Raw genomic sequence first — 123,832 nt, forward strand, 5'->3', positions numbered from 1 at the left:
GCATATCGCACTTTTTAATTGGATGTCTCCAGATAGAAAATCAAGGGTGTTACTAATGGAGCAGACATCACAGATAAGCAGTTGGTGGACAAACTCCCATTGACTTCAATGAGAGTTGGCTCAGGCCCTCAGTCTTAAAGCAGAGTTTTTAATAGATAATTTCAGGGACATGTAATTCTAATCCTATTTACAAAAAAGTAATCTGCCAAAATCCAACTGGAGAAGTGGACCATCACTGAAGGTATCCTCCACTATAATTTACATAAAGTTTCTCTGTGAACAAAAAGACAATAGAAAATTGAAGCATATAAACCAGGGGTCGGCAACCTTTCAGAAGTGCTGTGCCGAGTCTTCATTTATTCACTTTAACTGAAGGTTTTGCATGCCAGTAATACATTAACATTTTTAGAAGGTCTCTTTCTATAAGTCTAATATATAGAACTAAACTATTGTTGTATAGAAAGTAAATAAGGTTTTTAAAATGTTTAAGAAGTTTCATTTAAAATTAAATTAAAATGCAGAGCCCCCTGGACCTGTGGCCAGGACCTGGGCAGTGAGAGTGCCACTGAAAAATCAGCTCGTGTGCAGCCTTCGGCACGCATGCCATAGGTTGCCTACCCCAATATAAACACTAAACATTCACCCAAATATTTTGAAACCTTCCAATCATAAATTTACTAACAAAACCCTAAATATTAGAAAGTCTGGGAATGCACAAACAATACTTCCAGCCAACCCCCACCTGTGGTATGTCAGTTATATTACCCCAAATAATTGTAGGCATCTAAATAGCCATTTTAACCTAAATTCTAAAGCCAAATTTTAAATAAAATTAGACGCTTAAGCAAAGACTATGCCTCAAATTTCAGCCTCAGATAATTATTCAGAAAAGCATTAGCATGTGAAAATTGGAAGTTGTAACAAACTATTCTGAAACCTGCATTATAATGGGTGTTAAGTGCCTGTTAAAATTAACTATAGAAATGCTAGGATAGAGATGCAAATTTTTCCTGTTACTTTCTTTGAATTTTAAGTAGTTCACCAAGGAAAAACCGAATTTTAGTTTTATGATAAAGTACCATTAGCTATGAAGTTGGAATGTTTGTCAAGATCACTTCATCACCTGAATGTGGTCATTCTCTGTTAGTCTTTGGATAAAATTTCTCTTGATGTATAAGTGAACAGATTTATGAAGTGATGAATTTTAGGATATACGTACACACACGCTCAATGAAAGTTGGGGACTTAACTCCCTTGGCCCCTTTGAAAATCCCAGCTTATATCTTTAATAAAGATGTTGACATTTGGTGAAAGGAACTATTAGTCTTAAACCATAACACCTTTAAATAAGTAGTTAGGATAATATAATTTTACTCTGTGTTCTTACTGAATTTTGCACTTGGAATTGTAAGTACAAGATAAGGAGAAATGTAGAAATTTCAAGTTTTAACTTTTGTTTTTTTATTTCAAAGTCATAAATAACAGTGGTTTCATTTTTACCCTGTATTGATTCCCCTTCCCAAACAGGGTATGAAGGTACAGTACCAGTTCCAAAAGGACTTCAAGTAAATCTTAAGATGACAACGTTAATTAAATCCTTGGCTGGCAGTTGGATCCTCTTCACTTTTTAGGAAAAGAGAAAAGCATTTAACACCCCTCCCCAATTGCTGATTATCACTCTTTTCTGCCTTTTAGCAATTTTGTCTGTTGTATTTTATAGGCTATGGGAAAGATTCTTAGCAGCATCAAACAGGACTAACCTGCTTCTTAGTCTTTTACTGTACACAAGCACAGCAGCATATTAACTCAAAATCACAAAGGGAAAAAAAACAACTCAGTGGCAGTGTGTCCACAGGGGTTTCACAAAAAAGTTTACTAATGTTTGTGTTTTCAATTCTCTGCAGATAAAATGTTTGCAAATACACCAGTAGTAGTCCACAAACATTTTAAACACTTTACACAAGGATTCAGTAAACAATCAATATAATAAATAACATTTCCTCCTTCAAAAAGTCAATTTTTGAAGAAAAATAAAACATTATATTTGGCTTGCACACAATTTTGGTGCACTTTGAAAGGGTCAGGTTGAACGTTAAAATCTTGAAAATGAGCACCTGCTCTTATCTACATGTTTTACCTAGTAAACAAATACAGACATCATGGCTTTCTATTAAAATGTTCAAATAATCTATTAAGAGCAGGAGTCCATGGTAGGAGCACTGCATTAAAAATCCATTGCCTCTGACTTTTAGCAATCTAATTCAAATTAAAATACCATGTTTTCTTTAAACTTAAATTGAACATTGTTTTGTGCTGCTGTCTTGTGAGCCCAGAAGCTTTTGCCAAAATGAACCTAATTTTTTAAGTGAATGGATGGCCTGTATTGCAATTTCAGAGTTCTTCAATCCCCTCATGATTCCTGTTGGGTCTTCTTCTGTGAGGCTTTTCCCTGAGCCATGTATTTACTGGAAAGGCTGCCTAAACAGAAACCAAAAAAGAAAGTGTCACATTATTTAATTTGTAATTAAGTAGAAAAGCAATGATCTGAACACAAAAACTTAAGTGTGCTCCACATTGCATGTTCCACTCTAGGGGGAAGAACAAACTGGACACACTTGGTCTGAGCCAGATTAGATTCAACCATGGTAAACTAAAGATTGACACCTCAACCTCTGACTTACAGAGGGTCAGGGAACACCAATTTCCCTGCTGAAAGATCATTAAGCAGCCATCTGACAAAAATCACACTGCTATGAGCTGTCAAGCTTTGGGCATGCGAAAACAAAGGCTTAACCACTACTCATTTTTAAAGCTTGGCCGTAATAGCTGATTAAATATTTTGTTTTATAAGCAAGTGAAAGGTGTGTGTAAGGGAGCAACAGTCCTATTCTGCTTCTAACAGAATACATGGATCTGGTGCAAATATAGCTCCTTTACTAGGGGATCTTTTTACCTTTCAGTCAGGCAGTGGTTTGCATTGTTTTTAAAGCTCTCTCTTGAGCTTAACTATCCTTTGTAATGACCTGACTGCTGTCTCCTACTCTGATTGGTAGTTGGTTTGTACAAAGAACCTGCTTTAATGCCATGGCCCCTAAGAAATTAATTGATCCTGTGGATTTCTAGAGGGTTATTTAGGCTCTCTTTGAGGGAGGTCTCACATATGATCCTTGAAAGGAACACTCCAAGATACATAAAAACACCCTAGTAGGCAGAAACAGGAGGACAGAAGGGAAAGGAATTGATACAAACAAAAACAGTGTTTGTATCACCACCCCCTCCCCCCCCATAAAAAGCAAACCAAATAACTATTGATTGTAAATAAAGAAATAAAACTAACCAAAGTAGGGGAGAGCTGAACGGCCTCCTGGTTCTGCTGCCAGAGGAAAAAACTTCTAGTAGACAAAGAGGCTGGGCTTAGCCCAAGGGGTGCTAGCAACAAGTCTAAACTGCCTTCAGTATCAACTCAGAAGACAGAGCTCTGTAGGTACTATGACGTCAATTAAGAAATTCAAGTTACAGTAGATTCCGCTTATCAGTGACCCCTTGGTCAACAACAAAATGTTGCCATTATCCAGCAGCTGCCAATAAGTGGAAGGTGGGTTTGCAAGGCTGCAGCTAAGGAAGTGCAGGGAAGTACATTCCCTGGCTGCAGCCCTGCAACCTGCCTGCGGGCAGGTGAGCAGCAGGGAGAGGGGGCTGCACTGTACTTCTTGCTGTGCTCTCTGGGGATCAGGACTTAGCCCATCCCACTGCTTCCTTCCCTGGCTGCACCCCCTAGCAGGCTGCAGCCTGAAGAGCACAGGGAGAGCTACCATGCAGCTCTGGCATCCAGCCACCCTCCAGCTACTGCCCTGCTCCCCCTCAGCTCGCAGCCCCTTACCTCCTGTGCAGTCCCTGTGTAAAAGGCAGGTTTGTAGGCTTGCAGCCAGAGAACGCATATCTTCCCACTTTTTCCTGTGGCTGCAGTCTTGCAAACCTGTGTGTGCTGGGTGTGCTCAGCATGTCCCTGTGCCCACTCCTCTGGCTGCAACAGTGAAAACCTGCCTGCAGCTTTCTTCTTAAAAAAATGTTCTTGACAAGCAGCATGCTGCTGCCAATATCTGAATCCACTAACATTAAAAGGTCAATGGGACAGGATTGGTCCCCAGCAAAACGTTATTCATCAGAAGTTAGTATCTGGGTTGCTGTTCAGTGGAATCTAATGTACAAACCTGTTTGGGGACTCAAGAACACTTTTCCTTTTTGTTTTTTCTTTTCCTCATGTAAAAGTATTCCCTAAAAGAGAGACGTACAGAGATAAGCAAACATATAAAATTCAACTATTAGGCAGGGAATAGTTGACTGGATTACAGATAAACAGCATTGTACCTACAAAAAAAGTGTATCGTGGTTGAAAACTGAGCCAAACTTTAGCTTACTACTATAAATGGTTTTAAGTATACTTAAGAAGAACATGATTCAGAAAAGTATGCAGTGTTTACCTGATTTAGTCTACCAGCATGTTTAACAGCACTGGGTAAAGAAGGGAATCCACACAGACTTTCTGACTTTGATCCACCTGAGAAATTAAAATAAAGTGAAAATTTACTGAAAAGGTAAACATATTACCTTTCAGTTAGAATCTCCATCAACTGATCATTATCTATATAAAGGCACTTGTATGCATGCCTCCCCCTCCCCCATCACCATAGTATCCCAGCATCTCACAATCTTTAGTGTATTTAAGCTCAACACCCTTAAGAAGCAGGGAAGAACTATTATCCTCATTTGACAGAACTTAGGCACAGATAGAGAAGTGACTTGCCCAAGATCATACAGGAAATCCAAGGGAAACCAGGGAATTGAACCTTGCCCCTTTACCACTGGATCATAGAAAACACTTTTGGGGGCCCACAGAAAACAACTTCCAGCGGAAAAAATGATTTATCAGCAGGACCACCCTCCCCCATGCACATGTAATGATAGGCAACAGCCACCTCTCTGTGATTAATGTAGTTTACATATACATTCGACAACCTCGTCACCACACTTATATGCTAGAAGTGACAACGGTCAATATACAGCAGGTCACCTGGACTGAAAAACAGCTGAAGCTGCTCCCACAGCAATGAATATACAGACATCCTGAATGCAGTCAAATATATTTTAGTCTTCACTCTCCCTACGTCACAGAGACGGGACAGTGGAAGTGAATTTTTAGAAGGAATTTGAATGAGGTACGAAGAAATTTGACCACTTGGGTTTAGGAAGTCAATTCCAAGGATAGGGCACAGTATTTAAGAGAGACATGGAGAAACATGAAATAAGGTGGCATTGGCAGAATGAGTGGGCAAGGGGAAATGTGAAAGGAGACCGTTCAGAGATGCAGAGCCTTGACGGTAAGTACAAGATGTTTACATCTGATGCACAGTGAGGTGGAAAACTAGACAAGTGACTCAGGGTCAGAAACAGGCTGCAGCACAGATATGAAACTTCATTTCAGATCCATTTGGCTAGAATCCTTGAATACATATTCTTCTTCAGCTTTAGCTGACACCCAACAGGTGATGTAAGTAATGTGGTATCTACACAGACACTGCACTGCCCTAAGTACGTGGACCTAAGAACTACGCCTCTCTCACAGCTGGAGTTGCTAGGTCGGTGTAGTGGGCAACTTACATCAGCAGGAAAAATGCTGTAGTGTAGAACAGGCCTGATTTGAGAGACTCCTCATGGAGATGATTGGTATGACAAATGCCACTTTAAATGGCCAGAAAGAAGAGGAACTTTTTTCAGTGGCTTTAAATGCTCTGGGGGCTTATGTAAAGGCTCCAAGGAGGGCATCTTACCACTCGGAAGATACTGCAATTCTCTATTCCTTCAGACACTAGTGATTAATGAGGGGGCACCCCCTCACCTTTTCTACTTTATATGAGTCCTACAAAAAGTGGAAACTAGGTCAAATTACAAAGGATGAATATAAACAAATAACACAAATATTTAGGAACAAAAATAGAAAGGCCAAGCCACTAAATAAGATTAAACTAGCTAGAGACGTAAACTGTAGATGAAAATGTTCTACAAATACATTAGAAGCAAGAGGAAGACCAAGGACGGGTTAGGCCTGTTACTCAAGGAGGGGGAACAACAACAGAAAATGTGGAATTGGCGTAAGTGCTATATGACTTTGTTTCAGGTTTTCACAAAGAAGGTTGGTGGTGATTGGACGTCTAACATAATGAATGCCAGTGAAAGTTAGGTAGGATCAGAGGCTAAAATAGGAAAAGAACAAGTTAAATATTACATAGACAAGTTACAATGAAGATTCTGGTGGCACCTTAAAGACTAACATTTATTTGGCCATTAGCTTTCATGGGTAAAAACCCACTTCTTCAGATATATCGAAAGCTTATTCCCAAATAAATCTGTTAGTCTTTAAGGTGCCACCGGAGTTCTCGTTGTTTTTGTGGATACAGACCAACACGGCTACCCTCTGAAATTAGACAAGTTAGATGTTTTCAAGTCACCAGGGCCTGAGGAAATGCATCCTAAAATACTCAAGAAGCTGACTAAGGAGATATCTGAGCCATTAACAATTATCTTTGAAAAAAGTCATGGAAGATGGGAGAGATTCCAGAGGACTGAAAAAGGGCAAATATAGTGCCCATCTATAAAAAGGGAAATATGAACCAACCAGAGAATTATAGACCAGTCAGCTTAACTTTGGTACCTGGAAAGATAATGGAGCAAATAATTAAGCAATCAATTTACAAACACCTAGAAGATAATAAGGTGATAAGTAACAGGCAGCATGGATTTGTCAACAACAAATCATGTCAAACCAACCTAATAACTTTCTCTGAGAGGGTAACAAGCCTTGTGGATTGAGGGGAAGTGGCAGTTGTGGTATATCTTGACTTTAGTAAGGCTTTTGATACTGCCTTGCATGACTGTCTCATAAAACTACGGAAACACAACCTAGATGGAACTACTATAAAGTGGGGGCCTAACTGGTTGGAAAACCACTCCCGGAGAGCAGTTATCAGTGGTTCACAGTAAACTGGAAGGGCATATTGAGTGGGGTCCTTCAGGGATGAATTCTGTTCAATATCTTCATCAACGATTTAGATAATGGCATAGAGTGTACACTTACAAAGTTTACGGACAATACCAAGCTGGAAGGGGTTGCAAGTTCTTTGGAGGATAGGATTAAAATTCAAAATGATCTGGACAAAACAGGAGAAATGGTCTGAAGTAAATAGGATGAAATTCAATAAGGACAAATGCAAAGTACTCCACTTTGAAAGGAACAATCAGTTGCACACATACAAAATGGGAAATGACTTTCTAGGAAGGAGTATTGCAGAAAGGGACCTGGGGGGTCATAGTGGATTACAAACTAAATATGAATCAACAGTGTAACACTGTTGCAAAAAAAGCAAATAATCTGGGATGTACTAGCAGGAGTGTTGTAGGCAAGACACAAAAAGTAATTCTGCTCTACTCCGCACTGACTAGGCCTCAACTGGAGTAGTGTGTCCAGATCTGGGCACCACATTTCAGGAAAGATGTGGACAAACTGGAAAAAGTCCAGAGAGGAGCAACAAAAATGATCAAAGGTCTAGAAAACATGCCCAAGAGGGAAGAATGAAACAATTGGGTTTGTTTAGTCTATAAAAGAGAAGACTAAGAGGGGGGGACATAAATGGCTGTTACAAGGAGGAGGGAGAAAAAGTATTCTCCTTAACCTTTGAGTATAGGGCAAGAAGCAATGGGCTTCAATTACAACAAGGGTAGTTTAGGTTGGACATTAGGAAAAACTTCCTAACATTCAGGGTAGTTAAGCACTGGAATAAATTGCCTAGGGAGGTTGTGGACTCTCCATCATTGGAGATTTTCAAGAGCAAGTTAGACATACACCTGTCAAGGATGGTCTAGCTAATACTTAGTCCTGCCATGAGTGCAGGGGACTGGACTAGATGACCTCTCAAAGTTCCTTATGATTCTATGATACTACATCTCAGCAGGATGAGGAGGAAAGATCTGCCTGCTCAGGAAATTGGAGAAGGGATCATCCCAGCATACCAAGACTCTTTGGCAATTGTGTCCTCCTTCAAGGAGGAACTGGCGTCATCCTAGGTGTTCCATGTCAGTCTGAAAGTCCTCCCTGAATCAGTGGTCATTGAGACAAAGTAGCATTGCCTCCATAAGACTGCTGCAGGAAATGAATCCACTCTGCCTGGCTGCTGATTTGAGCAGCTTCATTTCCATATCCTGTTGACTAGTAACCACTTTGTGCTTATTGGGAATGGTTTAAAACCATTTATAGGGGAAGCATGTGTGTCAAATTCTTAAGCTTATTCAGAATGCAGTAGTTTAAGATGATGAGAATAGCTCTGCAGTCAGCCTTCATGGACGTACAATGCACTGAAATGGAATCTAAAATTTGAAAATGGAGCTAACAGGGCTTTCTGAGGGAAGTGGAAACAGCCTCTGGAAATACGAAAACGAATTCTTCCCCAGACACAGGCCCAGATCCTCAAAGATATTTAGGCACCTACCTGCCATTGATTTCAATCTAATTTAGGAGCCTAAATACCTTTGAGGATCTGGGCTATGCAGCCTATTTTCTGGCTCTAGTGGAAATCATGTCTAGTCTTTCTAGGTGACAGGGAGTGCCCTTAAGGCAGGCAGAGGATTAAGAAGGGAAATTGGACAATTGTATCCTATCCTCTTGAAAAAGTAACATTCAGTACTATGTACGCTCACTATATTTGATGAGACATTAATCCAGACTCATTTAGTCAATCTCGTTAAATACTCCAAAAATACAGGGTCTGTTTAAGATGTTTTAGAGTGCATTTGGGTTTCATACCTGCAGCTCCTTTATACTGTGGGCACTCCTTTTTAATGTGGCCTTCTCTCCCACAGATAAAACAACGTTTTTCTCTTAAGTCCCTGTCCTCCTGCCGCTTCCACTTCTCTGCTGACTGCCTGGAAGCCTTGTCTCTTCCTGTGTCCATTGTTGCCATCCCTAGTTTGTTTTTCTGAGGTGTACATAGTATCGTTCCTTCCTTCACTGAAGTATCTTTTTCTGTAGTTTTATTTTGGATTTCTTTGTCCTCTTTGCTTCTTTTCTCGTTGTTCTCTATGTACCTTTGGTTTTTAATATCTTCATGATCATGTCGTCGTCTCAACCTGCAGAAGCAAAACAGTGACAGAAAAGCAAATAGGCTCTGTCAGTAGATGGAGACAAGAAACCTTGTGTTAAATAGTATCTTTAAGACTATTTCTGCAACATGCAACAAAAATGAATAAAAGTATCTCTCTTTTTCCTAGAAGTCTACATGGTGGGAAAACCAACAAAATATTAAGTAAATTTAGTAATATTAATTTATGTACTTAAGGAAAACTTTCTGCTGAACTCTAATGGAAAATTTGAGCAATATATAGTAAATAAGTATCATACAATCAACCATGGCTAAAAAGCAAGACATCTTTACAACCAAAGTCTCTAACTCTAGGAGTAATTTTCATGGATTTCTAATCTAGCTATACAAACTTCTTCCTGTTTATAAAACCCTGAATATAAAGTGCTCAGTCCACAATTGAATTGGATTAAATTTGCTCAAATCTGGACGGAGAGCATTATTATACAAATAAGAAAAATCATACTAAAAATTAAGAAAGAATGACATTTAGTTTAGAGCTCAGTTGAGTGCTTGCACACTATATTCAAAGTTTACTTTAATGCTAACTTGGAATCTAACCAAGAATTAATTATGCACAAATTTAATAAACATCTAAAATATTACTTAAGGTGGCAATGGCTGCTGCAGTCCATCCACTTAAGAGAAAGGCTCTAAGCAAAATGCTAAAAAGAAATTTAATGGCATTACAATTCTAACAAATGGTGGTAGTTTCAAAAATGCTTCTGTTCCAGAGTCACTTGGAGGCTTTTGAAAATATACCCAATATTCTTTATTTGTGACTTCTACTATGTTACATTTGCTTGGCACAAGATGCATGGGTTCTTAACCTAGATGTCTCAGCAATATCCATTTCACAATTCACTAATCAAATATAAAAACAATATATAGTAAAGGATACTTCAGACAGTCTCTGCTTGTGTTCCTGATTCACTAGCTGCCAAGGAAGTGTTTTGTTGCTGCTTTTTTAAAGCTTGTTGAAAGTCTTCAGGCCAATTGGTTCCCCAGAAAATAGGTTTGTTTCACGTTATTAGCATGGATAGAAATACCATTGAGTCACATTTTCCCTTCAAGGAAAGCGTTATGAAGGAGGCAATCCCTTACTGCAATAGCCCATGTCCTTGGAGTCAGTTGGTGAAGAACATTATCTGATCAACACCGGACTATTTTAGCGGTTCTGCTCAAATTTTCTAACTAGAGAGATGAACTCTGATTTCTGTTACTTTTACATTTCTAACAGTAATCCAAGTCCCTTAAACACTGGGCCAATTTTCACTCTCTCTCAAATCCAACATCTCAGAAATTTATACAAACCCCTTTGTTTTCCTCCATGGGACTCATAATACACATGCCTGGGTTTGACTTTTTTAGGCTATCTAGGCTGTAATGAACATATTTTCCATTCACCTTCAACTAAAGCTTTTATGATTTCCTTCTCGAATTTATTTGCTGCTTTTTCACCATTTTATGATTTTCCATCTTTAACTCCTTCAGTGGTGATTTCTGAATTACCCATTTAGATGGTAAACTCCCTGAGCTTGCAGCTAAAAGTCCAGGGTTCCTTGAAATATCAGTTTAGCATTTGTTTCCTGTAGTAATGACTGAACCTTGAACGTGTTTACCAAGTCCAGGAACCCTTATTTGTGTGTAAACTAGGCTCTGTTTTAGGGAGCAGATATCTAAACTCATGTTGTGGTGCCTTTTGCTTACTTTTAGGCATCAGTAATCACCACAAAAGGTACTTTGCAGGGAAGTTCTTGGATTCCATAAACAGAAGCTATTAAAACAAAACATATAGGAAGTTTTCATGCGCTCTCTCTCCAGCACAAAGCTAGTCAGCTTCACATTCAGATTCTCTCCAACTAATGCTATTGTTTTTTAAACCAGAGCGAATATCACTCCTAAGATAGCTGAATAGCACATTGGATGAAATATGTATTTCAGGATTTATGAAATAATTTTGCTGTACAAAAACACTAAAAGATATTGAGACAAGTAATAAGAGTGACAACCCAACAGAAGTTAAAACAATTCAAAGTTAAGTGAAACACTTATTCTCTGTTTAATAAGGGAAAATACTCTGCAATGTCAAATTACTATTTCTGCTCTAGAATTACTTAAGGAATCCACCTTCTAAATAAAGGTAAAGAGCCCTATCCTACCAAAAACACAGAATCCTTAAAAACGTACGTACTTTCTCCGCATGGGACAGTCTTTCATGAAGTGCCCAATTTTACCACAAATTCTGCAGCATCTATCATTTGGGGCCAGTTCTCCTTCTGTCAGGACTTCTGGGTCAAAGAAGTATTCCTAAAAGGAAAGAATGTAGTTTTGTGCACCTATTTTTTTCCCCAAGACTTGGAAACCTAAGACAGCTATGACTAGGGCTAGTGTAGACATAGCCTTTTTGTTGGTCAAGGGGGTGGGGGTGGAGGTGGGGGGGAGGAGGACAAAGTTACCACTGCTCATTCGGGGTGGATTTATTTTGCTGACAGAAGAGCTGTCTCCTGCCGGCAAAGAGCGGCTACATGGGAGACCTTTCAGTAGGTGTGCTTTGTATCACTCTGTTGTGGTGCCTACTATAGAATCAGGAAGTCCATTACCTGACCACAGCTCTACAAAGAACTCAGTTTAGCCTTCTTGACCTCCTTTGTGGCTATGAACGTTCTAGTCTGAATGAGAACAAAGTTACAGCCATGTTCCACGCTCTGCAACAGGTCTGAAATTCAGAGCTGTATAACATGGTTACAGGTGAGGGCTTGTCCTAACTGGCTCTCTGATGCACTGGCTGCTGCTTTGCTCCAAGACAGCCTGTTTAACACAACTCATTTTAGATTAAGCTGTTTGGGACAGACTACGATTTACTCTGTGATTGAACACTGGAGCCCCAACCTGGTTGATGTTACCAGGTGCTGCCACAATACAACTGTTAAAAAAAATAAAACAACCCATCAGTAACTTATAGCAAAAGCCAAAAGAACCATCACTATGGAAGCTACCACTGAAATTTGAAAGGAAACTCTCTGCTTGCCATGCATAAACTACCAGTAAGTTCTTAACAGAGTGCAATTGTTTTCATCTGAGCCATGTGTGAAGCTTCACAGTAGGTAAGGGACTTAGATACCAATGTAGAGGGTGAGTGGGTTTGTATTCCTATATTCTAAAAGACACTTACCATTTTTGAGGGATATTCTTTAGGAAATCCTTTTATTGGGGTACCAAATACCCTTCTGCCATTGATAAAAGCCTTCATTATAAAATTTGTCACTAGGAAATAAAAGAAAAAACTTAATTGTCTAAATAAACAAGACCCTCAGCAGATTTGTGCAATGCTTGTGGACCGGGTACCTTACTTTTTCTTGATAAGCCAGCTCCAAGATTGTGGTTCAAATCAAAGGGATCTGTGTGAAGAAATTTGTAGGTATTACTAAAGTTCATATGAAAGTGAACTACGAACCAAACTGATTAATATGAACACACACAATCCAATGTTGCTTTTTCTGATGTGGAATCATTACACTGCAATTGATTTCTCCATATACTGGAAGAGAATATATTCAGAAGACAGAATCTCAGCAGTCCAGCTATGAACCAACTGGACCAAAATGTTGAAAAAGAGCAATTTTAGATGGTGAGAGGAACCCCCCCCACCTATCAAAGTTAGATCAGCTAGAAAAATAATGTCTGCATTGACAAGATTTCCCACATATTGACTTCAACACAACAAAATTTCCTGCATATAGACTCTGATGCAACACAGCACTTGTATATTTGATGAGCTTAAACTAAATTTTATCTCTGAGGGATTATTCATATGCATAAAAGCTAAGCATGTATTTACATACTTTGCTGGATTAAGGTTTCGGTCTTCTAACAAAAAGGAACTGATTGAAAACATAATGCATTGCATCATTACAGCATTCTGCATAATGCTATACAAAAGCTAAGTGAAGAAATGTTTCAGCCAGTCAAACTGATTTTAATTGACAGTTAATATTTTCCAAAGAGGGGATATGATTATAAGAACTAAGTGGAGTTGGAGCTAAAAATCAAACAGATTCTGAAGAACCAGGGAAAAGATTACAGAGTGAGACAGAGAGACTATGGACTGAATTCCAGTTTTCTTAACCATTCTGATAGTCAGCCCTCAAACAAAAATGATCCTCCCTAAACAATGATCTCCAAACAAAATAAAATGTAATATTCACTTTTCAACTTTATTTCAGTTGAAAAAAAAGGGCTAACTTCCAACCCTACTGAAGTCAATGGGAGTTTTTGTGCCTAATTTCTGAAGAGTCAGGATTTCACTCAATCTATTTAGAAGGAGTAGATCCTAATCCAGCAGGATGAAAGTGAAAAACAATATGCGAGAAGAACAGATTCATTCAAATGGGTTTTTAAGCAATTCCATACATCAACAAGCTCTGTATTAACTCCTACAATACCTTCAATAACAATATATTTGGAGGTCCACTGCTTCTTGAAAGTTGTAAGCAGATTTTTTCTTCTGATGCAGATAACATGTTCTTTGAAATCAAATTCTTCTGTGTAGAAACGGAGAAGTCCCAGCCATAGCTCCCCAACAGATTCAGTGTTTGAACCATAGTCTGGCCAACAGGCTGGCTGGAAGTTAGAACAAGAAATATTTTCCTCTGCGATTCAGTGATTCAGACAGATTAAGCAAATGCACATTCATAATTTGAGAGTGTTAAATTACGCACAATTTTGGTTATACATAAATTTGGTTTAGAGATCAGAGGGGTAGCCGTGTTAGTCTGGATCTGTAAAAAGCGACAAAGAGTCCTGTGACACCTTATAGACTAAACAGAAGTATTGGAGAATAAGCTTTTGTGGGTGAATGCGTCTGATGAAGCGGGTATTCACCCACGAAAGCTTCTTTTCCAATACTTCTGTTAGTCTATAAGGTGCCGCAGGACTCTTTGTCGCTTGGTTTAGACAGTTATTCTAAATCACTTATCATCCTTTTATAGTTTGAAGGTTAATGTTCATAATCAAATTTTGCCGTTTAAATGGTTGGTGGGTATTTTTAGTGAAGATTAGCAATGTGTTTTTTAAACAACTTACTGTTTATTTTTGATAGCACGCAAAATTGATAGATGTATTGTTAATTTACATTTAAGCTGGGTGCCCCTTCAACACAAAATTATTCCACTGAAGAGTTACGTCACCTATCATCAGGTAGGGAAGAAGGCAGCAGTCTGGCACATCAGCAATTATTCTTTAACAAACCTGATATGATTAGTGTTGAATGCAAAGCATTCAGGTTTCGCAAAAATATTTATTCACAGGTGCACTGGTCTCTTGTACTGTAGACGACCAACTATGTTATGGTAGCTTGACAGTACAAAACTGAGATTTTCACACATTTCCACTATATGTCAAATAATTTTAAGTTAATGGCTTTATCCCCTATACTGCCTTGGACATCTCAGCTTCAAGTGTTTTAATAAAATCGGAGATTTATATTTTGGAAGATCTATTGTATTTTATTAGGCTAAGCCAATTAATATGAATATGTACAGTTCTACACAGAAGTTTCCTGGTGTGCCCTTTTACAAAGAAGATACTCCGCTTTCAAGTTTCATGCTTGGCTCTCTGTCTTGAGTAATGTTACTCTTTTCTCCTCCAAACAAAATATCATGTCTTAAGGCATGAGGTGTTAGAACAATATCTGGCTTCATTTAACAGCTGAAAAATATTTAGCAGATTCTTTTAAGAATATTATCAGAATAGTTTTAAATGCGTTTGGATTACTAAAACGAGGTGCTGAAGTATCGCTTCACAATTCCAACTGTAAAGGCTGACACTGCTGTGTCCAATAATAGCTGACACTTTTATATAACTAAATAAGAAATTCTCTTTTTCAGCCCATATGCAAAAATATATTACCAAATGTCATTGTTAGTAACTAGCTTTTACATTCATCTACTGCATTTTTTGAATACATGCCTTACCAGGAGTTAGCTTCACTTTACAGAGTTATTGCACAATAATGCTATGTCAGAAAAGTGAATATAAAAGACTCACCAACTCATCTATTTTGTCAAAGAAATAAACATTCCAACCATCAACTAAAATTTCAGGCTTCTTTGGGTCCTTGTAGATCTAAGAACAGAAAGTTAACTAGTCAGAGCATGGCTATTCAGACGATGTTTTTTATCCCTATTTTGGGTCAATAGTGCACACACAAAAAAAATCTAACTGGGATTAATATATTTCTTGACATACGGTACCTCTTGGAGAACAGGAATGATGGGTGGATTTCGCTGCTGAAGAAAATAAAGCACCATAAGAGTATATGCATAGGAGGACAGGCTACCTCTAGATGCATCTCCAATGTCACACATCTGGAAAGAGAAAAACTAATTATAAAACTTTTTACTGTGGGTGTTATCACTTCCAGAATGCCTGAAGTGTTACTCACCTTTGTAAAGACCTTCATTGTGTAACACAGATATTTTACTCTGGAATCAATTGCTGCATAAGAGGACAAGAGTCTTGTATTATGCAGGGCCTGTAAATAAATATGGAAGTCAAGTGTGGGAAACTGAGTGGGGTGGAAAAGGTGGTAGTTAGCTAAAGTCTCTGATCAGGGAGGCTTTGAAAATGACCTATTTACTTGAGAGGAGCACAGACCTACAATGATTCACAACCACCTGACTCGAAAATCTTGCATATGTATGAGGGCTGCCGATTAATCGCAGTTAACTAAAAAAAATTTAATCGCACTGTTAAACAATAAAATAGCAATTGAAATATATTAAATATTTTCAAATATTTTCAAGTATCAGAGGGGTAGCCATGTTAGTCTGGATCTGTAAAAGCAGCAAAGAATCCTGTGGCACCTTATAGACTAACAGACGTTTTGCAGCATGAGCTTTCGTGGGTGAATACCCACTTCGTCGGATGCAAATATTTTGTTTTCTATTACAACACAGAATACAAAGTGTACCGTGCTCACTTTAGATAATTATTTTAAATTGAATTTGCACTGTATATATGAGAAACAAAAGAAATAGTATTTTTCAATTCACCTCCTACAAATATCATCGTGAAACAAAATACAAATGTAAATTTTTTCTGTTACATAACTGCACTCAAAAACAAAATAATGTAAAACTTTACAGCCTACAAGTCCATTCAGTCCTACTTCTTGTGCAGCCAATCGCTAAGACAAACAAGTTTGTTTACATTTACGGGAGATACTCTGCCTGCTTCTTATTTACAATGCCACTTGAAAGTGAAAACAGGCGTTCACATGGTACTTTCATAGCTGGCGTTCAAAGTATTTACGTGCCAGATATGCTAAACATTCATATGCCCCTTCATGCTATGGCCACATTGCAGAGGACATGCTTCCATGCTGATGACACTTGTTAAAAAAATGTGTTGATTAAATTTGTGAGTGAACAACTTGTGGGGAGAATTGTATGTCTCCTGTTCATGTTATAGCATATGTTCGTTTTAAAAACACTTTTACAGCAGATTTGACAAAACTCAAAGAAGGTACCAATGTGAGATTTCTAAAAATAGCTACAACACTCGATCCAAGGTTTAAGAATCTGAAGTACTGTCCAAAATCTTAGAGAGATGAGGTGTGGAGAATGCTTTCAGAAGTCTTAAAAGAGCAACACTCCTATTCGGAAACTACAGAACGTGAACCACCAAAAAAGAAAATCAACCTTCTGCTGATGGCATCTGACTCAGATGATGAAAATGAACATGCGTTGGTCTGCTCTGCTTTCGATCGTTATCAAGCAGAACCCATCATCAGCATGGATGCATGTCCTCTGGAATGGTGGATGAAGCACGAGCATGAATCACAGTTGGCATGTAAATATCTTGCGACGCCAGCTACGACAGTGCCATGCGAACACCTGTTCTCACTTTCAGGTGACATTCTAAACAAGAAGCAGGCAGCATTATCTCCTGCAAATTCTAACCAGACTTATTTGTCTGAGTGATTGGCTGAAGTAGGACTGAGTGGACTTGTAGGCTCTAAAAGTTTTACATTGTTTTATTTTTGAATGCAGTTATTTTCTTGTACATAATTCTACATTTGTAAGTTCAACTTTCATGATAAAGAGATGGCACTACAGTACTTGTATTAGGTGAATTGAAAAATAGTATTTTTGTTTTCTACAGTGCAATTGTAATTGAAATCAATCTATTAGAAAATGTAGAAAACATCCAAAAATATTTATATAAATCTTATTCTATTATTAACAGCACAATTAATAAAAAAAAAATTTTAATCGCTTGACAGCCCTAATATGCATATACACGTGTGTGTGTGTGTGTGTGTGTGTGTGTTAAGTGCGCTGAATTAAAAGGCAAATGCTGCAGTAATTAGGAGTGCAGCAAAACCACTTATCTAGTTCTGCACATTAAAACCTATTTTATTCAGAAAGGAAGTGTTCATTAGAAGAGTGGGGATACCACCTGCTCACATGGGAGGAGTTATCAAGATTCTTAACGTTCATCTGTTCACAAACAATATGCAGAAGCATCCAAACATAATACCTCATAATAGTGAAGCATGAAGCTACTACGGTAGGCATGTGGTAGAGCATAAATTATGGGGCAGTTTCTAAACCCACAATCCAGATAATCTAGGGTTAAAACCCTCAGAGTTAAAAAGACTTGTGTGGCTAGATTTGAATCTGGTAAAAGGAAGATTTTTTCCAGCTAATATTTTCTGCCTTTCACCAGCCTAATTCTCCAGAACGTAGCGTGTGATGGAAAGCTACTTATTTTGTAAGAGATGAGACAGCCCTGATACCTTGACAATCCCCTCGCTGCTCAGGATGTTACTTCTTTCCCTGTAAGTCCTACAAAAGGATCACTATACTCCAAAACACTGGTGTTTGCTATTATTAAGCTAGCTAAATTTACTATCATCTTAGCAGGAAACAGCTGCTCTACCTCCCTTGACTTCACCCAGAAAGAGTCAAATGGAGGATTAAAACCTAAAAATCTAACTGGAATAGGTGATTTATAATTGTTAACTTACCAGTGTATTATATAAACTGATGTCCACTTCAAGACCACTTCTCACATGGAAAAACTTGACAATTGGCACTTTAGCAGTTGTTATTGGCAAGACATTTCTTAGACCTAGGAAGGAATTTGCGCTTTCAGTTTAATACAACGATAATGGTATCAAAACCACCACCAAGAGCTTAAAAAAATTTCACCAGATTTTTTTAAAAGCCCGTGGGCAGATATCAAAGCTATCTTTTAAGTCTGCATATATGAAAAGTATAAAAATTAATTTATATTTTAATATTGATTTTAGACACTTCATTATTCATAGCATTTCTGGCATTAGTTTTCACTTAACATTATCTGAAAACTAAACTGTTGTTTAAATAGCAAAATAGCATAAATTAAAACTTATCTGGTATAGAGTAAGTTAATTTTTAAATAATTATGAAATCCTCATAAAAAGGCATTTAAATGTGATTTACAGGAATATATTGTTACATTAATGTATAGTGTGTGCCCTCTTCAGCATTATTAATATTATTATTAATATTACTTGTCAACAAACAAGGGAGATGTAAATACAAACCTATACCCACTGTCTAAAGGGTCAAACTTGTAACTTACAACTTGTTTTCACATATGTTATTAACACAGTATCAGAGTCTAATTTAGGCCTGTTCCTATAAATCTTAGAACCCTTCAATGGGCCTAGTCATGCAATGAAGAGCTACAAATGTTCATAATCTAAATCCCCAATCCTGCTAACACTGAACTCTTTAGTGCATTAGTTATCTTAATGATATCTGCTTACTTATACCCTGAACCTTCTGACTCCATAAATAGTATACAAATTCATGTACACAAAACTACCCACTCTTATTCTCTATAAAGTTACCTGAATGTTTCTTAAGTACTCTTGCTAATTCTTCAATTATTTTTATGCAATCAAGTCCCTGAAAAGGAGAGAAAAAAAGATTTAAGTGAACTGATAATATCTTCTGCTGACCTCAAAATTCTAGAAAAGCTACATGTAATCATTACTATTAGAACGTGTCCTAGCCAAGCCATTTCAGTTGATGTGCCATTCATTGCCTGTCATTAGGCTTAAAGCCATATCATTATATATCATTTAGGTGTACACTCAGCGGCATTCATACCAGACAGTTTCAAAATGCAGAGTATGTTCAAGTCAGCACTAAAAGATATCCTAATGTTCTTAAGAGTTTATAAACATGCATTTAAAGCATTTGCTAATTTATATCAACCGAAAAGAAAGACTTGCTTCTTTCTCACCCCATCTTCTTTTTCTAGCTTACCATGCATCAACACTGTGATGCTGAACCAGATGTGCCTCATTCATTTCCATGTCAAACAATATTAACACTTCACTGAAGAATCCATGAATAAGCTCAGTGGTAAAGGAAGAAAATCTTAAATCAGATTAGCTGACATAGCAGCAAGACACTAGCCAATTTACTTTTTTTGGCAGACGTTCTATTTACATTTTCAGCTATTGTGCAAGTCCTTTTTGCAAAAGGATGTCAAGAGACAGTAGTCACAGCAACAATAGCTGTGTCTATAGAATACCAGTACAAGTTATACAAAAGAGCTCTAAGTCTACCTCAGAAGTTTCCAGTCCATCAATTGTCATACAGATATCAAGGTCACTTTGTTTGAAGCCAAAGCCATTTTTTGATGAGCCAAACAAGTTCAACCTGGTTCCTGTAAAGGACATGATACTATAACCACATCTGACATACCATCAGTCCAGTTTTAATAGCTAGGGTCTGATTTGGCCAATGTTGAACACCGCTTTTCTGTAACAATGGACTTTACAAGGAATATTTATTAAATATAGGGCATATTTCTTGATTTTCTATAGACAATAACTATACAGTTACTGGTCTAATTCACTAAATTTTAAGAGTAATAAATAAAAGGCATTTTTGTCAAAACAATGACTACATTATACAGCAAAATTTTCATCATTTTTGGCATTAAGAAAAAAGGTTTGTGAACAGTAAAAAAGCAATCTTGTTTTAAAAGGGTCACTGTCAATTTGTATTTTTGGAAGTTAACTAAGTCGAGCATCAGGTAAACCACTTTTTAAACAGTATATCCTCAAAATTTCCTCTGTCAGTTTTTTATAGAATAAGGGCTTCTCTTCTTTCTTACTGATGTTTAAAGGGCTCTTTACAGCAACAAGATACTGTGGTGGGGGAGGGGAGGAGAGAGAGAGAGCGCACGCTATAGCTATACATTAGGTGCTGAAAAATGAACAAGTGTAAATTGAAAAAATCCCTCCCCCAATATATTATTTCAGTTAATCTTAGGTGTTCTTTATAGCCAGAGTATGCACAAAATTTTCATATTTCAATTTGATTTACAAGATGACAGTATCCCTGCAACGTGTCTTTTCTGGCTTTTGTTAATTTTTGAACAACTTTAGTATCCTGCAGGGGCCTAGGGAGCAGGTGTAGTAGTGATAGATGATTTTCAGGCCCCTGTAGCGGTCTGAATAGTAATGGGGATTTGGATTGGAAAAGAGAGTCTGGAAGTAACTAAATCAGTGATTAGCATAGCCCCCCACCCCTACCCTAGATTACTGGCACGAGAATTTGAGCTAAATCCTTGAGGATCTGGGTAAGCGTTATAAGAACTCTCTTCGGGTTAAGACAAGTCTTTACAGATGCAACAATCTTTGGCCAAAGATTCCACATCCAGCCTGCATGCAAATTTGGCAACACTATGAACTGAAGCCCAGGTGGTTACCCTATATATTTCCAGAAATGGAAACCATAGCTCCAGTCTACTGAGCTTTGCTGATAGACAAGTGCTATGCCTCTGCTTTAGAATAATCAGAGAGCAAATTGCTATCCTGGGCCCACGCAAGATAAGAAGTCTTGTGGATTTTCTGATGACTGCCTATGATATACAGACAGTACATTTTTCTTTCTATACTGAGAATAAGGGCAGAAAAATAAAGCTATTTCTTAGATGAACTGAAAAGAAAAGGGATACTTTTGGCCTGATCAAAATTCCAAGATGATGTGACAGGCATTTCAGAAAGTCTTTAGCGGTCTTACAAGAATGAATACGACTGAAACAGCAAAGCTTGACTGACAAATTTGAGATGAAAATGCTAGTTATGAAAGTTTTATTATAAAATTGTGATTACTGGTTTATTAAATGGCTGTTCATTCCTGTTAATGCCATGATCTTTTCACTATTTCTCACCAACAGGACGTAAAAAAAATAAACTGACATGTTTTTGGAGCTTGTTTGTTTGTTTTAGGAAAGATCACAAGCTCAAGGAGGCAGGGCATAACGTATGTGGAGACATCACGCAGTAACAGTAAGCTGAGATTATTGCAACAGAAAAAACATTCCAATTTAATTTAAAAAGTCATAGTATAATCTTAAGCAACAGAACAGAATATTTTAAGAAGTTTAAATTAGCTAACTTTGTTCTTTATATTGGTACAATGAAATTGTTGAAAATACTAAAAAAAGTTAAATTTGAAAAAAAAAACTAAATATGAGTATGAAAAGAATCTACACAATTACCTGGAAACTCCTGTCTGATGAAGCTTTCCAGATTTTGCCGTATATGTTCACGAGCCTGATCTTCTAGAATATTTGGAGCAAAATCTTCTTTAAAAAAGCCAGAAACACACCAATTCAGGCAAAGTATGTAAAAACATTGCCACAGTTAAGTGACAGGAAGGGGGCAAAAAGGAAATTGATGTGGGAGGGGAAGAGAGAGAGGAGTAGATGGAAGAGGAGAAATACTAAGTCAAAGAAAAAAAATACATTAGGAAAACAGTACATTTTGTCTCATCAGAAGTGAAGGTTGCCATTTTGAAAGACCAAATAAATGGGGGGAAATGGTTCAAAAAATCTGAAATCAGCATATTGTTCTTTGTAGAAATTTGCTGCCTTTGTTCTTTCAAACAGCAGTTTCTGGTAATGAGATACAAAATATCATTCAAAGAACTGCACTTTTTGGAAAACGGATGCCTCATATAGGCTCTGAAGTCTGTGTGTAGATGCCTACATTTCAAGAATATCAAATATCCAGCAGCTTTCATTGACTCCATGTTTAGTTCAAGGAGTCATGAGGTCAGCCTACACACTTTTTGGATTTTTGCTCTTTGGAGGCACAATTTAGACTTATGAATACAACAAGTATCAGGTGCAATTTAGCAATTCAACAAATGTCATTACCCTATAGAATCTCACCTTTTGTACTAGTTTTGCTACTTTCAAAACCCAGCTCCACTGATGCTGGAGACCTAAGAATTCCCTAAAGTACTATTAAAATCTAGTTAACTAATTCATACTTTCCACAAACATATTGAAAGAGTGCTGTATTGGTGACTTACTGTAACACTGGATGCAAACTTGATCTAAAATATTTGAAAACTTGGGTGTCAACGCTGGCAAAGGGTCTAGCTCAATTTTTTTGAAGTCTTCTGGACAATCCCTCTTTAGGTGACCTTCTCGTTTGCACAAGCTACATACCACCATAGGAGACTGTGAATATAAAGCAAGACATTTTTTAAATCTATGGCCCTTTAATGAATCAGAACTATACTTAGATATAATATGTCCTAAACTGTTAGTAATATTTCCTGGTGGTCAGATGTCAAGAGCTTACCTTGCCCTTTGTGAAAGCAGGTTTATTAAATTCATAAAAGAGCTCAGATTCCAGAAACTGTCCTATTAGTATGCCCTCTTCACAAAGGCTTCCTTTTTCTATAAAATCCTCTTCATTCAAATCTACCCTTAGAGGTTTATCTACATTTTTTCCCAGCTCTGTCTCTTCATATTTAACAGAGATGGACAATTCTTCCTCTTCCTCAGACAGTGCATCTTCATCCCCAGATGCAGTGTAAGTATTGTCCAGCTCATCTTCAGCAGTCACAATGCCACCACATTCTGCTTGGTTTAGGATAAGACTCTGTTCTCCCTCCTCTTCCTCCCCCTCCTCATCTGAGTTATTGATTTCAGATATCTGGTCTTGTAACGAAGGTGCAAATTTGTTCAGGGAATCATCCAGTTCATCAGTCTCCTCTGTGCTCTCCTCATCCATCTCAGCTTTATCATCGAGTATTACATTGCATTCTAAACCAAACTCATCCCTCTCTGTGACTACAGTGCTCTGAACACCTTCAGTCTCTGAAATACTGTATGTTTCAACATCATGCTCACTTGCTGGAATAGGGAGATCTCCATTTTCACTGTATTCATCCAAGCTTTGATCAATAACGATCACATTTTTCTGCCATTTCTTATCTTGGTCATGTTCTTCCTCTTCCTCCTCCTCATCATTTCCACTTTCTGTCTCTACACAGCTTGGTTTAGAGTCCTCATTATCACCAGAAATCATATCTTCAATTACAAAGTCTGAATCTTCCTGGGCAATTCCCAAATGTCCTATATCATCTGCCAGTTCTTCTTCAGTCAGGCTTTTAGAGACAAACACCTTTGAAGGATCAATTGTACATGCCTCAGGCATGTCTATACTTCTATCAATAATATTAATACAATCAGTTGCTACCACTTGCCCCATTTTGTCAGCTACATTTTGCATATCAGTGGCATCATGCTTTATGGCATCCTTTTCAGGTTCTAATCTTTGTGATGTCTCCTCATTGACATTCAAAGGCTTTTTTGGGCTAGATTTTGTAGGTTTTTTGTGGGGTAAAGCAAAATATTTGTAAGTTGACCTTAAGCAGTGAAGAATATATTCATATACTAGTTGACTGTTCAGAGTTCTTGCCACATTCCTCTTTACTGAGTAAGGGTCTGAAAGAAAAAAAAAAAAAAAAAAGCCATGAGCTAACTGAAGACAGAAATCTATAACTTCACTGATGGATATAAAGCAGCAGCAAAGACAAGTTTGATTAGTCCTGTATTCTCTTACAACATTTAGATATATTGTCAGTTAATTTAATACACTGTTTTAGGAACACATTAGCAATAATGTGCTCCATACTATGTGGAGGAAACTGTACATGTATCTTAATACATTTAATAGTATCATACAGAAACATATGGCTGAAATTGTTTTTCTAACATATCTGACAGCGTACTTGCTAAGTCAGAGGGCCGATAACTCTAAATTGACAGACTTCAGGTACCTTCCACAGCAATGCGCTTTTTAGGCCAGTCCTTTGATTCACGAGACACTGCTTCTTTGAGTCGTATGCTGATGACCAGATCAGCCAAATTAAACTCCAAGGCATAGAAGCGAAGCAGTTCTACCCAAAGCTGCCCAACCGGTGCTGAACACTGGTGTCCTGAATCAAACACTAAGGGAACCTGTTAATTAGAAAGCAAAAGCTTAAACCGTCTTCAGTTTTAAGGTGTATGAAAACCCCTCTTTTGGGGGGCAGGAAAAACATTCTGCCAGTCTAAAACTTGTTTTTCACTCACAGATACTTATGTGCACGCACATGGAGTCAAGTAAAAATGCAGAGTAACAGTATAAGTTTTTAAATAAACTTATAACTTAAGTGTTAAAGTGGTGTGGAGGAAAGGTCACAATGATAATATTGTAATGAAGCCATAACAGATAATACAACGGCTAGAAATTACCTCTGCAACGAATGTTCAGGTCTCAACAATAAAAATTAATGCTCTATTCAAACAAGGGAAACTACAACATTATGAGAGTTAAATACACATTTTACAGCTACAGAAAAGGACAATTTAAAGATATTGTTATCTTAATTTACACTAACACCTCGAACACTTTTAAATCAAATTTAATAATGGTTGGACAGTGACATTTATGATTATGGCTAATATTAATCATGTTTCTGTATTTAAATAAAAATATACTTGTGCTATAATTAATATATTTCAAAGTAAGCATTTCAGATAATAAAAACCTCAATTAGGATGAAATATATAGCCTCATCAAATGCAAATCATTTTTCAGAAAGAATCACCATGTATGGTCGTTTAAATGTACAGGCACAAAATGTGCACCTCAAGCAAGACGGGGAAGTGACAAACAGCAAATTACATAGTTTAGAATGTTTCTGGATATTTATTCTGCCAACTCTGAAAGTCTGTCCTCTTTGGTTAGAGTTGTTTCTAAGGGCTAAAAATAAATAATTTGGCATGAAGCAAAAGACATTGCGGATACTGGGATTCAGTACTAGTCCATTTTGGTATTTGTCAATAATTTGTCATGTCTTTAGTGTACATTATGCTTTTCCTTAGATTAGTCCTCTTCAGGTGGTCCTAGCTTTTATGGCTATACGGTATCTTAATATACTTTGTAAGAATTTAGTTTATGTTAATTTTGTAACGGTTCATTTATAAACACAGCACAAATTATTTTTAAAGATTTAATATTTTATCTATATAAAGAATGCTTCGTATTTTAACAAATAAGATCTTTTTAGAAAAGATCATGGAGTATTTTCACTTAAAAAATTATAAATGTTAGCCACTACTGGATTAAATTTATGTAACTTCTTTATTATAGAACACTCCCATGTGCGATTAGAATGAATTTATACAGTTATGCTATTTCTAAAAAGAGCAATGTTATTAGATAAGAAAAAGAGGTAATTTAGTAGCAATTATCCTGAAACAGTAGTTTGAAATTAAGAGTTACTCGTTTGACATAGTCAAGTATGAAATAGGATTTTTTGAATTATGTTCCCTACTTTAATGGATATTATTAACCCAATACTGTGACCATGGAACCTGTTGGTGCCAACTGGCTGAGGACACAGGGGTATATGAGGTTTACAGGGATCCCCTGGATCTGGTATCTGCATACTGGTTCACTGAAGAGTGTCATGTAAGGTCTCTAATGAAAACCTGTGTCACACTGGTCATCATAATCATTGTGAGGTGTGTGTACCGATAATATGTAAGGAGTTAGGTACACATAGACACATAATTTTCAGTGTGAGTTAAGGCAGGTCACCAGAAAGGGATCAACATACTCCTGTCAGGCAAGAGAGAAGAGATGCTTATCTCTGGGTGGCTGTCAAGCGTATTATGTATTGTCTACTTCACAAATGGAAGCCTATCTACAATCTGAGCACCAGGCTAATCAAGAGATTATAAAAACTGACAAGAAAGGAGCACAGAGAAAAAAACTACTAATGGGAGGAGAGATGGGGAATCCTGTTCACAAGTTAAGACAATGGATTTTTGTACTGTAACTGTAACTGTAGAGACACAAACTGCATCCTTCACCTAGGAGACAAGCTGACAGCATGCTTCTCTTATGAGCAGAGGGTCACAGCTAACTTTGCTGCTAAAAGCTGGGACAAAGATTTTTTTGGGTGAGACAACCTTTATGAGACATGAAAAATGTGTTAGTTAAGTTTAGGCCCCGGCTTTTTTTTTTTGTTAAGTAAACTTAGATTTGTTTATAGTGAAAACAAGTATAAGTGCTGTGTGTTAAGCTGAGCTGTGGTCTAAGGAATAACTGGGAAGCTGTGGTGTACTGTCCCTTTGGGAATAGCGGGTCTGGTAATTGTGTGAGTGTCCAGTGGTTTAGGGGCTGGACACTGCCGGCATGCTTGGAGGACTTGGGTTTTGGAGTGTGCCTATCACTAACCTGGGAAGAGTGAGTGGGGCCTGTGGAGGCCTGGAGCAGAAAGTTTGTGTTGCCAGTAGCTGATGGAGTCAGAGAGTGATCCACAGTGGGCAAGTGGTGCCTTATAACCCTGGGTATCCCTGGCAAGCATCACAAATACCTTACAACTTAGAATTACTTCCTGATCTCCTACTAGTTGTCACATTTGTCTTTAAATGCTAGAATGTCACATACACAACAGAAAACCAGTCACTGAATTAGAGATAAGGTGGGTGAGGTCATAAATTTTTATCACCACCGACATAGTCTCTCTAATATCCTGGGACTGACACGGCCACAACATGGCATACAGCCACTGAATTATGAAGTTTAGCTCCGCAAAACAAACAATTTTACTTCACTTAAAATAAAAATCAGAGGTCATTGCTGAGAGATTTCTCAATTAATACTGAAGTAACTGAAATGGTTCAGACCTTGCCCCTTTTAGGAGAAGCTTCTTTTGGGGAATCAGCATCATCAACAGCAGGATTATACTCCCAGACTACGATATCATTCTCAACATCTTTAAGGTTGAAGTTCACTAATTTGTTTAAGGAGAATCCTCCAATCTGGAGAGAGCAGAGGAAAAGAGGAAAATACACCGGACATCTTTTTTATGTGAAGGATTTCAAAGCAGCCTCCTCCATAGTATTAATCATTCAGAAAAAAGTCAGTATTTTAAAGATGTACAACAATACCCATAATAAAGGCTTACTGAATTGTCATTCAATAGAGTTCTTTCTCCCCAGTTAATCTGTTTTCTGCTTAAATGTCACCAATTCACACTACAACTCATTAGCAGATTTTCAAAACGAGAAATTACATCCAATATCCATCTAGTTATGATTCATAGTTGTATCTTTACTTTGTTAAAAGTTCCATCACATGGCTTTAAATAAAATTTTATAAATAGATCGATTTTGATTCTTTAACCAAGCTCAAGAGCTGTATGTAAATGGCGGGTGTGTAAAGAACTCTGAAATATGCTAATAATAAAAGAAGTTTGAAGAAGTCTGTTCTAGGACTAGGATAAACTTTAAGTGCCTAAGTCCCATTCAAAGTTACTGAGTAGTTTTTGAAAACTTTACACGTAGGATACCACCTTAATTAATCCCCCTTGTTCATAGGCATTATGATACAGTCTTTAACTACATAACTGCATATTATTTTTTTCCCTATAGGACCCCCGCCTTATCAGTGCACAGTATGGATCTGCATTAGAGGTGAATCAGGACTGCGCAGCGAAGGAGATGGAGCCACACACTGAACAATGAGAAAACAAAAGAGCAAACAACTGCTCATTAAGTGAGCACCACTCATTCCGTGCACTGAATGAGGCTAGTATCCTGTGGAAAATAGTATGTGATTACGTAATTAAAGATGGCATCATAATGCTTGCGCACAGAGGGAGGGATTAAAATTGCTCAACTAACCTTAATTGTAGCATGTTCTTTTAATATATATTATGCACACAAAAACTATATTGATATTTTGCTGTTGGTGACTAAGTGTCTTCCTCTCCTGCACAAGGGATAGGCAAGAAACAAGCAGGTAATAATTAAGTTACAATTATAAAAGATTTAGAAAATATCACTCTCAGATTGATAATACTTAAATAGCACATACCCACAATCCCAAATAAACAGGCAGAAATGGCTCTTTCCTCTGTTGTAGAAAGAAAATGACCATTAAAGCAAACACGTAAGATGGCAAACCTCCTTCTTCAGGACGATCAGCACAACACAGCTATAAAAAAATTGAAACACATTAATATTTTTCCGCACCAGGCTTTTTATTTTTTATTATTATTTATCTATAATCATTCTCCTATTTGCAAAACCGTTAGTCAACTTAAATACTGTAATAGAGAGCGAAGATTTATATAACTCATTTGTCCCCATGTTGTGGGATGTGTTTGGTTTGAAATGACTTCATGTAGTCATTAAAATCACAACCAGTGTTCTAGTACAAGAATACTGAAATCACTTTTCTTGTATGCATTCCATTCTGATAAACTTCCAGCCATACAAGCTATTGGTTATACGCAATGATTGGGATTTTCAACGGGGATGAAGAGACATTGAGTCAATGGGATCTTGACATAATTCCCTTCAGCTTCTTGAATAAACTGCTCATTTTCAGTTTATAGAGTTATGGTATAATAAATTCAGAATTGTGACTCTTATCTTTGTACTGTAATCTTCTCAAGCTATTCCAGAAATCAAGACTTAAGGTGGCATATGTGGTATGTATACCCAGAGTACTGTCTAACATTCACAAAGATGATTGGGTTTTTTAGGACTCCAAACTTCACTATTTTAAAACGACTTGCTATATGAAATAAACATACCCTACCTTCCATCAAACACATATACTTGCATCAAATACTCAAAGATTTCACTCATTTTTCCCCACACAAACTCTTCCTAATTTATTTCCATTAACTTCCAATGTGAAATTACCTCATTTGACAAATTTTAAGAATTCTTCACAAATAATCTTCCCCTTCTATGCACTTGAGACACGTTTGCAGCTGGTACTCAGGGGCAGAGAAGTTGGGATTTCATAGGCAATTTTTTAAAAACTAACAGATAAAGATTTGCATAACAACATCTTTATAAATTGAAAGTGTTGCTATTAACGTAGTTAGACTCTCAGCAAGCACGTAACAAAAGTGTTTGTACTAAAAAAAACAACAACCATATTGTTGCTTAATGTCAAGAAATTCCAGCTAGAGTTTCACATCAACCTCTATTATTATATACAGAATGCTGCCTATGTAAAGAGATCTTTAACTAGAAAGGCAATGTGGCACAGTTGTGGTTGCTGTGTACACTATAATTTAGTGCAACTATCTACTCATATGTGCATCAGTTAGATAATCTCAGTCAGTGCATGCACATAATTGGCAAGGAAAATAATATACTGCACATAACAAATATTGTATTCCTCATAGGAGGATAACCTGTGTGTCAAATTAAAATTCAAACACATTTTTGAATTATAAAAACCTAATAAAGCAACTGAAAGTTTCTTAAAAGCATGAAATACTGTTCTATTTAGATCATTCAAGCAACTGAATAGATTCTTCTTGTAAAGTTAGAAAAAAAAAGTCACTCAATCTAAACCAGCAATTTTCAGCTTTCAGTACTGGAAGCACCTTTTCCATAGCAAGGTACACCATCTAGCTAACATAATGTAGCAATAGAAAGACAGGGCAATTGCAATCTGTTTGTGCCTGCCCACATCCCTCAACGTGGAGAACCCCGGCTCTAGATCATGCAAAATTTTAGACCAAAGAGTAACTTTTTCCCCAAGAAGAGACTTAGAGCAATCGCATTCCTAAACTACAACTGCAGATTTACTAGCATGACATTAGACTAAAAATATGAATGCCATGAAAACCAGGATGTATCTTGGTTAAACTTTTATACACTACCTACTCTCTTTTATTCAGGTGCCTGTTTTGAGAAACTCATCAGACAAGAGTTGGACAAAAAGAACTGTTTGAGACGTAAACACCCAGTTGTTTTTTTTTAATAAAAAAAACAAGACTCACCTTTGCCCAGTACCTGAAGGCAATCACTAGAGGTACAAGAGTTGGTTCTAGTTTTCCAAGAGTAGCCAAATGGTTTGTCGTCAGACAAGCATTTTCATTCCCTGCACTTACTTTACAAACAAGGCCACTACAATGACAAAGAAACAACCTGAAAATCCTGCAGGTGTTTTAAGGAAAGCTATATGTCAGATGAAATCTTACAAACTCTCTCAAAATTGAGGCTGTCATGAGAATTTTAACAGCCTCAGAAACTTAACATTTACAATTAAAGGAAGCAAACGAAACTGGTTTGTCCTGTGTATTTTTAGTTTTACAATTTAAACATTTTAAGCTTTTACAAGAGCAAAACCATTTTAAAATTCACAACAATTCACTACTCACTTTCTGGAGATTTTTTTTTAAGCAACTAAATCATTTAGTCAATTAATTAAAACATCATACACTGTCATTTACTTCCATGAATCAAAATAATTTCATTGTAATAACCCCATTAATAAAAAAAGTTCATAAATTATTTCCAAGTGCAGGAAAAAAATCACTAATGAAAGATCAAGTAGCTGCAAACAACTGGTGATAGATTCTACATCAGTAGGTAGTTACACAATATTTCATGAATCTTAAGTGGTATGTGGTAAGTGGGCAAAATAAAATGCCTCACTCCTTTTCTCATAGCACTAAAGCTATTTAAACTCCCCTTGCATTGTTTTTTAGGTTTTTTCCCATTTGATATTAAATCTGCATTGTCTAGAAGGGAAGAAAGGAAATGTTCTACTTTAGCAAATCATCCCCAGTGCAGAGGGGTGCACAGTGAAAAAAATAAAAAGGTTTTTTTTGTTTGTTTTTTAAAAGAGGGGAAGGGGGGTTGAGGAAGAAATAACCCTTACCCTCTTATTCTAGGCTAGGAATGACTTGCCCATAAGTGTTTGTGTCAAGATCCATGGAACTGTAATAATTTAGTACAGAAATGTTATTTTTTCAGGTGTGGGTATGTGTAATTTACATTGCTATATGCTATTAGAACACACAAATTGACAACGGAGACCTTTGCTTTTCTCTGCACACCACCACTGGTACTCTAGCATGGAAATCTGCATCAACATCAATAAAAGATTCTGGGAGGGAAAAAAAGAAAAAGCCACATTAAGCACACTATTAATAAAAAGCTTTGTGTTTAAGGAGAAACTCATGTAGTGCAAGGAGTAGAAATAGATTCTGGGTCTATCAGTCTGGCTATTAAAAGATTCACCTTAAATTAGAGATCTGACCAACTCAAGTATGAAAGTAGAAAGTTCAGTCTGATGGGTCAGTATTGACAGACATTGTGTTAATTTAGATTTTGAACATATGAAAGGAAAAATGCGGTCCAACTATATAAATGTTTCTAAACAAGATCACATTGTTGGTAGAGGAGGCAGCGGCTTAGCAGTTGTGTTAAAGAAAATGCTACAAGGAAAAATTAAACAACTTTCAATAGTATATACTGTAGCTATCAATAAGCATACCTGCTTAATATTGTTTTCAATGTATTCATCTAGGTTGTTGGTTTTATGGTAGACAGGTTAAGGATCCAGAATAATTTCAGTACTTTTTCAGGCAACAGATGACATTACAAAAATGATGGATGAAGGGGTGTAGGGTAATCTCAGGTAAACAGAATTAAACCATTTAAGCTAATTTTCCTCAATATCCTATTCAGACTTCTTATCTAGATATTACACCAGCCCTATTGACATCATATAAATCTGCCTTTAATAGGTCTATTTTATTGGGATCATTCTCCCTTTCTGTTTTTTCTGTCCTTTCCTCTATCAACTTTAGACAATCCAATTCTCACACCCAGTTCTTCTTATTGTTGGTCTCTTCACATTCTCATTTTTCCTTTCAAATAGGCTTCAGTCTCTTGCTTTGATAACAGTTAACTTAGTTTTTTGTTTTATATTTATGGGGTCAGCCGCTGCTCAAATAGCCAATAAACTATAGCACATCATGCCACTTCGGGGTTTTAAACTTGCTGACCAGTTCAAAACAGCTTTGAAATCAGCCAGTCAAAATGATCTAGCTCTATTGCGCTATATGCTGCCTTGCTCAGTATGTTTTCCACAGCTATAGGAAAGACAGATTAGGAGAGCTACAGTAAATGAAAATACCTACTTTCCCAGGATGAACCCCTACAGGCTTTCTTTAAAGTGGCAACCAAAACCTCTACACACACAAATACAAGTGACCTATTAGTGTAGAAGCATTCTTTGATGATGCTACAGAACAGCAAGAAATTAACTGGGAAGTGCTCCTGAGGCCATGCACAATGAAGGAAACACTTTATTCTTTATCAATTTTAGTACAAGCAACTTGTCACATAAATGTTTTCTTCCATGTTCTAATTTCCAATTAGATTTCACTGTTCCAAAGCAGAGGTTACTATTTTATACCCAGGTGTTTGTTTATTGCTGAACCAGAGTGGAAGGACAAAGTTAATCTCATTCTCCCCTAGGTTATGCAAATGACTAGTGAGGAAGGTATAAATACATTAAGATATGCAAAAAAAAGGCATAAAATCTAATTACTATATACATGTTTAATACACTTTCCTTTATAGCAATACATTTGTCCCCCTCTAAATTACAGTTATTCTATATCAGGAAATAGTTTACAACTTTTTGTTTTTTAAAGAACGATTCAGCTACTATAGATAAACTGGCCAAAGTAAACAGAGCACTACACTATTAACAAAACTGTATTTAAAGACAGTTTTAGAGTAACATGCTTTCCAACAAACATGTTAGCCAAATCTGTTTTTAAACTTCTTAGCATGTGGGAGGGCCTACGAGCATAATCTTTAAAAAAAATCCTTGACCTCTCAACTTGGGGGGGAAGGGTGGTTGGAAAGAGTGGAAAGAAGGGTAAAACCTCACACACACAAGATAAAATAGAAAAGGAGCCACCCTCCCTATCTTTTTCCTTTGTGTATGTTCTATTTAGATTGTAAAGACCCCGTTTTCAGCTGGGTTCAACCACCGATGTGCATAAATTAGGAGTGAGTGGAATTTTTTTTAGTACTTCAACATGCAGGTGATGAGTTTGCATATAAACATTCTATCTTGTGTACGAAACATCAGCACACCAAAACTATTTGTGCAGATGTGTGCACAAAATTGTATATACATCAAAGGAGGCTAGGATCTGAAAATAAGGCCTTAAGTACTTTGGGATGAAGACTAGTCTTTCAAGTAAGAAGCACCATGCACACCTATGCTGCTAGGTAAACCATCCTCACAAGCTAGCCTGTGGAAAGAGGGGCAGCACAATTTGCTTTGAGTTTGATGGCATCCCCATTCCTGATGTGAATGAGTGCACACAGCTGGAATTTCTACCAACAAAGGACATACTGGAGCTAGTATTTGAATGAAATACTAAAGAAACTAAATTCTTTAGATATTATACAAGTGATGCATTTAGTATCTACCATTATCAATCAAGGGTAAGTCATTTGTTGGAATACACATGACAAGCTGAACAGCTTGTCTGACAGCATTAGTTATGTAGTGTTGTAGCCGTGTCAGTCCTAGGATATTAGAGAGACAAGGTAGGTGATGTAATATCTTTTATTGGACCAACTTCTGTTGATGAGAGACTCTAAGGTATGTAAAGGAGCACACCTTACCCTAGGGAGATTCGCACTACATTATGGGCTAGTAGAGGAATATTACAATCAACCTCTATTTCTGTGATACCATCAGCAGTGCTCACAGAAACAGCTTGGGGATCATTATAGAATGTTACGCCTTAGAGTGTTGTGGTACACAGAATTTTAGGCTACCACCATATAATTCTATCCAAGGCACCACTCCTGCACCTGCACTAAGGCACCTGCTTAACTTCATGCACTGTGTAGTCTCATTTACTTCACATGCTTAAGTCCCTGCAAGATCATTGACCAAGTAAACATAGCAACATAAAAACGCCAACTGTTTTCCCTAGCTGTGAAGACATTTTGGAATTCAATGTACAAAATGCTCCCTCCCCCAATTATGTAAGCTTAATACCTTTACTCTTGTACCTGTCAATTTACTAGTGTATAAGAAGAATGAAACTATATACGGAGACAGACTTACGTTATTCTGTAAAAATGAAGCAAGCATTTGATTTGATGCATCTACTTAAAAAAAGTTTTGCATTCAGAGAAGTACTGTGATAATGGCAAGGGATGATTTTGAAATGAAACTGAAAGCAGTGAACAAGTATTTCTTACCACTATTCTTCAGACTTTCTTGTACAAGTAAGAGAACATCTGGTTGAGCCATCTGTGAAATGGAGTCAAATAATAGAAGTTTATTAAAAATCCATAATTAAAAATATTTTTCAAATATTTCAGTAGTTTAAATAATACTTTCATATTGAAAAGACAGAGAAGGTTCTTGTGTCTGGTGCAGGCTCACTGTGACACCTAAGGCAAGTCACAACATCTATCGCTCAGTTTCCCCATCTATAAAATGGGTATAAATATCCTGATCTGCCTCACAGCGTTGCTGGGAGGTTAGTTTTAACTCATTAGTATTTGTAAAGTGCTTTGAGTTCATTGGACTGAAGATGCTATTAGCGCAGAGTAATACCACTACTAATACTACTTTAACAACAGATTAAGATGATTTTAGTTAAGATACAGTTAACGATAGTGCCCCTCGGATCAATACATTTTTGTAAATACCACTTGGCACCTTTGTTATTACTTGCTTAAATGTTACTATAAAAGGCAATTAAGCCAATTTTACATCTATAATAAAAACCTGCTTACTTACATTGGCTGGAAACTGGACATCAATGTTTACGTCAGAAGTTTTGAAACCAAACCTGCTACAGGAGGAGCCATACAGCCTTAGCGAGCAATCTGCAAAGAAAGGAATTTTTTTGAATTTACTCAACATCTTAATCCAAATCCTGGGTTGGAGTATAGCCACTTTGCAATGTCTTGCCAGCAGATTCTAGTCCTAGAACTGGTGCAGACAGCCATTAGAGGATCACCCCAATTCTGAAGTATCTTTCAGTAGCACAACAGTTCCTACACTTTTTATCCCTACAGCTGGTGAAGGGATTGAGGTCACACCCATAAGGGCATGGCTTGAGCCTCCTCTAAGACCTGCTGATTCCCAGCAACTAAGTCAGTGGCAGTTGATGTAATTTAGAGCAACCTTCAGGCCAAAATGTTGGCACTACGTCACCAAGCAGAACATACTGGCAAAATCAAATTATATTAGTGGCACAACTTGTCAAAATCTTAGAGATGAAGATTACTCTTGTGGAGAAAGATACTTTTTCTTTTTAGTATATTTGACAATCAAACCAAATGGCAGAGTTATACCTGGCAATTTCTGGTGCAATAAATCTTCCATCGCTGTTTTAATTTTGAGTCTTTGTTCCAAATCCTCATTATTTAAGCCAAACTCTTGCACTACATTTTCAATGGCAACACCAATAGCTTGTATCTGGGAAGGTATTGGTGGAGGCAGGGTAGTCAGCAGTTCTTCTTCGTGCTTTTCCTTCAAGGACAACCATATTTTAACATATTTAAATTACTCTCTTCAATTGCTTTAATGAGGTAGGGGTGGGTACACGCAACCTACCGCCATAAACATTTCTGTCTGCCCGTCTATATTATCGAGCTAGTAAGCAGTTTTAAACAGTTGCTGCATTAGGACACAATTAAGGTCTAGAGAAACGAGGGTAGGTAGAAAGAATCATTGTATATCATTTATCTAGATAAAGAGTTAGAGACTACACAAGGTTTCAATAATTTACAAAAATCCATACACCTATATAAAAGGATAGAAAAATATCACTCTCCTTATAAGGAGTGGTATGAGATAATGAAGTTGAAGACAAAAGGGAAACCCTGTACATGCCTTTCAATTCCTTTTGTCTTCTGGGGCAAAGGTGGGGAAGGGGGGCAGGCGCAGCAGGAGTTTCTTTCAGTAATTATAAGATGTCAAGTGCTGTTATGCTGACAATAGTTTTAAATAAATATAAACATAAAGCTGTTATTTTAATTATTGATATATATTCTCTCATACTGGAGTATTCAACAACCTTTTCATTTTATCTAGGCTATTTAGAAAATGGCAATTAAAATTTTTAAATGCATTCTTACCAACTCATTTTAAATCAAATATATTATAGCTGTCAGAAGCCAGCAAATGACATATTAAGAAGAGAGCAGATACATTATACTATTACACAACTGATGAACAATAAATAAGGTTAAGTTATTGCAGCTTTTTATTACAAAACTTTAAAAGTTATGACTTACACAATAATACTGAATTATAATTAAAAGGAACTTTCATTTAATGTATAGTTATTAGGAGATATCAGTAGTATCCTAGAGGCAGTCCTGAGTTCACTCTATGCTGGAAAAAAGGTCTCAAATTACTTATTTGTTGCTTTTACCAATGTCAATGGCCATTGGTAGACATTATATAGAGAAGCACTCTATATAACACTAGCAGAATATTAAGCATGGTAAGAACAAGGCAAGACTTCAGGGCTAATATAATTGCATCATCATTAGCAAGATAACAATACTTAAACATAAAGCATGGATTTGTAAAAGTGTCATTAACTCACCTTTATGTTTTTCTTGTGCTTCTTCTCTTTAATGTGCTTATGAGCAAATGTCACCGACTCAATCAAAGCATCACACAATTTGCAGGTATATTTGGCTGTTGGGTAGTTTCGAGGACGCTAAAATTGAGATAGTTTATTGACTAAGATACAGAAAGATGTTACCTTCATTTCACACATCTGCCAAGGTTAGTTAAATTGTCCTAGGAAGTCCAAAAATACACCCTCGCTCTTTCCTAGCCCTAGGATTGCCACCTTTCTAATTGCTGGTAACCAGACCCCCAAGGCCCAGCACCTGCACCACCTCTTCCCCCAGGCCCCCATTCTCTGCCTCTGCTCCCCCAGGCCCTATCAGCATCACTCACTCCTCTCTCCTCCTCCCCATCACTTGCTGGATTGTCTCCAGGAACCTGCCTGCAGGTAGGAGGTGGCCCCAGCTGAGCAGAAGCTAGCATGGCCTGTCGCCTCCCCCCGCTCCATGGTAACTGAACTTTTGGTCTGGGTGCCATTTAGGGTTGCCAGGTCCCCTTTTCGACCAGACTTCCTGGTCAAAAATCAGGCACCTGGCAACCCTAAATGGCACCCGGACACAGACGCCAAAAAACGGATTGTCTGGGTAAAACCTGGACGAGTGGCAACCCTACCTAACCCCATTCTTAGGGCCAAGCTATTTGTATATCACATACAGAGATACTTGTAAATTCAAATACTAAATGTAGTCAAAAGCAAAAGGTACACTAATCCTCTTTTTATTCATTTCCAGCAACTGATCACCCATTTTGTTAAAATTTTATGGATTGGATCACTAATAACAGACCCTTTAGCTTAATAAAGTGGAATTCTTCAGTAAAAAGGCAAGCCTTTGATCTTCAATTCACAGATTAAAACCTATATGTGATAAAATATGCAAATACTGTATATACAAAGAGAGCTTTGTCACCTTCTTTAGTCTGTAAATGCAGTCTCTCTTTAATCGCTCTTCAGCCTGCTGCAACCCTAGTAGTTCCTTCACTGACAGCATCGACTCATCTATAACTGGGCCGTCCATATAGTCATCTTGATCATACTCCTCTTTTTCTGTCCTTCTTGCTCTCCTTGGTTTCCTATGTTTCTTCATTTCTTAAAGAGAGTTATCAGAACAAATATACTGTAACATTATTTCAGAGCATACGACAGAATGGAGAGTGACTAATACACTAAAAAAGGCAGACAAGATTACCTACTTGTCACACTTTTTCCTTTTCTGTCCTGTGCAAGTCATCTTTTCTGACAACTGCAATACCTCCCACTCCCCGGTGGTGCATATTCATACTATATCCTAAGGTATGTTTGTTTTGACTTTTACCGACTATTGGAGAATGACCTCTGAAGTATCAACCAACAGTCTGACCCACAAAAAGTCAGCAACGCTATTTAGAAATTCTTGTTTGATCCCCACTGGTTAACGCTAATGGCAACAGGTTCTATAATCAGTTTAAGACTCTCAAATTCTAAGGGATTAAGATGAGATGACATGCTATCCCTACAGAATTACTGACGCTGGATGAGTCCGCACTTCTGAACCTGAATATTTTAATATAGGAATTTTGATACTTCGGTATTCTGAAGTACCTAAGAAAATTACATGAAGGTTAGCACCTCTATACCTAAATTATACCCAGGCAGTAAACAGTGCATGAGTCATGTCATAGGCAGCTACAGAAGTATAGCTGATATGGACATTTTATTGAATCATGTATATAAGACACAGTGCAGATTTCCCCCCCAAAAGTCCCTTTACTTACTCCAACGTAAAGTATAGCCCTCATGTCAAGATACTATGGCAACATTATTTGTTTTATACCCAGAAATGAAAGCTTATTGTTCTTGTGGTGTCACCCATTGTTCAACCGTACCAGTATATTGGCTATGATTGTCTAGGTACAATTAAAATAGCAAATTAAAAACAAGACAGTGATCCTTTTTAGCAGCTCAGAAAAGGGAAGCAAACCCCCTTTTTCACCTTCATAAACGAATCCACTTGTGTAAAATAGATGTACTTATTTTAATACAACGAAGCCCTGCAAAATAGACAGTATGATAAATTTGTTGTGTTTACAGCTAAGCTTGTGGCAGAAGTCTAGGTGTAAATATGCTATCTATGCTTTGTGAGCAGCTTTATCAGCATTTTTGCAACAGTAGTTACTGGTCCAAAGTGTACAAATAAAAAACACAAGTGATCTTTGGCTCCAGCAGGAATGAGTAAGTACTGTCCAGATTTTCAAATGAGAGCCTGGATTACAGCTCACCTCTAGTTTAGGCACCTAAATAAAGTTGCCGGAACAATGGGCTCTTCCAAGTGCTTTTGAAAATCTTTCTTACTCTGAAATCCTTCCACTGGCATCAGATTTTTTTTTCCTGTATTGATTTTTAGATGCCAACTCCAACAAGCAGAAAGAGAATTCATGCTCTGATATTTAAGAAGGTTGCCCTTGAACCCCATATCTTTCAAGAGGCACTGTCAACTTTCATATTCTACTTTTTAAAAAAAATAACGTTGCTATAAAGAACCCCTAAAATTACTAGGGGTGAAAAATTGGGATTTTTTTTTCAATTTATTTGAGCATTTGATAGCACTTTGTCGAGTTAGCTTCCCATTTGTGTAGGCCATCCCCAGCAAGAGGAAAAATTAAAACAAACCCAAACATTTGATTGTGAAACCACAAAAAATAGCAGGGAGATTCAGCATATATAGTGTCTCAAACTACTTTTGATTGAAACAATGCAAACGAGATTTCAAGGTGATAAAAGGAATACTATATCAGCTTCTGTCTAGCAGTGGTCTTATGCTTTTTAACTCCTGAAAATGAAAAAATGCCAGTCTGTGTCCTCTGCAATTCCATCTCTCCCCAATAACTTCAGTCTTCCTTCAGTCTGTTGCAATAGCTGGGAAAGACAAGTCTCTGGTATTTTACTCATCTCTCAACTTTTAAGATATTCCTCCTAAGTGAATAGATCCAGTGCCTGCATCTGCTGTTCATAGCTTTCCTCCAACAGCAATATAAAAACACTCCTTTCCCTGCTGCTCATTGACAAATTAGCCCAATGGCTAATGATATGTCTACGCAGCATTTTGGATCAAGGAAAAGCAAACCTCTCAGCTCACGTTGACAGTCTTGGGCTAGCAGGACTCACACCTGTTCTAAAAACTACTTGTGTAGACAGCACTTTGAAGTTGTGGCTCAGGCTGGAGCCTGGGCTCTGAAATCCACCCTGCTCCTTAAGCTTCAGAGCCTGTGAATTCAACAGCAGCTTAGTGGCCACCTTTCTTCTCTTCCTTCTCAAAAAAACAAGCCAGTAGCTCTCTAGCTTCATTCAGTCCACTCACCTGGTCAAAATATCTATTCATTCAGTTCAAGGGAGTTTTCAAACTCTGGCTCTCAGGGTTCTGACAGACAGTCATGAAACTGATCACAGCCTTGTTAGTGTCACTCTTCTATAGCTAGGCAAAGCTACCAACAACAGAGCCCTCTACCTGCAAACTCAGGAAGATAATACTGCATCTGTTTACATCCTGGGCTAAAAACTTTTTAAAAAACTTAAAATCCTGCAGAAAGTGATGGGCGAGGGGCCAGAAGACTTTTACACATTGCTAAAGAGCATATGAATCACAGTTTGAAAATTAACAATAGTTCCAGCTACTCTAAGAATTCACCAATGTAAGATTTGTTTAGAAGCCTCTCAATAGCCAATAAATAAGTCAAAACTTGGAAACAATCTAACCACCTTCATGCCAATAGCAAGTAGGAAATATTCCTAGGAAGCAGGAGGTCTAAACCATCAGTTTCTGCTCAACTTTAAAACAATAAAATCTTAAGTTTCTAATCCTTTTGGGAGTTCTGCTTTACCACCATGTATGTAGCTTCAATGCTACTGTTCAGAACCCTGTAAGCAGCAGCGTAACTGACAAGAATAATTTAAATTTCACTCAGCTGCTATTTAGAGAAAGCTATGACCAGAGACTGCAAGTATAACTCAACACCCAAAAGCAGACCCGCACAACCCACCATTCTTTCAGCAGACAAGAGGCTGGAGTAAGGCTAGAGGAGCAGAGACCCCATCTCCATATAGCTGCAACAAGGCTGGGCAGAGTGTGCGTTTTCTCCCTACCAGCAGCAGGTTAGTGATGTGTCCTTCAAATTTATCTGGTACCTACCAGCCAGAAGCTGATAGTAAAATGAGCAAGCAGGGTCTAGGCCCAGATAGTACTCTGCTAGAAGTCCTAGTAGCAAAAAGGTAGAGAACTAAGTCTAATTGACTTTTCCCCACTTTGACTTACTCGGTGTCACCCCCTCCCTGCCATTCTTTCATACTGACTCTCTAGCTAATGGCAGTAAAACATTTCAGCTCTGCAATAGTCCTGTCATTATGCTCTTACAGAACTTTCCCTCTCCATGATCAATATCAATCCTCTGATTAATAAAATTTGGAAATCAAATAAGTGACAATGCATGGAATTCTGCTGCTCATCATAAGTTAATACTAAATTTTATGAGCATTGAAATAGCTGTTTATAAAACAACAATATGCAAAGTGAGTAAAAACTCCTATCATGACTTGATAGCTATAATATTAGTTGAGACCAATTAAATGGTAGACTAAGTATTTAAACAGAGTATAAAAAGCAACTCATCCCATGTCTTCACTGTATCATCTTTCCTTTAGTTCTTAAAAATGAAACAAGAAAGGTAATAGGTAATTAAAAAAAGGTAATAATTGGAGATATACCAATCTCCTAGAACTGGAAGGGACCTCGAAAGGTCAACGAGTCCAGCCCCCTGCCTTCACTAGCAGGACCAATTTTTGCCCCAGATCCCTAAGTGGCCTCCTCAAGGATTGAACTCACAACCCTTGGTCTGAAATGACTACTTAATGGATAGAAACTCTAATACAGTGAGTTTATCTGTATAGTCCCACTTATCCAGTATATTTAAATTTGTATACTCATTCAGTATCTGTGAAGTACAAGAGGAGACACAAATATAAGCTATGAATTTCCATAAGAGGCCACCAAAAGGCTCAGGGTACATCTACAATGCAAAAAAAAAAAAAAAAAAAAAGCGAGTCTCAAAGCCCAAGGCAACTGACAAGCTCACACTACGGAGCTAAAAAGAACAGTGTAGATGTTCTTGCTTGGCCTGGAACCCGGGTTTTGTGATCCACCGCCTTGCTGGGTTTCAGAGCCTAGGTTCCAGCCTGAATGGGAAAATCTACACTGCTATTTTTAGCCCCGTAGCAACTGCTCAGGTCAACAGACCTGGGCTCTGAGATTGCTGCCGCAGGGTTTCTTTGGCAGTACAGACATACCCTTAGTGCCCTAGATTAAGCTTCAATCTTGAAACCTGGTTCACTTATTCATTACGGGTTGCCATCAGTTCAGTTCTGCTTAACCAGCCGCAATGAGGCAAACAGCACCACCTCTAGTAAAAGACAGAGACAATGCTTGAGAAGCTACCAGATGGAACATGGGAGCCAGAGGTTCCATGGCAGTTGATTGAGTGAAGGAGTTGAAGGGATGGGGAGATGTAATAAAAACTTGTTAAGGACAACCAAGGGCTAGTCTATGTTGGAAACTTAGATCGGTGTAGCTCTCCCTCAGGAGTGTGAAAAATCCATACCCCTGGGAGATGTGGCTATGCTGACCTAACCTCTGGAGTAGACAGCAGTAGGTCAGTGGAAGAATTCTTCTCTTGACCTAGCTACTGCCTCTCAGGGAGGTGGATTAACAACAGAGATGTGAGAACCCCTCCCATTGCTGCGGCAAGTGTCTACACTGAAGTGCTGTAGCTTTGCCACTGCCACGTTTTAAGTGTAGACACAGCTAAAGTGTGCCACAGGGACTCAGAGTCAAAGCCAAGTCTACCCCAGGGTGGACTGTTGTTAACTAGTATTAAAGTTTGTATTGGTGACCCCTTTCACACAGCAAGCCTCTGACTGTGACTCCTCCCTATAAATTAAAAATGGGGGGGGGGTAATTTAATGGGAGCTCAGGGATGTCAGCCCCACTGAGCTGACAGCTCGCGACCCCCTTTTAACCACCTTTAACCCCCGGTGGGGTCACAACCCCCAGTTTGAGAACCCCTGATATGCATTTGTTTTATGGTATAAGTATGATTTTTCTTGAAATATTTGGAAGACAGTTTCAGTAAAAGGACAGAAGACAAATATCCAATTTAAATGAAAAAACAAAAATACCACCCCTTCTGCCTCCCACACACAACCTCAACAACTCAAAAAATTCTCTTTTGACCTTTTCTGTAGCAATGTTCCTAATCATCCTGTTAAATGTCAAATGGCCTTTATTTCTTCTTCACGTCTCATTTTCCTCCATATTTTCTCTCTTTAGTTCTTCCATTACTGTTCCATTTCTCTCTTACTAGTACCTCATTAAACCCTCTCAATACCTGTATTCATCATCTTTCATCTTGCTTATACTGAAGTAGTAAGTGAGGATATGAGAGAGGTCTATAAAGCCATGAATGGTGTGAAGAAAGTGAATTAGGAAGTCTTATTTACCCTTTTACATACCCCAAGAACTAGAGGTCACACGATGAAAATAAGGCAACAGGTTTAAAACAAGCATAAGGAAGTATTTCTTCTCACAACACAGTGTCAACCTGTGGAACTTGTCAGAGGACGTTGCGAAGGGCAAGAGTATAACTGGGTTCCAAAAAGAATTAGCTAAGTTCAGGGAGAATAGGTCCATCAATGGCCATTAGCGAAAATGGTCAGGGACACAACTCCAGGCTCCGGGTGTCCATAAACATCTCACTGCCAGAAGCTGGGACTGGAGGATAGGTGATGGATCGATCGCTCAATAATAGCCCTGTTCTGTTCATTCCCTCTGTAGCACCTGGTTACCGGCCACTTGTTGGAAGACAGGATCCTGGGCTAGATAGACCATTTGTTTGATCCAGTATGGCCGTTCTTATGTTCTAATATTGCCAGTCACCTCATTTATATCTCCAGAGACAAAATGCTATCATATACCAGTTTAACAAAATTCCCCTTTCATCAAGCTATTCTAGTTCTCACTCTCTAGCACTGCACAATGGCACTGCAAATCTTCACATCAAGGAAGTTTAACAAAAGACAAAGTCTAGATAGCAGCCCTCAGCATAGTTAAACTTTACAAGGTTTAGCACAAGGAAAAAAAAATACACTCCTCGCCCTTTTTGGGGCAGGGAGGGGCAGCAGGGGAAGAATAGAGACAAGTCAGTCACTCACTGTTCTTTTTAAAAAACTAAAACCTTTTTAAGCATGTGGTTTACAGTGTCTCACCATCCAATTTGGTGCTTCTCTACTTGAAGGTCACTACACTATCAGGATAACACTTTGTGCCAAGATTGGTGAATATGTCTCTACAGTATGGATCTTATTCTTCTCTCCTTACAGAGGAAAAGTTCCTATTCAAATCAGAATAAGCCCCGCCCCATGACACCTTCCTATTTTACACAATAGTGTAAGGCAGGAGTTGGCAACCTTTCAGAAGTGGCGTGCCGAGTTTTCATTTATTCACTCTAATTGAAGGTTTCACGTGCCAGTAATACATTTCAACGTTTTTAGAAGGTCTCTTTCTATAAGTCTATAATATATAACTAAACTATTGTTGTATGTAAAGTAAATAAGGTTTTTAAAAATGTTTAAGAAGCTTCATTTTAAATGAAGTTAAAATGTAGAGCGCCCTGGACCGGTGGCCAGGACCCAGGCAGTGTGAGTGCCACTGAAAATCAGCTCACATGCTGCCTTCGGCACATGTGCCATAGGTTGCCTACCCCGGTGTAAGGCTTTTATAGTTTTATTTTAAGTTACAGATTGAAACATGTATAGAAGTTACCTGCATGAGAAGATAACATATTAAGTTAGCTATTTTCCATGTTGTCTTATTCCCATTTCCTTTTCACTTTTTTTAGCTAATTTACTGAACAAGTTGTATGTAAGTTTACCATATGGTCTTGCAGCAAGTAATGTCAATCACTTGTGCAACTTCTTCAACAATGCCTATAGATTGGAGAGATTTATATCAAGTTGTATCTTGGAAAAAAGCAGAATATTAAAGTTGCAGACTGGGACATCACACTTGTTGTTATATAACTTGTCTAAAGTTTATAAAGTGATTAACCTACCAAACCAACAAGATGGTTTCATAGTACGACCAGTTTATAAAAACAATCTTTGTATCATATATTGTAACAATATTGCTTAAAATGCTGCCATTGAGTACAGTCATACTTTGCAAGATAGAAGTGTTAAGGAACAGAAATCGTTTTACTTAGTTTTTTGCATTAACAGTGAACCTTAAAGTTGTACTTTCCAGACATGCACACAGTAATCAATTTTACTTTAAAAACTATGTAAAAAAATATGTTTGTTACCAGAGTTTCCTTTCTGTGTGTCTGACATTTCTTCATTTAAGTCTTTCTGAAGCTGTCTTCTGACATTTCTGCTTCCTGCACCTTCAACCTCATGAAAAGAGTCTTTTCTTGTCCTGTTAAGCATAGGAATCCGAACTGTAGATTTGTACTCTCTCCAGCTCTCTGAATTGCCACGATGGTCATCGGATATCCATTTCTTAATTTGGTCTTTTTGGGTATCATTTATCCTAAACCCTTGGTTGTGACCCATGTTTTTAAAAGAATTTGAGCTAATCAGAATACTATGTGGTCCTTTTCTGGGACTGTTTCCACAGTGACCTTGTGTTCCCTTTTTCTTCTGAAAGCCCATATCTATTTTTTTGCCATGTCCGTAATCCTCCATGGGGTGGTAGTCGTGTTGTAAAGGGTTCCTTTTCAATTCCTCTTCATCTAAAACTCCCCTCTCCTTCGTTCTTTTGGCAAAGCAAGGTTTTGCAGCATCTCCCATTGTAATTGATTTTCAATATAATAATTTGCACCTGGAAAAAAAAAGAAGGTAGTTTTAAATAATCAACTGTTTAACAACAGATTAAAGAAGAATAAAAACGTAATAGGTTTAGGAAATGAGTAACTCATCGTTTTCCTCAGTACACCTTGCACATCGTATAAAGACTAGAGCTGAGAAATTTCTTTCCCCCAGAAAGTAGTAAATTTGCCAAAATATGAATTTATCAGGGCACCAAAACTATTTGCAAATACGGTAAATAGTTTTAACCAAAAAAGAATTTTTTTTACATGAAACATTTTATTTCAACATTCGTTTTGAAACAAAATGTTTTTTTCAAATTAGCAATCAAAACTTTTTTGTTTTGACCCATCCACTCCCCCACCCCCGGTTTGCTTTTGGTGATAAATCCACAAATAAGATCTATATCACTAAATGTCAAGCATTTTCATTTTCTTTTTACTGTATTTCTTTATTCTGTATCAAAGCAATACTACTAATTTAATTTGAAACTGAACTGTGCCGCCATCATTTCCCTCCCCATCCCACCCGGAAGCTGTAACTCAAATTCAAGACAACATTTTGAAGGGCTAAACCCAGGCATGAGTAAACGAAACATGTCACCCATCTGAAAACTATTAGGTTTAGATATAGCAGCACACACGTAGAGGAAGAAAAGGCTAGATGTACAACGGTATATATAGACACCTAAAGATGCAGACAGGCACTTTTGAAAAATCCAATGAGGCACCTAACATTATGTCTATACTGCAATAAAAAAAACCTGTGGCACTAACTCACAGAACCTAGGTCAGCTAACTCAGGCTTGCAGAGTTTAGGCTGCAGGGCTATACATTTCAGTATAGATGTCCAGGCTGGAACCTGAGCTCTGAGGCCTCCCCCTCCCGCTTGTGTACACTGCAATTTCAGACCCTTGCAGGCTGAGCTGCAAGAGCAGCTGTGGCCATGCTGTGGGTCTTTTATCACAGTGCAGATGTACCCTGAGTTAGCTTCCTAATTGGGACTTCGGTAACTAACCTGCTGAAGTGCTTTCATAAAACCTACTAGGCCCTACACCTGCATCGTTAGGTACCTAAATACCTGTGTACATCCGACACAAAGTCTTGAATTCTCTCTCGCACATATTTTATGAAATTTTGTATAAATAAAATAGGTTATTTTCAAATGAAGTGGTCTAAATCACACAGATGTTGCACTTAAAATTAAGACATAATAAATTGGGTGAATACCTAGATGGGTGTACTGGTACTAAATCCATGATTACACAGTGTTTTAGAGCTAGGGTGACCAGACAGCAAGTGTGAAAAATCGGGACGGGGGTGGGGGTAATAGCCGCCTATATAACACTAAGTCCCAAATATCGGGACTGCTCCTATAAAATCGGGGCATCTGGTCACCCTATGTAGCACTCCACAATTGATCCAGGCTACTGGCTAAAGAGCAACAAAGAGTCCTGTGGCACCGTATAGACTAACAGATGAGTCTGACGAAGTGGGTATTCACCCACAAAAGCTCATGCTCCAATACTTCTGTTAGCCTATAAGGTGCCACAGGACTCTTTGTTGCTTTTTACAGATCCAGACTAACACGGCTACCCCTCTGATACTTGGCTAAAGAGAGAGTTTTACACCCTTCAAAATAACTTTCCACACACTCCACAGATTAACAAAGAATCAACTATGCAACTATATATTAGTAACAGGTTTCAGAGTAGCTTCCTGTTAGTCTGTATTCTGTGATCTAGCAACATGTTTTATAATTGTCCCAGAAAAACCCAAATACACACCCAACGCCCAGGGGAGGTTATGAAATGCACCACGCACAGGGAGGTAGCTCAGCGTTAAGGTGCAGGAGGGATTTGCCCCACAGCAGCAGCAGGAATCACGAGGCTGAGCTGTCAAGCCGCTGCTGCCTTCCTGCCAGGGTGCGCCCGCGCTTGGGTTTACTCTCCATCCTCCCGCCCCGCGGGACCTGATGGGCTCCAGCAAGGACGGGACACGCCAGCCCCGCGCTGCGAACTGCCGACCCGTGAGGCCGCCTCACCGGGCCGCCAGCGAGGGGCCCCGCCGCCCCCGGGAGCCGGTCCCCGCAGCGCACAACTACCGGCCGCTGGGGTCGAGAGGCCGGGCGGGGGGCGAGGGGCCGGCAGGAACTCAGGGGCCCGGCCCGGGGTTCCCCCTGCAGCGCCAGGAGCCGCGGGGCAGCGAGACAGGCCGGGCCGCAGGCTGGGAGGGGGGGGGTCAGGCGCGCGCGTCCGGGAGCCCAACAGCCGCGGAGGGGTCGTGGGAGGGGCTCGAGAAGAGCCGCCGCCGCGGCCCCGGGCACGACACTCACCCTCGGCTCTTCCGGTTATTGCTCCCTCTTCATTGTGCCGACTCGCGGCGGAAGCGCCTGAAGTCCTGCACAAGCCCGTCCGGGCAGCGCTTCCGGAAACGCTCCCCCAGTCCGTCATCACGCGCCTTAACCGGCCCGGCGCGCGGCGATGACGTCACACTCCGGCCGCCATGACACTGGAGGCAAAGTAGAACGCGCTGCCTGTGCCCATGGACAACGGGAGAGGACGGGGCTGAGGGGCGGAATGGCCTCCTCGGTGGTCAGAGCCACGGTCCGGGCCGTGAGCAAGAGGAAGATACAGGCCACCCGGGCCGCCCTTACTCTGGTGAGTATCGCGGGGGGTCGCGCGGCGCCCGTTAGCCCCAGGGCCAGGTCCGTGGGGTGGCGGTGAGCGGGGCCGGTGCCCGGTGCCCGGCGGGGTGTGGGGCGCGTCTCCGGGCGATGGGTGCCCGGCCCCTGCCGTGGTGAAGAGCGGCCCCATGGCCTGTACTGAGCAGCAGTCTGGTTTACATGGGGCACTTTCCTTGTGCTGTGTGCGACTAAGGCCCCCATTGAACTGCTTGTAGTGTGTTTGCGTATGTACATACAAATGTATACGTAGGTAAGATTTATGCTTATGACCGCCGATTGCTTTTTTTCTTTTGATGCCGTGTCAGAATAGATCTCTACGGCGTGTCCTCATCTAAAAATGCAGAAATAAGGCTCGGAGAAGGGCACTGAAATGAGCAGGCGCACTTGTGAATGAGGGGGCTTCTGATACAAGGAGTGCTTTCTTTAGAAAATACAATAGTAAGAAGACCAATGATAGAAATGAAAGAGACAGAGGCCTACTTAGATGTTCTTATGTATCCTTTCCTCCACCATATACACTCAGGGTGGCACTTGATGCATTTAAAAAAAAAAAAGCAAAGTTAGGATCTAATTCTGCCCTCCATTGCCCAATCTCTCTCTCTCTCTCCTGCATGGCATCTGCAGAGCAACGTTCTATTAATACAATTGTAGGTCCATCAGCCATTTCACGGCCTCCTTGTAAGGTGAAAGATGACGACCTTCACACTAATGTCATCAAACCAGCCGCTGAACTTTGACTGTCAACCTCCCAGTCAAAAGAGCAATAAAATAAGTACACAGAAAAAAAATGTTCATTCTAAAACAGGGGTTGTATGCAGATAATTGAGTGTAGAAGTTGGCCTTCAAAATCAACAAAAGGAGTATGATTATTAAATGACATGCTTAACTTGTAGAACTCACATGCTACAGGCTATTATTGAGGGTACCTGATCAGTAAGACTTAAAATTGGACATTTGGGAAAGTATATTAAAATCTGAAGTGTTGCATCTCCAAAAATAAAGAAATACAAAATTAGTAGGGCTGGCAAGTAATTAAAAACATTAATCATGATTAATCAGATGATTTAAAAAAATCTCGATTAATTGTGCAATTAATTGCACTGTTAATAATAGAATACCATCTACATCTTCAAATATATTGATTTCATATACAACACAGAACACAAAGTGTACAGTGCTCACTTTATATTTTTGATTACTGATATTTGCGCTATAAAAACAAAAGAAATATTATTTTTCAATTCACCTCATACAAGTACTGTACTACAATCTCTTTATCATTAAAGTTGAACTTACAAATGTAGAATTATGTACAAAAAAGAAACTGCATTCATAAATAAAACAATGTAAAACTTTAGAGCCTACAAGTCCACTCAGTCCTATTTCAGCCAATCGCTCAGACAAACAAGTTTGGTTACAATTTGCAAGAGATAATACTGCCCGCTTCTTGTTTACAATGGCACCTGAAAGTGAGAACAGGTGTTCACATGGCACTGTTTTAGCCAGTGTCGCAATGTGCCAGATGTCTTAAAGATTCATATGTCCCTTCATTCTTCAACCATCATTCCAAAAGACATGCATCCATACTAATGAGGGGTTCTGCTCGATAACCATCCAAAGTAGTACAGAACGACACATGTTCACTTTCATCATCTGAGTCAGATGTCAGCTGCAGACAGTTGATTTTCTTTTTTGGTGGTTTTAATTCTGTAGTTTCCACTTCGGAGCATTGCTCTTTTAAGACTTCTGAAAGCATGCTCCACACCTCATCTCTCTCAGATTTTGGAAGGCACTTCAGGTTCTTAAACCTTGGGTCGAGTGCTGTAGCTATCGTTAAAAATCTCACATTGGTATCTTCTTTGCATTTTGTCAAATCTGCAGTGAAAGGGTTCTTAAAATGAACATGTGCTGAGTCATCATCTGAGATGCCTATAACATGAAATATATAGCACAATGCGAGTAAAACAGAGCAGGAGACATACTGTTCTCCCTAAAGAAGTTCAGTCACAAATTTAATTAATGGATTATTTTTTTAATGAGCGTCATGTCCTCTGGAATGGTGGCCAAAGCATGAAGGGGCATATGAATGTTTAGCATATCTGGCATGTAAATACCTTGCAATGATGGCTACAACAGTGCCATATATGAATGCCTGTTTTCACTTTCAGGTGACATTTTAAATAAGAAGCAGCCAGTATTATCTCCTGTAAATGTAAACAAACTTGTTTGTCTTAGAGATTGGCGGAACAAAAAGTAGGACTGAGTGGAACTTGTAGGCTCTAAAGTTTTACATTTTGTTTTTGAGTGCAGTTACATAACAAAAACAAAAATCTACATTTGTAAGTTGCACTTTCACGATAAAGAAATTGCATTATGGAATTGTATGAGGTGCATTGAAAAATACTCTTTGTTTGTTTGTTTCTCATTTTACAGTACAAATATTTGTAATAAAAATAATATTAAGTGAGCACTGGACACTTCTGTATTCTGTGTTGTAATTGAAATCAATATATTCAAAAACGTAGAAGAACCATCCAAAAACATTTAATAAATTTCAATTGGTATTTTATTGTTTAACAGTGCAATTAAAACTGCGATTAATCGTGATACTTTTTTATTGCAATTAATTTTTTTTGGTGAATCGCATGAATTAACTCTGATTAATCAACAGTCCAAAAAATTAGAGTTTACAGAAAGAGGAAGTGAGATACAAGTGCTTTCGAAAACATAACTTTGAATTGCCTGATGTTTTTTCATGTTAAATTTCAACTATGAGAGTGAGAAGGCAGGTGAGGTAATTTTTTATTTTTTTTTTAATTGGATTAACTTCAGTTGGTGGAACATACAAACTTTTGAGCTGCACAGAGCTCTTCAAGTCTGGGGAAGGAAATCAGTGTGTCTGACCTAAATTCAAGTTGGGATAGATTAGTAAACTTATGGCAGAACACAAGAGGCCATTTAAAGCGGTCATTTGAGGGTTAGATTGGTATGCATAACGGATTTGAAGTGGGCAGTTAAGGTTGAGCAGGCGGGGTGGGGGGTGTTACAAATTGTTGTAATGAGCCATAAAACCAATGTCCATGTTGAATCCATTTTTTTTGATGTCTAACAGAGTAATGAATTTAAGTTCCCAGGCTCGCCTTTTGAAGATGTTCTGCAGATTTCCTTTGTGGACAGATATTGAAAGTGAAAAGTGTTTACCTGTGGGTGATAGTGTTTTTGATCTTTTATAATTTTTCTATGCAAGTTTCATTTGAGAGCATAGTAATTATCTGGTTTCTCCCCAGTTGTTGGGGCATTTCATGTGCTTGATGATGTATACCACATATTGTGATAAGCATGTGTAGTTCCACGAATCTTGAACGGTGTGTTTGGGGGTGGAGAAATTGATCACCACTGCAGAGGTGATAATGTCTGCAAGTTTTGCATCTTGTTGCTGTGGTAAGTTCTTGTGCCACTTTGAGTTGGTGTATCCTGGTCTGTGAGGAGCTTGCTTTGGATGCCCAGTTTGGCGAGGCCTGGGGGCTGTTTGAAGGCCAAGAGTGTGGTTGGGAAAGATTTATTTCAGGATGTGGTGCCCATTAAATATGGGTTATAATTATTTGATACCCTGGAAGGATTCCAATGTGGGGTGGTAGTAGTGTGCCATCAGTGGGCTTGTTTGTTTTCTGTATCGAAGCAGGTTTTTTCCAGGGCATTTGGTGCAATCTACTTCTCTGGTAGAATGTCCTTGTGGTCTTTTTTTTTTTTTTTTTAATATCAGGATTGGAAGGGACCTCAGGAGGTCATCTAGTCCAACCTCCTGCTCAAAGCAGGACCAATCCTCGGACAGATTTTTGCCCCAGATCCCTAAATGGCTTCCTCAAGGATTGAACTCACAACCCTGGGTTTAGCAGGCCAATGCTCAAACCACTGAGCTATCCCTCCCTACAAGTGTGTTAAGGAGTGTATCCTAGACTTTCTCTTAATAGCATATTCTGTGGTATCTGAGTGTCTTGCTGTACAGAACAGATTTTTCTGGATCTGTGGAGGTAATGTGGTGATCCGTGGGTTTCTTGTATAATGTCGTTTGTAGGGTTCAATTGTTGAAGCTAATAGTGGTGTATAACAGAGGTGAAAGTAAGCCGGTACAGGCCAATACGGTGTATCGGTAAGAAATGGCTGAAGCATTCAGTATCAATTGGTAAAATAAGCTAGGTTTAACTATAGTAATAACAAAAAATCTGATTTATCGTCTGTTTGCAGTAAACATCCCTCTCTGCAAGCAAACCAACCACCCCTAAGCGTAGTTGGAGAGGGAATCAGACTTGACCTGGGAGACTAGGAGAGCTGAAAGGCAGCAGGCTGCGGGGGTCAAAGGAGCGCAATACGAGCAGGACCCAGGAGTCTGATTGTGCAGAAAGCCCCTTGCTTCCCACCCAGTTTGCTCTTGGGCTGGTTCTCCTGAGGGCCACCTGCACTCCAGCATGCAGATCCACACGCGTGGGCCCATGGGGGACGAGGCAGCTTGGGGAGCGAGTGTTGTGTGCATGCTGCAGGATGGAGGGGTGGCTTTGCGCTACATGCTCAGGGCTCTGTGCTCTGCTTCCAGCCCTTGAGTTCATTCATTATTCAGCCAGCTGCGGGAGGGAGAGCTCACCTGGCTACAATCGGGGAGAACCAGAGCCAGGGACGCGCCTTCCTTCTCCTGTGTCCGGGCTCTTTGGGGGAGTCTTTGCAGCAGTCCCTGTTGCAGGCAGCTGTGGAGTGCCAGAGGCAGGGGGCTGGGGAGCAAGGCGTGGGGCTTGGCAGCGTACAAGCTGGATTTCGCAGCATCTGGCGCCCCAGATGAAACTTCTCCATCTCGCAGCTCTTTCCCACTGGAGGGGCTTGCTGCTATTTGCTACTCTGTGACACCCCCCAGGCCTCAACAAATGAACAACCTAAAAGTCATCCATAAAAGGGTATGTTTACACAGCCGATGTTAAAGTGCTGCCATGGCTTTAACATCAGCTGTGTAGACATACCCTTAAAGCTAGTACCAGTACTCTAGAATGTAAGCAGTAGACAGCTACTGTATCAGAGTTATGCAAAGGATCTATGAAGTAAAGTGTGTAGGAGTGGAGGTGGGAGGGGTTGTGATACAACCATACTAGTAAGAAATTTAAAGTTACTTTCACCCCTGGTGAACAGGAAGTTGATGCTGGTGTGGGGAGTGATGTGGGAGTGTTCTACAGAGAGTTTGATGGATGGGTGGCAGTGGTTCAACTTGTGGTGGAAATCTGAGGAGTTTAGGTCTTCTGTCCAGACAATGAAAATATTATCAGTCTATCTCAGGTATATCATTGGTTTCATGATTAGTTTTTCCAGAAATTCTTCCTCAAGGTGGCCCATGCAGAGGTTGACTTATTGGGGAGCCATCCTAGTATCCATTTCTGTTCCCGTGGTTTGGACAAAGTGTGTGGTATTAAGTTGTGAGTGAAGATGAAATGGGTGGATTTGACAATGTGTTTAGGGTGGATATCCAAGTGTTGTAAGTTCTCTTGTAGGTATTTGAGGTAGGCAGCAATGCCATTATGATGAGGGATGTTGGCGTGGCACGGATGATGTTCAGAGGGAGGTTGTTAATGTTGCAGAGTTTCTGGAGGAAGTTGATATTGTCTTGAAGGAAGCTTGCCTTTTGTGTGGTGAGTGATTTGAGGTTTCAGCCATAACATTACTTTGATTATCTTGCAGTCATAACCTTACGTATCTCTTCTCATTTTAAAAAAAACCCTACAAAATAAACAAAATTGTAGTGGTTATCTGTGACCGTTACTGGCAAGAATACAATATGAAGCCAAAGGACTATTGGGGGCATAAACTGATTTCCAGCTCAGGTCAAGAAGTTTTCCTTCGGTATATAGATTAACCTTGAAAAAAAATATCCAGAAGACTTATCTGAATAGCTGCCAACACTCCACATGCATACAGGATTTCGGGGACAGGCTTGGAAGGAATTGATTAAAAATTCACAAATTACAGATGTAATGGCTTTACCCCTCAAAACTATGACACAAAATGGCTTAAACTTCAGAACTCCTCAGTGCATCTGCTCGCTTGGGCTGTGTGCTAAGATCGGGACATGAGACTTAGTTGATGGTTTTATCAGATGCAGAAGGAAAACTGCATCAGAGTACAGTTATTTCGACTTGAGAAGGTTATCTTCACAATTATAAAAGCAAGATTGTTTGTTTGTTTGTTTTTAATGAAAACTAAACTTCTATAGAAACTGCCCTCTATTCACCATGGAAATTTCCTGCTCACCATTGATAAGTGGGAGAATGCAGTTGTCAGTTTTGGCTTTCTTATGGTAAATTTATACCATTATGAGGGCTTATATTTTCCTTTGCATTGGCTGCCAATCTTCACTATGGGGGACATGCTATTGAACTAAGTGTGTTTGGTCTCTGGTATTGCAATTCCTATGTTCCCCTGGTGATTGAACATCAGGCTACTTGCAGGTATATAAAGTAGATTTTTTTGATGGCTTTATTTGTTTCTGAAGCCAGTTCTGTGGCACCTAGACTTTGCTAAAACTGATTTCTGCAGAGCCAGAGTCTGGCTAGCTTCTCATAGAAACACTATTAGGTTAAAGATCATAGTTTAATAACATAAGAAAACTTATTTTATCATCTTAAACTGAAATAATTTCAAAATTCGCAGTCTCACGGTCTATGTTTAGTTATTCTAACATTTCACTCAGGTTGGGCAATGAAGGCATACTAACATTTTCTGGGTTTTATGCACTAGCACGATATTGCAGTATATGGTTGCAAACTTAACAAAAAAAATCTTGTGGCGAGCTTCTCAAGAAGTTTCTCAATTTTCAGTACTGTATTTTTCAAAAAGATAATCTAAATTTTAGTCTCTAACTTCCTGTGATGTATTCATTTATTATCTACAAATGTGTAGTCTGTCTGGTGGGAGGCAGGGGGCATCTGGTCCCCTTTACATTATGTTTTCAGCTTGTGGTGAAGTTTATAAATTAACTCTGCTCTTTTCCATAAATCCTCATGTGCATTAACCAGTTTAATTTTATGAGACCTTGTCTACACTAAAGGGAAAAGTTGATCTAAGCTACATAATTTGAGTTACGTGACTAGCGTAACTCAAATCAACGTAGCTTAGATCTACTTACTCTGGGGTCCCATTGACTCCTCTTACTCTCCTCAATCAGGTGGAATACATTAGTCAATGGGAGAGCAATCGGGGGTTGATTTAGCGGGTCTTCACTAGACCCGCTAAATCAACCACTGATGCATCGATCGCTGCAGCGTGATCCTCCGGTAAGTGTAGACAAGCCCTGAGTCTACGTCTGACAGACAGCTTAAAATTATGCAATTTAGGGTGTTAATTGTAGTTTGTAACCACAAAACACAACAAGTTGAATAGTTAGTTTATACTCTCGCTAGTGACACCAATGTGCGAGGTGGACTTCTAATGTGCAGGAGGAGAAGCTGAAGTGAAAACTTGAGAGCTGTGAAGCTGGAATGAAACTGAGCTTTTATTTGCAATGGACAGTAGAAGCAGTAGAAGACTGAATATTATTCAGAACTTTTAACATTTTTCAAAGCAAGGAAAAGTTAATAAAATCTCTTTATTTTTCAGACTCCGTCAGCTGTACATAAGATAAAACAGCTTCTTAAAGATAAACCTGATCATGTAAGTACAAATGGATGGCATTCTTGTACACTATTCTAATATTTTTTAGCTTAACTTATGAAGAGCACTCTTAATTATTATTATACTAGCAGCTGTCCTGTGTAGTACTTGTGATTAGTGTAAAACAATGCAGCTTGAAACAATCCTTGTCGACACTATTTAGACACGAGATCTTCCTTTATGTTTTAATAAATGCATTTATCCAACAAGCTTTATTTTCATATACAAAAATCAAATGAGGTAGGGGGAAATGACTATAATGACAATAAATCAACTGTCATAATCTTTGAGACAGATTAAACTCCGACATGCATTCCTTAAAGGTTTCACAAGACTTTAAAGTATGTCCATACTACCACTTTAATGAAACTAGTCTAATCTGTTGATGTTAGTAAGGTAATGATTTCCTAGTATGGCAAGAGGTCTCTAACTATTGATGTGAAGGTATTCTTCAAATAATTTTATGAAAATTTTGAATTTCTCAAAGCAGGTTATTTTGTGGTGAAGTATGTTATGTCCACATAATGTTGCCCCTTCTGGCCTGAGGGTTAGCCAGTATTTGGGGCCTTGCTTGTTTCTGTTAGGAGAAGACATTGATGCTACTAGTCAGGTATTTCTTGGTGTGATCCTGTTTATTTACAAGAATGTACACAAATTCCTGTTTCTCTGAACACAATAAAAACAAACAGCAGGTGTTTTCCTTACTCAGAAATCCAAATCTGCTCCAGCAAGTACTATGCCCAAAAGAAAGTCTGTCTCTTATCTTCTTATCAGGGCCACTCTCACGACTACTTCTCTCACTTTCTGTTTACCACACACACAGCTACAACCAGCCAAATCCCTCGTCCCTGTGTTTGTAATTAGTCCCAAGGAACCCTCTTAGCCCACATGGTTTAGCTTCTGATCGACTTTGCCATGTGGCCATTGCCTTGGGTGGTGGCTTGCTTGTTTCCAGCTATCACTACATATAGGGGCATTTAATTGTTATATGCCCGTCAGTTTTTATGAGGTCTGTGATTGTCATAAATTAAAGATCTTGTTGGTGGCAGCCATTAACACCATCCAACACAATAATTATACAGATTATTTCCCTTACTCATAATTATGTAGTAAAGATTTCATGTGTAGGGTACAATATGGCTGTTCGGAATAGACAGTGTCACTGTGCAGTGTTTTCTGGTCCACGTGTTCCTGGCAACTACTCTTCAACTGTTGTTTATGCAGATCTTCTTTTGGTCTGTCCTATGTGTAGCTAGTGATTAGACTATATTGAGTGAATCAGGGCTGGCCTTACCATGAGGTGAACTGAGGTGGCTGCCTCAGGTGCCAGACTGTGGGGCACACCACTAGGACCCAGAGTGTAGAAAACTGTGTCTGCTGCTGGTGCATATGTATTCTCTCTGCTCTAGATGCACAGAGATGGTGGAGTGCTGTGCTGGAGGAAGGAGGGCACAAGAGACATAACAGGCAGGCAGGAGAAAAGGTGACAGGGAATAACAGAAAGCAGCAGGCACTGCAAGGAGAGAGAGGAGGAGAAGCCTCTTATGTACCTCTCTAGCACCCCCAGGAGCCTGGACTGATTAACACCAGCTTCTCAGGGAGCTTCCTTCTTTCCTGTTGCCTCCCTGAATCCACTTGAGGAGAACAGGCAGTCAACTGAAGTAGTAGGAGCCAGCTAGGCCCTTAAGATGCTGATATCTTCCCTCACTCAGGCCCTGCTACCAGCCTTCTTATTTGTCCTTTTCCATTGAGTGTTGAGAGCCACTATAGTTGGCACAGAACAGCAGTCATAGGTGGAAAAAAGAAAACTCCCATCTGGGGCAGCATTCAGAAAAAGAAAGAAAGCAAAGGAAGCTTTTCTATATAAGCAGGAAGGAGCTCTCCTGAAATACATAGACACAAATGTTCACGGTGAGCCTTCCGGCCCCAGTGAGGATGCGAGTGGTGAGGAGATGCCTGATCTTCCGGTTAGAGTGCAGGTGACCTGGCAGCTACTGCAGCATCCATATCTCCATCTCAAATGGATGTAACCATGCACATTCCTGAAGAAAAGTGTAGATCAGAGAAGAGTGTGATGGAGGCACAAGAAACAGCTGCTGCTGAGTTTAGTTCCTTAAGTCTAGATGATCCAGGACTGTGGACCCACTTGAGCAGTAGCCTGAGGGACTTTCTTGTAGTGCATTGGCCACAGTAAGTGGAAAAACTTCATGTTCCCCAAAGACAATGAAAATAGAAGTTTCCATCCAACACATTACTGGTGCGAAATCCGCAATGGTGACAAAGTGGAGAGGCCATGGCTTATGTACTCAAAAACCCAGAATGCTGCATACTGTTTTTGTTGCAAACTCCTCCAGTCTAATGTTCCAGCAACATTGGGTTCTACAGGAACAAAGGACTAGAAAAATCTGGCTAGAAATCTGTCATGTCATGAGAAGGCAGCAAATCACCAGAGATTATTCCATAAATGGAAAGAGCTTGAAATGAGACTAAGGTTAAAGGCCACCATAGATAATCAGCATCAAGAGAAGATTGCATCAGAGTCTCTTTACTGGCAAAATGTTCTGAAAAGGCTCATTGCCATTGTGAGAATGCTACCCAAAACCTAGCACTGCATGGCACTTCAGATCAGCTGTATGTGCCAAACAATGGAAACTTCCTTAAAATTGTGGAGCTGATGGCTGAGTTTGATGCTGTACTCCAGGAGCATCTAAGAAGAGTCACCACCCAAAAAATGCACACACACCACTACCATGGAAAAACAATTCAAAATGAGATCATACAGTTCCTGGCAACAAAAGTCAAACAGAAGATTGTGGCAGATTTGAAGTCAGCAAGGTATTACTCAGTTATTCTGGACTGCACACCTGACATCAGCCATACGGAACAAATGACTTTAATGGTGCATTTTGTAACAACAACAGAGCCTAGTGAAAATGTCCCTGCAATGGTAACTATCAGAGAGCATTTTCTAGAATTTATTGACATTGCTGATACTACAGGATCTGGTATGACAAATGTGCTTCTTAAAAAGCTGGAAGATATGGAATTGTGATAGCTGACATGCGAGGTCAGAGCTACGATAATGGTGCCAACATGAGAGGAAAGAACAGAGGAGTGCAGATATGGATCTGAGAGTTAAACCCTTGAGCTTTTTTTGTCCCATGCAGTTCTCATTCATTGAACTTGGTGGTCAGTGATGCAACATCAGCTTCTAGTGAGGCTGCTGAATATTTTAATGTAATTCAAAGCATCTATGTATTTTTCTCTGCATCAGCTCATCGATGGCAAATTTTGAAGCAACATATGGGAACATCCTCTCTGATACTGAAACCACTGAGTGCCACACAATGGGAAAGTGGAGTGGAGGCGATAAAGCCTGTCAAACACCAAATTGGGAAGATAGATGATGCCACAGTTGCCATTATGGAGGATAATGCTATGACCGGAACTGTTTGTGGGAGAACAGGGGCACAGGGAAATGCAATCACCAGAAACATACATAACTTCAAATGTCTGTGTCTTCGTGTTGTGGGATGACATACTGTTTGAAATAAATGTTGTAAGCAAGAGACTCCAAGGTGTTGACCTTGATATATCTGGAGCAGTCGAACAACTGGACAAAGCAAAGTCATATCTACAGTCTTACCGGTCAGATGAGGGATTTCAAAACATTCTGAAGAGTACACAGAAGTTGGCACACTGAAGCTATTTTCCCACCCATTCAAGAATACAAGAGACACTGAGGAAGAAGACATTTTGATTACAAGGCACGGGATAATCTCATAAGAGACCCCAAACAACAATTCAAAGTTGAATTATTTAACCAGGTGCTAGATTGTGCAATACAGTCAGTTGAAGAACGTTTCATGCAGCTCAAGGAACACAGCAGTATATTTGGGATGTTGTGTGATATTCCAAAACTCCTCACTATACCTGAAGAAGACCTACATCAGCAATACAGGGCAGTAGAGCCAGTGTTGACACATGATGACATGCACGATATTGAGGCGAGTGATTTAGGTGATGAACTGAAAGCCCTTTCCAGATACATTTCAGCAGGATCAACTCCAAAGGCTGTTCTGGAATATATGTGCACAAATAAGATGACCACCCTTTTTCCAAATGCTTTTGTTGCTCTGCGCATACTTCTAACACTTCCGGTAACAGTTGCCAGTGGAGAACGCAGCTTCTCCAAGCTGAAGTTAGTAAAAACACATCTACGCTCCACAATGACACAGGAGAGGCTGGTCGTCCTTGCAACCATCTCAATAGAGCATGAGTTGGCCCAGACTATGGACCTTCAGGAAGCAGTTCAAATCTTTGCAGCCAAGAAGGCACAGAAAGCACCACTTCGATTATTCAAACAGATAAAAATTCCATTGTTTACTATGCAGACAAGAAAAGTTATATTTGCAGTTCAGGCATTTGAAAGTTAAATGTTACTTAAAATTTTTGAACAAGGCATTTTAAGTTGTTAGTTCTCCTTTATTGGGATAGGTGGCAGAGCAGTACCATGAGAGGAGTAGAACAGGAAGAAGGCAGAATTGAGACCTTTCAAAGTTTTGGCCCAAGGGAAGGGGCATGGGGGCGTCATTTGAGTTCCCCGCCTCAGGTGCCAAAATGTTATGGGCCGGCCCTGGACTGAATTATGAGTCAGTATGGCTTACTGGGTCAATGCTGAGCAGATCTTAAAAATGGGAAGGGCTGAGTGGTAATGTGGATAATGAAAACTGCAACCCATGTAACTTTTTAGTATACTGTGAAATAGAGGTTCTCTCCACTAATCAGCATAGCAATGCTGTGAAAATGTAACTGTATTTGGCTCAGCCTCAACCTTGCCAGCATTATGTAAATTGCTTCAATTGTTCCTACAATGAGGAGAAGTAAGCACCAGCCTGCAACTCATTGCAACAGGCATGCAGAAGATCTGTACTGTGATTTTTAGTGGGGCGGATGAGAGCCGGGTGAGAGAATTTGGAATGCATCCCATTAAGCCCTAGAACTGGCTTCCTTTCTCTGGTGAGTGAGTGTTCAAGTTTGTAAAGTGCTGTGGTCTGACAGTACTATATAAACAAACTGTCCCATTTGAAGTCATAAAACCATTTGTCTTTGAAGCAAGATTTTCTCATCCAAACTGCTTAAAAGACCAAACACTTACAAGGGTGCCAACAGTTTTACTAGTGAATTACATTAGATTGCTATTTTTACACACTGTAGGTCTTTGTCCACAATAGGAAAACTTATATGTGTAGCTTTCCACCATTGCAATACTGCATGTGATAGCAAAGGTAGAATGGAAGTTGTAGTAGAGGCAGGGCTCAGGCTAACCCTGACAATATGATGGTAGAAGTGCCTCTGCTCCGTTGACATTTTCACCACTGTTACTACCACTAGTGTAGAATTATAGGTATAAATTGTACTAGTGTAGTGCATGGGAGTTAGGCTTCAGTTTGAGTATATATTATGCATTTTATAACTTAAAAACTCTGACTCACTTTTCTAGTTGGTCCGTACCAAAAAAAAGCAACCCAAGACATTTTGGCTCTTCATTCCTAAAATGAATTCATCCTAATGTTAACCCTAGATGACAAGGGAAAAACACGAGTGGTAGCTATCGAGTTGATTAGTGCACTGAGTTTCCAATTCTCTGCTGGCACACTGTACATTTAAATAAAAGTGAATAAAACTCTTATGTTTCAGGTAGGTGTGAAAGTTGGAGTCCGTACAAGGGGGTGTAATGGACTTTCATACACATTAGACTATACAAAAACAAAAGGCGACTCTGATGAAGAAGTAGTTCAAGATGGTGAGTGTTTATTTCTTCTTATCTATTTGAAGCAGTAAAAAGGTGGAGAGGGCAGGTGCAGAATAACTTGATTACTAAACGTCCAAACTATAATGGAGTAGAGACAGGCTTGAATTTACTAGATACATGAAGTTACTGAGAGAAATCCTTGGATGCCTTGGTAGGAATTGCTGTTGCTGTCACTTTAGATTCCATTGTAAAAGTACACATTTGTTAAAGCTTCCTGGATTAAATTAAATGCTGCTAGCACAGAGGGTGCCTTTTCCCTCCCCACCATATGTCCAGGCTCACCATGGGTTGGAGTTCTCCAGGGCCTGGGAGGCTACATTTCCATCTGGTTGTGGGGTAGCAGCTTTAAGTTAATACTTGAGTATCATAGGATCCTCCTTGTGCAGGTTGCTTGGTGGAGCACATCCTCCAGCAGACTTTGTCACAAGCACTTCTTTGTCAGCACAGCCTACTTCTGTTGGCCAACCTTGGTGGCTCCAGGCCCCTGGGGTTGCTGCATCCCTGGGTTACATTGATATATACTGGCACTGAATATACTAAGATGAAACAAAGGACCTTCCAAAAAACACAGCTTTTATATAAACAAATGGATTCCCTTCTTGGGTTTATCATTATTGGTATTGGTTTTTATTTCTTCATCTGCAAATTGCAAAATTGGCTTATTAAAATGAGGAATCATAAATAGTCTATAAATCAAAAGTGCAGTCTTAATGTTCAACATCCTGCAGCCTGTAAAACTTCTGTATGTTATTGGAACAGGCAGGATTTCCGGCTATTAAGACTTTAGAAGCACTAATTCCTAGCCCTGATTGTTTTGCTTTATAGTATATTGGATGGACCTTACACCTCCCACTAGTACAGAACTAAATATTGCTAGTAACTCAGCTTCACCCATATAACTTTGGCAAGGGGAAGGATAGTCCATTTGAGAAGGAAATAAGAAAATATTTTTGAGGCAGGTTTTCTTTAAAAAGTCAGCTGCTTGAAAGCAGCGCAGATCTTTGGAATGTTAGTAATCCCAGTAGAAATGGATTAATGAACATAATTCATAGACACCAAGGTCAGAAGGGTTCACTGTGATCATCTAGTCTGACCTCCTGTGTAACACAGGCTATAGAACTTCCCCCAAAATAATTCCTACATCATATGTCTTTTAAAAAAAAATAAATCCAATCTTGATTTAACAATTGTCAGTGATGGTGAATCCCATGGCCCTTTAAGTTCTTCCAAGGGTTAATTACTCTCACTATTAAAAATTTACATCTTATTCCAGTCTGTGGGAGTGTCAAAGCTGCACTTTATTGCACAGTTACACAATTACATTGGCATGACCCCTCATGAAGTGTAAATAAATATACCATAATATCAGTACTCAACCATTTACAGATAGCAAGTGATAGTAATCTCAACTTTGAGTTCTTTAGCAGAGGCAAGAAAAGGATGAATATCCTGAAAGTAGTAAGAAAATGCAGCAATAATTTCACTGACAGACCTCAGTTTTTAGCTTCATTTTATATCAGTTATCTACCAGATTGTACTGTAACACAAGACCTGTGTCAGATTACATAACAGTTGTTTTGTTTTTGTTCCATTCAAGGAGTCAGAGTGTTTATTGAAAAGAAAGCACAGCTGACACTTCTAGGAACTGAAATGGACTATGTAGAAGACAAACTATCCAGTGAATTTGTTTTCAATAATCCAAACATCAAAGGAACATGCGGCTGTGGAGAAAGCTTTAACATTTGAAATCTCAGGACTATTACCTTGGCTTTTAACACCATGAAACACTTCTTCATCAGTGTGACTTTTTAAAGCTGTCACATTTCTTTCAGGTTTTTAGGCTTTGTAAAGTGTGGCTGAATTTCAAGGAAAATAAAGTGAATGCATTTTGGAAATGTAACCTGTGTGTTAAATTTCAGCACTGGTGTATTTATGCAGTAATTTGGGGTGAATTGGGCTCTAGACAGTAAGAACAGGGAGGTGCAATAGCACTTCTGTGTTTTTATATGTGAAGGGAAATAAATCTCAATATTGCTCCTTTTGTCATTTCCCTCTCCTTCATCCCTACCAGCCCCCCAAAAAGTGTTCTGTAAGAACACACTCTGTATGCATTCTGCTTTAATTAGAAGAAAATGGTAGGACTGTATATGTATGAATAGGTTTCAGAATTAACTTACACTCATTTAAAAAGAACACACACACATCTGATAGAGGTTTCCAGTATCTTTACCCCTTGATGCTTTATGGATTTCCTGGTGAGCTGTTCTCAAAGAAAAATTAATAAGCTCTAAGAGGGAGGAAATCCTGCCTTCTAGTGCTAAAATTTTTATATGTTATGTCACCAACCGTAGTTGCATGTTGGAATGAGCTAATTCAAGTCTCCAAAGTTATGCTCACCCTTTCATTTTGAGTTATCTTAGTGCCTATATAAATGTTTGTGCTTGCTACAAGGAAAGGAAATCTTTGTTGCAGGCAAGAAGACAAGTAGTGTGGTGTTCAAGAATAATGCAACATCTTCAACCATTTGAATGTTAAGGCAGAATGTGCACAGGCCTCCTTTTCCGACATCCGATTTGTCTGTCTTTTCCCCCAGTTGACCAAGACAGCAAAATTCCTAAACTGCTTCCAACCCAGTACTTGTATGTATTCCCCCTATGCTATCTGGTCACCGAAGAAGGGAATTGTTTTATGATGGTAGAAGGATTTTTGTTACTTTCTGGTCATCATACTCACGACTGACTTTCTGTCACAGCTCAAACCTCATTGGTAACTTGAGTAGATGTTAGGTTTTCCCTGGTAAGGTTGACTCTAAATTCTGTTCAACAGTTGTTTGAGGTGAAGGTAACTTTGTAAAAGGAAAATTCCACTGTAGTTTAAAAAACACTAAAGAATCTTTGACTTGTGTAAAATCAATGAAATTAGCTTTTTTATTAAACTGACACCAGGCATTAATTTAAGGGAAGACAAAACTTATTGCTTGGAAGAAGCCATTTGCTTCGATAGAAAGAAACTAGTTTATCTCTCTCTTGCACATTAAGATTCTTCTGGCTACACACCAATCTTCCCAATGTGTATCATTCTTCAGCACCTCCTCCCCAACTACTCCAGTATCGGTAAATATCTCTCTAGGCTTTCCGGAAAGCCAGAGTAATTTAAGTGGCCACGTATGCACCAAGCCACTCGCTTGTGCAGCTTGCAGGAGGAGTAGAGAGGGGAAGAAGCTATTGTTACTAGAATAGTTGAGCTGAAAGTTGGCCAAAAAGAGTGGGGAGGAGACGGAGGTGGAAGGGAGCTCACAAGGAATACCTGAATCTTGGCTTTAAATAAGGAAGGAGTTGGAGTGGTTGAAGGAGATGGGACTGAATAAGGCATAAAGCTTGGAGATTGACTATGTGGAGTGAATTCATTCTGGAGAGCTGTTTATTGGTACTCGAGAGGGAGAACTGTGGACTGTTACCTGTTGAGGGAGTGGAAATGTAGCTAGAACTGGCTGAGGGAGGAGGAGATAAATCTATGGCATCCTCCCTGCAGTAGGCAGCACAGCCCACAAGAATAGAAGGTTGAAGCTTCCACGTGTATTGCTTAATTGATATTCATACTTGAGTTTTAATTATTTTGTAATGTATGCAATTTTGATGTAAAAACACTGGAGTTTTCCTTTATCAGCTGTCATACACAAATAGTTGCTTTATTATATATAGTAGTTATAGAACAGTAACAAAGTATATAGGGAAAACCTGACGACAAGCTCAGTAGATTTGAATTTCTAATGCTACAGTCCTCCAGTCCTGCCAAAAAATCAAGTCTATATGGTATTGTAGAGCTAATGTCTAAAATAGTCCCCATGATAGACTAATGCTCTCATTTGTAAATCTATTCTATACTGGAAAGTTTAAAAAAAAAAGAATGTAACAGGTGGTTGGTAAAAGTGCTGTCCCTATATTCACTCTAACTGTGTTTTGAGTTCTTGAGGGTTTTTGCATATTCATGGATTCATGTATATGCTCTGTGAGTGAAAGTTCATACTTTCATATTCTGGGAAATAGTCTCTGAAGAGAGTTGTCATATTTACTAAAGCACCTAACGCACAATCTATTAAAGTACATTTATGTAAATGCTGGTAACTTATGTATGAATATAGTTTTGTTAATCAGTCCATCTATAACATGTGCAATACTGTATGTAGAGTTCTCAGCTGTAATAAATAACTGCCTGTTGGTAAACATGAAATACTCTCGTTTTGCACAGCTGTAACAAATGAGCACTTCAGGATAATACAAGTAATTCTGCTTATAGCATAACATTGTATGGCTTGTAAACTGATGTTCACCGAGGAATATTCACTTCATGTTTTCTAAGTACTAATAACACTGGAAACTGCAGTAAGTATGTAATAATAATGATAGTTTTAAGTATAAAAATGAAAATATTTTGCTAGTCTCAGAATATACATACATTGAAGTCCTCTTTATACCTTAACGGGAAAAGTAGGGTGATAAAGGGTAATTAAGTTTTTTGTTAAACTGTTCAACTTTCTCTCTTAAGGCTGAAATTCAAGCAGACAGATGTTCATTTTTAAAATGTCTACCTGCCAAATATACATATCATAGATTCCCAATGACCCCCCGATCCTTCTTATCAGATGTGGCATTGTGATCGAACCCATCCAGTGTCGTCCTGCTTCTCTGCACTGTGCTAGTATTAGTTCATACAGTTAGTTCTTTTTGATTATTGTGTATATAAAAATGTATTTTAAGTAGTCAGGCACCCACACCTGTGGCTTAAGCAATATGGCAGAAGCAAAATCCTTAGTATTCCAAACATGCTTTTTCTACAAAGCTTCATTGCTACTTAATGGCAGGCACTTCTGGTGCCTGTTTTGCCTCAGAGAGGGACACATCCCCAACTGATGTTCCATATGTCACTCCTCTGGACAAATTCTGTATCCTCCCCCCAGTACTTATATTCCTTCCCACACTGGTCCTATTCGGCACGTTGAGGTGTGCAGCCCATTTCACATAATCCTGCATCAGCAGCAGACAGACAGCTGCTGTTTAGGCACTGAGGGGAATCTGTATGGACAATCCCCAGTAGTGAAGTTGCCTGGCAAGATCCTATATACATTTAAAACTTGATTAAAAAAATTAAATTTGCTATATGAATAGCAACATTGCCCTTATAATGAAATACCTGGCATTTAACAAATAGTGATCAATTTGACCAAATGAAATATAAAGTACTTTCAACATATACAATCCCTATAGAATTTAAAAGGACATTTGGGTCTAATTGGATTTCAAATTAGTGTTTTTAATTAAAAAATCCTGACATTTTGTCATTGCATAAGGTCTTGAAAGTGAAATTGTCTAAAAACAAAAGATTAATGTTCTTTCGGCACCAGCCCCAGTCCCCCTCTCACCGGCCAGAGCAACCCTAGCCCTTCTCCCTTTAATAGGTTAACAGTTTAAATGATATAATTTTAATTGTTTAAATGGTTAACTTTTTAAACAATATTTACATCCCTAGTACAAACTGGTGTAGTGCAACAAGCAGTCACAGAGTGAGCGTTATCACTGGGATCCTGCACAGAGCAGGTGAGTTTTCAGAGGTGTGTTGAGGGAGGGCAACTTGGTGTCAATTAAATAATGTGAGGTTATTCTGGGCATAATGAGACAAAAGGAGCAGGTGAGGACATGCATGGGTGGAGTGAAGGCAGTGGTGCAAGAAGGAACTAAGTCGGAGATGTAGAAAGGAGAAGAGTTGTACAGTGCTGAACTCGTGAGGGAGGAGAAACTTCAACTGTATGGTGAAGAGGCTGAAAATTTATGCACAAATGAAGTAAGCTGAGTTTTAACCATTAAGCCCCCTTCCTGTCGAGCTATAACTGATCATTTTTGTAATATAGGGTACTTAGGTGAGAACCAATATATATATTTCCAAATAAAATAAATAGTGTTCAACAATATCCTTTTAGTTCCTTACCATGAGGCCAGGATTCGAAGTAAAGAAACAAGCATATAAATGGAATGTTCCGTTGTAAAAGAAGAGGAGGAAAAATATTCACTTAGCCGTAGTACCACCCTGTCTCCCCAGTGGGGACAGCACTGTGAGCAGTAAGAGTACATTTTCATCCTCTCTCCCCTTGAAAGACAACAGAAAGGTCAAGCCAAAGCATTCTTATCCCTCTGCTGTGCACATATATCATCCAGCTCTACCAGACTGCTGATATCATTCAACTAGTCCAGAGAGTGGATCCGTGACTGCACTACTTGGTGTGCTGATAAAAACGTGTGTTTTTGGTTTTTATCATCTTTGTTTCTTGTTTTCAAATATTAAGCCCAAGATTTTCACGCACTTGCATGTAGGCAATTGTGCATGACTGTGTGCCTAATTTGTACACGTAAGTACAGTAAATTTATTTGCAAGTGAGCAGTAATTAGGTACCATAATGATTGGCACCAAATTTGTTAGATTTCCAGGCATTAGATTGGAGCTATTAATTTTTTTTGTCATTTACATTTTTCATTACTAGAAAGGGAAGCTGTCATATTTAACAGCTGTAATCAGTACCCTTACAAACTGTAACTGTTAGGATAAACAGCAAATATTCAGTTGACACACATTTTTCTCCAAATGAAGGGACCCTCACATACAAACCGAGCAGTGGGTTGCACCTGCTGCAAAGGTGAAAGTAGCTAAAAGTGGGATTGTTTTCTTAAACCAAGGCACAGGTAGGGCACAGCCTTGCTGGTACAAGTAACTTTAGTTTTAAGGTTTCAGAGTAGCAGCCGTGTTAGTCTGTATCTGCAAAAGAACAGGTGTGCTTGTAGCACCTTAGAGACTAACAAATTTATTTGAGCATAAGAGATCATGAAGCAATGGGTGTTACCATACACACTCGGTGTGTCTATATATCTCTTCCTACTGTATTTTCCACTGCATGCATCCTATGATGTGGGCTGTAGCCCACCAAAGCTTATGCTCAAACAAATTTTAGTCTCTAAGGTGCCACAAGGACTCCTGTTCTTTTTAGTTTTAAGGGGAACTCGTGTGCTAAACACAACATAAGCCCTCAGAGCTACACAGTGACACACACACCGCGTCTGCAGTGTCATTCCCGTTTTCCCCCTGGACAAGCTTCTGTGTAAACGCAGCGGAAAGCTGAGAAGCAGCGGTGCCGGCCCGGAGCCGCCTGGGCAGTAACCCCAGGGGTAGTGCTTTAGTACTGGCAGGGCGGGAGCGGAGAGCTGGCTTCGTCCGCCTGGCATCGCACGGCAGCCGCCTCCCCCGTGCCAGAGCGGCCAGGTGGCGGGGGCCGCTCAGGAGAAGGGCCCCGGGCTGAGCGGCCCAGGCAACGGGACTGACGCAGGCGCAACCTTCCCCACCGCCAGGGGGCTCCCCGCGCCGCGCTCTGTGACGTCCCCGGGAAGTCACTGTGGCCCCGCGGAGAGCAGGGGCCTCGGGCCACTGGAGGCGCCCGCGCTGCAGCTGGGGGCTGGGCCCGTTCCCAGGTGCTCCGCTGGGAGCTAGTTCTTGCTCTTGAGGGGTTGCTGCTGATGAGGTTTGTTAGCCATGGTTTTAACGCTCTTTTCTCCCGCTGGAAACCCCCTGCCTGCCCCTCTCTCCGCGGAGCCGACTCTCTAGCCCGCTCTCCTTTCCCCACAGCAGCGGCTCTCAACCTTGCCAGGCTCCTGTACCCCTTTCAGGAGTCTGAGTGTCCTGCAGCCAACCTACCCCCCGTGTTTCAGCTCACTTACCAAATCAGACATAACAGTACCAAAGTGGCACAGTCCCGCTGTTTCTGAACGATTGCTGACTTTCTCATTTTTATCATGTCATTATAAAATCAATCAATCGGACTATAAATATTGTACTGTACTTACATTTCAGTGTGTAGTATATAGAGCAGTATAAACAAGTCATTGCATGAAATTTTAGTTTGCACTGACTTCGCTAGTGCTTTTTATGTAGCCCATTTTAAAACTAGGCAAATCTCTAAATGAGTTGATGCACCCTTGGCCCCTGGAAGGTTTCTGTGTACCCCCAGGGGTATGTGTACCTCTGGTTGAGAACCGCTGCTTGGGAGACAGCTCTGCCTCTGGCCTGAAGACTCCCTCTGTAGATACCCTGACTTTTCTTCTCCTGCTGCTCACAGACTTTTTCCCTATGAACAGTGCTCTCCCTCTTCTGTTGTCTTAACTGAGATGTCTTGAAACAGCAACTTGGTTGCAAGAGAAGCTCCTAGAAACGTAATTTCCCTGTAATGTCAGAAATGTTGCCTCCCTTTGGCCTGTCCTTTTCCTTGATCCAGTCCTTTGCATTGCTGAGTCAGACAGAGCTTGGGATTCAGTGTGGTAGGCTCTGATGTGCAGTTACCCAGGAAGGGGCAATGCAGGGATTCTGATGCCTCTGCAAAACTGATGGTCTCTTGCACATTTCGATGAGGCTGGGTGTGATGCAAACACCGCAGCCCCCTACAGCCCAAGCAGTGCTAGCTCACTGGTTGTGGACAGGAGGTGGTAGTGAATGCCTGGAATTGTTATGGTCAACTTTAGTTTTAGCGTAAACTGGGCAAAGCTTCCATCATCCTTACTGGAAATAATTCAGACTACATATAAGCTCGTTCAAACCTCTCGTTATATTCCCAATCCAGAGACCAGCACCTGTCTGGATGAGCTATAAACTGTAAGTGCGCTATTCTGCAGCTGTACCTGAGCAATTGAAATGGCTCAGAAGGCACCGATTCAGTTTCTTGTGTGTGTTATGTCCTCTCATGAACACCGTCCCTTTTCCCAATGAAAAATATATTTAAAATGCCATTAAGGATGCCACACAAGCTAGAAACATCCTATGAAGCTGCAACCACGCACAGGGGAGGGGTCATCTCTAGTAAGGAGAAGTTAGTTTCATTCTCTGGGCTGATTTAAGAAATTTTCTGCTAAAATTGTGGTGGTGATGTTTATAGTGTGGATATCTGTACTCCAGGAACTAGGTTGAGACCGTCAGCTTATTACCCGTTGATCACCTGGGATGTGTTCAGACTGTAAAATTAAAGGTGAATCATTTCACAGGATCAGTCCCTATTCGTGGCCCGCCTCAACCTTTTTCTTTCTGAGCTCCCCCCACCCCCCAACATGTTATAAAAACTCCATGGCCCACCTGTGCCACAACAACTGTTTTTCTGCATATAAAAGCCAGGGCTGACATTAAGGGGTAGCAAGCAGGGCAGTTGCCCAGACCCCCACGTGAAGCTGAGTTCAAGCAAGGCAGGGCTTAGACTTCCTGCCCTGGACCCCAGACAATCTAACACTGGTCCTCCTTGGCGCACCTCCTAAAACCTGCTCACAGCCCCCCACGGGACGTCGGACCGCTAGTTGAGAACCACTTCCCTAGACCATTGTGTTCATTTCTGGATATTTTAGTACCAGAAAGGCATAGACAAATTCACAGAAGAGTAGGAAAAATGATTAGAGAGCAGCAGGAACTGACATATGATAATTGTTTAAACTCGGGCTGTCAAATATTTAAAAATTAAAAAAAATAAATGCGAGAGTAAAAAAATTAATCACAGTTTTAATCACACTCTTAAACAATACTAGAATACCAATTTAAATGTATTATAAATATTTTGGATGTTTTTCTACATTTTCAAATATATTGATTTCAGTTACAACATAGAATACAAAATGTATTGTGCTCACTTTACATTCTTATATTTTAGGCGACGTAAATTAGAAGTGGGCAGCATTATCTCCTGTAAATGTAAATAAACTTGTTTGTATTTGCGATTGGCAGAACAAGAAGTAGGACTGAGTGGAATTGGAACTAAAGGTTTACATTGTTTTGTTTTTGAGAGCAGATATGTAAAAAAAAAAAATCTACATTTGTAAGTTCCACTTTCATGATAAAGATATTGCACTACAGACTTGTATGAGGTGGATTGAAAAATACTATGTAGAAAATGTAAAAAAACATCCAAAAATATTTATAGTAAGTTTAAATTGATATTCTATTATTGTTGAACAGAGCGATTAAAACTGATTAATTTTGATTAATTTTTTAATTGAGTTAATTTGTTTTGAGTTAATCGCTTGAGTTAACTGCAATTAATTGACAACCCTAGTTTAAACAGATACACTTTGACAAAATGGCCACTATAGAAAACAAAATGACTGTCTACAAGTATAGGAAGAGTGCAAATTTTAAGGAGGGAGGGGAACTGCTTAGGGTGGGAAAAGAAAAACCAGAAACATTGGATGAAATGAAGAAAAGGAATATTTGGAATTTTAGGATAAACTTCTTGACACTGAGATCCACTGAACTGGAATAATCTCCCAAAGAAAGTGGTAGATGCGCTGTGTTTTGAGAACATTTAAAACTATGTTGGACAAAGCACTAGAGATGTCCTTCAGTGGCAGAGGAATGGAACACTTCTAACTTGTATACGGCTATTCCATCACCAAACCGTCAAGCCATCTTCACATTTTTCTCATTTCATCCCACTCTTCTACCAGTCTTTAGCCCTGTAAATGCTCAGGGCCGCCCGGGGGAGGGGGAGGGGGAGCAAGTGGGGCAATTTGCCCCAGGCCCCGTAGGGGCCCCCACGAGAGTTTTTCGGGGGCCCCGGAGTGGGGTCCTTCACTTGCTCCATGGGCCCCAGAAAACTCTCGCGGGGCCCAGGCCCCCGGAGCTTCTTCCGCTCCGGGTCTTCGGCCAGGGCAGAAGGACCCCCTGCCGGCGAATTACCGCCGAAGCGGGACGCGCCGCCAAAGTGCCGGGTCTTCAGTGGTAATTTGCGGTCTTCGGGGCACTTTGGCAACGGGTCCCGGAGCGAAAGGACCCCCCGCCGCCGAATTACCACCAAAGCGGGGGGCCCCCGCTGCCAAAGACCCCAGGCCCCCTATATCCTCTGGGTGGCCCTGGAGGAGGGTGCACTTGACCCAGCTATCAGAAGCTATACTGTCTGGCACACAAGAATGAATTTAGTCTAGGCTGGGCACATACAAAGGAGTCAGCTGCGGGGAAGGAGAGGACATGCAAATCTGCTGGGAATGCGTGTGCGCACACACTTAAAGGGGGACAATTGCTGGATACATGGAATCGTAATTAATTTTAGGTTGGGGTGTGTGAATGCAGGTTGACCTGATTTTGTGGGGACATAGATAGGCTGGTTACAAATGAGTTTAATTGGTGTGTTTTTGGCAGGGCATGCAAACTTGACTGATAGGGAGAGAACACCAAACTAGCCTCTCCTTACATAACCATTTTCTACACCAACCAGCCACAACTACCAGTGTTGGGAAAAAATAATCTAGTAAAGGGTAGAAGAGGAAAAAGGGGTAGAGATCCGTGTGGTCTGTTACAGTTAATATTTTTTTCATATGGAAGACCAGTGAACTTGAGATTCATCAGTGTATTTAAGTGTGTTCCCAGCTTGAAGCACGAATTTCAGTGGGATGGGTCTCATGTGCTTAAGTACTTTCTGGAATTGGAGTTTTAAGGATGAACAATTACAGAGTTGGAGTTGGTTTGGTTTGGGGTTTGTTTTTGTTTATATAGGTGTTTAATACAAATCACTACTGTTGGAAGCTCCCATTTTGCATGATATAATATTTTATTTATAAGCAATAAATACCTATGATGTCATAAATAAGAATAAATAAATAGTAGACTGACATAAATATAGTGTTACAAATACAGTAAAATGATCTGAATATATTTCCACAATGCACAAATAGAACAAATAGTAGCAACAGCTTTTAAAATTCCACTGCATCTCATTTTACATCATGTATAAAATATTAATTTATTTCAGTTAGTATTTTAAAAAGGTTGGTATTTTAATATGTAAACTTCTTTGTGAGTTTGTCCTATAGTTGAAAACTTTCTCATTCCACTTGGATTCTCTTGCCAGCACTGAGGCTGAACTGCTTCTCTGTAGGAAATAATTGATATCTCTTCACTTTCATCCTGGTGAGCTGAAAGTCCTTTCTTCCTTCCTGGTTAGAGCGTCCCACCTTCCATCATTGCAAAGAAACATGTCTCCAGATGCCCAGCTGGCTGATGAGTCTATGTTGGACTCTCTGAATGGAACTCCCGTCTCAGGTAGCTTGGGAGAGATTTTTGCAAAAGCAGCAGAAAATATGTTGGAAGATTTCTTGGATTGTCAGGGACACTCAGAACTTAAGAACCTCTTGGTACCACCTTAAATCTCTCTTTGTTCTGACATTATAGGAAAATTATCCACACCTCTTTATTTGGAAGCTGTTCCACTTCACATGTGTTATGCTGTTTAACTGTGGTTATACTGCATGTTACAGTTCAGAGGTGAGATTTGATCAGAGAAGAGTTGAACCATAGAAATATATAGCAAACACATAATGTCAACAATGTTTAAGGTCCAACCCTTTCTTTTAAAATTCTTAATTGTCTTGTAACTATTTTGCATCAATATCCTTCTGTGATACAGCATGGCCAGAGGACAGCAAGAGAGTGTTAGAAGGGAGCCTTATTCCCTGTAAGGGGAAGAAAGTTTGCTATAGATTAACTAGAGCAGCTGAAGCCAATTAGAGCAGCTGAAGCCAATTAGAGCACCTGCAGTCAGTCACATGATAAAACCCCCCTGTTTCAATCAGACAGTGTGGGAGTTGGAGCAGAGAACAGTTTGAAGAAGTTAGAGTAGAGAACAGTTTGGAGGAGTGCTGCGGTGGGCTAAGAAGTCCAAGACCCTAGGTAAGGGGCACCTGGCTTGTGCAGAGGGAGGGCAGGAAGCCTCCCACAAGCTGAAGGGCAGGAGAGGGAAGTAGCCCAGGGGAAGGAAATGCCAGTTCAAGTGGTTCACCATTATCCTCAGGGCCCCTGGGCTGGGACCTGGAGTAGAAGGTGGGCCCAGGTCCTTCTCTCTACTCCCTTCCTCAAGGACACTAGTGGGGCAATTAATATTCCAATTCAGGGGCAAGAAATGGCGCCCTGAACCCCCCCAAAGAAGAGAAAGTGTGAGACCCATCATAATAGTGCCAGCAATTTGCCACACTTCATTTTTCATTTTAAACACTGAGTAAATGAACAGAAAATTATCACATAAAATGTACTTTGTGCAGTTGGAATTCCATAATAGAGTGAATGTATTGCATAATACGTCAAGCGTTATGGAGTGTTAGAAATGACTGTGGGAAGAATCAGCAGAGAGGAGGGATTCCACTGCATCCTCCTGTTTTAACCTCAGTAGTTGCAGCATCCAGAGCTGAAATGAAATAGGAAATAGTTGAAACACAAAGGGAAAAAATATAATTTTCATTGAATTGATCTCAATAAATTAAATGAAAATATCTTTTCCACACATAAGCTCGCAAGTCATTTAGTATGTAAATATTTTTAAAAGTCTCTAGGAAGCTTCCCAAACCTTGGAATACTAGAAATAGTTCTCATGGGGACAGATTAATTAATAGCAATGATGATAATCGTAGAAACACACTACATATGTTGAAGTTAGAGTACTTTGTGGTGTGGGAGGGAGGAAAGTATCATTATCTGATGACCAAAATGCTGGTGAGGTGCCTGAGGATTCCACATATGTATACTTTGTTGCTTTTTACAGATCCAGACTAACACGGCTACCCCTCTGATATAAAATATCCAGCTGTAAAAATTATACTAATGTTAGGTCATTAACTCCAGGGAAAAGCTTGGTACTGTACCTTAGTTACTAAGGCTTCTAGTGAGTTTGTCAATCAGTACAAAACATCTGGGTATTTCCATGCGAATGATCTCCCAGGCACACAGGCTGTATTGCTTTTCTTCCAGGAAAGCATCTATCCCCTGAAAGTATTGTTTCACTCTCCGACTGGTGTGCTGGAGGTCCTCACTTTCTGGGTTGGTTAAGTCCTTCTCCATCTGTGCTCTCAACAGGGGCGGCTCTAGGCACCAGCAAAACAAGCTGGTGCCTAGGGCGGCAAAATCTAGGGGGCGTCCCCTGCCGCCGGGGGGGGCATTAGGCTGGGCGGGCGGACCTGCCGCAGTCATGCCTGCGGGAGGTCTACCGGAGCCCCGGGACGACTGGACCTGCCGCAGGCACGACTGCGGAGGGGGCGCTCGTCCCGCGGCTCGGCTGGACTTCCCGCAGGCATGACTGCGGCAGCTCAAGCGGAGCCGCCGGACCCGCGACCCGTCCGGAGCCGCGGGAGGTCCAGCCGAGCCACGCGGGACCAGCGGTCCCTCTGCAGTCATGCCCGCGGGAGGTCCGCTGCTCCCGCGGCTCCGGGGCGCCTCCCGCGCATGACTGCTTGGGGCGGCTAAAAACATAGAGCCGCCCCTGGCTCTCAAACATGCCTCCAGCCACTGAATTTGCTGGTAAAGTCCATTTTGGAACCTGACTATAGAAGTCGCATCCCAGGTACTTTTGGGTGAGGTTTTTGCTAAAGATGTTGAAGATCTCTTGGAGGATCTCTTGGATTGCCACCTTGGCATTCTCCTTCTGGAACAGTGGGAGTTGGGAAACTTCCTGGGTGGGCTTGAAAGCTGCCCTTTCATGTATGCATTGTGAGGGGAAATTTCTGCTCATTTTCTTCAGAAGCTCCAAGCTCTCTTTGTTCACTTTGTTCTGCTGGAAGTGAAGCATGGTACAGAGCTGAGATGAGATTTCAGTGGAGAAGAGCAGTATGAGGCAAACATGCAGCAAACACCTGGAGGTCATGACGATGTCTATACAGTCCTTTTCTTTGTGTGGAACCTTGAGCCTGGAGTTTGTTGAGGGTCCTATGTAGATTGTTGTGTCTTTCCTTCATGTCTCTGAATTTAAGTATTTGGTTGGAGAATTTTCTGTGATCATTTTCTGTTTACAACATTTTCCTTCTTGGAGGTTTCAGAGTTTTTCTTTCTGTTTTTCTTGCTGTTTTCTAGTTTTTGCTACGTTTCCTCCTTCTTTTTTGTGAAAGTGACCACCTATGACAGTACACAACAATGTTAAGTCATGTTGGATCCACACACATACAGCCTTTTTATCATACATTAATTTTTATAATTTAAGAAGATCATCCACAATTCCAAAATGGTACGGAAAAGACCTCCAGTTTGTCAGTCGGTGCACTTTCTATTCATAAACTCCTTCATTTAAGAGACAGAAATAGTTTAGGAATATTTAAAGGTTGCTAGACATGGAGGAAGTAAATATGGGAGGAAAGGGTTAGTCCTGCCAAAAATATTGGCAAATCTCAACTTTAACCATTTCTTCCAATTTAGAAGGCACACTTAAAATGTAGACAGCACAAACCATCAGTATTTTCCTTCTGTGAAACCACAGGAGCTAGAATGTTCTGAGAAAATGAAGCCTTAACTCATTGTTTATTTCCAGGTCTTTATATACATACTATAGCTGACGAATAGTTGCAGTTGGAAGGTGTGAATATCATGTCCTGTTGATCGCTCCAGTAGTGACAATAGTGAAAAATTGAGACTAATTTATAAAACAGGATGAGCAATTAGTATAGTAACATGCTAGAGAGGTACCCACATGGATGACTATGATTTATAATGTCGTCAGAAGGAGGTTATGCAGAGAAGTCCCACTATGTATTTTTTACCAATTGTGTCCCTGGGATGAAAGAATTCAGATAATTAAAAAAAAATCAAATTCAGTGTTCACCATTTTTGCTGGTTCCTTCTCTTTTAATATTTGCATTCTCCTCGGCTTGGCCAGGAAAATTCTTCTAGTTTATTTAATTCTCTTCACTTCCTGTGGTCATATTTCATTTTCTGGTTCTCAAGCCCTAGCACAGACTTTTGTGCTGAAGTTTCCATCATGGCAGGGAAATGTGTTTTAATTCAAGAAGAAAACACTGAAATTAAAAAAGAAAAAGCACATGAAAAAACCATGAAAACATTTTTGTGCATACTAATTTGGTTAGAGTCTCCCAAGTCTTCCTGCACTTTTATAAGAAATTTGAGATTTTAGCTTCAGATTTTTAAAGACACTCTGCAAAGCAGAGAAAATAGACTTACCAGAGCCCCCACATTGTCCTGGGTTATGCTCTCCATTCTCCCATGACTTTCCAGGGGTGTTGGGCATCTGTATTCCACACCAGGGTGAAATCCCAGGGGAAAATGTTGCAGGGTACTGAAAGTAAACGCAGTATATGAATGAGACCATTCTTTTTGTCGCTCTTATTACTTGAAGCTTTCCACCCCCGGCACCCATTGTTCAAGCCTGGGGCAGCCCTGGCAGGGTGGCTGTAATGGAACCACACTGATAGGGACCGGAAGGCATGTCTGACTAAGCCCTAGAAGTGATGCAGCCACTCGCGTGCTCTGTGTGGAAAGATTTTGTGTTCTGTGCAGAAACCATCGCATCATCTATTTCTGTGATGAAAGCATGGCAAACTATTTCCTCGTGCCTGCTAGTGAGATAAGGGTGAGCTTAAGTGGGGATGTATTAGTTGTGTTTTCCTCCCTTTTTATCTACCTGTGGTTGGCTTTCCCACAGGAAGACCTAAAGTCATAGATGATGGATAGCTCTTAAGTACATTAAAAGATTCTTCTACGTAGCACAGCTTAAAAACAATGTGATGGAATGACTGTCAGGAGGTTCTCCTCTGCACTATAGGGGTAATGAAGAAGTTAGACTTTGAAGAAGAGTTTGTATGGCTCCCAGGTGCAATATGACTAGGTCAAGGCCCCACTCCAGCCACTCACCATAATTGAGGTTCCGTTTCAGCATATAGCTGTGGATATTCTGGTCCTTTCCGTAAGAAGATACCCAGAGGAAAGCTCTACATACTGACTTGCTTGGCTGCAAGGCCAGGGCCGTTGCTGCCTCTGACCAAAAGTTTCATAAAGATGTGTTCAGCTATTGAGGGTCTAATCCTCCCAGAAGAAATGGAACATTTTCATGGTGTGACGTTCTGTACCTTCACCACTCAGGCAGTGCAGCTCCCCTCCCACTCTTAGAGCCATAACTGAGTCCCATATGTATATATTTGTTATAACATTGCATTGGCCATGAAGCATCACTTTATATTGCACATGCTACATTATACATGTGCATTATACTTAAGATCATATTTCCTTTTGTAAAGATGTAACCACCTTATGTAAAATTGAGCAAAATGCTTAAAACAGTTCAGGCACATTATGTGAGGAAAATATACACACTGAAAATGTGTTACGGTTACAGAAGTCTTTCCCAGGCCTATCTCCTTCAGTCCTGCATCTCAGGATATAAGATACTCTAGATCTGCTATAAGCTGTACAAAGGGAGACTGTCTCTACAATGTAAATAGATGAAGTGGTCTTGCTTTTCTTGGGCAAGACCTCATAAGATCAGATGACATGTTCTTCAATTTTGCTCAGTTTTGCTGTGTAAAAGAATGAAAGCTGGCACCTCCTAGAGTAGAAAACCTCCCAAACATTTTAGAAACTAATTAACTACTATATTAAGTCACACATGCTGCCCTACCCTCTGTTTATAAACAAAAGCAGAATATAAGCAGAATAGCTGTACTGTGCTGAGAGCAGGGTGTGTGCTGGGAAGTCTCTATGCCCCTTGGACACTGTCGTGCCTTTCTCTGCAACAGAATGGAGGGCTGCGGGTGTAGCCACTAGAGAGGTCTGTGCTGCAGTAGGTGACAACCAATGTATGAGGTGTATAGGAACCCCATTTGTCTGTACCACGAGAGCACCAGTGCAGCTATTCCATGCCAACCCAGCAGGCTAAAGGGTAAAATATTCCACCCAAAGCAAATTTGTTTTTTTTTTTAGCTTTGTTGAGAGGAGGTGCCATTTGGCCCCATGTGTTCTGTATTTCTTGTCTCATTTTCTTGCTAAGGATATTTGCATACCATTATCTTCCCCTTTCTCTGACCTCATAACTTCCATAGCAAGTTGTTTCTAATGTCATAAGCAGTGATGATATGTGGTAGATAAGCAGCAGTAGATGAACTTAAGATGTACAATGTATAGCATGTTTTCAAGCTTAAGAAAAAAAAAGCTCAAGTCCTGATTTGTTTTTAATCCTTATTTACAACCTTTTAACAAATTTTTCAAATGTATTTGAACACATTGGATTAGAATGAACAATCCTGGATCCTTGGATAATTAGGGCAGTTTAATGACTAATAGCAATGGAAACCAAGTGCTCCACCTAACAAAAGCAATAACTTTGGAGTTCTCAGGACTAGGCAGATACAGGGCCAGAATAAGGTGTAGTGATCCTGTCACCAAGTGCAGGGTATATATCTAGTGCTCAAGATAATGTTAAAAGGTGCAAGGCCAGCGGCGGGCCGTCCCGCCGATGGCCGCAAGGCGAATTCAGTATTGTTCCTGGTTAGTAACTGACTGATGTATTCCACCAAACAGGGGCTCTGAATTTTAGAGGTAGGACGGGGGGAAGTTGATAATCCTAATTCAAATGGCCTATTCCTAGTCTCATCATTCACGTGAAATTTTGTTTGTGGTGTACATCCAAGAATGAAGTTAGTCTGGGCGCACATACAGGTAATGAGATGGGGGTCGGAGGGATCACAAACCTGATAAAAATGCATGTGAGCACAGGCTTAATATTGAGGGGCAGTGCTTGTAAATGTATTGTGGGTAGGTGCTGGATACATACCCTCTTCCCCCACCAAAATGAAATCAGGTTTGTATGTGAGTGCACACATACCAGATTGATGGGGTATGGGCAGGCTAAATACAAACTAATTTAATTGGTGTGTGTTAAGGGGTGCATGCAATCCAGGGCCGCCCAGAGGGGGGGCAAGAGGGGCAATTTGCCCCAGGCCCCGCGTCCCGCAGGCCCCGACGAGTGTTTTCTGGGGCCCCTGCGGTTCCGGTTGAGCCCGGGACGAGTGGACCTGCCGCAGGCATGACTGCGGAGGGGGCGCTCGTCCCGCGGCTCGGCTGGACCTCCCGCAGGCATGACTGCGGCAGGTCAAGCGGAGCCGCGGGACCACGGCACCCGCCGCAGTCACTCGTCCCGGGCTCCGGTCGACCTGCCGCAGGCATGCCTGCGGGAGCTCAACCGGAGCCAAATGCCGCCCCCCAGGTCTTCGGCGCGCTCGGGTCTAGAGCCGCCCCTGAGCGGGGGCCCCCCGCCGCCGAAGACCCCGGGCCCCCGGAATTCTCTGGGCGGCCCTGATGCAATCTGGATTACTAGGGAGGAGGGCACCGATCTAGCCTCTTCCAACATGACCATCTCCTACATTACACATCCACAACAAGAAGTTTTTTGGGGGGAAATGTAACCTGATGAGAGAGAAGAAGAAAAGGAGGCCGCGTTTAGGTGTGGTGTGTGGTCTGTTAGAATGGAAAGTCTAATTATCATTCAGTAATTATTTTTAATATGGAAGTACTGCAAACTGGGACACTTAGTCATCAATATATTTATATATGTTCCCAACTGGAAGCACTAACATCAGTGGACTGGATCATAGACTTTGTTAGTCACATGCATATGTACTCTATGGAACTGGGGCTTTAAGGCTGAACAATTACAGATTTTTTTCTGTTCTCTTTCTTCATTCATTTATTTATTTTTTTGGTTAAATAGGTACTTAATACAAACCACTACCAGTATAGGTTGCCATTTTGTATAAAATAATACTTTATTTATAAATAATAATAATAATCTTTGTAAAATACATAAATAAGAGCAATAAATAAATAATTGACTTCCATAAATATCCTGTTACAAATAAATAGTAGCAATATCTTTTAAAATTCCACTGCATTTCATTTCACATGATGTATAAAATATCAATAGATTTCAGATAGTACTTCTAAAAATTTTAGTTTCCAAACTTCTTTGAGTTTGTCCTATAATTGAAAATTTTCTAATTCCACTTGGATTCTCTTGCCAGCACTGAGGCTGAATTGCTTCTCTGTTAGGAAATAATTGCTATCTCTTCATTTTCATCCTCATAAGCTCTAGGTTATAGAATATCAGGGTGGAAAGGGACCTCAGGAGGTCATCTAGTCCAACCCCCTACTCAAAGGCGGACTAATCCCCAGACAGATTTTTGCCCCAGATTCCTAAATGGCCCCCTCAAGGATTGAGGCACAATGCTGGGTTTAACAGGCCAATGTTCAAACCACTAAACTATCCTTCCCCCCAGGGCCTTTTTTCCTGGTCAGAGAATCCCATTTCCTATCATTGCAACCAAACATGTCTCCAGATGCCCAACTTGCTGATGAGTCTAGGTTGGAATCTCTGAATGAAAGTCCCACCTCAGGTAGTTTAGGAGAGAGTTTTTGCAAAAGCAACAGGAAATGTTTTGGAAGACTTTCTTGATTGTCACTTGGGCATTTTCCTTCAGGGACACTTAGGGCTTGAGAACCTATTGGGACCACCCAAAATCTCTCTTCATTCTAACATTATAGCATTTTTCTTTGGAAGTTGTTCTGGTTCACATTTGTTCTGCTGTTATACTGTGGTTATACTGCATGTTAGGGTTCAGAGATGAGATTCGATCAGAGAAGAGTTGAAGCACAAACATATACAGCAAACATATGTCAGCAATGTTAAAGGACCAATCCTTTCTTTTAAAATTCTTAATTGTCTCGTAACTTTTTTGCATCGATATCCTTCATTCATAACGGTTTTCAAGTACATAAAAGGTTACTGCAAGGAGGTAGGAGGGAGAAAAATTGTTCTCCTTAACCTCTGAGGATAGGACAAGAAGCAATGGACCTAAATTAGAGGAGGGGTGGTTAAGATTGGATATTAGGACAATCTTCCTAACTGTCAGGGTGGTAAAGCACTGGAATAAATTGCAGAGGGAGGCTGTGAAATCTCCGTCATTGGAGATTTTTAAGAGTAGGTTAGATAAACACACCTCTCATGGATGGCCTAGATAATATTTAGTCCTGCCATGAGGGGACTGGACTAGATGATCTCTTGTGGTCCCTTCCAGTCCTCTGATTCTATGATTTTGCATTTTAAACACGGAGTAAATGAACAGAATATTATCACATAAAATGTAATTTGTGCAGTTGGAATTTCATAATAGGGAGTCAATTGCATAATACAAGGTCAAGCATTATGGAGTGTTACAAGTCACTGTGGGAATAATCAGCAGGGTGGAGGGATTCCACTGCATCCTTCTGTTTTAACCTCAGTCGTTGCAGCATCTGGAGCTGAAACGAAATGGGAATTGGTTGAAACACAAAAAGGAAAAAATATAATTTCCACTGTATTAATCTCAGTTACTTAAATGAAAATATCATTTCTTCACATCAGAATCTCATAAGTCTTTTAGTATGTTGTTCATATTTTTTATAAATGGATCGAGGAAGCTTCCTAAGCCTTGGAATACAAGACATAGTTCTCATGAGGACAGATGAATTAACAGAAAAATGATAATCCTAGAAATACACTACATATGTAACTGTCAGAGTACTTGAGCAGAGGTGCGAGGGGGGAATATCACTACCTGATGACCAAAGTGCTGGTGAGGTGAATAAGGATTCCAGATATGTGTACTTTGTTGCATGGTCTGCCAATTAGCTACTGCATAACAGCGCCTGATCGGTAGGAGATTGTGAAGATGTACAAAAATAAATAATAGTAGAAACACAGAAAAATAAATCCATGTCCCTGAAAATCCATTTCTAGTACAGGACAGAAAGAGCCTAAAGCTGCTGCTATGGAAATCAGTTGCTATTTGGCCACTCTTCCTATAGAAGAAGGATCAGGCCCTATATAAGCAGAGTTATAAAATATCCACTATCTCCGTTCAGCTGTATAATTGACACTAATGTTAACAGCTGAGCTCCATCCCCTTTGGAACCCCCTCCAGGTAGCTGAAGGCTGCTATCAAATCCCCCCTCACTCTTCTTTTCTGCAGACTAAACAAGCCCCATTCCCTCAGCCTCTCCTCGTAAGTCATGTGCTCCAGCCCCCTGATAATTTTTGTTGCCCTCTGTGGGACTCTACATAAGAAGAACATAAGAACGGCCATACCTGGTCAGACCAAAGGTCTATCTAGCCCAGTATCTGTCTACTGACGGCCAATGCCAGGTGCCCCAGAGGGAGTGAACCTAACAGGCAATGATCAAGTGATCTCTCTCCTGCCATCCATCTCCATCCTCTGACAAACAGAGACTAGGGACACCATTCTTACCCATCCTGGCTAATAGCCATTTATGGACTTAGCAACCATGAATTTATCCAGTTCCCTTTTAAACATTGTTATAGTCCTAGCCTTCACAACCTCCTCAGGTAAGGAGTTCCACAAGTTGACTGTGCGCTGTGTGAAGAAGAACTTCCTTTTACTTGTTTTAAACCTGCTGCCTATTAATTTCATTTGGTGACCCCTAGTTCTTGTATATTCTCAGTCTTATTCTCTATCCCCTTTTTAATGATTCCTAACATCCTGTTTGCTTTTTTGACCGCCTCTGCACACTGCATGGACATTTTCAGAGAACTATCCATGATGACTCCAAGATCTTTTTCCTGACTCGTTGTAGCTAAATTAGCCCCCATCATATTGTATGTATAGTTGGGGTTATTTTTTCCAATGTGCATTACTTTACATTTATCCACATTAAATTTCATTTGCCATTTTGTTGCCCAATCACTTAGTTTTGTGGGATCTTTTTGAAGTTCTTCACAATCTGCTTTGGTCTTAACTATCTTGAGCAGTTTAGTATCATCTGCAAACTTTGCCACCTCACAGTTTACCCCTTTCTCCAGATCATTTATGAATAAATTGAATAGGATTGGTCCTAGGACTGACCCTTGGGGAACACCACTAGTTACCCCTCTCCATTCTGAGAATTTACCATTAATTCCTACCCTTGGTTCCCTGTCTTTTAACCAGTTCTCAATCCATGAAAGGACCTTCCCTTTTATCCCATGACAGCTTAATTTACGTAAGAGCCTTTGGTGAGGGACCTTGTCAAAGGCTTTCTGGAAATCTAAGTGCACTATGTCCACCGGATCACCCTTGTCCACATGTTTGTTGACCCCTTCAAAGAACTCTAGTAAGACATGATTTCCCTTTACAGAAACCACGTTGACTATTGCTCAACAGTTTGTTTTTCTATGTGTCTGACAATTTTATTCTTAACTATTGTTTCGACTAATTTGCCCGGTACCAACGTTAGACTTACCGGTCTGTAATTGCCGGGATTACCTCTAGAGCCCTTTTTAAATATTGGCGTTACATTAGCTAACTTCCAGTCATTGGGTACCTAAGCCGATTTAAAGGACAGGTTACAAACCTTAGTTAATAGTTCCGCAACTTCACATTTGAGTTCTTTCAGAACTCTTGGGTGAATGCCATCTGGTCCCGGTGACTTGTTAATGTTGAGTTTATCAATTAATTCCAAAACCTCCTCTAGTGACACTTCAATCTGTGACAGTTCCTCAGATTTGTCACCTACAAAAGCCAGCTCAGGTTTGGGAATCTCCCTAACATCCTCAGCCGTGAAGACTGAAGCAAAGAATCCATTTAGTTTCTCCGCAATGACTTTATCGTCTTTAAGCGCTCCTTTTGTATTTCGATCGTCAAGGGGCCCCACTGGTTGTTTAGCAGGCTTCCTGCTTCTGATGTACTTAAACATTTTGTTATTATCTTTGGAGTTTTTGGCTAGCCGTTCTTCAAACTCCTCCTTGGCTTTTCTTATTACACTCTTGCACTTAAGTTGGCAGTGTTTGTGCTCCTTTCTATTTGCCTCACTAGGATTTGACTTCCACTTTTTAAAGGAAGTCTTTTTATCTCTCACTGTTTCTTTTACATGGTGGCTAAGCCACGGTGGCTCTTTTTTAGTTTTTACTGTGTTTCTTAATTTGGGGTATACGTTGAAGTTGGGCCTCTATTATGGTGTCTTTAAAAAGGGCCCACGCAACTTGCAGGGATTTCACTTTAGTCACTGTACCTTTTAACTTTTGTTTAACTAACCCCCTCATTTTTGCATAGTTCCCCCTTTTGAAATTAAATGCCACAGTGTTGGGCTTTTGAGGTGTTCTTCCCACCACAGGGATGTTGAATGCTATTGTATTATGGTCATTAGTTCCAAGCGGTCCTGCTATAGTTACCTCTTGGACCAGCTCCTGCACTCCACTCAGGATTAAATCTAGATTTGTGGGTTCCTGTACCAGCTGCTCCATGAAGCAGTCATTTAAAGTATCGAGAAATTTTATCTCTGCATTTCGTCCTGAAGTGAAATGTTCCCAGTCAATATGGGGATAATTGAAATCCCCCACTATTATTGGGTTCTTAATTTTGATAGTCTCTCTAATTTCCCTTAGCACTTCATCATCACTATTACTGTCCTGGTCAGGTGGTCGATAATAGATCCCTAATGTTATATTTTTATTAGAGCATGAAATTTCTATCCATAGAGATTCTATGGAACATGTGGATTCGCTTAAGATTTTTACTTCAGATTTGTCCACATCCTTTCTGTAGTGAGGGGCCCAAACTGGATGCAGTACTCCAGATGTGACCTCACCAGTGCCGAATAGAGGGGAATAATCACTTCCCTCAATCTGCTGGCAATGCCCTACTAATGCAGCCCAATATGCCATTAGACTTCTTGGCAACAAGAGCACACCGCTGACTCATATCCAGCTTCTTGTCCACTATAATCCCCAGGTCCTTTTCTGTGGAACTGCTGCTTAGTCAGTCAGTTCTCAGCCTGTAGTGGTGCATGGGATTCTTCTGTCCTAAGTGCAGGATTCTGCACTTGTCCTTATTGAACCTCATCAGATTTCTTTTGGCCCAATCCTCCAATTTGTCCAGGTTACTCTGAATCGTATCCCTACCCTCCAGCATATCTGCCTCTCCCCCCAGCTTAGTGTCATCTGCGAACTTGCTGAGGGTGCAATCCATCCCATCATCCGGATCATTAATAAAGATGTTGAACAAAACCAAAGTCCTGCTTTGTATTTTTATCAGGCATGTCCCTTGGTTGTAATAATTCAAATATTTTTTTTTAAATCAGAATCCGTGTTAACCATTTTTACTGGTTCATTCTCTTTTAACTTTTGCTTTCCCCTTGGCGTAGGCAGGGAAACCCTTCTCCTTTTGTTTAAACCTCTTCATTTCCTGTGGTCACGTTTCATCTTCTGGTTCTCTTTCCCTAGCACAGACTGTGCTGGATTTTTCCATCATGTCAGGAAAATGTGTTTTCATTCAAAAAGAAAACTATTTTCACTGGTATTAGAAAGGAAATATCACATGAAGAAACCATGATAACATTTCTGTGCATATTAATTTGGTTAGCGCCTCCCAACTGTTCCTGCACTTTTTGTAAGAAATTTCAGATTTTTGTATCAGCTACATGAACATTTCTGTAAAGCAGACTTACCAGAGCCCCCAGATTGCCATGGGCTGTGCTCCCCAATTTCTGGTTACTTTCCGTGGGTGTTGGGGATGTGTATTCCACACCAGGGTGCAGTCTAGGGAAAGATGTTGAGGAGAGGGAAATAAGTTGTGTGAATACGATGGCAGGCTAAGGTAACAAAGTAAACACAGAAGCCAAATCATCTTTTTCAGTAAATCTGTATGGTAACAGACCCCACCCCCACCCGCCCACTTCCCACAAGCTCCCACCCCTGCCCCGCCTCTTCCCGCCTACGCTCCTCCCCAGGTCCTGCCCTCACCCCTTCCCAAACCCCTGCCCTGCCTCTTCCCATCCTCACACCACCCCTTCCTTGCCTCTTCCCACTCACTTCTGCCCCTCCTCTGAGTGTGCCCCATCCCCGCTCCTCCCCCTTCCCAGTGCCTCCTGCATGCCATGGAACAGCTGATTGTGGTGGGTGGGAAGTGTTGGGAGGAAGGGTGAGAAATTGATCAGCAGGGCTGCTGGCAGATGGGAGGCACAGGGGGGAAGGGAGGGAGCTGGCTGCCGGTGGGTGCTAAGCACCCACTAATTCTTTTCATTTTTTCAGCCCTGGAGCACCCACAGAGCTAGCGCCTATGGTAACAGCAATTCAGGGGTGCTGGAACAATTTTTATAGTGGGGGATGCTGAAAGCCATTGAACAAAAGTGTGAACCCCATATATGATGGAAACCATGCATTCGCTTCCTAATATTACTTCATGCTGGACACCCCAGTGCCCCTGCTTCCAGCTCCCCTGCAGCATGTATGCAAACAGCTAGTCTATTGTTTGAGGAAAGTTAGTTATAAACTGCTCCGAGCCTGCTGCAGAGGATCCATGCAGGGATAGAGCCCTCTGCATGTGACTCTTACCTGTGCCACATGGAAGTGAGATGAGGGGCCAGGGAATAAGAACATACTTTGAACATACTTCCCCCTTGGGTTGTTCTTCGTACAGTTATGATCCACGTCGGGGGCCTTTAGCGAGCAGACGCGCATTGGGCTCTGGCAGTTAGTTTGCAATGTCAGCGGCACAAAAATTACGATATGTGGAAAGACCTTGTGTTCCGTACAGAAACCAGAGCCTCATCTGTTTCTGTGATGAAAGCTGGAGACAAACCTGTCACTATTTCCTCCCGCCGACCAATGGAAGTCATCAAATGGCTCCTTAAAGAAATGAATTGATTCTTCCATGTAGCACAGCTTAAAAACAGTGTGATGGAATGATTGTCAGGAGATTCCCCTCTGCACCATAGGGGTAATGAATTAGACAGACTTTGAAGAAGAATTTTGTATGGCTCCCACTGCCACAGACCACCAGAGAGGGGGATACATTTTGGAGGTTGTGAGCCAATCCGTTTACAATCCTTGACTTGTTTATACAGTCTATTTTATTTTTTTTGCTCTCATTTTCATGTCATTGTGTTTTGTCAGTATAACCGGTAGGCTTCAGCTCCACCAAAAAATGAATGAAGGCAAAGAGACTTGAGCAGGAAAGAACTGCTACCACTGATAGGCACAGCTACTGAAAAAGCCTCCACCATAAGAAAGAATAGGCATTTATTTGAAGAGTTAACTCCTTGTACATGCCTCTAAACCAGCAGGTCCCAAATTGAGGTTCATGCATCAGTGGTGGCACATGAAGGACCTGATGTTGGTCTTCAGTGAACTGGCTGATCCCATATTCCTAGTACTGAAATTACTATAAATGTGTTCCTAGTACTACTTTTCTTTGTAAGCAGTTGCTGTACCTGCCACGAAGGTGTTACCTGATCTCGAATAGGTGGGGAAATGGTCCACAGAACAATTTTTGTAAGATTAGGCCCACATCATAAACTGTTTTAGAACTGCAGAGGAAAGACAAGCAAAGGCTTCTGCAGTGGAACCATCTGTTGAGTTTGAATGTACAGAGGCTCCTATTAGCAACTCCGTATTTTCGGTTGCATGATAAAAGGGATTTCCAGTAGGGAATATGTTCTTATTTTTTCCCGAAAGGCAGATTGACAATCATTGTGAGAATTCACACACTTTGTTTTTATACTATTTGAACATTTAATGTAGTGGCTGTTTGATTTCTTTTAAAAACTTTTAAATAAGAAATCTCCGTATTTAGTGTCTGGCTTAAATTTGTCCTAGGCAGTGCTAGGATTGCCTAGTAGCACTTCAGAATACTATCTATGTACCCAGATTTGGCAGAGAGGTAGATCCTCACTAGGTCTGGTCTAATGGCCAGGGCTGGCTCTAGGCACCAGCCCTCCAAGCATGTGCTTGGGGCGGCACTTTCTAAGGGGCGGCATTCCACCCCCCCTTTTTTTATTTTTATTTTTTTGCTTGGGGCGGCATTGCCGGGAGCTGGCCCTGGCACAGGCACTCGCTCTGTCAGCATGCGAGCCAGGATCCAAGCCCCCTGCCCAGCCCGGTGGCGCCCTGCACAGCCCACTCAGGGAAACGCCGCGCCGCCCTGGGGAGACTCAGAGCGGCAGTGGCAGCAGGACCCCTCCTCCCTCCCTGCATCCCGGGCCCCGCCTCCCTCCCTCCCCGGCTCCTCACACATTCCAGGAGCCCCTCTCACCGAGCCTGGGCTGCGGCAGTGGCGAAAGAGGCTCCCAGACTGTGTGAGGAGCCGAGGAGGGAGAGAGGGAGGCAGGTCCCCTGGAGCCGAGCCCGGGCAGCGGTGAGAAGGGCTCCCAGAGTCAGGGCCGCCCGGGGGGGGAGCAAGTGGGGCAATTTTCCATGGGCCCCGCAGGGGCCCCCACGAGTATGTCGGAGGCTCTCCCCCGCCTCCGTCTCCCCCATTCCCTGGTGTCTCAGCTGGTAAGGGGACGGGGATGCGAGCTGCAGCTGAGCGGTGGGAACTCAGGCCCCGCTGGAGACACCACACCACTGCAGCGCTGTCCGGGAGAGGGGGTAAGCGGCATGGTAAGGGGCTGGGGCCAGAGCCGGGCACCCCCAGCCCCCCCAGCCCTGACCCCCCAGCTCCGAGCCCAGCCCCTCTGAGCCAGGCACCCTTCTGACCCCATCCCCCACAGCCCTGAGCCCAGCCCCTATGAGCCAGGCACCCCCCAACCCAGAGCCCAGCTCCCCACCCAGCCCTGGGCAACAGCAGCACCATCCCCAGGCAGCGACAGCCCATTGGCACCAACCATCACCATCACCCAGCAACAGCCCATTATGTAATTGCAAATGTATACATACCATTAAAGCATTTAATGTATTTAGTGTATTTTCAAATTATTACAAATTATTTTTTGAATGTATTTCACTAGTTATTTTTTACATTTCCAAATACATGTTACTATAGTATTGCAACTTTTTTTTATGGAAGGGGCCCCTGAAATTGCTTTGCCCCAGGCCCCCTGAATCCTCTGGGTGGCCCTGTAAATGCTAATACTAAAACTAAGTTGTTTTAATTTTTTTTCAGCACAGAGTAGATAGAATGAGTCAAATGAAGGGTAATGTGTCACCAAATGGCAGTGAAGAGAAGAAACGGTTATTCTTTCAGAGTTGCAAAGTGAGTACTTTAGGGTAAAAATGATTTGTAGCTTTATTTGCCTTTTTTTTTTTAGTAGACACTTCTACAGTATCAAATTGCTGTGTGTTCAAAAAGCCTCTCATGTATAATAGCATTTTCAGAATATGGAGATAGTTCATTCTTTGGAGTGCAATGTATGAGTGATTACACTCTTCTTATGATTCACCAATGTACATTCACACTTAAATTAGGTTCTGGAGCAGAAAAGATTTGGGCTCAGAACATGGTGGCTGCTATTAAAAGCTTAATATCTATTAGCCTAGTGTAGTATTTAAATTGCTACTGTTTTCCCCTATATTGAGAAAAGTAATTAACTGGCTAAGTGTGTACTATAAATTGTCAGAATGATTGTCATTTAAAAAGTAAACATCTATCGGTGCATTTGGCCTTTATTCATTACATTTTGTTTGGCTGTTATCACAGGTGCTGAAATGTTGGTTTTTCAATCTGTGCTACAGTAATTCAAATAATTACTTGTTCAGTAACATACCTGATGAATTGCAAAAGAAGTCATGCAAATAGATCAGGGATAGGCAACCTATGGCACAGGTGCCGAAGGTGGCACATGAGCTGATTTTCAGTGGCACAAACACTGCCAGGGTCCTGGCCACAGGTCTGGGGGGCTCTGCATTTTAATTTAATTGTAAATGAAGCTTCTTAAACATTTTAAAAACCTTATTTACTTTACATACAACAATAGTTTAGTTATATATTATAGACTTATAGAAAGAGACCTTCTAAAAACATTAAAATGTATTACTGGCACGCGAAACCTTAAATGAGTGAATAAATGAAGACTTGGCACACCACTTCTGAAAGGTTGCCGACCTCTGAAATAGATTATTTAATCACTCTAGATGGGCATCTTCAAAAGCACATTTGGAAAGTTGGGGACTCAACTCCCTTTGAAAGTCAATGGGAATTAGGTGCCTAGCCCCCCACCATTGAAAAATCTCCCCGTTTATGGCCATCAATCATTGAAACCTGAGTGGAAAGCAGCTCTCCCTACAGTCCCAAATTAAGTTGTGCTGAACCAATAAGTCATCTGAATAAACCAAGAAGTCATGTTTTCATTAGCACCCTCAGGGTCATTCTGCCTGCAGTATTTACAGAGAGATGGATTCTCATTAAGGATGTTGTGTAATCAAGTTACATCTAAAAGTATATATCTAAAGGTCTCAAAGTTTCTCTGTTTTGTCCAATGTAAAATGATATATAATGCAAAAATATTTGAAGCCAGAAGAAAATCTGCACTGGAACTTACTTTATGTGAGCGCTGGGGAATAGTACATTCTTAGGATTTAATGCCTCTTCAAGGCAGTGTCCTACTAAGAGCCTAGTTCCCAGGTGATCTTATTCATATATGTAGTCCTATATATTGCTCCAGGCAAATTAGATTTGAAAATCAACTGGGGGCAGTTTCTTTAATGAGGTCATCAAGTGGAAAAATTAGAGATATTGCATTCAACAATTAGTGAGATTTATTCTCTATTCTGAACACACTAGAAAATGCAGGTATTACACCTTGTGCATTGTGAAAAGCTGTATATGCATCTTTACAGAATAGCACAAAGGCAACCCAATAGGAATATTATCAATGTCATGAGTACCACAAGTACGGCTTATTATACCATATATGATCATTCCACTGTTGTCTTCACACATTGCCTCCAGTTGCTTCTTATCATATGTTTAGATTGTAAGATATTTGGGGCAGGGGCTGTCTTTTTGTACTAAATATGTGGACAGTGCCTAGCACAATATTATCCTCATCCCTGACTGGTACTTATATAATTAAAAAGGAAATGTTTGTCATTGACACAATTTTTATTGCAGGATTGGGCCATCAGAGTCCAGTATAGAAATAGTCTATATTTTGTGGCAGGTATCAGAATTGTTGTCATCTCTTGCAAATGTTGAAAATGAACAACAGAAGCATCAATTGTTTTTGAAGGGAACACGTGTCTCTCTCTTCCATACACTGCGTTCCGTAATAAAATCCAATAACTGGAAGACTGCAGTATATAACAAGCAAAGCATGTTACCTCCTGAGCCCACTACTTTGTTACACAATTGGTCAGAAGATGATGTAGCAAAGAAGGATGCTGATTCACGAAGGACAACACTGAGAAGCCAAAACAGTTGTGTATCCATGCATGTTAAGTGTCTGTCTAAATCGAAGACTACAAATTCTGCTGTAGAAGAAAACAAAAACACTGATTGTGATGGTCCACTGCCAGCGCATATGCTTCCTTATGTGCTTTTAATAAAAAATTGTCTTCCTTTGTCAATTTCTTCAATCTATTCCAAATGTTGCAAAGCAGAGATATTATGCAGGATACTATACTTTACGCAGAGACTCTGGAAAAAGAAAACACCCAAGCCCTCACCTCAGGATCCTCCCAGTTCTGAATTCCAGACCGCTGAAGGTTGGCAATCTGTACTTACGAATGATTGAGGATAATACAAGAGGGGTTAACTAGGAGCAATAGAATGAAATGAACAAGGGGGAAATCTAGGCTGAATATCAGGAGACGATTCCTGAGAGTGAGGCTTCAGTATTACACTGTGAAATCACTCTGAATTCCAGATGGTGGGTGGGAGCCTTGCCTTAGACTGGTCAGAGCACTAGAAAATATACCATTCAAAGGGAACAAATCTGCAGTGAGTGAGGTAGGCTTATTTATCTCTAACATTTAGTATTCTATGAAGACATGTAATAAAAATATTTAGAAATAAATATAATCCTGTGAGGCAGAGGGAGAGATTTTAACATGGATCCAGTATCCATATGTTTGGGTCTCATTCAGCACAGAGATTAATTCTTTTAAACCTGATGTTTCTCCCATTGAATTCAATGGAAGTGTTGGCATTGATTTCAGTGGGAGCAGGAAATGGCTTTTGGTCTCATTTAAATAAAGTGGTGGATTGTGAAATTAGTAGTGCTTGAACTGAGATGGTATAATGACATCTTGGGTTTTCTCCACCTCCTTCCTCTGAAGTGTAACAGGTATTTTTCTGGCACTGCTACAGCTGGATGACCTGCATACACTGTGAGCTCCCAAAACTGGAGCATCCACTACACCATAACATCACTTCTCCCACTTGAATACGAGAAAGGAGAGTCCATGCCACATCTACAATTGTTCTGATTGTATGGTTTCCAGTAAACTAACTGTATTAATGGAGATATGAAGCTAGCCTAGTCCTAGTACACATCACTATTTCATATCTAAATTTTCTTTAGTGTTCAAGAAAAGTGCCAGGTTGACAGTATTGAACAGTCCATTTGGCTTCACACATAGCTTAGGAAGCAGGTCACAAAAGCAGTTTGAGACCATCTTCATGGCTTCCTGATCCTCAGACCTGCTCTGCCCTTAGAGTAAGCAGCCTCAGGGATGCTTTAAGTTGTATCAGCTTCAATGGCCTTGAACATACTGCCCTATGCCACCGAGAATTCCTCTACACTAGAGGAATATGTAAGTAGCTGGTTAAATGGCTTTGAGGCCTCACCTCTGTAAACCATTCAAAGAAACCCCCTACAGGGCATTCGCCAAAAAAAATCCCAAGCTAGTTGGCTAAGGTGGTTTAAAACTGGAATGGAAAAAAGCAAACAGGCTCTGACTTTTTATGGGCAGAACAGATGCAACATAGGCAGTGCTAACTTTTCCTCACAGTTCTATCAACATGTCTTAACTATGGTGTGGAGAGACCACCAATGGGGGTAGGAGGATACAGTAGTAAAGTGTCCGTGTCTATTCATTCTTTGGCCTGTATACTGAGATTAGCAACCAGGGTGCCAACCAGAGTGACTATCTGATTACTCCATTTGAGCAGGAGTTTTTCCTGCTGCCATTGAAATGAATAGTTTTCCACTGATTTCAATAGGAGTAGGAGTAAGCCTTTTTTTTTCTTCAATTATGGCCCAAATTTATCAATTAGGTGCCTAAAATTAGATACCTAAATGCATATATAGGCACTTAAATAAGTGGCTTAAATTTCAGAGGTCCTGAGCACCCACAGCATTTGTTGAAGTCAATACATTGCAAAGTCAATACACAGATACTTCTTGCTCATTTTGATGAAAGATGCTATTACGTATAATGCTTACATTTTATGCAACTTCTGTCTGCTTTCAGAAACACAATATGTGAACTTCCTTAATCTGAAGGATCTGCAGTGGAAATTCTATAAAGGCATTGTGAAAAGAAAACAGAAAGTGAGAGTTTTATGGAGAGAAGCAAACTACAGACCTTTCAAGCCATTCCAGGAAAAAATCAGGAATGAAGAATACATGCTCCTTTTGATTCCTAAGAACTGGATAATTCATGATTCTCTTAAATGAGTTTGTACAATGCAAATCCTGTTTACATCAAACGAATGATGACTTTAAATGAAGGGAGAATGACTGCAGTTCTTCAGAAAATTTAAATAAAAATGTCAAGACATTATACAATTAAGTTTATTACATTTTTACAGTAGCACCTAGGAGCCCATCATGGATCAGGACCCCATTGTGCTAGATGCTGTACAAACACAGAAGAAAAAGATGGTTCCTGCCCCAAACCAAACATCATCAAACACATAGTCTACTAAGGACCGTTACACCAGCAAGAGTGACTGTGGTTGATGGCATTGCACCAGGCACAGTGTAGTGAAGTTCCCAGATCTGGCTCAATCCTGTGAATCCACAAATCTCTGGGGTGCCCTGTGAGAGACACCAGGTAGGGTCAGGGTGTGCACCTCTTCACACGTTAATGGAGAGTTTGAGAGCACAGTGTGCTGGAGTGGCTTATCCATGCTGGCAACATGGCCAAAAAGTACATGGTGCCACTTTTTGAATATAATGAGCAACTGAAGAAAGGCCAGATCTCTGCGATATGGTGACATTTCGCACAGGATTTGGTACTGACAGTGCATATGGAATGGCTCTAGCTGCTCCAAGTCTGCCTGTCAGAGGGTCTTGGTTTCTGACCCATATGGTTTGATAGATCCTGAAGTCTCCACACAGACTTTTTGCATGCATAAGCGGGTCATGGACTTCATACAAGAGACAGCAAGACCTATTAGTCAAAGACAGCCCCAAAGAGATTATCATAAGACAAGAGACAACAGGTGGATACAGACAGGGAAGCACAAGAAAACAATGCAACAATATTGATCAAAGTGTCATTTATCTTTATATTAAAATAAGTTCCTAATGCATAGCTTCTGGGCGCCTTTCCTCAGTTGTTAATATAATGAGCCAGATACTGCTTGCATTTACAGCAGATTTACAGCAGTGTAACTTCAGTGGAATTACTCCTGATTTGAGATCAGAATCAGACACGAAATAGACAAAAATATCCATCCTGCAAATAGTAATAGACAGTATTAGTGATCAGTTCCTCTCCACTCCATAACAGCAACTGACAGGAACAACTGTGATGCTGAGATGTGAATGGAAAAGATGTTTACATGTGTTTCACTGACAATTGTGTATCAGTTGAATTGATGCTATGGAGTAATGCAGTCACGGCATAATCAGTGAGACCCGTTCCCCAAAGGATGCTTCTTATACATTAAGGCCCAAATCCTGAGCAGTAGCTCACAGTCCACGTACTAGGCTGTAGTTTGCTCTGCTCTCCTGGGGCCACAAAGCATTTGTGGAAATGCTTTATGACCACCACTGCAGCCCTGTTTCTGTAGTAGCCTCCACAGCACAAATATTTGTATTGAAGCCTTTTCCACACGGAAAGGGAAAACACATACAAATGATTTTAGAGTCTAAATATTATTGCTGGCCTATTTTGGATGGTACAAACAGACAGGTGTAAGAGCTCCTACACCTGTTCTGCCCCCCAGAGGATCCCCCTTGCACTGGAATGATCCGCCCTGTACTGGTTCCCCTGGCTTTACAGATGATGATGGTATCGTGGTGGTAAGCCCGAGAGCAGATGGACTGAACTGAAGTGTAGTGACACCAAGCTGACAGCTTGAAAAGGAAGGAATTTTGCATTGGTTGAAGCTCAGGGTTTGGTTTTAGCTGTGTAAGTTGGTGGTTGGATTTCTAAGTGAGCTGGTTGCATTATGTGTGACTGTAGTAATGCCTAGACTTAATCTCTCTCTAGTAAAACACATTAGATCCATATGGTAAGTAAACTGGTCAAATATTACAAAACAGTGTTTCCAACCATGCTTGTGTTCTCTTGCTCTTTGCAAATACTCATGGGAACAGGCTTTTGTTTGGATGAATGTTTGGGAAAGGCTTTTCTTTGTATAAATTGTAAAGAACAGCATTCATGTGACCTGAACACGACTGTCCAATGGCCCATTATGTTTTTATAGGGGTTTTTAAAATATATTTTTAAATCTGTCTGACAATTTGTGGGTGCTGCTTTGTGGTTTGCAATAGCCTGATCTCTTTGCTGGATTAGCCAGCTCCTCAGTCTTTAATCTTAGAATTTATTCAGCTCAAGATATGGCTGAGCTGAATAGTTGCTACCTCAAAAACAGGAATTGCCCTCAAATTATCATTGTAGCATCCATACAGTTATACAGAGCACGCAACCCCCAGCCAATCAGAGCACAGTGATTTATCTCCTCTATGGTGATGAGAAATGACTATACATTCAATACGCAGATCAGACCTACACAAGGGCTGGAATTTGTATAATTGAAAAATAAGTCCACAGTCACTGGTCAACAATTGTATGGCATCCCTTCACTCTGACTGGCGGAGATAATGCCATTCTGAACAAGTTATACCAGGCATACACTTATACACTTTTACTTAGATCGCAGTGTATGAAACCTGAATCATGAATATTTATACACTGCTCCTCCTACCAGCCCTTTGCCTAAAACTGCTAATACAAGTCTCTGGCCACTGCTAGTGGTGCTTTGCCTTTCACCGCTGCGTTTCTCGTCTAACTGGCCTTGATTAAAATTATTGCATCCTATGAGGAGAAGAGGAAGCTTAATATCCCTACGCCATGTGCGGCAGTGCTTTTTATTTGTCATTGTAGAAGAGGCTGTGTAGGCAGGGGAACGAGAAACATGAAATAGAGAGGCAAAGGGGGACCAGTTACAATAAAAGTACTGTTCTCTGCCCCCACTGCCACTATCACCACCACCCAGGAATAAACAAAGCACTTGCTTAGTCCTGAGATACTGACAGGGACAGAGCCAGGGAAGATAATCTACCAGGACCAGCTGTTTCTAGTTCAGGGCATCAAGATAGTGAAGACAGATGCACAAGAGGCAAGTACACAAAAGTCATGATCAAGAAGCAGTTGTAGTGTTCGTCTCTTTCATGTACAGAAACAGACTTGCTCAGTTCTCATTACAAAATATCAATGTTGTTAGAGCTGTGAGTCAGTTAAAGGAAAAATCAGTGACCATCTGTGTGAGCAGCTAGCAAATTCTTGGACACCTACAATCTCCAGGGTCTCCTTTCCTCTCAGGTTCTTAGCTACCAGCTAGCAAACTCTGAAACTAAAATAACAATAATCTGTATTGTAACGATGACATAGGAGTGCTGGTCAGAGGGATTGGACTTCATTTCTTTGTCCTAATCACCTGATCTGGTTCAGGTTACCAAGATTAATATTAACACCCTTGCAGTGTCTCTTGTTGCCCCAGCTAAGGGAATAGAGGAGCAGGGAATCCACCAAGGGCTGCTGCACAAATTCCCTGATCCCTCCAAATGAGCAATGCCTTCTACTTGCAAAGCAGCTGCAGGTCCTCTCTGCCATTCTTACTCTGGGAGGTATTCTTCAGAAGCTGATTTCCCTAAGGATTTGTTGTCCCAGAGTAAAACCAGAATATGTGGCCATATGGAGCTGTTGCATCCTTTACAACCATATAAATCAGAGTCAACATCATTATTATAACAAGCCATATTTTTTATAATTTAATTTATTTGTACTGGGCCACTTCCTCAAGGCCTAGGCCCCATTGTGGTAGGTGCTGTACAGATACATAACAAAAATACATTTCCTGTTCACAAGAGCTTATACAAAGTCTGAGATGGGAGGTAACAGGTGGATATGGTGAACAAATGGTACAGACACAAGGTAGTGGGTAGAGGTCACCAAGGAAGTTTTTTCTGGGCTTAAATCCAAAGTTTACACAAACACAGAAACTCACAGAGCTATGGAGTTATGCCAGGTACAGCAGGCTTATCCTGGCCATAGAACAACTCCCGAAATCTGAAGATAAACATTGCTGACAGCCTGAACACCAGAGTATTGTGTTAACAAACTGTGTGGGAGAGAGGGAGATTTAACTACTACACTGCCATCACCTATCTGTCAGAGGGGTCAAAAGGGACATTTGATAATGGAACAGACTGGTCTAGGGATCTGTTACGGAGTCCCTGGACGATGCTTTGGAACTGCTCCCCACAAAGCCAGTTAGGACTTTGGGGAGCCTCCTTTTCCTTGGAGCAGACTGTCTTCAGGGCAAGAAGCTTATACAGCTTCACCTTCCTGGGTCTGACCTTGGAGCATTCAGCATATGCCCCTTTGTGTGCTTTTCACAGCGAGTTTGCCCAGGCGGGATCCTGGGGAAGCCAGAGGGTCCTGCAGTCACCCCCACTTCACAGTCAGACATGACTTTTAGCCAGCCAGTAAAACAGAGGTTTATTAGATAACAGCAACATGGTCTAAAACAGAGCTTGTATGTACAGAGAATGGGACCCTTCAGCTGGGTCCATCTTGGGGGGCAGCAAGCCAGATACCCACGTCTGCACTCACTCCACATCCCCAGCCAGCTCCAAACTTAAACCCCCTCCAGCCCCTCCTTTCTGGCCTTTGTCTCTTTTCGGGGCCAGGAGGTCGCCTGATCTCTTTGTTCACCTTTAACCATCCCCTTGTAGGGGGGGAAGGGCCTGGGCCGTTAGTTGCCAGGAGACAGAGTGTCGGCCAGAAACTAAGGCACCCACACAGTATTTAGAGGAAACATTAAGAACAGTCCCACTTTGTTACAGGATCTTATTAATCTTTGATATAACAAGGGGTTTATTTAAGTACATAGTTAACATTGTGTAATAGCATCTGTACAGATCAGCTTGTCCATTTCACGTGTGCGTATGTGTTTATCTGAATACATAAATATATAAATCATAGAAATGTGGGACTGGAAGGGACCTCAAGAGATCATCAAGTCCAGCTCCTGGCGCTATGGCAGGACCAAGTAAGCCTAAACCGTCTCTGACAGGTGTTTGTCCAACCTGTTCTCAGAAACCTCCGGTGATGAGGATTCTACAACCTTCCTAGAAATCCTATTCCAGAAATTAGCTACCCTTTTAGTCAACAAGTTATTCCTAATATCTAACCTAAATCTCCCTTGCTGCAACTTAAGCCCATTACTACTTGTCCTACCTTCAGTGCACATTGGGAACAATTGATCATAGCCTTCTTTATAACAGCCCTTAAGAGATCTGAAAACTTATCAGGTCCCCTCCCTGCCCCCCAGTCGTCTTCTCTCAGGACTACACATACCCCGTTTTTTAAATCTTTTCTCATAAGTCAGCTTTTCTAAACCTTTTATCATTTTTGTTGCTCTCCTCTGGACTCTCTCCAGTTTGTCCACATCTTGCCTAAAGTGTGGTGTCCAGAACTGGACACAGTACTCCAGCAGAGGCCTCACCAGTTCCAAGTAGACTGAAACAATTACTTCTCACGTCTTACATATGACACTCCTGTAATAACACCCACAGTATTAGCCTTTTTCACAACTGCACCACTATGTTGACTCATATTCAATTTGTGACCCACTATAACCCCTAGATGCTTTTTTGCAGTACTACCACGTAGCCAGTTATTGCCCATTTTGTAGCTGAGCATTTGATTTTTTCCCCTTCCTAAATGTGGTAATTTACATTTGTCTTTACTGAATTTCATCTGGTTGATTTCAGACCAATTCTCTGATTTCCCTGTCCTCTAAAGCAGTGGTTTTCAAACATTTTTTCTGGCAACCCAGATGAAGAAAATTGTTGATGCCTGTGACCCAACAGAGCTGGGGATGAGGAGTTTGCGGTGTGGGAGGGGGCTCTGGGCTGGGGCAGGGGGTTGGGGTGCAGGCTTTGGGTTGGGGCTGGGGATGAGGGGTTTGGGGTGCAGAAAGGGGCTCTGGGTTTGGTGGGGGGCTCAGATATGGGGCAGGGGATTGGGGCACGGGCTTACCTCGGGGCAGCTCCCAGTCAGTGATGCATGGGGGGTGCTAAGGCAGGCTTCCTGCCTGTCCTGGCACCACAGACTGTGCTGTGCCCCGGAAGCGGTCCGCAGCAGGTCTGGCTCCTAGGCGGAGATGCACAAGCGGCTCTGTGTGGCTCTCACCCACAGGCCTGGCCCCTGCCAGCTCCCATTGGCCAGGAATCGGCCAATGGGAGTGCAGAGCCAGTGCTTGGGGTGAGGGCAGCGCATGGAGCCCTATGGCTCCCCTGCCTAGGAGCTGGACCTGCTGCTGGCTGCTTCTGGGACGCAGTGCAGTGTCAGAACAGGTAGAGACTAGCCTGCATTAGCCGGGCATCACGGTGGTGCTGACCAGAGCCACCGTGACCCAGTGCCTTACATTCCGCGACCCAATATTGGGTTGTGACCCGCAGTTTGAAAACCACTGCTGTAAAGTGCTTGCAAACCCTCCCAGTTTGGTGTCATCCATGAATATTATACGTGTACACTCTACTCAGTTATTCAAGTCATTAATGAAAATATTGAATAGTCCTGGACCCAGGACAGACCCCTGAAGAACCCCATTAGATATGCCCTCTTAGTTTGAGAATGAACCCTTGATAATTATTCTTTGAGTATGGACTTTCGACCACTTATGCATCCAGCTTATAGTAATTTAATCTAGACCACATTTCCTTAGTTTGCTTATGAGAATGTCATGTGAGACTGTTTCAAAATCCTTACTAAAATCAAGATTTATCATATCAGCAGCTTTCGCCGTATCCATCAGTAAAGAAAGAAATTGGGTTGCTTTGGCATGATTTGTTATTGTTGAGCATTTGATTTTTTCCCCTTCCTAAATGTGGTAATTTACATTTGTTGTTGACAAATACATGCTGGCTATTTCTAATAACACTAGTATTCTTTAGGTGCTTACAAATTGATTGTTTAATCATTTGTTCCAGTATCTTTCCACGTATCGAACTTAGGCTGACTGGTCTATCATTTCCCTGAGTCCTCTTTGTTCCACTTATTAAAGATAGGTCCAGAGAAGAGCAAACATAGTACCTATCCTCCTTAAGTTCTCAAAGATAATTGCTAATGGTGACCTAGAATCGCAAAAGAGCTCCAGCGTGGACCGAACGGTAGATACTGGATCTGATCACTGTATGGGGAGATGAATCTGTGCTATCAGAACTCCATTCTAAAAGATGAAATGCTGGAATATTTGAAAAAATCTCAAAGGGCATGAAGGACAGAGTCCATAACAGGGACCCACAGCAGTGCCACGTGAAACTTAAAGACCTGAGGCAAGCCCACCAAAAAAACAGAGAGGCAAACGGCCGCTCCAGGTCAGAGCCCCAAGACATGCCACTTCTAAGATGAGCTGCATGCCATTCTATGGGGTGCCCCTACAACTACCCCACCCCTGTGCTTTGACTCCATCAATGGACTCTCATGCAACAGGGATGCAGATTTAGGAAACGAGGAAGAGGAGGAGGAGGAGGACGTTGAAGTTAGCTCACAGCAAGGAAGCAGAGAAAACGTTTTCCCCGACAGCCAGGAACTGTTTATCACCCTGGAACCAGTACCCTCCCAACCCACCCAAGGCAGCCTCATGGACCTTGAAGGCAGCGAAGGCACCTCTGGTGAGTGTACCTTTGTAAATATTGTACATGGTTTAAAAGCAAGCGTGTTTAATGATTAATTTGCCCTGAAGACTTGGGATGCATTCGCAGCCAGTACAGCTACTGGAAAAGTCTGTTAAAGTGTATGGGGATGAAGCAGAAATCCTCCAGGGACATCTCAGTGAAGCTCTCCTGGATGTACTCCTAAAGCCTTTGCAAAAGGTTTCTGGGGAGGGCAGCCTTATTCCGTTCTCCATTACCACAGCAGGCCAGTAGCAGGTAGTCTGGAATCATTGCATAACAAAGCCTGACAGCGTATGGTCCCGGTGTTTGCTGGCATTCAAGCAACATCCATTCTTTATCTCTCTGTGTTGTCCTCAGGAGAGTGATATCATTCATGGTTACCTGGTTGAAATAGGGGAATTTTATTAAGGGGACATTCAGAGGTGGCCATTCCTGCTGGGCTGTTTGCCTCACCAAGGCCGGCCAGGAGCACCCATGTCTGCCCAAGCGCCCCGACCAACCTCACCAAGACGGGCCAGGAGCACCCATGACAGCAGCAGATGGTACAGTATGACTGGTAACCATCTTTGCCAACTTGCAAAGCAGCAGACGGTACAGTATGACTGGTAACCGTCTTTGCCAACTTGCAAAGGCAAGGAGCTGCTGCTGTGTAGCACTGCAGTACTGCGTCTGTGAGCAGCACCCAGAAGACGTACGGTGACAGTGAGCTGAGTGGGCTCCATGCTTGCCGTGGTATATTGTCTGCACGGGTAACCCAGGAAAAAAAGGCGAGAAACAATTTTTTCCTGTTGCTTTCAGTGGGGGTGGGGGGCGATGACATATACCCAGAACCACCCGTGACAATGTTTTTGCCCCATCAGGCATTGAGAGCACAACCCAGAATTCCACTGGGGGGTGGAGACTGTGGGAACTGTGGGATAGCTACCACAGTGCAATGCTCCGAAAGTCGACGCTAGCCTTGGTACTGTGGATGCACACCACTGACTTAATGCGCTTAGTGGGGACACACACAAACGACAGTATCAAATCGATTTCTAAAAAATCAAATTCTATTAAATCAAACTAATTTCCTAGTGTAGACATACCCTGAGACTGTTCAACCTTATGGGTCAACTAATTCTCCTGGTATGTAGTTGCTGCCATCTGGTGGCTAGTTTTAGACATTAGATTTTTTTTTCAAATGATACCTGACAAATGCTTTGATTTCTTTAACTATTCCATAATAGCAATTGATTTTATGAATACACATCTGTCACCTTGGTATCAAATCTTGAGGATTTGTAGAGAACATGGGACATCACACTGTAAGTGAAGTAGTCACAAAGCCTGTGCATAATGTGATCTTATTGTGACATCCAGGTTCTTGCAATGCAAATGATAGAAAGACAATGTTGACTGTTGCTCCTTCTTGCATACAAATGGTACCTATCCCTGCTGCCATGTTGTCAGAATAAATTATTTTGTTTATTTCACACAGGTGCATCTTTAGGAATAATTCCTTAATGTTGCACATTTCTGGCTCAGTGATAGTTTCCATGGCAAATGGGACTATCACAGTTCAGGCAACTGCACCTGTATTTCTCCCTCACAGTCCAGCAAGGGCATGGCAAATGGGACTATCACAGTTCAGGCAACTGCACCTGTATTTCTCCCTCACAGTCCAGCAAGGGCACCCACTCCAGGCCACACGTTCCTCAGCCATCACCTCTCTTGGGTGGAGACCTCCATCTCCTGACTGGGGTTTCCCCAGGCTGCACCAGGGCCGCCCAGAGGGGGGGGCAAGAGGGGCAATTTGCCCCAGGCCCCGCGTCCCGCAGGGGCCCCGACGAGTGTTTTCTGGGGCCCCTGCGGTTCCGGTTGACCTGCCGCAGGCATGACTGCGGAGGGGGCGCTCGTCCCGCGGCTCGGCAGGACCTCCCGCAGGCATGACTGCGGCAGGTCAAGCGGAGCCGCGGGACCACGGCACCCGCCGCAGTCACTCGTCCCGGGCTCCGGTCGACCTGCCGCAGGCATGCCTGTGGGAGCTCAACCGGAGCCAAATGCCGCCCCCCAGGTCTTCGGCGCGCTCGGGTCTAGAGCCGTCCCTGAGCGGGGGCCCCCCGCCGCCGAAGACCCCGGGCCCCCGGAATTCTCTGGGCGGCCCTGGGCTGCACAGTTCCCTGACTACAGTGTGGGTTCCCCAACAATTCAGACTGCCTCAGCAGGCCTGCTTTGCTTTCTCCTTGGAAGCTATAAACAGCATAATTGCCCACAGGTATAAGTGATTGCCACCCTCACTTCTGTGCTGCCTCCAGAGCTGGGCTCTCAAGGCAGCAGCTGTGGACTTTCATGCAGATGGAGAAGGCTGCTGGAGGTGGGTCTGACCTCCTCAGTGCTGCTGGGTGTGTCTCTAGCTGCTAGTCATGGCCAGCGGCAGATTAACACATGGGGCCTATGCCCAGGGGCCCGGCCAATTTGAAAAATGGATGCCCTGAGCCCAGGCAGGACCTGTGGAGGGCGGAAGCCTGTGCAGGAGGCAGAGAGTGGGGGTGCAGCAGCCCCAAGCCCAGGTAGGAACTGTGGGGGTAGCAGCCTCCAGTCTGGGTCCCTCTATACTGGGCAGGAGCCGTGGGGGTGGGGAGATCAGCCCTGAAGCTGGTTGCAAGCAGCAGCCCTGAGCCCAGAAGCCCGAGCCCTGGCAGGAGCCGATTGGAGTGGAAGCCTGGAGCCCAACTCTGGGGCTGCTGCAGTGCAGACATGAGAGTGTGCCACCCTCACGTCTGCGCAGTCTGTGGAGGTGGGTCCAATTCCCACCCCCCCACCCCCCAGCTGTGCAGAGGAAGGACAAGTCCTGTCCTTCCCTAGCCAAATGAACTAGCAGATTTCGGGGAGATCAGATTTCATGGTCATGAAATTGGTAGGGCTCTGTTCACAGCAGCTGCTAGCTCCGAATGAGCACACTTATGAATTGTTCATTCTTTCTTTTATATGGTTTGAGACTTTGATCTTGTCCTCATGTAACAGGTGATCAGCAGACAAAGATCCTCTCCTCAGGGCACAGCTTCAAAACCCTGAGTTCTCAAGTAACTGGAGAGGGTAAATTGGTATACACCTCTCCCTTGAGACTTCCTGGGAAATTCTCCTAACTTTTCCTCCCTGTGACAGACTGATAAGGGCTAGCGCTTGAGTCAGCACTCTAGTCACTATTAGTCTAATTACCTTCCCCTGGAGAAGGTCTAATTGGACAGAGGCCTACCCCTTACCAGGCCAGATTGGGGCTGATGAGTCAATGAGTTAACAGGGAAGCTGTATTAAAAGGTGGGCTGTGGGGGGGAGGAGGCAGAAAAACAAGAGGAGGTGAGCTTGATAAAGGAGGTCCTCTGAGTAAAGACACTTTACCCTGCCCCCTTTTGTTTTGGAGAAGGGGTTAGAAAGTTGAGATACGGTGAATAAAGGTGTAGAGACAGTGCTATGTAGTGGTGGAGGGAATAATAATCAACTCAACACAGGGGTGTTTACAAGCAAGAAGGTTTCAGTGCAGTCTGTGTTTGTAGAAAAGGTGGGAGGGTAGCACGCTGCCCTGTCATAGTCCCATAAGTTCATTCCTGTCTGGCATATTGTTTCAAATAGCACTTTGATGCTCAACACTTCCCAGGGTTTACACTGGGCATGTCTCCCCACTATAGAAGTTATGATTCTACAATAATACATAAACTTTGCATTTGTAATACAATGGACTCCAAAGCTATTTACATTTAATCCAATAAGATCTCCCAAAGATATTGCAGGACATTGTCAGATCCATCACAGGGACATCATTCTGTGCTACACTACTAGCAAATGAGAATGAAAGCACTATTCTTGATAGACCTAACAGGACTTAGCTCCTCACTCAGGACTTTTTGCTTATGTTCGACTTCTTGGAACACTCCAAGAGTCAACGCAGTCTCAAGCCAGCTCTCCTCAGGAATTTGTAACTGCTGCTGTAAATGAGATCAGAAATAAGGTTTAAATGTGGCAGGCATTTGTAGATCTACTGGAGCTTCTGAAATAGAATCGAAGTTGCAAAAGTGGCCTACTAAAAATTCTCATTTCTGAATTATAATCTCATAGCGAACTACTCGCATGGGAATAGAGAGCTGCAGCGAATGATAGAAAAACTGAGTGCTGGGAATTTATTTTATGTAGAGATCCCTGTAAACAGTGTTTCCAGGCTACTAGTGACATGAATGATAAATAGAACCTGTCTGCGCAGGCACTTAGCCAGCATTGGCCTGACATTGATCTCAGCAGCTGTCTCAATACAACTGCAGGAAATTAGCTAGCAGCTGTGGTGGATATGCATTGCTTTACCTTTGAACTATTCAACGGCAGGGCTGCCTCTCTTTTTATTACCCCTTATTGTTAAATGAGAAAGCAATTCAATATTCACACACAGGCATTGATCTCATAAAACACAGGGTTGCAGTCACAAAGATGAACATATCAATGCACAAAATACATACCATACCATACAATACAGACCAGGTAGTAAATTCCAGCACAGGTACTTTCCGCATTCATGGGCAGACTACTTTAACAAACAGTCATCCTATCAATTGGGAGTGGTAAGTCATCTTGCACTTCCAGAGTTGCGGCACACAATATACATAATAAGGAAGACTCTAGGTGAGGTAGACTATACAAGGAGGTATGGCTCAATGTGCACATCCTAATGACAGTGCACTCTGCTGAGATGCATCAAAATAGGCTACCTCTGCCAGATGAATTACATAGACACTGAAAAGATCAACCATTACCCAATGTGTTGTCTGCACTGAAGGCAGTGATGAACTGATTCCTATATCTGTTATTAGTTTCCATTAAACAAATGTCCAGAGTGCTGAGCAATGCATACCAAAACAGAAGATGGTAAGTAACCCTCTTTGAAAGAGAAGTGCAATCACCTAGAGCCTGCCCTTCTCAGCTGGATCGTGGCCCCATGCCACTGACTGTCTTTCAATGTAAGGAAAAGTAAGGGTCAAGAAGACTGTAGATGCATGAGTACAAGGATTGGATTGGATACAAGGATTAAAACATTTACCCCACCTTGTGTACTCAGATTGGGCCATCTGTACTTTGTCCCTAACAGTTATGTTATCTATATATATAAAAGCATATTTCCATAAAGCCTTATGGGTGGCACCGTCACATTATGTTCTTATGTTCAACCAGAATTACTCCTGCCCATTAATATTCTGTTGGTGGCTTTGCAGATATTTCAGATGCCAAGAATATAAAATATAGGTTTCTAAGATATGTCAAATTTTGGCCTACAAACTTGATGACTGATGAACAAACATAATGTTGAAATCAAATGCTTCAGTACATTATTTTAATATGGAATCTTTGCTTAATTTGACTATATTTTCATTAGAGGCAAAAATATCCATTTGGCACACATTTCAGAATCATTATCTAATGAAACCATCTTACCAAACAACTTCATTGAGGTTCATGAGATCCAGGGGGTTGAGAAGGGATATTCAAGGGTGTTGGGGGAGATGGTGAGGGTGTGTGTGTGTTGTGAGAGGGAGAGAGAGAAAGGAGGGTGATGGTTGAAGGATAGGTATAGCACATTATAGACTTTACCAGTACACACACCTATAAAGATAAGCATATCAACAGCATCTCACAGGCACTGGTGTTGAAGGCAGCTGTTGGATCTAAAAATCATCATGGACACTTGGTCTCCCTCCTCACAAAGAGCAGATATCCAGCATTAAGATCAGCTCAGTTCCTGTGCCATTCCCAGGTTTAAAAGCAAATTGACTGGAGTCAAGGAAATCTGCTGCATGTTCTCTATGTGGAAGCCAGTAAATAATTAACAAAAATTTAAAAAAATCTTAATAAATGTTAGTTAGCAAGAGTCAGGCCATACTGTAACCTTAATAACGTAAGACTTGTAGGAGCAAAGATAGTGCGAGGCAACAAAACAAAAACTGTGTACAAAGTTATTATGACCTTGCAATCACTAACCAAAATGCAGGCTTGCTTTTCTTAGGATTGAGACAAATAAGATAAGCCTTTTTGCTATGTATAAACAAAATGTAGTTGTTGCTTTTTACTGTCTGTATTATTGTTAGAAATTGTCTGTAAAAAGGTATAAAGGCTTGCTGTGATTGTTTACCAGTTGAGAGACCTGTCCAGGACCCTGTGTCCTATGGCACTCTCTCCCTCCATGGTAATTACTAAAGAAATAATAAAAAATTTAATTTTGCTGCACCCAAACAAAAAGCGAGAACTGAGTTTTTCTTCGACAATTTGGGGGCTCGTCCGGGATGGCAACGCCCATGGACCCACAAACGGCTACTACAAATCATTCCCCTTCAAACCCCATGGCGCCACATAAAAGGTATAAGACCTTTTAAAATCTCTATTGGGGTATCGAAAAAAAACTTTCCGTGAGAACGTCTGTCTCTGTTGGGCTCACGCCATCTAAACTTATTGACTGTGCAGCAGAATCAAATGCAAAGTGGTATTGGGGAGAGGCTCCAATAAGGTTAGTTTATAGCAGTACTGAAAACTGCTAAGTTGGCCAAGAAAATGCATAAGGTAATGCATAAGGTAATGCATAGGTAAATGCATTAGAATGCACCAGTGCTAAGGGGTTTTTACCGCCTCAAGAGGGGTTGTCATACCGCCTCATGGTATTGGTCCAAACCAGGTAAAAATGCATCATGGTTAAAAAAAATAAAAAATAAAAAAAAAATAAAAAGGGTTAAAAAAAAAAAAAAAAAAAAGGCCTTGGTGTGTGTGTGTGTACACCAGTGTAAGTGGCTGTTACCGGGCTAGCCCGGTAACTAGTGGATCTTTAAAAGATCCGACCCACAGTGGGCTGACTCAGCCTGGCATAGTCCGGCAAAAAAGCTGCCTGGGTCTAGGGGTGTGTAAACCCATCTTCCCTCCCCTTTCCTTTCCGTGTGGGCTATTAACAGTCTAATCATCTTCTTGTTTTTTAAGCCGCTAGCACAAACAAAACACCCTCTCTGTGTATGTAAGTAAAAAATGGGTAAAAAACAGTCTAAATATTCCACCTTACCCCCTAAGGGTGCCCCAGCATATTACATGTACATACATTATGGTCCTAAAACCTGCAGGTATTTAAATAATTAAAATCTGTACACACGTAAAAATTCATTTAAACAATGCCCATTAAAAGGTACCTTCAATCTAAATAAAATCATATATCTCAGTAAAGCTTTAATCACAAAAAAAACCCTCTAACACAGTGTAAGCAATTTGTCTAAAAACGGGTTAATTTAAAATTCGGCTTAGCCCAAAAATAAAAAAAAAGTTGTTTTGTGTTCAAGGTCATAAATTAGTGCAAACTATGCTAAGTGCAAAAAAAACTGCTTTCAGCCCCAGCTGCTTGTAAAAAATAAAAACTAAGGCAAACCAACAGCAGAAGTTACAAAATTAAAATTATATTTGCAAAGCTTAACTTCCCAGTAAAACATGTGTAAGTATTAAAGTGGTTTAAGGCTTGGGGCATTCATATTTTTCCCAAGTAATGTAAAAGCATTCCCAACACTCTCCATTGTTGTTTTATTATTTTAATAAAGCTTTAAAATTTAATTATATGCTCTGTCGGTCTAATCACCTAACATAAAAAATAAATTAGTAACAAAAATTTGTCACAGTTTAATAAGCAATTAAAAATGGGGGGCACTGCAAAATTTACACCATCTATCTGTTTTACCCTTGTTAGTTTATGTTTGCTTTGTTTGGTACTGTTGGTATTATGTGTTAAAAATAGCATAATTATAGGTAAGCTCTAATAAAATAAAAAAACACTATTTGGTTTTGGTGCACTATTTAGCTTTGGCTCTGTTTTGTTTAACCGGTTACTAATGTTTTTCTGCTCTGTTCATTTGGGCGTTAGGTGTGTAAGCGAAACTAAACTTCTCGTTCGTAATTCCTCAGGGTAAAAGCCATGTGTGCAATAAAGCTCTAAGGTTGTCCTAAAATTTTTACAGTCCCGCCCCCCCGTAGCGAACAATATAATAAAAGTAAAAAAATTTGGCTTAAACTGTAATTTTTTTGCTTTTTGTGTAATTTTCTTTTCTGTTTAAGTGTCAGCAGACAAATGGGTGGGTCTCTGGGTAAACCCCAAAGGGGTTTAAATTATGTGTTAAGTAAATGGCCATGTATTTTTGCCCAGGTGGCAAGCCTTACTATCTATAAAAGGAAGATTAGTGACTATGGATGCTAATTAATGAGCTTCTTGATGTCAAGAATTGGTTTCTGGAGTAAAAGCCTCTTAAGACAGAGGTGGGCAAACTATGGCCCACGGGCCACATCCTGCCCATGGGACCGTCCTGCCCAGCCCCCGAGCTCCTGGCCCAGGAGGCTCACCCCTGGCCCCTCCCCTGCTGTTCCCCCTCCCTCACGGCCTCAGCTCGCATGCTCCGCTGCTGGCGCAATGCTCTGGGTGGCAGGGCTGTGAGCTCCTGGGGCAGCGCAGCTGCAGAGCCCGGCCTGACCCCGTCTCTGTGCTGCACAGTGGTGGTGGCGTGGCCTGGCTCCAGCTGGGCGGCACGGCTGTAGCACCGCCAGCCACCGGTGCTCCAGGAAGTGCAGTAAGGGGGCAGGGAGCGGGGGGCACAGAGCAGGGGGGTTGGATAGAGGGCAGGGAAGTTCAGGGTGGTGGTCAGGAGGTGGGGGTGTGGATAGGGGTTGGGGCGGTCGGGGATCAGGGGTTGAATGGGGGCAGTCAGGAAAGAGGGGGGGTTGGATGGGGCAGCAGGGGGCAGTCAGGGGAAGGAGTTCAAGGGACGGTCAGGGGGCAGGGAGAAGAGGTAGTTGGATGGGGCAGGGCTCCCGAGGGGCCTGTCAGGAATGAGAGGAGGGGTTGGATGGGGCAGTAGGGATCCAGGGGCGGTCAGGGTACAGGGAGCGGGGTGTGTGGATGGGGCAGGCGTCCTGGGGGGGGTGGTCCATCAGGGAACAGGGAGGGTTGGATGGGGCAGGAGTAGGTGGGGGTTGAGAGGGGCAGGTAGGAGGTGGGGGCTGAGCCATGACCCCCTCTCCTAACTGGCCCTTCATACAATTTACTAAACCCAATGCGGCCCTCAGGCCAAGACGTTTGCCCGCCCCTGTCTTAAGAGATGCTTAAGTTCACTAGCTCAGTACCTCTATCTTGCCACAGTGATGGTTAAACACATGCTTCAGTGAGGTCTCTTGCCCTCTCTTTCTGGGATTATGTTGAGCTATAGCTTTCTGTGCTGTCATTAGATCACCTCCATCTTGCTAGTCTTATGTGTAGGACCAGAGTTCTAAGAGGCTAATGGCTCAGTACCTCTAGCATGATTATCTGATGTCCAAGCTCAGACCTCTGGTAGGGTTACCGGCTTAGGACCTCAAGCTTGCTGAGTTGACATATATGTTAACCATAATTCTGATCACAACTAATTTATGTATTTGATGATTATATGTTTGTGTTTTAGGCATGTGAATGGAGGCTGCCTTAGCTATTTCTAACAATAATCACTTGAATTAGTGGACACTGTCTCATGAGACAAGTGTCAAGCTGTCCAGAGTAGCTCATGAGCATGAGTGCCAGCCTCAGGGCAGACTGTCAAGAGCCACGGCACAAACCCCAAACTGGTTGTGAGTTCTATACTTAAATTTCACCATCCAAGTAACAAGTGTGAACTCCTTGTGGTTAGGCTGCTATAGTGCTTGGAGTCACAGACAGTCTCCTTGGGTATTCCAGTTTATCTTGCCACCCAGGCAAACCTGCCTTTATGATAGATGGTCCCTAACACCAAAAATCACAACAATATTCAGGTTACTCCCAGTTCCAAAGGATCAGTCACTTATCCCAGGTCAATTGCACCTTAGACCTCACATCAAAGATGCTTGTAACCAATCCTATAATAAACTAACTAATGATTTATTAACTAAGAAAAAGAAATTAGTTATTTACAGTGTTAAAGCAGGTAAACATATACACACAACTGAATTAGTCTTAGGTTCCAAAAGGAATTAGAAATCGCTGCAATATGCAAGCTTTCTATGTCCTTTGGAGCTAACCCAAGCCAAGCAGCTTGAGGATCACTGCTTATGCTTACAAATACTGCCCTATCCAAATTCCAAGCAGCACAGTGACACAGTTTCTTCTGGTCAAGGATTTTTTTATTCCCTTTCTCCAGAGTTCACACTGTGATGGGTTAAGTGTTTGCATCCATCTCCTCTTCATGGGGGTGGGGGTGGGGGGAAAGCAACAAAGCCTTTGCCCTTTGGTCTTTCACAATGGCTCATTTGGTTTTAAAGGTCCTTCTGGTGTGCAGGACCAACCCTTTACATTATTTCATTCTTCTTTCCTGCTTGGTGAGTTACACAGTTACAGAAGTTTACAATGCAAACACTCAATGTAATATCATGGGATACAGATGTTATAAGTGAGATCAATACATGCTGCATATCAAGTCTAAGTAGTAAACACATTCTTATAAAGGTAACATCTATTTTAACATGCTATGCGTCTGTCAGTGTTCAGTGAGGCTTAGGGGCCTTGGCTTGAGCTGGCTTCTGATCTGCCAGCATCACAACTAGTATTGACCTTTTTAAATCCTGACTCACGTTAGGTGTCTGGGGCCAGGGAATAAAGATTCATTTCTTGCATGTCACACTTACGTTAAACCTATGATTGCCTTGATTTTTAGGGTTTGTGGGATTTACTCTTGAGCAACCTGAATACTATGCAAAACAAAGATTTTGATTGGGAGACAGAGTGATACATTGTTATAAAAGTTAGAAATTGCTGACTGCAGGGAGGCATGAATCCTGCTTCCTGCCTGTTGTCTAATTTTTCTTTAGGTGATTTAATACCTTCACTTTTCAGCTGTCTCTATTGTAAGTAACAGAGACATGCCTGAGAATTCTGCCTGTGCAGTGTCAGAAAAAACTGTCATATGAGTTGCATATCTGTATCAACACAACACATTTCACAGAAACTCCTCACTTAATGTTGTAGTTATGTTCCTGAAAAATGCTACTTTATGTGAAATGATGTTTGATTTAGTTGGGGATTGGTCCTGCTTTGAGCAGCGGGTTGGACTAGATGACCTCCTGAGGTCCCTTCCAACCCTGATATTCTATGATTCTGTGTTAAGATAATCCAATTTCCCCATAAAAAAAATAATGTAAATAGAGGATGGGGGTTAAGTTCCTGGGAAATTTTTTTTTTCACCAGACAAAATACATTAGAGAGAGAGAGTGTATACGTTTTAAACAAACAATTTAATACTGTACACAGCAATGATGATTGTGAAGCTTGGTTGAGGTGGTTCTCTAATTGATCAGCAACATAACAACGAAACAATGTTAACCGGGTGTGACGGAGCGATTCTGGCGGGACCCAACTGAGAGTGCCAAATCAGGACCAATTGCTCAAACAGGGCAGTCACAGCCCTAGGCTGGGGTTTTTCCACCTCTAAGGCAAACCAAACCAGCCAGACAAAAAGGACTTTGGTCTCACCCCACTGGCTAACCACAAGTCACACAAGCAATTTCCTTAGACACTCCAGTCTCCCAGTATCACCACCAGTGCACTCGTCCTGGGGATGAATGGTTATGAAAACCAACACCCCAATAAAAGAAAAAGGTTCTCTCGATCCCAAAAGACCAAGCCCCAGACCCAGGTCAATATACACATCAGATCTTACCCACAAATCACACTGTTGCCAATCCTTTAGAATCTAAAATTAAAGGTTTATTTACAAAGGGAAAAAGGTAGAGATGAGAGGTAGAATTGGTTAAATGGAATCAATTCCATACAGTAATGGCAAAGTTCTTAGTTCAGGCTTGCAGCAGTGATGGAGTAAACTGCAGGTTCAAATTGAGTCTCTGGAATACATCCCCCGCCGGGATGGGTCGTTCAGTCCCCTGTGTAAAGCTTCGGTTTGTAGCAAAGTCCCTCCAGAGGTCAGAAGCAGGATTGAAGACAAGATGGAGATGATGCATCAGCCTTATATAGACTTTTCCAGGTGTAAGAATCCCTTTGTCCTCATGGTGGAAAATTACAGCAAAAATGGAGTTTGCAGTCACATGGACAAGTTTCTGCATACTTTGCTGAGTCACAAGGCGTGTCTGCCTTCTCTCCATGGGTCAATTGTGTAGCTGATGGCCCTTAATGGGCCATCAAGCCAGCTATGCAGGGCTAACATCAGCTTGTCTGGGACACTTTCCAGAGGCAGAGCATAATACAAAATACAGACAGTACAGAGCCAATACTTATAACTTCAACTACAAAATGATACACAGACATACAGACCGCATAATCATAACCAGCAACCCCTAACCTGGTCTTAGACACCTTAGATGACCCCCTTTACCTAAGGTTTGGTGCCACTACAGGACCTTGGTTGCAACCCATGTTCTATATGGTCTCAATTTATATCAATAACGTCACACCGGGACGACATTAAGTGAGGAGTTACTTTATCATTAAAATAGAGCATACATGAGCTGGTTTAGTGTCTGATGCACTTCCCTAGGTAGCTGATAGAAGGACCTCAATCAACTTCAAGAGGAGTTGTATTGGGCCCTTAAACAAACAGGACTTCAGCCATTTTCTCCAGGTTACTGAAGAAATTTCAACTAATCCTGGAACGAAAGTCTGTTCAAGAGCTTGGAAATGTAGGTAAAAGTTAGTAAAGAATGTTTGAGATTGTAAACTAGAGAAACAAGAGACTGATCTTCAGGGTTCTCTCTCGTTAATTACATGTAGAAGTGACTAGCTGTGAAAAGTTTGGTGTAGGGATAGAATCCAATTTTCCAGGGTGGCATTCAACTGTCCTAAACAGGAGACCATGCATTCTCTTTCTGCAGTCCCTTGCCTCATTCACTACAAATCTTCCAACTTCTAAAATAAATGAGATAAGGGTCACTTGGGTGAATCATGATTCTTCCACTCTTAGACCAAATGTTAGACTATAGTATCCTGTGTACCAACTGTGCTTACCCCCAACTAGTTTCACTGGACTCAGTACCTCCAAGTCTTCCCTTCAGGTGCTGTGATCAGGAGTGAATACAGTGACCCTAAACAGTCTTCTTAAAGCAAAGTACTGTTTAATCTTAACAGTAGGAACAGCAAAGCAGAAGAGAATGGAATTTTAAAAAACCCAAAAGGCTTACATGCATATCTATCTTGAAATGGAGGTTTAGGAAAGCTAACCTTTCCTTGAGACATTTCTAACTTCTGGCAGTCTCTCATGGGAACCAGTTCCCTCCAACTGTCAGCTCCCTTCTCTCAAGAGTGTCTGTCCTTCAAACTTCCTGAGGCTTTTGATTTCCCCTCCCCTCACAGAGACTGAGTTTCTCCTCAGGAAAACCTGTCTGACAGGTCCGGCAGGGCCAGCATATAAAAGGAAATGGTTCTGCATTGTCCCTCAAATGTTTGCAGAAAGGAGCCTATCAGGATACAATATTCATAAAGTATTACTGGCAGCTCTAAATCCATCAGAGGCATTTATTATGCTCAATACCTCATGTTTGTTAAAGTTCCAATATGTCCTAGAAGTATCACTGCAAATTCATGTAATAAAGGCTTGTGTTCAATGCCAATGTGTTCCCAGTAAATGATAAACGTTGGTAAAAGCTTTGCTTTTATGTACTGAAATTGCTCTGCCTCTTCTGAAAAGAAAATACTCTTTGATCCATCACCACTCTGCTGTCTTTTGGCACTTCCATGTGAGTGCACCCTGCTTTCCCTGATATATCTCCTACATATTGCAATTATTGCACATCATGTTCTAACCAATGTGAAAGAAATGGGAAACAATCGATTGATTACTTATTTGGTTATTTTGTTCCCCACATCCCATAAGTTACTGATGCATATTTACAACCTTGCACTAGTTTAATTGCATGGTTTTGATTTGTACATGGAATATAATTGCAGGTGTCCTGCTCCTGAGAATTACAAGTGCTTAACCATGCTTACACAAACCTCTGGATGTAATCATCTTGGCAGCACAGCCCCAGCCAGGCTATCCACTTACATAGTATTTCCACGTATAGCCTTGGCTCCTTTGTCAACTCCAGTGCTCTCCAGGTTTGAGGGTGAGGCTCCCTTGTATGTGCCTCAGTTTAATGCTGTGGAGGTCATGTGTATAAGCTATTACCTGTCCACTTTTTATTGCTAACAGTCATGATTTTCCAACCCAGCCTGCTGATGTGTTTCATATTAGCATTAACAACATTAGGAGCTCCATTCCTACTGGCCCCAAAGGATGCTTAGAATACAATTTTAAAAGAACACAGTGTCCCTTGTGCTTTCCCAAACACATGCTGTCAAAGAGTACAATGCAAGGTAAAACAAGTTTAAAAAGTTGCCAGCAAGTAATACATTTTAATCGTCTTTGATTTTTTCCCCCTTCTTCTTTCTTGTATTATCTTGAAAATGTGGCATGAAATCCTGTCCACATTGAAAGCAATGGTAAAACTCACATTTATTTCAATGGGCTGGGTTTTCACCTGTGATCTTTTGTCCTTCATCTATCAGAGATAAAATCAACAGGTTTTTCTTATATCAATAAAGTTATTGACAGAGTCTCAGCTGGTGTAGCTGACTTACACCAACTGAAAATCTGGCCCATATACTATTGGAATATATCTTGACACTTTTGTTTTATATTCGTATTGCAATCAGGACTGGCTTTACGCCGATTCCCACAATTCCCTGGAATCGGGCCTCATGCCGAAGAGGGCCCTGCTCCGGGGGTCTTTGGCAGCATTTTGGCGGTGGGGAGGGGGGTCCTTCGGTGCCACAGAAGACCCGGAGCGGACCCCCCGCTGCTGAAGTGCCGCTGAAGCCCAGGACTGCCACCGAGTATTCCAATCGAGCCCCACGGGTCATAAAGCCGGCCCTGATTGCAATAGCACCTAAAAGCCCTCCATCAGGAATGAGGCCCTATTGTGCTAGGAACTGCACACGCACATAGTAAGATGTAGTCCCAGTTCCAGCGAGCTTACAGTCCAAGGCCCCTATGCTGCAAAGATTTGTGCATGTGCTTAAAGTTAAGCATGCGTAATAGTCTTTGAAGGATTGAGGCCTAACATAACAAGCAATATAGGAAAAACAGGGGAGTGATCTAATAGAACTATCTACAATTTTATATGCAAATTATGTTTACAATTTTAAAATAGAATTAAAATGTAAACTATACCCTACTGCTCTTCAGCCCAATCATAATTAATTGGTTACATATAGACATTATGGGAAAAGTGGCTATTGAGGAAGGATGATGCTAGTTTGCCGCTAGGAATAATATCTGCAAAAGCAGCACCAAAATACAGGGTCTGATCTTGGGTTTTTTGAAGTCAATATTAGAGTTTTCTCATTGATGTAAGTGGGGCAGGATTGGATGCACTTTTTTGCTTGACAAATGTTTTGCTAATCAGGTGCTATATTAATAAAATTCTGAACAACCCTGATCATTACACCCCAGAGAACTTACTTTATCAGATGATATTGATTATAAAATACTGTAGGTCAAACTTTGACTTTGTGAATAATACATTTGATAAGAGTTTTTACTTGGAGATTATGTATCTTAAGGGTACTGGGGGGAATAAAATTTACACATAACTTTGTCTTGGGTTATGGATGTGAATGTGCATTGCACCTCAAAGAACAGGATTCTTGTATAGTTACCAGCTCTTTTAAGGAACAAGATCCATTGAAGAGTGGCTGTGTTTCTAGGGGAGTCCCACAGGAATTGGTTCTTGGCTGTTCACTATTTAGCATTCATTGCTGACAAACTTTGCAGATGACAGAAAGATTGGGGGATTGGTAAATAATGAAGAGGACAGGTCACTGATATAGAGCAATCTGGATTAATTGGTAAACTGGGTGCAGGTAAACAATAAGCATTTTCAGTATAAGATCATACATCTATGAACAAAGAATATAGGTGATACTTTCAGAATACTGTCTAAACTGGGAAACAAGGGACTCTAAAAGAATACTTGGAGGTCATGGTGGATAACCAGCTGAACTGATAAGTGCAACACTGTGATCAAAAGGACTAATGCAAACCTTGGATGTATAAACAGGGAAATCTCAGGTAGGAGTACAGAGGCTATTGTACCTCTGTATTTGACACTTGTACGACCACTATTGAAATATGTCCAGTTCTGGTGTCCATAATTCAAGAAGGATGTTCAAAAATTGAAGAGGGTTCAGAGAAGACCTGTGAGAATGATTAAAGGATCAGAAAACATGCCTTAAAGTGAAAGATTTAAGTAGCTCAATCTGCTTAGTTTATCAAAGAGAAAGTTAAGGAGGTGACTTGATCAGTCTATAAGTACCTACATAAGGAAAAGAGATTTTATAATAGAAGACTCTTCAATCGATCAGACAAATGCATAACAAGATCTAATGGCTGGAAGTTGAAGCTAAAAAGTTTCAGACTAGAAATAAGGCACAATTTTTTTTTTAACTATAAGGGTAATTAATCACTGGAAAATTTTACCAAGGGTTGTGGTGGATTCTCCATTACTGGTAATTTTTAAAGCAAGATGCCTTAATTCAAACAATATGCTCTAGTTTAAGTACAGCTATTGAACTTGAAGCAGGAATTAATACATGGAATGTTATGGACTGTGTCATGCAAGAGGTCAGACTAGATTATCACAGTAGTACTTCTGCCCTTAAAATCTGTGAAGCTGTACATATTTGCAAATGTGCTGACAAAATGGCATTCTGGCTTTGGTGGTGGTGAGCACCCAGTGGAAGAGCTAGAATTTTGTGTTAATATTCTAAGATCTGGTTCATTCTTTGTTGTTAGGGCAGGCTTAATTTCAGTCCTATCAACACATTTGTTCAGGGTCTGGAAAACCCTTTCTCTTTTAATTCTTCCTGAGAATGAAGAACAGTTGTTGCTTTAAAAACAATTATCCTAACTTTTGCAAGGAAATTGTTTGTACAATTTTGTTACCTGTATGGAAAACTTTTAATGCATAATTTCTACTGCAAATCATGAAAAATCTCTTGGACTACAGATATACCATACTGCAGCATTCAAAGACCAAGAAACTCTTCACTAAAACAGTCTCTCAGTGCCTTTATACTGTAAATACATGTTATCACTTTGCATACTACTTGAAACCACTTCACTCTTTTATGAATATAAGCAGAGAGCATTTAAGAAACCCTTGCATTATATATTACATTATCCAGTCAATGGATCCTAATCATGACATCTTTTGTATGGCACTTTGAAGATGCTAGCACTACATAGGTGCTAATTATAAATTACTACTGGTGTTTGAAAAAGCTACACTCCCACTCACTATTGCAACTAGGAAACATTCTGTGGTGAGCCCGCAGCCTAAAACATCATTTTTTGAAGAATTTTAAAAATAACTGCTTCCAGCCTTTGATTGAGAAGGTAACCTACCAAATGTAAACTCATGCAGTGTTGTGTTCCTGAATCTGTAGACAGAAAGCTCCAATGCTTCTCCTGCTCCTCAGTTTTCCCAATCAGCTACAGAATGAAATTGACAAGTATCTGAATAGTTTGGTTGCTGGTGTTCAGAACCCTGTCAGCCAGTGAAACTGACAAGATTTATTTATTTTGATTGAGAGTATATGCCCACCCTAAGCTCTGGACACCCATATAAAATATTTCCAAAATACCTACAAAAATATTAAGTGACACTATCAACTAGTGTCCACATGGACTCCTCCTGAGGGTCGAAATGACAGTCTGGACCTATACATTGAATGCTTCCGCTGACGTGCACAGGCAGAAATTGTGGAAAAACAACATCGCTTGCCTCACAACCTAAGTCGTGCAGAACGCAATGCCATCCACAGCCTCAGAAACCATCCTGACATTATAATCAAAGAGGCTGATAAAGGAGGTGCTGTTGTCATCATGAACAGGTCTGACTACCAAAAGGAGGCCGCCAGACAACTCTCCAATACCAAATTTTACAGGCTACTTCCCTCAGATCCCACTGAGGAATACACTAAGAAACTGCACCATCTACTCAGAACACTCCCTACACCAGGGGTCTCAAACATGCGGCCCGCGGGCCGCATGCGGCCCGCGGAGCTCTTCCCTGCGGCCCGCGGAGCTCCCCAGGGCCGCCCAGAGGGGGGGGCAAAGGGGGCAATTTGTCCCGGGCCCCGGGCTCCGCAGGGGCCCCCAAGAGAAAAGCGGAGGCTCCCGCCTCCGCCCCTCTCCGGGAGCCCCGGCGCATAGGCGCCAGTCTCCGTCAGCGCCTGAGCCCGCCCGATCCGAGCCGCGTGGGAGGGGCGGGGCTGGGAGCTCTGGGCTGAGCGCTGCGCTCGGCGTGGAGCTCACAGCCCTGCCCCTCACCACGCGGCTCTGAGCGGACGAGCTCAGGCCTCGCCGGGACGCGCCGGGTAAGGGAAGCGGGACCCGCCGGGCCGGGCCGTGGGGAAGGGAAGCGAGACCCGCCGGGCCGGGCCGGGGTGGGGAAGGAAGCGAGACCGGGCCGGGCCGGGCCGGGGGTGGGGAGGGAAGCGGACCGGCCGGGCCGGGTGGGAAGTGGGACCAGCCGGGTGGGGAAAAGAGGGACCCGCCGCCGCCGAAGCGCAGCCCGGTCTTCGGCGGTGGGGGGCCCCTTCTGTTCCGGGACCCGCCGCCTAAGTGCCCCGCCGCCAAGCCACTAAACAGCTGTTGGTGGCGCTTAGCACTTTCCAGGAGGGAGGGGGGAGGAGCGGGGAGCCGCGCGCTTAGGGGAGGAGGTGGAGAAGAGACAGGGCAGGGGCGGGGCCTCATGGAAGGGGTGGATTGGGGGTGGGGCCAGGGGCAGCAAGGGGGTGTGTCAGTGATGCGGCCCTCGGGTCAATGCACTAGTCCTCATGCGGCCCTCGGGGTCATTTGAGTTTGAGACCCCTGCCCTACACTAACACTGGAACAAATCAACATACCCTTAGAACCCCGACCAGGGTTATTCTATCTACTACCCAAGATCCACAAACCCGGAAATCCTGGACGCCCCATCATCTCTGGCATTGGAACTCTCACTGAAGGACTGTCTGGATATGTGGACTCTCTACTCAGACCCTATGTTACCAGCACTCCCAGCTATCTCCGTGACACCACTGATTTCCTGAGGAAACTACAATGCATTGGTGACCTTCCAGAAAACACCATCCTAGCCACCATGGATGTAGAGGCTCTCTACACAAACATCCCACACACTGATGGAATACAAGCTGTCAGGAACAGTATCCCTGATGATGCCACAGCACAACTGGTTGCTGAGCTCTGTGCCTTTATCCTCACACACAACTATTTCAAATTTAATGACAATATATATCTCCAGATCAGTGGCACCGCTATGGGCACCCGCATGGCCCCACAATATGCCAATATTTTTATGGCCGACCTGGAACAACGCTTCCTCAGCTCCCGTCCACTCACGCCCCTTCTCTACCTACGCTACATTGATGACATCTTCATCATCTGGACCCATGGGAAGGAGACTCTGGAAAAATTCCACCATGATTTCAACAGCTTCCACCCCTGCATCAACCTCAGCCTGGACCTATCTACACGGGAGGTCCACTTCCTAGACACCACGGTGCAAATAAGTGGTGGTCACATTAACACCACCCTATACCGAAAACCTACCGACCGCTATGCCTACCTTCATGCCTCCAGCTTCCATCCCGGGCACACCACAAGATCCATTGTCTACAGCCAAGCACTGAGGTACAACCGTATCTGCTCTAACCCCTCAGACAGAGACCAACACCTAGAAAATCTCCACCAAGCATTCTCAAGACTACAGTACCCACACGAGGAAATAAGGAAACAGATCAACAGAGCCAGATGTGTACCCAGAAGCCTCCTACTGCAAGACAAACCCAAGAAACAAACCAACAGGACTCCACTGGCCATCACATACAGTCCCCAGCTCAAACCCCTCCAACGCATCATCAGGGATCTACAACCCATCCTGGACAATGATCCCACACTTTCACAGGCCTTGGGTGGCAGGCCAGTCCTCGCCCACAGACAACCTGCCAACCTGAAGCATATTCTCACCAGCAACTGCACACCGCACCATAGTAACTCTAGCTCAGGAACCAACCCATGCAACAAACCTCGATGCCAACTCTGCCCACATATCTACACCAGCAACACCATCACAGGACCTAACCAGATCAGCCACACCATCACCGGTTCATTCACCTGCACGTCCACCAATGTAATATATGCCATCATATGCCAGCAATGCCCCTCTGCTATGTACATCGGCCAAACTGGACAGTCTCTAAGGAAAAGGGTAAATGGACACAAATCAGACATTAGGAATGGCAATATACAAAAACCTGTAGGAGAACACTTCAACCTCCCTGGCCACACAATAGCAGATTTTAAGGTGGCCATCCTACAGCAAAAAAACTTTAGGACCAGACTTCAAAGAGAAACTGCTGAGCTCCAGTTCATCTGTAAATTTAACACCATCAGCTCAGGACTAAACAAAGACTGTGAATGGCTTGCCAATTACAGAACCAGTTTCTCCTCCCTTGGTTTTCACACTTCAGCTGCTGGAACAGGGCCTCATCCTCCCTGATTGATCTAACCTCGTTATCTCTAGCTTGCTTCTTGCTTGCATATATATACACCTGCCCCTGGAAATTTCCACTGCTTGCATCCGAAGAAGTGGGTATTCACCCACGAAAGCTCATGCTGCAAAACGTCTGTTAGTCTATAAGGTGCCACAGGATTCTTTGCTGCTTCTACAGAACCAGACTAACACGGCTACCCCTCTGATACTATCAACTAGTAAAACTCCCAGCCCAACAAAGTTTACAGATAAAACTCACCCACTTAGAAAAATACTGAGAAAATAGATAAGACTTGCCATTTTAGTTTCATTCTGCTGCTGCTGCTTGGGAAAGCTCTGAGCAGCAGCACAGACAGACACAGGAAGATCTATACATTAGATACGACCAAACAATGGAAATTGGATGAGGGATAGACTAGCTGAGATCTCCACTTCTAATAGTAGCCAGGAGGACTAGGATAGCAGAGATCCCCTCACTCAGACAGCAAGTTTGCTCTTCCTCTTCA

At 41.2% G+C, this 123,832-nt stretch overlaps 3 protein-coding genes across 11 annotated transcripts; 2 read left to right on the plus strand and 1 right to left on the minus strand.

Moving 5' to 3' along the window:
* Window positions 1-1,433: 1,433 nt before the first annotated feature.
* TUT7 (terminal uridylyl transferase 7) lies at window positions 1,434-48,372 on the minus strand. 4 transcript variants are annotated; one of them, XM_039545938.1, is made up of 29 exons: window positions 48,239-48,372; window positions 45,400-45,917; window positions 37,926-38,104; window positions 36,989-37,105; window positions 35,727-35,904; window positions 35,167-35,255; window positions 34,620-34,671; window positions 31,413-31,482; window positions 30,371-30,497; window positions 28,438-28,557; window positions 27,246-27,380; window positions 24,344-24,524; window positions 22,858-24,008; window positions 22,583-22,733; window positions 21,765-21,851; window positions 19,819-19,919; window positions 19,093-19,150; window positions 18,223-18,326; window positions 15,634-15,723; window positions 15,443-15,556; window positions 15,237-15,314; window positions 13,634-13,811; window positions 12,542-12,589; window positions 12,364-12,455; window positions 11,383-11,498; window positions 8,855-9,177; window positions 4,482-4,558; window positions 4,212-4,275; window positions 1,434-2,478 (listed from the first exon to the last, which is right to left on the minus strand). In XM_039545938.1, exons 2-29 carry the CDS (start codon window positions 45,884-45,886, stop codon window positions 2,411-2,413), a joined length of 4,635 nt encoding a protein of 1,544 aa, XP_039401872.1. In that variant the 5' UTR covers window positions 45,887-45,917; window positions 48,239-48,372; the 3' UTR covers window positions 1,434-2,410. The 4 variants fall into 4 exon arrangements, with proteins under 4 accessions (XP_039401872.1, XP_039401874.1, XP_039401873.1 ...); XM_039545940.1 differs by lacking the exon at window positions 48,239-48,372 and adding an exon at window positions 47,728-48,198; XM_039545939.1 differs by lacking the exon at window positions 48,239-48,372 and adding an exon at window positions 47,691-48,198.
* On the plus strand, window positions 48,354-66,317 carry LOC120408741 (iron-sulfur cluster assembly 1 homolog, mitochondrial). Its single transcript, XM_039545942.1, has 4 exons — window positions 48,354-48,563; window positions 56,219-56,272; window positions 61,973-62,078; window positions 63,685-66,317. The coding sequence occupies exons 1-4, from the start codon at window positions 48,387-48,389 to the stop codon at window positions 63,831-63,833; spliced, it is 486 nt and encodes a 161-aa protein (XP_039401876.1). The 5' UTR covers window positions 48,354-48,386; the 3' UTR covers window positions 63,834-66,317.
* Window positions 66,318-69,515: 3,198 nt separating this feature from the next.
* Window positions 69,516-95,385, plus strand: LOC120407501. Of its 6 annotated transcripts, none has more exons than XM_039543132.1 (5): window positions 69,556-69,648; window positions 70,741-70,772; window positions 90,824-90,913; window positions 92,771-93,363; window positions 95,074-95,385. In XM_039543132.1, the coding sequence occupies exons 3-5, from the start codon at window positions 90,858-90,860 to the stop codon at window positions 95,277-95,279; spliced, it is 855 nt and encodes a 284-aa protein (XP_039399066.1). In that variant the 5' UTR covers window positions 69,556-69,648; window positions 70,741-70,772; window positions 90,824-90,857; the 3' UTR covers window positions 95,280-95,385. The 6 variants fall into 6 exon arrangements, 4 of the variants coding, with proteins under 4 accessions (XP_039399065.1, XP_039399067.1, XP_039399066.1 ...); XM_039543134.1 differs by having other exon boundaries at window positions 69,557-69,648; window positions 92,820-93,363; XM_039543131.1 differs by lacking the exon at window positions 70,741-70,772 and having other exon boundaries at window positions 69,516-69,648.
* Window positions 95,386-123,832: the final 28,447 nt, after the last annotated feature.

The sequence above is a fragment of the Mauremys reevesii genome, linkage group 6 (genome assembly GCF_016161935.1).
Source record: "Mauremys reevesii isolate NIE-2019 linkage group 6, ASM1616193v1, whole genome shotgun sequence".
Taxonomy (NCBI): Eukaryota; Metazoa; Chordata; order Testudines; family Geoemydidae; genus Mauremys; species Mauremys reevesii.

Excerpts from the sequence above, each read along its gene's own strand:
- TUT7 (XM_039545938.1), bottom strand. The coding sequence starts at position 45,886 with ATGGGAGATGCTGCAAAACCTTGCTTTGCCAAAAGAACGAAGGAGAGG. Across the intron at positions 22,734-22,857 it reads CTGCTTTCACAAAGGGCAAG|TCTCCTATGGTGGTATGTAG; the intron begins GTAAGCTCTTGA and ends TTATATTCACAG. Across the intron at positions 12,456-12,541 it reads AGCTGGCTTATCAAGAAAAA|TGACAAATTTTATAATGAAG; the intron begins GTAAGGTACCCG and ends TTTATTTCCTAG.
- LOC120408741 (XM_039545942.1), top strand. The coding sequence starts at position 48,387 with ATGACGTCACACTCCGGCCGCCATGACACTGGAGGCAAAGTAGAACGC. Across the intron at positions 48,564-56,218 it reads CCCGGGCCGCCCTTACTCTG|ACTCCGTCAGCTGTACATAA; the intron begins GTGAGTATCGCG and ends TTTATTTTTCAG. Across the intron at positions 56,273-61,972 it reads TTAAAGATAAACCTGATCAT|GTAGGTGTGAAAGTTGGAGT; the intron begins GTAAGTACAAAT and ends CTTATGTTTCAG.
- LOC120407501 (XM_039543131.1), top strand. The coding sequence starts at position 90,858 with ATGTGTCACCAAATGGCAGTGAAGAGAAGAAACGGTTATTCTTTCAGA. Across the intron at positions 90,914-92,770 it reads TATTCTTTCAGAGTTGCAAA|GATTGGGCCATCAGAGTCCA; the intron begins GTGAGTACTTTA and ends TTTTTATTGCAG. Across the intron at positions 93,364-95,073 it reads TGAATTCCAGACCGCTGAAG|AAACACAATATGTGAACTTC; the intron begins GTTGGCAATCTG and ends GTCTGCTTTCAG.